Source organism: Nuphar pumila, chromosome 6, assembly GCF_984573655.1.
Source record: "Nuphar pumila chromosome 6, dmNupPumi1.hap1.1, whole genome shotgun sequence".
Classification (NCBI taxonomy): Eukaryota; Viridiplantae; Streptophyta; class Magnoliopsida; order Nymphaeales; family Nymphaeaceae; genus Nuphar; species Nuphar pumila.
The window spans coordinates 3,587,739-3,731,917 of NC_143254.1; the positions used below are offsets into that span (position 1 = coordinate 3,587,739).

The window sequence follows — 144,179 nt, forward strand, 5'->3', positions numbered from 1 at the left end:
TTTTCAATGAGATAAACTATAAAATTTTTCGACTTCAGACGACATATTTATGACCAAAATACTGACAGTGGGTCATCTTAGACAAAATTTCAAGTTACACCAATACAATCATAAAATAGTACAATTTTTTTTTTATATTAATCCGATTTTAGTTTTAGTGTTTATAGTTCGACCTGCATAGAAACACTTCTTGTAAAACCCGAGATTTTTTCTTGATAATTAAAATAAATAAATGATGAATCATTGGTGTACTCATGACTATAATCATGAATTCTTGATTTTCTTGATATTCTTGATTTTCTTGAAATTCTTGATTTTCATACATGTAATTCTTTAGGTCATTTCTAATAAATAAATAATAATTTTTACAAGAAAAGAGCTTCAAAATATAAATTAGCCAGTGGATTTAACTAATGATATTTAAATCAAACCCAATTAAGTTGAATAAAATCCATAACATTTAGATCAATTAAAGAATAGATTATAAGGGATATAACTCAGGATATCTTGAATCATATATCATTGGATTTGACCCATAGAGTTGGACACCCTAAAAAACTATTATTAGTATTTCAATAGAAATTTTGGCCAATCAATGGCTTGTCTATTAAATTGAAGTTGATCTTGATGTTTCTCATTTTGAGGGCATCAAAATTGACTATTTATATGCTCAAATTGGTATTAATTTGAGCATTTTATTAATGACCTAAGTTCGTGCCTAATTATAAGTCAAAATTTAACATTTTTTCATATCGACTAATTTTTCTTGACAATCCGTATGCGTATAATCAAATCCAAGACTACCACAATGATCTATGTTTTGAGGGCTATCAAATTGACTATTTAAACATGCAATTCTGATAAGTCTTTGGGTTTGTAGGCCTCCTGAATTGTTGCCTTATCACTAGAGCTCAAGCTAAGGTAAAAAGTCCCTAGTTTTCTTTTATTGCTTAAGTAAATTTGAAATTTAATTAATTAGGTCCCATAATTTACTTTTTAATTTTATTAATAAAAGAAATTAATAAATTTTAACTCCTTATATTAGAGATAACTCTTGTCTAAGCCCATCTATAAATAGAAACCCTCATGAAAATGATTAATAAAGTTAGTTTTCTCTTCTTTCTTCCTCTCTTTCCCAAGCCCCTTAGGGCTTTTCTTCTTTCTTCTTGGGTTTAAGATCAGCCTTCACGTGATTCTAGAGGGTGCCTAAGGCCCTCCTTTTGCTAGTAAAAGGTGTTGATTGGTTAGATCCCGTAAAAAGAACTGTTGATCCTACGAAAAGCATTTTTTTGACAAGAGGTTGAGTTTTTATGCTTTTATTACAAGAACAGAGTTCTTGGTTTGGATTTTAATGCTTTTTCATGAGTTTCGACCATGATCAAACCCTCCTAACTTTGGGTTTGACTCAGATCTAAAGATCCATGGAGAAAGAACGTTTTCCTCAAAGGAAAACCCCTTTTGAAATTGAGTTTTTCATAAAAAACATTTTCTCAGAAAAGAAATATGTAAAATTTGTAAATATTTAATTTATGCCATGATTTTCTTGTAAGTATCAATTTGTATTGGTAGAATATATTATTATAGACCATTTGTAAAAATTTAAAAATTTCTATGGTTGAAATCTTGAGATATTGCGATTTTAGCAAAATCGGGTTTCATAGAAAAGAAATCGGCAAATTTAGAAAGAAAGTAGATTTTGTGGTTGGATTCATGCAAAATTTAATGGTTTCTGATATATTATGATTTTTTAGATATTATGTGAATTTTATGGATTTTATTTTATGAAAAGTTCATATTTTAGTTAATTTATTGCGTATTCTTTTGAATTAATTCTTGAGAAAATAAAGCATATACGTATTGGGCATATTTTTTCAGCCAAAAGGCTTAGGAAAAATATGATCTATCTCAGATAAAATATATCAGATTTAACTATGTATTTTATTCTATTTTTTTATTTAAAATATGCAAGAAAATCACAAGTGTATGGATTTGGGTGACTGGGTTTGGTCTAACCCGAATGCTTAGATACAGAATTTCAGGTTTTTGACCTGACTTCCGACCAATAAAATATTTGTATCTTCCTCATTCAATGGTATTTTGATGAACGATTTATTGCGTTGGAAAGCTAACAAAAATTCTCATCTATTGTGCAATTTTGGGCTCTATTCATGGACTGAGCATGACCCTATGATAGTCGAAACAGAATATAGTATGTCCGTAGTAAAACGTTCATAACTCCCTCATATGGAGAAATTTTCATGAACGGTTTGCGGCTACAGAAAGCTAACAAAATTTTCTTTATATTGGAAAAATATCAACTCTGTTCTCTAAACATAAAATTTTCTGTGAGCTTTATAACAGTCTAGCAGAGTTTTTGGTTTCGTAAATCAAGACTGGTCTTTGGACCGAGGGTTGACCTATGCATAGTTCACATATTTTTGTGTAATTTTTTTCATTTCGAATAGCATGCAATATGTGAATAAGTATGCAAGTTTGATCTTATGCAAATGCTTATATGAATATGCCTATGACCTGAATAGTTAATAAAGCCTACACATTATGATCAAGGATCAAAGGGTCCAATGAATACAAGTTTATGTTTTAAATTTTGAATATGTGTTGGCTGCAAGTATGCTCATGTTATAATGATGATATGAATGTTTTACTGAGATGGATTCTCATATTCATATTCTTGATTGCATCATATTCTTAATTGTATTGGTCATGTACATGCATATGTGTTAGCTGAAGTATGAAGATAAATAAGATTTTCATTTACGCATATGCTCAAGTTTATGTTACAAGTATGATTAAGTGAATTTTCCAATGCTTTATAAGAATGCATACATGGCCCATAAAGTGACTCAAGTTTTAATGTTGCATGAAAAAAACAAGTATGTAATCAAGTAATCATGTGACATTAAAACTCAAGATACTTGCTAGGAGAGTGGTAGGTGGTACAAAACTTTGTGAGGTAAATCTGTTTCGAGCACAAAGGGTTGCTCCTCTCCTTCCACAATTTTATGAGAAAACCTCTGCATTAGACTACATCATAGAGGACATAAGGTACTCATAAGAAAAATTGGTGCATCAGGTTGAAAGGTGTTGAGAATTTTTCTCGTATTAACGTCCATCACCCTGTCCTGGTGAATGAATCTGGCCAGTCTAAAGCCACCCTTATATGTAAAATACGTCCTGAGTCATGGTTCTAATATGAGAATATAAGCCGGTGTCGTATCAGCAAGGCTAAGAAGTGATAACTTAAAATGTATGTGCATTAGTTAGGCATTGCATGCATCATTTAAGAAAGAAAATTTAATTAAAGATAATAATTTATGCAAGCATTTAAGGGCTTTAGCATATGGTAAGTCATGCATATTAACTGCTCATGCATTTTAACCTCTTGAAATGTATGAATTGATGCTCTCTTGTTTAATTTGGTTGATTGAATAAGCATGACTAGTTATGTAATTGTTTCAGTTAATTTCAAATGTTAAACTATACAATTTTTATTGAAATTCCTGCTTTGAATTTTTGTCTTACAAGCTTAGTATATTTTACTCTAGTGAGACATGTTTTGTCTGACCCTATATGCTTTAATATTTTTCAAGTAATATGGAATAGCTTACATGCGAAGGCGGGAGGTTACGACGAGAACTGAGTTTACCTTTCCTTCGCATTTACTAGATTTTTAGACTCTGATTTATTATTTGATTTTTTGTTATGGCAATGGATAATGTAATTAATATTTTGCATGATTGTGGACATTGATTTATTTTTTACAAGATGAAATCTGTTTATTTTAAGTTCTCATAATCGTATGGTTATGCATGAATTTGAAAAGTAGCACGCCAACTTTTAGACCTTATGAGTTTTTTTTTTCTGCTGTTATTTGTTAAAATATTTAAAGGTTTAAAAAAAAAATCCACCATTTTTTTAGTAATAGAAAATAGGGTGTTACACTTCTAAAAGTATTTTTTACAATATGAAGATCTCTTCCTCCTTATCCCAACTTCAGTGAGTCCAAATGAAACAAGTATTGCAAAAACTAAGCTAAAAACCCAAAACTGCATATACATAGATATGTATGTTATGTTTTTTTTTTTTCAGATTATCTAGCATAACATTTCATCAAGACACAATTTTAACTAGTCCACAAAGCTAGAGAAAATCATGGGTTTTGCAGTTATTTTTTTTTACAGTGCCTAACTCGAAATGGGCCTAACACATGCCAATACTGCATAAAACGGGTTGGCACCTACCTTTATTCACAAAGTCCGACAAGTACAATCCCTAGGCGCTGCTAGACACATCTTTTAGCATGACTCTCTAGTGGTTCTGCATAAAATTGTCCATAACAAAAACACAATGAAAAAAAGACAAGAAAATTTTAGAAAATCATTTCCTATGAATGAAAAAAAATACAAGAGAAAATAGAGACGAAATAGCCAACCTACTTGGCTCGACTAGACCACCCTTAGGCTGGGTGTCTCTGAAAATCTCCACCAACCGAACTCTCTAGCTGGCTGACCTCCTCAACTACACCAACTATAACTATAAAGGTGAGTGGTACCACCCAAAGATCCGAAAGTTCTAACACCACAAAAAAATGGTTGATGCTAAGGGAGAGAGAGAGAGAGAGAGAGAGAGAGAGAGAGAGAGAGAGAGAGAGAGAGAGAGAGAGAGAGAGAGAGAGATGAGAGTTGAGGGAATGAGAAAGACAGTGAGGGAGGGTTGGACGTCCCCATCCTCTCCTCCTTCTCTTTATGGCAAAAACACCCCCTCCCCCTCCTTTTCTCTCTATCATTTTTTTTCAACATTTACTTTTTTTAATCCAATAAATGGATTGGCCAAAATGGGTGGCACAACCCCTACTCCCAAATGGGAGTAGCAACTTGCTACTACCAATGTATGCAGACCAAGCTCTACATGCAAATAATTTTTTTTTTCTATTTTTTGAATGGCTATAAGGGGTGGCAAAGGAGGTTCATAGCACTCAAGTGGGCTCATGATGAGCTCAGTGCACAAGTTAGGGGCTAACAATGCATGCAGACCCAGCTCTGCATGCATTGGTCTAAGAAGAAGTGGTTTTGAATACCTCTTCTCACTTTTAAAACCATTTTTTTTTACTTTTCAAAACACCTCAATGTACAACATAATTTCAAAACTTCTACCTTGGTCAAAGCCTAGTCAAAGTGCATGAGAGCAATATAGGTCTCACGCAGTTGACCTGGCTGATCAACCAAGGTTGGAACGACTATGTCTCTCGGGATAAAAAATACCCTTAAAAAGCTATGAAATTACTTAAATTTCCCCAAGAACTTGTCGAGGGTGTTTCAAAGTCAATTCAAGTCCTATTTTGATTAAATAAAAGTCAAATTTCGTCAAAATTTCATTGCAAATTCATTCTTGATATTGAAAATAAGGTTTTTAGGTTTTAAACATCTAATTTTTTTTAAAGAAAATTATTTAAAAATTAAGTTTTTTATACATAATTAATCAATAATAATAACACTTATTTATATAGTCTACCAAAGAGTCCTAAAAGAAATAAGTGTCCAAGAAAAGAGTCTAAAGAAATAAGAATCCAAAATGTAAGGGGCATCCTCTAGTCCTTGTCAAACTAGCTCTCTTGGGCGGATCTGGATCCTAGATCATCATGAAAGGGTTTGGAGTGATAGTTCGTAACAATTATATATATATATATATATATATATACTATACAAAGTTGGTAAAGGCATATCTGAACAAGGTGTTAAAGCCCATGAAGGATTTGGCTGATGAAAAACATCAACCTACAAAATTCTGCATTGGAGATAAGGTGTTGGTAAAGCTATTTCAGGTGCACATAACTATCTATCGGGGACACCATCGAAACCTTATTCACAAATTTGACGACCCCTTTACCATTACAAGGCGCATTGAAAATATGGTGTATAAGTTGAACTTACTAGCAAATTTTCAAGGGCATACGATCTTTCACGTGTCCAACCCATAGTGACAAAAGTTTAAAACAAAAATTTCTTGGTTGTGAATTTCTCATGAGATTTTCATAATGTTTGTTTTTTCTCAAGTTTTTATCAATGAAATCTTGAAAAATATAAAAAATCCAATAATTTATCAAAAAACTATAAAAAATAAGAAATTTAAATAAAAAAATCTAATTATACAACTAAAATTTACATGAAAAAAATCTAAAATCTACTTTCAAAATGGCCACTTTCTTTTGTACAAAAGCTTATGAAAACTAAGAGCATAACAAAAAATTGAGACATACTTAATGGCTTAATCACCCACCTAAATACCACAAGCCTTACAATAAAAAGAGACATAGCAATTTCTTAGCATAATGTAATAAAGCAACTTTACAATTAAAAAAGAAGAATAAAATTTAAACAAGACTCATCTAATGAATAACTTCTTTATTAAAGCATTTCGATAATGGTAAACCATAAAATTCCTACCAAGTCTACCACCACCTCCACCATCAAACCTACCTTCATCTTTTCCAACAATCTCAACTCTAACACCAACTCTTGCTCGATGGCCCATACAAAAAAAAAATCTACTCCACCACCAGCAAAACATCCACCAACACCACCAAGAAAGAGGGAGAGAGAGAGCGAGAGACTCATTGCACTTCTGAGTGTTGATGATGCCTCAATCACCAACATACCTGCCACCACAACTCTGGTTGGCTGTTGATGACCCTTCAATCGACAATCCAACCTCCAATGGAGCTAGAGTTCTTTGATTTTGTGACAGGCAAGAAGGCAATGAAATGGGAAAGGGCAACATGGGAAGAGGGGTTTTTGGGTGCATTTTGTTAACAAAAAGAAAAAAAGGCAATAAATAGCTCACGATTTTTTTTATGAAATTTTCAATTTCTTGCAAGATGTTTGCGATATTTTGTAACAAATAAAAATTTCATGAGAAATTGAATTTCTCGCAAAATTTAAAAAGTTTTTAGCATTGAGTGAATTTATCAAGTTTTTTTTCATGAGAAATTCATATTTCTCGCTATATTTGTCACAATGGTCCAACTTGAAGCCGTTCCATGAAGTTGAAGAAGATCTCCAGCAGAACATACCTCAATATGCTTCCATCCCACCAATGCACATCTTGAGCAACCAGCACATCGAGCAGAGAACCAGAAGTGATCCTAAACCACTTCAACAACCACATCAGTGAAGTGAAGAAGTATTTGGTGCAGTGTAAAAGTCTATAAGAAAGTGAAGCCACATGAGAAAAAGTATCCAACATGATGAAGCATTACCAGCTCGTGGAGGAATATCATGCTCTATTAATGCCAACTTAGATAGGGAAGCATGTTTCAGACCACCATGTTTTTCACTTTATTTTATCTAATATACATACCTCTTTGATCTCTTTGAGTGCTTGTATTGACCTTTGCTTTAAGATCCTCTATGTACTATGAACTATGAGATACAATACCGTTGCCTTTGTATACATTTTCTTTTGCTAATAGAAGTTTTTGCTTATTTGCCTTCTTGTATTCTTCTCTCTTACTCTCTTTGCCTTCTTGATTGTATGCCCACGTGCTTGTGCTATTGTGCCTGCGCTTATCTAATGATGGCTTGTGCGCTTAAAAGGCTTCCGTGTTTGAGAGCATCATGGCGTGTAACAGAGGCCTTCACTTTTAACCCTCTGATATGTATATAAGAAAACTAGAATATGTATATAAGCAAACTTGGTTTGCTGGTATGAATTAGCAGGAGCCGTCCGATCTCTATATTAGACGACTCATGTTCTCTCATTCTTTCCATTTCTTTCCCCTTTACCCTCCAACTACCTCCACCACCGCCCATTCCTCTAACTCCCCTTCGCCTCCTCACCACCCCTCCTCCTGCATCATCGTCTCCTTCATCCCCTCGTCCTTATCGAGAGGAGTGCAAAGAGGGCAGTGCAAAGGGCAGAGGAAGGGGCAAGGTACTTGTAGTCATTGTTGGGCATATCCAGAGTTTGGTGAGGCTTGTGGAGTCGCTAACAGGGAAGGGGAAACCCTTGGAGAGCAAGTGGTTGTAGGAGCAGAGTCATGAAGTCCTCACTGCCCCCCCACAGAGCGGCTAGTGCATCGCCCATTATGGCCGTCGTAGGAGCCCACTGTCGCTTCCTCGACCCCTTGCGGTCATTATCGCCTCCCTTTTCGCCAATTTCATCTCCCACTACCTCCTGCCTCCATGGCTGCTGGTCGTCTGATGAGAGAGATAGAGAGAGAAAAGGGAAAACACATATGATCCGCCTCCAGATCATTCGTACCAACAAACATAGTTTGCAAGTATACATATTTTAGTTTCTCTCTCTATATATATAGTGAGTGGTAGGTGCCTGATCCATACATATTCAGTAACAAACTTGATCTTGCGGAGTGTACATTGTGTGTGTAATGGAAGCTCAACTTTTTGTGCAAAAACATACAAAAATGACATTTAGTGTCCATTTAAAGTATCGCTAACAATGTGCCTAGATGACCTTTAACTTGAGCGCTGCTAAAAGTTTCAGTGAAAATGAGACCTTCAGTCGTGCTTTAAAACCGTCACTGAAGGTCTTTTTTTTTTTGCACAATTTTGCATATTTTTTACTGTTTTTTGTTCATTAATTGTACATCATGCACGCGATGGATGTTCAACGTGATTGGGTTTTGTCAAGGACGCAATGAATCAAAGCACCTACACATCCCTCTCTCTCTCTCTCTCTCTCTATATATATATATATATATATATATATAGAGAGAGAGAGAGAGAGAGAGAGATTCACTCCTGCCCACCTACTTGTCCTGCCCCCTCAAAAATCATCGTTTTTTTATATCTTTTTCACATCTAACACCATATATATGATTTATAAGTTTGTTTAGTGGAAACAGCTTTTAGATCACCGGAATCCGATCAGTATACAAGTTTTTCTGGTGATCCAAAATCAATGGCTACGAAGGTACCAGTTTTCCTCAACTCATAAAAACATGTTTTTTCATCAAAAACCTGATTCAAGAGTCTATTCTCACTAAATGGAGCATGCTAAACACATCTAACGGTTCCGTTCTATCGTAAAACACTTCAAAACTATGGGGCAAAACAGGGCAGAACAAAAAATGAAACTTAATATGTTCAGTTAAAGCCTGGGGATAGACTGTTAGCTCATGGGCTGCCTCGACCTAACACATAAATTGATCGGGCTGAGTTTAAGCCCGGGTTTCGATCGGACCTTCTTAAAAAAGACTAGGCCAAAGCACGACTCGGTGGGGTGGCCCGCCCGTCCAGGCCAAAATGCGTCCACGCCTCGCCATTATCTGAGGCCACGTGGGGGGCGTCCAGGTGCGTGAACCCGCACATGCATCATGGCCATCCGACCATGGCATCATGTCGTGTCAACAAGACGCCATCCATCATCGTGTCGAAAATATCAACGCCACGTCAGCTCGGGGCGCCCCAGCTTGGGTGAACGCCGTGCTGCCAAATGATTTCCATCCCAGAACCGAATCAAGAGCAAAGCGACGCGAAGAGAGAGAGAGAGAGAGAGAGAGAGAGAGAGAGAGAGAGAGAGAGCCAAGCGGAAATAAATAAAAAAGTATGTGTCCATAATTTATTTTCTCTGTTTCTATTTACTTGCCTCACCAAAGAAAGACGAGAACAAAAGGAAGGAGATAAGAAAGAACGGAGCTCTGAAACCCTATCCGAGTATCGTCCGGAGGAAGGGCAGAAAGAAGCGAGTTTCATCAGAGGTAGGAGTGATTTTCTTGCTTTTTTTTATGAAAAATTGGTGATTTAATTCTCGATTCTTGGTTTTCTTGAAGCGAATATAGAAATTCTTGCATTATCTTGATCGTATTTATTTTCTTGACTTTTCTCTTTTTTGTTAGAGAGAAATATAGCGAGATTTAGTGCCTTGACGGTATTTTTAGAATTCTGCGTGAGTTTTTTTAGTTTATTGTCTGTAGATTTTGATTTTTCTTCATTTTGAATTCCATGAAGAGTTTTGGAATCTACTCAATGTTTTTTGCCTATTTTTTTTCTTGACGGGAGTGAAGAAAAGCACATTTCTGCGGATCGTATTCCTGTTTTTTCTCCTTTTCCTTTTTATCGTCTCTCTCAGAGAGAGAGAGAGAGAGTAGCGTGTTCCCTTTTCCTTTTTAGAATGTTCTGTAACTTTTTAGTTCATTTCTTGTTGAATTCCTTCCTTTATTTCATCGTGAGTTTCTTCTATTTTTCTCTATTTTGTTTCCTTTTATTTAAATAAGAGAAATGGAAAACAGCGTCTTTGGAGTCAAGATTTTGTGGAATATAGGGAGGTTAGTGTTTGAAGGTGAATTTTGTATGTTATATAGCCGGTTTTTTTCTTTATTTATCCTGAGAATATAGGTAGGATCGAGCATAAAGCCATAAAAATTACGTTCTTTCATTTTTGTGAGCTCTGGAAATTGTTTTTCATTTTTTGTCTTATTTTCTTAAATCTTTAGGCAATATCGATACATTTGCTGTTCTTTGGGCAATCACTTGTGTACGTCCTAATTTTTTAGGGTTTTGTTTAAACAGAAAACATCAATGATTGTTGAAGTTGAGAAAAACAGATCTCTTTTTCTTATAAGGCAGATAAATTGGATTTTCTACAAAACATTAAACTTTTTTCCTATTTTTATTTTCCTTTCTTCACCTCGCTTTTTCTTTTTGGAGAAATTAGCTATGTTTATCGGTTTCCATGCTCTATCAAGTTCTGATGCCTTTTTCTAGCTAACTATTGGAAACTGCGATCTTTCTAAATATTGTTGGTTTTGCTTTGTTTTCTTTTGACTATGTTGTGGATTTTAATGTCAATCTGAAGACACTGAAAATCTAAAAAAAGCTTGGATTTTGATTATTCTTTTGCTGTCCTAACAGCACAACTGGGATTTTCCATTATATTCTTTTAATATTGTTCTTTTTTTTTTATAGTGTGAACTTGCTCAAAAGTCTTAAAGATTGGAGAACTTTGAAGTCCAAAGTTAATTTTGTAGATTGGTATGATGAAGCAGAAAAATGAGGAGTTTGAAGCTTAACAACTAATAATTCATCGTGTTTAAGAAGAACGGTGAAGGAATACATTTGGGGTAATTAATTTTAATTAGTTCTTCTCACAAAGAGGTGAGGGCCTAACTCAAAATGTCCAATTTTGGAGTTATTTATTACGATAACGGCTGATCTGAAACATAGAGTGGCGGTTCAGGATTGGTTTGTTGTTTGATATTCCTGTTTGAAAAGATTTGGTTTAAGGAGAGTGCAATGTCTGCTTCAGCAAAAAAGTGGATAGATGGCCTCCAGTTCTCATCCCTCTTCTGGCCTCCTCCTGCAGATGAGCAACAACGTCAGGTAAGCATGCCTATTCTGACTTTTTGGTGATGGATTAGTTTTCCTCTTGAATTTCTTGTGCTTCTGAAATTCAGATTGGATGTGTGGATTGGAACAATGATGGGTATGGGAATGATTTTGTGACCGCAAATGTATATCTGATGCTTTTGCTTGACATGGCTATGTTTTTCTAACTTTAAATCCATAACTCCACCACCTCCAACTTCTCAAAAAAGGAAAAAGAAAAAGAAAAAGAAATACAAAAGCTTTGTGTTCTGCATTTAGTTTTTCCTTACTACAGAAACAAGAAAAATGAATGCCATATTCTTTTTGAATTGTAATTTAAACTTGAGGTTTCAATAGTGGTTACCACTGTTTTATTGAATTTGCTTGTGCATGATGCTTCCTTCTAGAAATGCCTACAACTAATCTTTTTAAAATTTGACGGGGACCCACTTTTCTGGGAATGAACCTGGTTGACATGCAGTCTTGCAGATAATCTGGCTTGGCCTGGGTCCAATTTCTTTCAATAGGAACCTACTAGCTAAGGCCCACATCTAGATGAGAAACTCAAGCTTACACACACACACGTATGAGAGAGAGAGAGAGAGAGAGAGAGAGAGAGAGAGAGAGAGAGAGAGAGAGAGAGAGAGAGAGAGAGAGAGAGAGAGAGAGAGAGAGGTTCCTCCTAATGGTAGGAGGGTGTGTACAACCTTAATTTTCAATTTTTTTTTTCTTTTTTTATAATCTAACCTTATAGATGTGATCTATATGCTCTGTTTACTAGTGTTGAGACTAAGAGGTTTTTAGTAAATAAGTTTTTTCTAAACTAGAGGTTATTAGAATCTTATTCTTTAATGAGGGACATGGGTGTAATTTTGTTCCTTGGACTATCTCTATTTAATATAGAGATCAGCCCTAATTATGGAGAAACAAGTTCTTTCTCTGCAGCCGTCCCTCTCTCTCTCTCTCACTTTCTCTCTCCACCTGTGTTGTTGTGCATCTCTCCATACTTACAACATGGTATCAGAGTCGTGTCCCCTCCTGGGATACAGTTGCTGATCGTGGGTCGTGTAATGTTGCTGTGGCTGATCGTGGAAAACTGCAGCAAGCTGCATCGTGTATCGTGAAACGTGGAAAGTGGCTGATCGTGGAAGCACTCAGATCATGGGTCGTGTGATGCCATCACCTATGCGTGGGTCGTGTGATGCCGCTGGTCTGATTTGATTCTCTGTGTTGTCGACACAAATTTTTACATAAAAAAAAAACCTATATTGGTACCAGGTGTGTATTAATTTTCTTTTGTGAGATCTGATGGCAGATCTGGTCCAGATCTGTTATCAGATCTGAGGAGCATCGTGAGAGTGTTTTCTGCTGTCGTAATGGGTGTGGCAGCTGATAACGGATGTCTTTCTGTGTGGTTGTGTGATCGAGATGTGCTGCGACTGGGATTTGTTTACACCATTTGGGATAGAGATCTGCTGCTGCTGTGATCTGTTTATCGTGTCCTTGTCGTGATTTGTTTTTGCATCCTGTTTTTAGCTGTCGTGATTTCAGCATCTCGTGATACCTTGATTCCTGCTGGGTATATTTTCTGCTGTCGTGATTTTTTATGTGAAAGGCGCATATTAGTTTTGGTATCCGATATGCTGTCTTGAAATTTATTTTTCCAGAAATTCTGTCGTGGAAACAGCAAGATTGTTTCTTTGCTGTGTTGGAAAATATCTGCTGTGTTGGAAAATATCATGCTTATGTGAAATTTTTTTATGATTGTCGAGGGATTCTGTGTTGAAGTATAGATGATGGTCGTCGGTTCGGGCTGATGAGTGATCGTCACATACGCTATTGTATGTGTTGTATTGTGGGAACCTTGTCTTTTGAAGTGGGATTCTATCTTGGGCACTGTGGTACCAAAAAGGGCATCGAGTACTACTGCTACTTGTTGTCGTAGTGGCGGATGTGTGATGGTAACACACTCTAAGTCATGTTGGATGTGTGATCTTGATTTACAACCTATGGCCATCTGTGGTTGAGGTGGAAGGTTTTGGTCAAGTTTCTTTAAAATTATATTTGAAGTTTGGATCTGAACAGTCGAAGGTTGTGTATCTCAGATTTCATTGGTGAAGTCAAGCCTTGATATAGTCGGGCTTGTAGTTGATTGTGGGTATGCGCGTGTGGTTGCTCCTGCATTTTGTGAATCAAGCCCATTAGTTTATATTATGGCTCAAGTGGTTAAATCAGATGCAGATTCCTCCAATGATTGTGTAACTCTTAGCAGGGCTGAATATGACGAGCTCCTTGCTTTACGATCATCCAATTCGAAGTCTTCTGTTGCAGAAGTTGTCTGCTCGACAGGTAATGGCCAATCGGCTCAAGGTGGTAGGTGGGTCATTGATTCTGGAGCCTCTGGTCACTTGTGCGGAAACTCGAGCAACTTTTTGAGTTTAAAACCTGTGACAGGTCAAAAAGGGGTACGTCTTGCTGATGGTAGCTCTTCCCCAATTGTAGGGCGGGGAAACATGTCTATTACCCCTACTCTTCAATTGTCGCATGTTCTTCATGCTCCTTCGTTTCCACATAATTTATTATCCTTCAGTCGAATGACAAAAGAGTTGAATTGTAGAGTGATTTTTGATCCTATGGGATGCACCTTTCAGGATTTGCTGACGGGGAGAAGGATTGGTGGTGGCTATGAGGAAGGTGGTCTGTATTACCTACACCAACCAGAGGTTTCGGCCTATTCTGCTGTTACATCATCCTCAAGTCCTCTATTGTGGCATCATCGTTTGGGTCACCTTCCAGTGACAAAACTTCGTCGTGTCATTCCTCATATACCTCCCTCAGTTTCTTTTCAGTGTGAAACATGTCAATTGGGAAAACATTGTCGAAGCTCTTTTCCCTCCGGTCAGAGTCCATCAAGTCAAGGATTGTTTGATCTTCTTCATGTAGATGTGTGGGGTCCGAGTAGGATTCCGAATAGGTCTCAGTGTCGTTATTATCTAGTTATTGTTGATGACTTCTCGAGACTATCGTGGGTGTTCCTGTTAAAAGATCGGTCTCAAGGTCCTGTCATCCTTAAATCTTTAATTGCAGAGATAAAAACTCAATTTGACATTTGTGTTAAAATTGTTCGCACTGATAATGCTCTTGAGTTCAAATCCAAAAACTTACTTCAATTCTACTCTGTTAATGGGATTCAACCTCAATTTACATGTCCACATATCTCCCAGCAAAATGGGGTGGCTGAGAGGAAACATAGACAAATCCTTAATGTTGCTCGGTGCCTTATGATTCAATCCAATATGCCTGCTACATACTGGGGCGATGCGGTTTTGACAGCCGGGTTTCTTATAAATCGCATGCCGTCAAGTTCTGTAGAAGACCAAATCCCAATTCAAATTCTCCATCCAGAGGCTCCTCTCTTTCCTATCCCCCCTAAAGTTTTTGGATGTGTGTTTTGTGCATAAGCTGGGTCCTGATCGAGATAAACTTGCTGCGCAATCTATTAAATGTGTTTTCCTTGGGTATCCTAAGAACCAAAAAGGATATCGTTGCTATGACCCTATATCTCATAAAGAGTATGTCAGTGCGGACGTTACCTTCTTTGAGTCTATTCCTTATTTTTCGAGTACTACTCCAAGGTTACAAGAGAGTCAGGGTGATGTTTTTCCTCTGCCAATTCCCCCTTTTCCTTTAGAGTCGTTCGCTCCAAAGCCTGTGGCTCCATCCTCTGGGGAGTCTCGATATAGAAACCCTCCTATAGTGTATACTCACAGGTTACCACCTACCTCCATGCCCCCATTATCTCCTTCTCCTGAGGCAAGTATCTCTGAGCATACTGAAGTTTCTGCTATTGATGAGGATCTTCCTATTGCTCTGCGAAAAGGGAAAAGACAGTGCACCCTTCATCCCATTTCTCAGTTTGTTTCTGAAGTTAATCTTGGGGCTTCAATGAAGAATTTTATCTCGGCTTTGTCTGCCTCCTCGGTTCCGCTTCATCACAGTCAGGCTCTATTCGACCCCAAATGGATGCAGGCTATGCAGGATGAGATGGATGCCCTAAGGTCTAGGGGCACTTGGGATTTGGTTGATCCTCCAACTGATGCAGATATTGTTGGTTGCAAATGGGTATATACCATTAAATATAACTCGGATGGGTCAATTGAACGGTACAAAGCCCGGTTGGTTGCAAAAGGGTATACTCAGACTTATGGTGTTGACTTTTTTGAAACTTTCTCTCCAGTTGCTCGTCTTGGCACTATTCGTCTTGTTCTTTCTGTTGATGTGCACCATGGATGGCCCTTGTTTCAGTTGGATGTCAAGAATGCCTTTTTGTATGGGGATTTGCATGAAACTGTCTACATGCAACAACCCCCAGGCTTCGAGGTTCAGGGGGAGTGTAAGAAGGTGTGCAAGTTGAAGAAGGCGATTTATGGCCTGAAGCAGAGTCCAAGGGCATGGTTTCACAAATTGTTTGAGGTAATGTCGAGTTTTGGCTTTGTCAGGTCAGCTTCAGATCACTCCTTGTTCATCAAGAAAACCAGTGCAGGAATTGTCGTCATGGTGGTATATGTCGATGACATCATATTAACAGGGAGCAGTGCCCAAGATATATCTGCCACAAAAGATCATCTTCAGAAACACTTTGTTACTAAAGATCTTGGTCACCTTCGATATTTTCTGGGGATCGAAGTTGCAAGAAACAAAGAAGGCCTAGTGTTGTCTCAAAGAAAGTATGTGTTGGACTTATTAAAAGAGACTGGAATGCTAGGAGCCAAGCCAGCTAATATTCCAATGGATCCCAAAACTCACATGTTCGATGAGAAGTCTGAGTATGTGGACAGTGCCAGCTTTAGATCCTTGGTGGGTAAGTTGCTATATGTGACTGTTACTAGACCCGACATTTCATTAGCTGTGAGTAAAATCAGTCAGTTCATGGACAAACCTACAAAAGTTCACTGGGATGCAGCTATGATGGTTATTCGGTACTTAAAGGCATCTCCTGGTAAAGGACTGTTATTTAAACGAAATCCATCTTTGGACGTTGTTGCTTACACTGACGCAGATTATGCAGGATCTGTTGAAGATAGGAAGTCAACATCTGGATTTTGTGTGTTTGTGGGAGGAAATCTTGTTACCTGGAGGAGTAAGAAACAAACCGTTGTAGCCAGGTCGAGTGCTGAATCTGAATACCGAGCAATGGCCCAGACTGCGGCTGAAATTATGTGGTTAAAATCAGTCTTGACCGAGCTTCAGGAGAAAGTATCCTTACCTATGTTGATGATGTGTGACAATAGAGCTGCTACATATATTGCCAACAATCCAGTGTTTCATGAAAGGACTAAGCATATTGAAGTTGACTGTCACTATGTTCGCGACTTGGTTCAGGCTAGGTATATCTGCACCGATCATGTATCTTCCGAAGATCAAGTAGCTGATGTTTTTACCAAAGCCCTGGCGAGACCAAATTTCTCAAAGTGTTGTGACAAGCTGAGCATAATTGATATCTATGCTCCAGCTTGAGGGGGAGTGTTGAGACTAAGAGGTTTTTAGTAAATAAGTTTTTTCTAAACTAGAGGTTATTAGAATCTTATTCTTTAATGAGGGACATGGGTGTAATTTTGTTCCTTGGACTATCTCTATTTAATATAGAGATCAGCCCTAATTATGGAGAAACAAGTTCTTTCTCTGCAGCCGTCCTTCTTTCTCTCTACCTTTCTCTCCTCTCTCTCCTCTCTCTCTCTCTCACTTTCTCTCTCCACCTGTGTTGCTGTGCATCTCTCCATACTTACAACAACTAGAAACAGGCTTTTGGATCATCTGATTATGACATGTGAGCAGGTACTTAAAGACTCATAAAATCATAATTTTCATTGAAAAACATGATCCAACAATTGGTCCCTAGCAAATGGAACATGCCGAACACAGCTGTAAGGTCAGATTAATTAAACATGGCCTGTAACATCAAAATCCAGCCCTGTCGGCACTTTATGGATGGTTAAGAGGAACCAAGTGTCCTATATATATATATATATATATATATATATATATATATATATATATATATATATATATATATATATATATATATATGAGAGGGAAAGGAGTAAGTGCCTACTAAAGTTAGGAGCCTTCCATGAGCAAATGGGGTTTTAAGTCATTTTTCGCAAATCTGACCCCACAGATGCATTCTGCATAGTTGATTTGCTAGAAAACGACACTTGGATCGTGTTTTCTCGATGGAAAAACATGATGTTTTCAGCTTGAATATTTATGAAAATTGTAGACCCTACCCATGTGTTGGAATTGGACGATCCAAGAGTCAAATCAAGCATGTAGAACACATCTGTATGGTCAGATTTGAGAAAAACATGAAAAAACCCTTCAAAAGCCCGATAGGAACGGATCAGAGTAGGAAGCTACCCCTACTTATATATATATGTATATATGTATATATGATACCCATGTACATATATACATATCTATACTACATACGTGTGTGTGTCTGATTGCTTTTAGAAGTATGTTAGGTCCTTTGTTTTGGAGGGCAAAGAAAAAGTCAAACAATTTCCAATGCAGTACAAGATGAAGTCGTTGTTACAGCATGCCAATCCAGCATAATACACTTTATATTGCGATAGTATGTGGAATATCATACCATATGGTGGTAAAATACTATGATAAATTGCATGGTTTAATGTGATATATTGGGACAAGTTAGAAGTCATCATAGAGATGTGTCTATTATTCCTTTGGGCTTTTTTAACATCTTAACATTAACAATTCTTGATTCATTTTCTACTTGATTAGTTGGCCTTGAATTGTGCTTGTTTCCTGCTTATGCTTCCCATGCTCCATTTTCCCTTCGGTGCAACATTTGAGCGCAATACTTGTTTTTTTTGCAAGCTAATGAAGGCTACTATCAGTATCTAGAGATTTGTTCTCTCTCTCTCTCTCTCTCTCAATTTTCATTTCGAAGACGAAATTTTTTCCTAATATGTATGCATATATTCAGTTTATGGTCATAGATTATGTTTGCATTCTTTGATTTATAAATTGCATTCGAGATATTTCTCATTTTAGTATTTGGGAGGCTCACAAGGCTATGTAAACTTTGAATAAGGCTCAAGTAGCTTAATAAATTCTTGATATTTCTCATGCTAGCTTTTAGGTTTTAAATTCCTCTTCTAAGCATATCATGTTTTTGCCCTTCAGGCACAAGTTATGGCCTATGTTGAATATTTTGGTCAGTTTACTTCAGAGCGATTTCCAGAAGATGTTGATGAGGTATCCCCCCCCAGTTTTGAGTTGAAAAATGTGGTGGATGTTCCTTAGTATATTCTTATATTATGCGTATGGAGGACCTGCTTACATTTTTTTATAACTTGCTCAACTTTGACCTGTTTGTGTTGGCTTTCTCACAGATAATTCGGAAGCATTACCCTAGCAAACAAGTTTGCCTTCTAGATGATGTGTTGGGTAAATGCAGTGAAAAAACTTCACCATGATATCTTTAGTCTTATTTTGAGTTTATAGTTATTAAATGTCATAAGGTATCTCTTTATTTGTTTTTAGCTGTTCAGTGGACTAAATCTTGAATTTCCTTTCCAGCAACCTTTGTGCTTCATCATCCAGAGCATGGACATGCTGTTATTCATCCAATACTTTCTTGTATAATTGATGGCACATTGCTGTATGATAAGAGTGATCCGCCCTTTAGTTCTTTCATTTCATTGTTCAGCCCAGGAAGTGAGGTATGAGCTCCAAAATAGACATAGTTACATAGCCTACTGTAGCTTTTTCTGGTATGGAAATGTCTGTTCTCTCACTTTATAGCGGACATTTCATCTCAGTCATTCTCAACATAATCTGATGAATTTTTATTCATGCTTTATTTTTGAAATACAAATTTTTTGTATATGGTATATAAGGAGGTTTATGACAAGTTGGATACCAAAGAAGGCGAGAAGGATATTTATAGGCTTGCAAAGATGAGAGATAGGAAATCGAAGGATTTGGGTATGGTTAGATGTATCAAAGATGAAACGCAAAGGGTTTTAGTCAAAGATGAGGAGATTAAGGAGAGATGGAAAGATTATTTTGATAAGCTATTTAATGATAGTCATGCTCAAGATCTTGGAGACTTCTCCATTCCTTTTCATGAGATAAATCGTGACTTCATGCGCAAGATTCAAAAGAAAGAAATTGCAGAGGCTTTGAAGAAAATGAAATCAAGAAGGGCAGTTGGCCCAGATGGTATACCTATCGAGGCTTGGAAATGCTTGGGAGAGAAAGGTTTAGAATGGTTGACAAATCTTTTTAACTTGATTTGGCGAACAAATAAGATGCCTAATGAGTGGAGGAAGAGTACTTTGGTGCCTTTATATAAGAATAAGGGTGATATACAAGATTGCACAAACTATCGGGGTATAAAACTCATGAGTCATACTATGAAACTTTGGGAGAGGGTGATTGAGTCTAGGTTGAGGAAGGTTGTCATGATATCGGAGAATCAATTTGGTTTTATGCCTGGAAGATCAACTATGGAAGCTATACATCTTCTTAGACAACTTATTGAAAGATATAGAGAGAGGAACAAAGATTTGCATATGGTTTTTATTGATTTAGAGAAGGCATACGATAGAGTACCTAGGGACGTTCTTTGGTGGACAATGATGAAGAAAGGTGTTTCTCTCAAGTACATTAGTATAATTAAAGATATGTATGAAGGAGTAGTAACCAATGTCCGCACTTGTGGAGGGGTGACAACCAATTTTCCGATAACGGTTGGGTTACATCAAGGATCTGCTTTAAGCCCTTTCCTATTTGCGATAGTGATGGATGAGCTTACGAGATCAATTCAAGAAAATGTACCGTGGTGTATGTTGTTTGCTGATGATATTGTTTTGATTGATGAGTCTAGAGCTGGGGTTAATGCTAAGTTAGAATTATGGAGACAGACATTGGAAGCTAGAGGTTTTAAGTTGAGTAAGAGTAAGACTGAATATATGGAATGTCGGTTTAGTAAGCAACGAAGTAGTGATGGGAGTGTAGTGAAGCTTGGTGAGCAAGATATACCGGTGAATGATTATTTCAAATATTTGGGATCCATCATTCAAAAGTATGGAGAAATTGATGGAGATGTAAATCATAGGATAAAGGTTGGGTGGATGAAATGGAAAAGTGCTACTGGAGTGCTGTGCGATCGTAGAATGCCATTGCGGTTGAAGGGAAAGTTTTATAGGACGACTATTAGACCCGCTTTACTATATGGTACGGAATGTTGGGCTGCCAAGAGACATCATATTCAAAAAATGAGTGTAGCTGAGATGCGGATGCTTAGATGGATGTGTGGAAATACAATAAAAGATAAGATTCGGAACGAAGAGATACGTAAGAAGGTAGGTGTTGCACCCATTGAAAATAAGATGCGAGAGAATCGTTTACGGTGGTTTGGACATATTCGGCGAAGGCCTAATGATGCTCCAGTTAGAAGGTTGGAGAAATGGGAAAATATATTAGTTAAAAGAGGTCGGGGTAGGCCTAGGAAGACTTGGATGGAGATGATAGGAAAGGATATGAATGCTTTGAACCTCACCGAGGACATGGCGTTGGATAGAAATGATTGGAGGAAAAGGATTCATGTGGAAGACCCAAAATGAATTTCTTTTTTGGTTCATATCGCTGACCCCAATTGTTTTGGGATGAAGGCGTAGTTGTTGTTGTTGTTGTTGTAAATTTTTTGTATATGGTTAATTGTGTAATATCCCTGGAGGGCATGATATTCATCAATGACTGTTCTTCCTATTTTTCAGCACGATTATTCTGAACAGTGGGCTTTGGCTTGTGGAGAAATCTTAAGGGTTTTGACCCACTACAATCGCCCAATTTACAAGGTTGAAAATCAAAATGGTGAAGCTGAAAGGAGCAGCAGTGGCAATCATGCATCAACCAGTAATAGATGGGAAAAAGAAGCCATTCATCCACTTTTGTTTGAGCATGAGAGGAAGCCGCTAAGGCCTTTATCACCATGGATTACTGATATCTTGCTTGCTGCACCACTGGGCATAAGAAGTGACTATTTTCGATGGTAAGTTGACAGTTAATTCTTCACCTTGTTTTGGTGTTTGTTTATCAGGTTTGCTGGTTTGCTAAGAAGATATGTGTTAACTATTTCCTGTGATGTCACTTTATAGGTTATATGTACTTATTCTTGTAAGAATGTTTTTGCAGTTTTTAATACTGTGATATCATTTCATGATACCTCTTCTTCAATGCATTAGCATGGTCACAGCAGGTCTTTTATAGCAGGAACACTCGAATGTAGCTACATTTGACAATTAGCATCTTATTCTTTCTGGATTGTGCTTCTCCTTGCTAATGCTAGTTCACTGGCACACACATAGACATGCACACATATGCAAAAAAGGATTGGGATATAAATTCCTGCTTTTTCTTGAAGCAAACTATAAGCTCCAGTGCCATGTTGAGTTATCATGTTCTAGGGTAAGAAAATCGAAGGATGAAGAGAGAGAGAGAGAGAGGGGTCAGGCTACATTAGGGCGGCACCATTCAAATTATTTATTCTTTGTTAAGTTTATAACATGTAATTACAAGATGTAAAATACCTTATACAGAAACATAAGGCCTGTTACACCCAAAGCCACTTCATCAACCTTTGTATACTTCTTGACACATTTGTAATTTGCTTAATCTGCATCTCTGCCAATTTATCGTTTTTTACTATGTGATCTTCTAGTTGGAGATCCCTTAAATATTCATATGGGATTGTTTTTTTGAGTAGTAAAGTAGATTTGATCTTTCTATTTTCAGTGTATATCTTGCTGTGTGTTTTTCAACAGCTGTGATATTGTCTGAAGACTCTGAACAATCTCATTTTCTCTTCGTGTATTTGGTTTGGATAAATGATTTCTATTTTTTGTCCATCTTAGTGACCTTCATTCTCTCTCTCTCTCTCTCTGATTTTTGGACCAATTAGGTGTGGGGGAGTTATGGGCAAGTATGCTGCTGGTGGAGAGCTCAAGCCACCAACAACTGGTTAGTGAAATCCATATTTATGTAGCTTTATTTTCAAGTATGGTTTTTGATAGCATTGTTCTTTTTTCATTAAGCAGGAATTTGCCTTAGTTTTTTGTTTTTTAATTGTAATTTGATCTTATTTAGTATAGTCATAGTCATCATCTTCATTATGCTTTTTCCTATATGCCTGAGTTTGCTTTAATTTAATGTAGATTAGTCATGTATAGCTTCTCAATTATCGTCAATAGCATTCTTTTATCACTATAATGATTAGGTAAATAGGTGTAATCCACCTGGTATATATTTTTTTACCTCCTTGAAATATGAGAGTTCTGATATGTGCTATGTAAATTCTTTTAAAAGTAAAAAGGTCTAATTGTTGATTTGAAGCCTTTTTTTATGTATTACTTGGTGGTTAGCCTCATGTTGCAAATATTTTTCCTTCACAAGGAATTCCTCAAAGAGAAGTTATTTCCTGCCCCTTGTGGTTCTAGTTGTTAATTATTTGAAATATGGTTGGATATTATGTAAAAGTGTTATGTTCATGGGAATAGTAGAACGTGGATTCTATTTTCTTTCAGGCAAGTATGTAACCCCTAGTGGGATCTGGAGTTAGAAAGTGCAATGTTGGCCACTGTAGCTGTTAAATTTGTCTTATGGAGCACAATTTAAGAACTATTGAGATGATGAGGGATGTACAAGTTGGCTAACCGAAGTAACACATTTCAAAATAATAAATTATTCTCAAGAACTCAACTCTTTATTTTATTACAGAGTTACAGTTTATTCACGCTAGAAGAGTAAGAAAATCAAGTTAAGGATTGATGAATTAACATTCCCTCTTTAAGAGAAAGGACTGTACAAATATTGAGATTGAGCTGAATTCATTAGTATCTAGATGTGTTACGGGTCATGGAGAAATTGCACGAGGGATGGAAACCCAAATTGTTGAATAGAAAGTGAGTAGTTCCTTTATTTTTTGATATTGATTTTTTTTCCAAGCATGTCCAACTGTCTTACGGATGATGGATGCCATATATATGTGTGTGTGCATGCAAAAATATGGAGTGTGGAAATTTGGTAAGGTATGGTTTTCTGTTGGTGTCCTTCATTGTGAACATTTACATTTGAAAACCATAGGAGGAAACTATCATGCTTATATGACATTAAGGGTTGTCAGCCAGCTGGAATTGAAGATATCATTGCTTATAGCAACAATTTAGGGTGAAAATTGAACTTATAGGCAGCACATGGGATAAAGCACAAGTTGCAAAGCGGTGGAAGTATTGGTGAAGGAAGATGGCGAAAACAAGCTAAATGTTTTCATTACAGAAGAGCTAAAGCACACACAAAATCAATGTTTGAAAATGGTTGCCAGACCAAGTGTGAAAGGAAAAAAGCCATATCTCTAATCACCTAGTTTTGGCACTTGAGAAGAGTGAAGATGTAGATCAACTGATCAAGATACCTTGCATTTAACAGAAAATTTGGAAGATTTTGTTAGAATATCTTCTCATGTCCAGTGCCAGTTCTGTAAATTTTCTCAGTTTTGTCGCAGCTTGATAATGGTTTGTAATTACATATTCCGTTATAGCATCACTTATTAGTGGCACCCAGTAATTTTTATCGTGATATCACATAATTGTTTATGGCCCACATTAGCACCCTTGTATTATGAAAGATTCAATGTCTGCACCCCTTGATTTAGAGAAAAGTTTTAAGGGCTGAGCGTTCCATTATTTCTGGGTTTCAACTCCCACATAATTCTTCTTCCTGTCTTTTTCGTCTTCTAATTCCTTTCTCATCTCATTCCTAGTAATCTCTTCTTTTGTTTTATTTTCTTTATTCACTTAATCGTTCTTGGTTTCTCCTATTGCTTTCTTGCCATAACTTTTTTTTCTCAACCCTTTTGATCTCATCCACCTTTCTGATTTCTGTAAGGTTGTCTTTTTTGGCCTTAGCAACCTGTACTATTTTGATTGTTCATCTTTTCTCATTCAATATATCCTTGATTATTAAACCCACATTGTTTTTGCACCAAATTTCTTTACTTTGACCCCTTTCTTTTTGTATTGCAAGCTTAAGATATACATTTTCTCTCCGTTGCTGGCTCCAACCCAAAATCACATGAAAGCATCTTAGGTATTTTCATATTATGTCATTTGTTATGCCATATCGCATTAGGCTTCACATCAATCTGATCTACTACAGTTGATCAACTTGACCTTGTAAACAGTTTAGTCACTTTTTATGGAAGGATACATAGGAACAGTAAGTTTGATTTCATGGTTTGACTAGGAGATTTAGATTGAGTAAGGAAACTTGCTCGAAGAAACCAAGCCACAAACCACTTGCATGGCCGCCACCTTCTTCCCAATGTTAGGCTGATTAGAAAGAGTTGGGAGTGGTATCATCCGACTATTTTCCAACCAGCCTTATGGTCAAAATTGATAGGGGATTTGCTTCTTAGCAAGTGTGGTATGGGCTGACCAGACTCCTCCCATCTCCTATTTTCCCCAGGGTGGCAACCCCCTACCTCCACTTCATGTTGTTTATTGATGGTATACTTGTCATTTAAGTTATATCGGGATACCAATGTATTTTACGCATTGTAATATGGACCGGGTCTGGTTTAATATTAAAAAGGAAAAAATATTATTAATTTTTTTTGAAAGGCAAGCCGGGGTTAGGCAGTGTAAAAATGTCTTCAAAGAAACAATTGTGCACAAAGGTACTAAGTCTTCAATATGTAATGTGTGCACAAAGTCACAAAATGAGAACTTGAAACAAGTGTGCACAAAGGCACAACACATAAATGAGAACACAAATGCTCAAAGGCATAAACAATAATAGGAATCTTTATTGAAATGAATAGGAGCTTTTGCTAAAAAGCTTAAAATTTATAAAGGGGGATAACCCCTATTTATACAAGAGGAGCACCTTGGAGGGGCTCCACTCATATACGTTGGAGCCGTTGGAGGGGCCTAACGTCTATGAGTTGGCCCCCCAAGGCTAGAAAAAGACAAAAAAGAAAAAAAAGGAAAAAAAAGAAAAAGTAATTACAATCATATTCATATTTGTAAAAGGGGAAAAGATAGTTTTACCCTTATCAGGTTTACCCTTGTAATATATATCTATATTTATATGTATATAGATATATATATATATATATATATATAGCTTATATTTTAACCCCCCCCCCCCCCCTCAAACTTATGATGTGATGACCGAAAGTTTGCCAAGAAAAAAATGGAAGCGCGGTGAACACAACGCCTTAATGAAAAAATCAGCTAGTTGATATTCAGATGTCAAGTAAGGTAGGTCAATAACGTTCTTGAGATACTCTTCTCTAACATAGTGGCAATTCATCTCGATATGCTTCGTGCACTCATGAAAAGTGTGATTCTTTACAGTATATATGTTACTTTTGTTGTCACAACATAGCTTTCTAGGTCCTTGGACATTAACCCCCATATCTTTCAGTAACTGTCGAATCATGGTGGTGGTTGCCATGGCCCGATACTCAGCCTCCGTAGAAGATAGAGAAACCTTCTGTTGTTTCTTGCATTTCCACGAAACCAAAGATTCACCTAAAAACACACAAAAGCCAGTGGTGGAGTGACGGTTATTTGGACCACCTCCCCAATCAGAATCAGTGTAAGCAATTAAATTTAGCTCAAAAGATGAATATAAAAATACTCCCTTATTTATGGACCCCTTCACATATCTGATGATCCGAAGCACAACACTCATGTGAACTGTTGTAGGAGCATGTTGGAATTGACTTGCAACATGCACTGCATGGGGTATATCTGGTCTGATAATACTAAAATACATTAATGAACCAACAAGTTGCCTGTAAGGAGTAGGATTTTCTAGAGAAAGCCCATCATCAATCTTCATTTTTGTTCCTACTACTTCAGGAGTATCATAAGTTTTGTCATTTGAAATGCTTGACCTGTCAATGATCTCACAAGCAAGTTTAGTTTGAGACAAAAAATACCCCCTGTGAGAATAGACAACTTCAATGTCAAAAAAATATGTCAGAAATCCTAAGTCTGACATTTCAAAATTTTCGGTTAGAGTAGATTTGATACTTTTGATCCCTATTGCATCATTCCCTGTGATTAACATATCATCAATATATAATAACAAAATTACAATACCTGCATCAGAGTTATTGACAAATAGAGCAGTGTCAGTGTAATATGAAACAAAACCATTTTCTACTATTACACTGGTAAATCGATCATACCAAGCTTTAGGAGCTTGCTTCAATCCATAGAGAGCTTTTTGAAGACGAAGAACTTTACCTTTAGGCACATTCATACCCGGAGGAGCATCCATATAAACTTCTTCATTTAAAAAAGCATTTTTAACGCCCAATTGATATATGTTTCATTTTTTAATAGATGTAATTGTAATTAGGCACCTAATAGTAACCATTCGTGCAACCGGGGCAAATGTTTCATCGTAATCAATACCATATTCTTGACTATACCCCATGGCAACAAGACAAGCTTTATATCTCTCAAAAGACTCGTCACTTTTGGTTTTAACTTTGAAAACCCACCTACATCCTATGGTTTTCTTTCCTTTAGGCAAATCTTGGAATTCTCAAGTTTTGGCTTTCCTAAGGGCTCTAAGTTCATTATCCATTGTCTCCCCCCACTCTATCATTTTATTGGCTTATTCAAAATTTTTAGGTTCTATATAAGAATGAATATCACTAAGGCATGCTCGATATTTAGGCGAGAAGGATTCATATGTAATAAATCTAGGGCTTTTTCTAATTCTCTCGGTTCTACGAGAGTTATTTAACGAGGAAGATTCACTAGATTCACTGTATTTTTCAACTGCACTTTTAAAGTTATTTTTATCTCTATGTATATAAGTAATAGGCTCACTAGCTGTTCTTTCCTCTATGGGAGGATTAGTAGGTTGATAAGAAGGATGGTTGTCTTCATCTATATTTTCTTTTTTACTAAACTAATTGAGTTCATCATCACTAAAAATATCATCATTTCTAGATAGTAACTCAAACAAGAAAGAATAATCCATATTCTCTTTATGGGATTCATCCTTCTCAAAACCACTAACGTTTCCTAAGAAAGTCACATTCCTAGAAACATATAGTTTGTCGTTCTTAACATCATAGCATCTAAATCTTTTTTGAGTTTCGGAATATCCAAGAAATGCATAAGGAATGTCTTTTGGTGAGAGTTTGTCATTTTTGTCGGTAAGGACAAAACATTTACATCCAAAGATTCTTAACCTATTGTAGTCGGGTTCCTTTTGGTATAAAATTTTAAAAGCTGAAGTTTTGTTTAGATTTTTTGAAGAACAGTGATTTATAAGATAAACGAATGTAAGAGCCGCCTCGGCCCAAAAACTTTTTGGAATGTTTTGAGAAATGAGTAAAGTTTTAGTTGTTTCAATAATATACATATGTTTTCTTTTAGCTAGACCGTTTTGTTGTGGTGTTTTTGGACAAGATCTATGATGAACTATTTTATGGTTTTCAAGATAGTTTTTAAAATAATTTGAAAGATACTCTCCTCCGGAATCGGCTCTAAAGATTTTTAAATTACCATTAAATTGATTTTTAATCATCATATGATATGTCTTAAACGATGCAAAGACTTCATGCTTATGTTTAAGGAAATATATCCAACAAAATCTTGAATAATCATAAAAAAAATAACATAATAAGCAAATCCTCCCTTATATACTACGGGTGCCGGTCCCCATAAATCCGAGTGCACAAGTTCAAAAGGTTTGTTTGTAAACGTAAATCTTTGTTCAAAAGTCAAGCTTCTCATTTTTCCAAGAATGCAATCATTACAATTGAAATTACTTTTACAGAGATCTTTAACAAAATGCAAATAAGAAAGCTTGACGACATTGGGATGTCCAAGTCTTTTATGCCAAACATTTATATCTTTATGTTGGGTAATATTACAAAAAGAATGTTTTAGAATTTGTAGAAACTTTATATAGTAGAGATCTTCTTTTCTAGAGCCTTTCCTAATCAACTTGTCGGATCGACGATCCTGTACCCAACATTTATTTGATGAGAACTTAACATAACATCCATGGTCCGAGAGTTGAGAAACTGAAAGCAAGTTTAAATTCAATTGTGGTATAAATCTAACTTTTGGAATAAAGAAATATTGTTTTTAAAAATTTTCAACTCCTTTGATTTCAAGAGAAGCACCATTAGCGGTTGAAACAAATGATGGAAAAACATTTTTTGAATATTCGGAAAGCGCACAAAAATTTGGAGTCATATGGAAAGAAACACCCAAATCTAATTGCCAAGAGATCTTACCGGGAGAAGAAGACATAGCGGCACTGGAGATGGATCCTTTGAGGAAGGGTTGAAGATCCTCCACGATTTGACTTAAGGACAATGCCCCATTATTGGAAGTAGAGGTATTCTCTTCTCTTTGTGGTTGAAATGTAGTAGACATAGCTACCTTCTTCTTCCACTTAGGACAAACCGGCTTAATGTGTTCCGTTTTTTTACAAAGTGACATGATTTTTCTATACTCCCTTTCTTGATTCCATCTTTTACTTTGTCCTCCTTCTCTTTGATTTTGATCTATGTTGAAATGAGGAGGCTTATATAACTTTAAATTGCTTCCGGGTCTAGAGATGGCATAAGCACTTTCATTTTCATCTTTTTTTGAAGGTATGACAAGAACACTTGGGTTTGATTTACTCATTCCCAAATGAGTCTCCTCTCCACTTAATTTGGTAAGAACATCTTCTAGAGGAGGAGAAGTAAAAGAAGATAGGAGAGAAGACCTTATTTGTTCAAATTCGGGCCTAAGCCCATTCAAAAAATTAAATAATCGGTCTTCTTCTAATTGTTTGTGGCGAAACTCAATGGCTTCTCCACTCTACTTAGGTTCGAGCATAGCAAGCTCATCCTAAATGAAAGACAATTCAACAAAATACTCTCTAATGGTCATTTCGCCTTGTTGGAGAGTCAAAGCTCTTTTTTGAAGATAATACTTGTGAGATAAATCTCTTGAGGTATACATTCTCTCAAGACATTCCCATACTTGAGACTCTTTTTTGAATTTTAAAATATTTACATTGATCCTTGTCTTAATCGAAGAAAAGATCCATGATAGGATTTTATAGTTTTTCATCTCTCATTCTTCATGTTTTTTACTATATTCTTCAGTGCTTTTGTTCTTTCTTCTCCATTAAGAATTTTTATTTCCCCTTTTTCGACCATCGTACTCTTTGGCTCCGGTTCCGGTATTGAACCTTGGATATACCCCCAAAGTCCCTGACCTTTGATATGTGCTTTCATATTTCTGGCCCAAACATGATAGTTTGACCCATTGAGCTTAAAGTTAAGAGAAAAGTGTGAATCTTTTTCTGTCATGGCGAAGTTTATGAGATAGAAAAAAAACTTCAAAAATAGAGGCTCTTACCAAAAGCTCACTTGAAGAGATGTATTGCACTTAGAAATGAATTGGAAGAGCTCTCCACGCCAAAAAGGAAAGATTGAGAAGGTGCACACTTTTCGAGGCAACTACCGGAGTATGGCAAAACATGATCTATTCTTTTATCGACCTTGCTTTGATACCATGTAAAAATGTCTTCAAAGAGACAATTGTGTACAAAGGCACTAAGTCTTCAATATGTAATGTGTGCACAAAGGTACAAAATGAGAACTTGAAACAAGTGTGCGGAGAGGCACAACACATAAATGAGAACACAAATGCTCAAAGGTATAAAAAATAATAGGAATCTTTATTGAAATGAATAGGAGCTTTTGCTAAAAAGCTTAAAATTTACAAAGAGGGATAACCCCTATTTATACAAGAGGAGCATCTTGGAGGGGATCCACTCATAGACGTTAGCGCCCCTCCAACGGTCACAAATGTGACCGTTGGAGGGTCCCAACGTCTATGAGTTGGGCCCCCCAAGGCTAGAAAAAGACAAAAAAGAAAAAAAAGAAAAGAAAAAATAAGAAATAAAAAAGAAAAGAAAAAAATAAGAAATAAAAAAGAAAAAGTAATTACAGTCATATTCAAAAAATATGAATATGCGCAAAAGGAGAAAATACAGTTTTACCCTTATCGGGTTTACCCTTCTAATATATATCTATACTTATATATATGTATCTCTATATTATATATATGTATAGATATATATAGCTTATATTTTAACAAGGCAGACCCCTACCAGTTATACAACTATACCATTGGATTTTGAACCTGCAGCGTCCCAACACAAGGTGACGAGCACTAGCTGCTCCTACTAGACAAGCGGAGCACCCCTTGGTAAAAATATTTTACCTGTATGAACCGTGTTTGGTTCATGTAATCCTTATAGGAACCAAGTATGGTTTTTCTTATAGTGGACCTGATAGGATTGGGGTTGGACGGGGTTCAGACTCACCTGGATCCTAACCTGATCCAACCTATTGACACCCCTATCTTACATTTGTGTGCCATAGAAAGTGGGGAGTTTTCGCGTAAATGCATGGAGCCCCATGTATTTTTGTTGGCCCCACAACCTCCTGTTGAAACATGAGATTCTCTTTCAGCAAGGAAAGAGACCTATTTTCTAATGGGAACCCCCCTTTCAGTGGAAATGAAGTTCAACGTGTGTGTGTGTGTGTGTGTGTGTGTGTGTGTGTGTGTGTGTGTGTGTGTGTGTGTGTGTGTGTGTTGTACTACGTTTCCTTGGAGATAGGCTCCACATATTATTAGGGGTCAACATCAGGTTGGGCCGGGCTGACCCGATAAAAGGCCCACAAAGGCCGACTGACTCGATAATTTCTCAAGCCACCTACAGCCCGACTCGATAACTATTAATTGAGCTCGGGTTAATTGTTCAAACCCGAGATCTGCTGATAGACCTGATAAACAATTAATTGTGTTGGGCTGACCAATGGATATCAATTGATCTGATCTGAGAATGGGGTTAAAACTTGGAGGTTACACATATTTGTAACCACTGAAGGGGTTTGCATTCTCTCGTCCCATCAATATGGGACTATTCAAAAGTTGTTTAAATGCAATACGTGAAAAAAGTAAAAAGTGCTTGTATAGACATTAATGGTACTAGTTTCCAGAGAGAGAGAGAGAGAGACAGCATTAATTAGTGCAATGCATTTAAAAAGGAGAAAACAATGCCAATCTATACATAATGTCATCTTAGAAAAGGCCAAGTGAGAAAGTCTGAGTGACAAGAGTACGATGTTCGTTTGCCTATGTTGGTGATAACTAGTATTAGAAAATACACCTTTGGAACGAGTGAAATAGCAAGACTACACCGTAGTGGGGGTAAAAAGACAAAACTACCTCCACAAGAGGAAAGAATATCAATATGTACCGAATGTTGTCTTAAAAAAGATCAAGTGTGAAAGTGTGAGTGACAGGATGCATCTTTTGTGCCCGTACACAAAAATAGTCCCATATCGATGAGTGAGAGCTCAGAGACTTTCTTTGGCTATAAAAGCAAGTCTTATTACAAGGGCAGGTTGGGTCTTGGGCTGGATTAAGTCTGACTCAAGTCACTCAAAACAATTATCCAAACCCGTTTATATTTTTTTAATCTTTTTATAGTACAAATGGTATGGATAATTAGGGCCCGACTCGGGCTGACCCTAATGCCCAAGCTTGACCTGATAACTTATCGGGCTGGGGCTTAAGATGTGGCCCAAGCCCGACCCGTATAAGGCTGGGTACTCGATCCAATGTCCACCCCTACTTATCGGACATAGAGCCTCTTTCTTTGGCACACAAACATTCCCCTAATGTAACCTGGAAGAAGAATGGCAGTTGTGGTTGCTTTCTTCACAATCACTTTGTACTAAGAATGTTGCACATTCCATCCAGAGTTTTTGGTAAGGAACTTTGTGATGTTCTCCATTGATGGTTTTAGCCGGTATCAACTCCCAAGATCTACCATCTCAAAACTAAGTTTGGGGAGTTGACCCATGGTGATAGTAGTGTGTTGGATTATCTAAATCATATCAAGTTGATTTAGATAAATTTGATACATAGGAGCTCAATTGTTTGATGATGATATGTGGACGAAGAATGCACACTCAGACTTAAATATAACATGTTTACAACTAGCCATCTACACGAGCTTAGTTCGAGCTGAGCTTGGGACGTTCGAACTTGTCTCTCGCTTCAAAATGCCTGTGTTCATGCACGGCTTGAGCTCAAAGCGAGCTTGAACAACATTGTTCAGACTCGGCTTGGTTCTGAGCTTTGACTATTGTTCCAATTTTTTTTTACCAGTAAAGGGTCTTGAAAAAGTGAGTTTCGATCCCTGATCTCTCAAAATAGTGCACAAATAACGCACCATTACGATTGTGATTATTATGACCCAAAAAATGTACATATACTAAAAACTTGCTAGATTATCGTATAGAAAAAAGTTACAGGGCATAAGATTCGAACTCATCACATTTTGAGAAATTGACTAACACCCTACCCATTAAGGAAACAACGACTCTTGAGTTTTAATCAAAAGGTAATAATTTTATTTTCTTAAAAATACAATCTTTACAAACCAAGTCCTTTTGATTACATTTTTCAAGAAAAGGAAACAAATACAATTTTGATAAGCTTGGATGTCCTAATCTCTTATGCCATGTTTCTATTTTTTTTTCCAATGTAACAAAAAGTTCCATTTGGTAAGCATAAACGCACAATGAAGTGAATATTCCCTCTTCTACGATCTCACCCAATCCGCCTCTCTGATTGAATATCCTGCACCCAATAATGACTAGGTGAAAAGGTGATCTTATATTCATGGTTTGAGATTTGAAAACCAATAAAAGATTCAAATTCAAATTAGGTACTACTCTTAACATTTGGGACATAAAAAGTTTGGCTAGAAAAATCATTCAAAGTTCCCAAACTCTTGATTTTTAGAGAAGTTCTATCAATGGTTGGCACATAAGAACCATTTAAACTAAAGTGATATTTTGATAAAATACACAACATAGAGTCTTAATTTTAGATATTAGAATTAGACAATACTGCAAAAGGGATAGACATATGATAGATCCTAGAATTAAGTGGTGGGCACTGAAAGAAGCTAAACAAGGAATGTTTGTAGAGCGGGTAGTTAAGGAAGTTGATTGGTGTCTCGAGGAGGATTCAGAATCTATGTGGAATAAGATAGCGGGTGGCATGAGAAAGGTGGCTAAGGAGGTATTGGGTGAGTCTAAAGGCGGTGCACCGTTAGGTAAGGATACATCGTGGTGGAACGAGGATGTCAAATTAGCTATTAAGGTTAAAAGAGAGTGTTATAGAAATCTAAGTAAAAATCGTGATAACGAGAATTTGGAGAAGTATATGATAGCAAAGAAGGAAGCTAAAAAAGTAGTTCGGAACGCGAGGGATAAGGTATATAAGGAGGTTTATGACAAGTTGGATACCAAAGAGGGTGAGAATGATATTTATAGGCTTGCAAATATGAGAGATAGGAAATCGAGGGATCTGGGTATGGTTAGATGTATCAAAGATGAAACACAAAGGGTTTTAGTCAAAGATGAGGAGATTAAGGAGAGATGGAAAGATTATTTTGATAAGCTATTTAATGAAAGTCATGCTCAGGATCTTGGAGACTTTTCAATTCCTTTTCATGAGATGAATTGTGACTTCATGCGCAAGATTCAAAAGAAAGAAATTGCAGAGGCTTTGAAGAAAATGAAATCAAGAAGGGCAGTTGGCCCAGATGGTATACCTATCGAGGCTTGGAAATGCTAGAGAGAGAAAGGTTTAGAATGGTTGACAAATCTTTTTAACAAAATTTGGTGGACAAATAAGATGCCTAATGAGTGGAGGAAGAGTACTTTGGTGCCTCTATATAAGAATAAGGGTGATATACAAGATTGCACAAACTATCGTGGTATAAAACTCATGAGTCATACTATGAAACTTTGGGAGAGGGTGATTGAGTCTAGGTTGAGGAAGATTGTCATGATATCGGAGAATCAATTTGGTTTTATGCCTGGAAGATCAACTATGGAAGCTATACATCTTCTTAGACAACTTATTGAGAGAAATAGAGAGAGGAACAAAGATTTGCATATGGTTTTTATTGATTTGGAGAAGGCTTACGATAGAGTACCTAAGGACGTTCTCTGGTGGACAATGATGAAGAAAGGTGTTTCTCTCAAGTACATTAGTATAATTAAAGATATGTATGAAGGAGTAGTAACCAATGTCCGCACTTGTGGAGGGGTGACAACCAATTTTCCTATAACGGTTGGGTTACATCAAGGATCTGCTTTAAGCCCTTTCCTATTTGCTATAGTGATGGATGAGCTTACGAGATCAATTCAAGAAAATGTGCCGTGGTGTATGTTGTTTGCTGATGATATTGTTTTGATTGATGAGTCTAGAGCTGGGGTTAATGCTAAGTTAGAATTATGGAGACAGACATTGGAAGCAAGATGTTTTAAGTTGAGTAAGAGTAAGACAGAATACATGGAATGTCGATTTAGTAAGCAACGAAGTAGTGATGGGAGTGTAGTGACGCTTGGTGAGCACGAAATACCGGTGGATGATTCTTTCAAATATTTGGGATCTATCATTCAAAAGTATGGAGAAATTGATGGAGATGTAAATCATAGGATAAAGGTTGGGTGGATGAAATGGAAGAGTGCAACTGGAGTGTTGTGCGATCGTAGAATGCCATTGCGGTTGAAGGGAAAGTTTTATAGGACGACTATTAGGCCCGCTTTACTATATAGTATGGAATGTTGGGCTGCCAAGAGACATCATATTCAAAAAATGAGTGTAGCTGAGATGCGTATGCTGAGATGAATATGTGGAAATACAATAAAAGATAAGATTCGGAACGAGGAGATACGTAAGAAGGTAGGCGTTGCACCCATTGAAAATAAGATGAGAGAGAATCGTTTACGGTGGTTTGGACATATTCGACGAGGCCTAATGATGCTCCAGTTAGAAGGATGGAGAAATGGGAAAATATATTAGTTAAAAGAGGTCGGGGTAGGCCTAGGAAGACATGGATGGAGGTGATAAGAAAGGATATGAATGCTTTGAACCTCACCGAGGACATGGCATTGGATAGAAATGAATGGAGGAGAAGGATTCATGTGGAAGACCCATAATGATTTTCTTTGTTGGTTCATATCGCCGACCCCAATTGTTTTGGGATGAAGGCGTAGTTGTTGTTGTAGATTCATTTGGGGTCATATGAAATGAAGCACCAAAATAAATGATCCAAGACTTACCAGGATTAATGCAAGTAGACATGATGGCATCAAAGATAGAAGATTGGCCCTTGAGAAGTGGTTGTAAAGCCTCTACTAGTTGGGAACGTGGCATCAATCCAATGCTTTTCCAACTTTCATCGACACCAGTTTTCTTATGTGAAGGTCTCTTTCTTTTTATCTCTTCTCTTTGGTCAAAAAGGCTTGATGTGAGTTCGTTCATTGCAAAAATGACAAATGATCTTATTCTTGTTTTCATACTCCTTGGGAGATCTCTCAAAATAAGGAGGCTTATAGGTACGTGTATTAGATTTGTGCCTAGACATGGCCAAAACATAGTCTTCATTCTTGGAACTATGCTTCTTTAGTCTATTCTCCTTTATAATCAACTCTTGCAATGTCTCCACAATAGAGGGAATACTCCCTCTATAAAGAAGAGCGAACTTAGTTCCCTCAAACTTAGGATTAAGTCCATTGATGAATTTGTAGAATTGTAGAAGTGCTCCACTTTGATTTGCTTTTCACGGAGCTCATGCCCTATGGACAATGCCATTTGGGTTCAATCAATGCTAGCTCATCCTAAAGAAGAGAAAGAGCATTGTAGTACTCACGAATGCTCATGTCTCCTTGGGTCATAGTCCTCACTTTGTCTTGTAAGTTGCACACGTGTGCAATGTCTTTGAGCGAATACATATCTTTAAGGTACTTCCACGCGTCATTAGCATACTTGAATTTTCGAAGCTTGCACACTTCTTTGTCTATGCTATTTATAAGCCAAGACATAATTTTTGAGTGACCAATCTTCCACTCTTTCTCATACTCGGCAATAACTTTGTTCTTCTCCTCTCCTTATAGCACCACTTTCTTTCCATTGTCAGTTTTTGTGATTTTTAGTTTAGGCTCTTTGTCGGACTCATCCACCAAGACTTTTCCCCAAATGTGATGCTTCATGATAGAGGTCCACATCACATAATTGGAGTCATCAAGTTCGATAGGAATGGTGACAATTCCTTATCCTCCATTGGAGATAAACAAGAATGGAAAGAGAAAGAGAAGATGTGGAAGAAGAAGGTGAAAGAGTAAGGCAAATGATCACCAAGAGCTCACAACCATACAAACACAGGACCCCTAGGAGCTCACAATCATCACCAATGCTTCTATCAGACCCCAATAGAGAATGAAAAGAGAGAAGTTAATGGAGGAAGAACACACATATAGAAACTTCTTTAAGAAAAATGAGGAAATTACAACCAATATAGAGTTCAACCCCCTTTCTCTACCAAGCTAATAAAAATGGACACTATTGAACCTCTTACTTTGACTTCTATTCTACAATTACACTAAAGTATACAAATTCCCTTATAATTACATGTATGTACATAAGATACAAGAGTATACATATTTCAACACTCCCGCTGAAACCTGAGATGATGCCAACAGAATCATTCTAAGTTTAGAGAGGAATGTTTTAAAGTGAGATGGTGAAAGACTCTTTGTGAACACATGAGCGATTTGCTTCTTGGACCCCACGCTTTGTAAAGTGACAATCAATCTCAATTTGCTTTGTTCTTTCATGGAATTCAAGATTCTTGGCAATATGAATTGCACTCATGTTATCACAGTATAGAAGGGTCTTCTCATGAATAATAACACCAAGATCTCTTAACAACCATCTAAGCCAAATGAGTTTTGCTGTCACTTGAGCCTTAGCTCTAGACTCTGCCTCAGCTATAGATAAAGCTGCTCTTTGTTGTTTCTTACTCTTCCAAGAAATCAATAAGCTCCAGAAAAACACACATAGTCTAATTGTAGATTGTCAGAGCCTCCCAAAATTAGCATCACAATAGGCTCTTAGCTCACAAGAAGTGGATGAATAGAAGAACATCCCATAGTGCATGGTATGATTATCCTAAGGTATTTGTATTGAATAGTGTAATACATTTATTACTGTGTTGGTGCTACCCTTCTAGTCTTGTACACAATTATTTTAGAAGGGGATTTTTTGTATTTAGCCGAGAAGTTAGAAGACAACAATTTTTGTCTTTTTGTGTAACCAAAAGGGGATGTCCCATATATGGTGTAAACCTCTCTCATTCTTTTGCTAATGAAGTTTCTATTCTCATCTTTTTTGTTATCTCTCTCATGATTGGTACTCTTTTGCATTGATAGTTGAGATTTTGGGACTCGTGCCCTGGATCAAGGTAAATGGAGTTCAATATCGATGCAATTAGTGAATATACACAAGCACAATCTAACCAATAAAGAAATAAGCCATGCACATGAACAAGGATTTTACATGGTTCGACAATATGTCTACATCCACGGGATTACACCAAGAGCTTTTATTAATAACAAATCAACCACCGATACAAGAGAGAATAAGCGAAAGTCACAAATGAGAACAATCACACCAATCTTTCGGTCCTCCAATAAGATTGACGCGTGCTGCCAAGTCTTCCTCAATCACCAAGATGTGCAACCCAAGACCACCTTGTTGACAACCTTCAATGGAGAAACACCGTCTCATACCCTTATACTCTCTCACACTTTCTCAACACCCAACAGAGCACAAACCCTATAGAGGCCATCCAAGATATTACAAACCCTAGAGAGGCCATCCAAGATAGCACAACCTTTCTTTCTTTTCTCTCAATCACCAAAGCCCAAACAAACTCATGTCCTCTTCAAAAGAGAGAAATCCACTCTCTTTCTATATATACTTTATCTTTTTTAACACCCAAGGAATCATAAGATTTCCTTGTTTTGGAAGCCACTCACATTGGGTTTTCTCAAATTGTGTCCCGAAAGGATTTATAATATCTGGCAATTAAGTCCCACATGGGATCTGTTCAAGCCACAAACACAACATTCTCCACCTTACGCTCATCAACCAGCTCAATCAATACCCCCTCTCCCTGGACCCGGAGCAATCTAACTCATAATACGAACCAAGTTCAGCCAAGCCCCAAACTTTATTCCTGTCATTGTTTTGCTCCTTTTACCCATAGTCAGTTTACTCAGTGTACCGGCTAGCGCATTGTGCAAGCATTGTTGAATCAACAAATCCTTAACTCTTCCTTGCCATGACTCGAATTCCCTTTGCCATCAAATTGCTCTACCTCAAACTATGCTTTATCTGTTGACAAGGCAACAACAATGCTTCTCATAGTTGTGCCACATTGTTAGCATCTCTATAAATCTATAAAATATGTTTTCTGAATATAACATCTTTGACATGTGTATATCCTTGTGGATTTTGTTTTGAACTAGGAGGCCTTATTATGTTTTTCGTTTATGTAGTTGTTGATAAATTTGTTCATTTAGATCATGAAGATTTAAAAATCTATTCTTGTTACTTACTTCCTTTTAGCTGTTAGCCATGGATCTGGAAAACACCCTCAACCTCAACTTATGCCATCAACTCCTAGATGGGCTGTTGCAAATGGCGCTGGTGTCATTTTAAGTGTTTGTGATGAGGAGGTTGCGCGATATGAAACTGCAAATTTAACTGCTGCCGCAGTCCCTGCCCTCTTACTCCCTCCTCCAACAACAGATTTAGATGAACATCTGGTTGCAGGGTTGCCTGCCCTTGAGCCGTATGCACGTTTATTTCATAGGTAAATACCATTTTAGTTGTAGCTTCATATACAATTCTTAAAGTTAAACTAAAATGTAACTTTATATGCAATTCTTAGTGTGTTAATCATTCCATTTAGGTACTATGCTATTGCTACTCCAAGTGCAACGCAGAGACTTCTGCTTGGACTTTTGGAAGCACCACCATCTTGGGCACCAGATGCACTTGATGCTGCTGTCCAGCTTGTAGAGCTTCTTAGAGCAGCTGAAGGTTATGCATCTGGAATGAGGGTTAGTGGATGCATGTATCATTTTCAAGTTATCTTAATTGTAGTGCTATTTTCACTTAAAATTTGCCTTCTCTTTGTAGCTATTATCATTGACTAGAATCGGATAGAATGATAATATGTCTGACAGAAACTATGAGAATGGGATATCTGCTTTTGTCATCACAATTTCTTTCTGTTTCTGTTTTTCTCATAGAACAGACTTATAATTGGCTTCTTGCCTCTTATTTGTGAAATATATAACCTTACATTCTTTACCATTATTGTAGATGCTTATTCATATCTTGGCTACACACTTTTAGATCTGATCTAGAACTCCGTATCTGATACAAGTCTTATATCTCTCATTTGAGCTTTTCTAAACCTCATTTTTTCTTTTAACTATGTTCAAGAATACCTTTCACATGCATGAAATAGTAAAAAAGCCTTCTCTCTCTCTTGTGTGCATGCTTGTTCACTGTGCACAGGCACATGCACACACGTTCTTGTCATGCCTGATTTTGACTTTCAATATACTAGAATTCTGCTGGTGCATTGCACCAAACTAAGAAGAGAGAGAGGTGAAAATTGATAAAATTCTTTGTTTTGGGAGCTTTTTTTGGAAAAGATATATAGAATGAAAAAAAAAATGCAGGTGTATAATGATTCATATATAATGAGCACTTAACAAACTGCGTACAGCAATGTTGTCAGAATTGGCATGAATCAGCCCTTAGCTAATTCAAAAAGTGCCGATTCGGCTGTCATTTCAACACAAAATTTTAAATATTTTTTGAAGGGTTAAAATAATTGTTTAATATTTTTTATTGTTTAATAACACGTCATCTGATAGTAAAAAGTTGCTATTCACAATCAATTCGATTCAGTTTTTTTTAGGAAAACAATTCACTATTGAATTGATTTTAACGACATTGGCATATAGTAATGCTAAAAAGGAATAAATAGTCGAAAAAAGAATTTAATACAATAAGAATGTAAAATAATGAAAAAAGGAAAGAAAACATACTTGGAGAGTCAACCAATTAAGAGTAGCACTCCATCCATCAAGTCCCTGCATTTTTGGTCATAGAAAAACCCTGAAAAAAAGAAAGATATTTTATAATAATATTATTATGAAAATTATCAGATTCATCCAATATCCAAAATCACATATACGAAAAAACAAAATTAAAAAAATATGATAGAGGGAGAATGGGTGTGCATGCATGAGAGAGAGAGAGAGAGGTTGTGTAAATGGGGGCTTTGAAGGAAGTAGTCCAATTTTGACTTCCAATATATTACTCATCCTCTCAATTGTACATATATATTTTTCATCTTCACATAGTATAAAAACTGGGTGTTGGCATCAATACCCACTTTCACGCCTAAACCTTTTTCATTTTCCTGCAAAGACCTTTGTATATCTGGTCAGGGAAAAAACAGTGAAGTTGCTGATTTACATTTTCACCATGGCTTTTTTATTACTGTTCTTTTTCAGTCCATGACGTTCACTTTCTCCTAGGACCATGCATCTTAATGCAGTGAGCAGATTCCTCTCGTGCATAAAAGAAACACACAAATATAAATCCTTTTTACGCTGTTGCTTCTGCACCTTTGGGATCATTTAAGTTCATTGTTTACTTCGATTTTGACTAAGCCAGAGGCCCAGCTACTTGGAGATCATTCAGGATATTATGCAAACTTGGTGTAATTTCAGCAGTGATGGAAAAGAGAAAAAGGGGGGAGGTGGCAGCAAGTTTTCTGAAATATAGATTGATTTGATTGGCCTCTCTGTGTTACTATTTAAATTTTTTAATATACTTAGGGTTCGGGGCAAAATTTCTAGAAATACTCATGATTTGTCCAGAAATTATAGATTTTCCATGACAGTACATACGATTCTGTTGTAGGATCCATACTGAAAGTTACATCATAGGCCACAATTAGTGATAAAGGGTGCGTATCACAAACACTGTGCGGGGACACCACGGTCCCCATGCGGCATTGTCCCACATTTGACATACAGGAAAAATGTGCCCCCATGGGACAAAGTGCATCCTGTGGTGCCCGTTTTTAATGTAGCTGCACAGGACATGAAAGTCGCACCCCCTAGGGTTGTGACTCGTGCATTTTGGACAAACGCCACCAGGTCTGTCTGGTTGGCGCTTGTCCACCCAATCATACATGCCCGTCATTCGAACATCCCGTCTAAAGTTGTGTGTGGTCTATAACCATGAACAGGTTGTTCTTTAACTCCCAATGTTGAGATGTGGACAAGGCCTTAGAAAACAAATCTACATGTTTCTCTCTATAAATAAACTTGGTTTCAAGTTCCTGATCTATTTTCTCATGAACAAAGTGTAATGAGATATTGCGGAAATATAAAGAGTGCTTATGAGCACTTACAACAATGAATAAAAGGGACAATATCACAAGTCCACTAAGGGACAATGCAACCACAAGCCTTTAAGAAGGCAACAATATAAAAAGCCTCTTATTGAAAAGAGAGAGAGAGCTCTCAAGAATGAAAATATACAAGGGGTTCACCCCTATTTATACAAGAGGGAGAGGAGAGAAAAGGAGGGCCAAGGGCCTCAAAAGGAGAGCCCAAAAGGGGGCTCCCATGGAGTCGTTGGGAGCCCCCAACGGTCACATTTGTGACCGTTGGGGGCTCCAACGACTCTATGGTTGGAGCCCCTTTTGGTTCCTAAAAAATACAAAAAAGAAAAATAAAAAATAAAAAAGAATTTACATTTTAACAAAAATTAAAAATAGTTGTTTTCTAAAACAACTATGTGAAATTACAAAAATACCCCTATCGGGTATTGATGTAATATATATATATATATATATATATATATATATATATATATATATATATGTATATATATATGAAGTACATTTTAACACCCCCCTCAAACTTTACAGGGAAATGACGGAAAGTTTGCAAAGAAGAAACATGAAGCGGGGAGTCGGAAGAGCTTTAGTAAAGAAGTCTGCCAACTGATATTCTGAAGTGACATACGGTAGAGCAATTGTTCCTCGTAAGTATTCGTCACGAACATAGTGGTAATCCATTTTGATATGTTTGGTACGCTCATGGAAGGTATGATTGCTTGCAATATAGATGGCACTCTTGTTGTCACAACATAATTTTGAAGCTTCGGTAATATCAACCCTCATGTCTTTAAGCAGACTGCGAAGCCATACAAGTTCCATTGTCGTGGTTGTCATAGCCCGATACTCAGCTTCAGTAGATGATAGTGAAACTTTCTGCTGCTTCTTGCATCGCCAGACAATCAATGAGTTTCCTAAAAAGACACAAAAACCAGTAGTTGAGACTCGATCATTAAGATTACCTCCCCAATCTGCATCAATATAAGCAAGAAGATTCAAGGAAGAAGATGATGATAGAAATAGCCCTTTATTGATGGTATTCCGAATATAACGGATGATCTGGAGAACAACACTCATATGCACAGTTGTAGGAGCATGCTGAAATTGACTAACTGAATGAACCAGATGGGTGATATCCGGTCTGGTGATGGTTAAATAGGTGAGAGATTCAATGAGTTGTCTGTAGGGTGTGGGATCTTCCAGAAGAACCCCATCCTCCAACCGTAATTTGACATTAATAACCTCGGGAGTCTCTACTTTTTTGTCATCAGAAATCCCAGACTTAGAACATATATCTGCAGCAAGCTTCATCTGTGACAAAATATATGCTCGAGAAGAGTATGCAACTTTAATTCCAAGAAAGTATCTAAGAAAACCTAAATCAGACATATCAAAATTATTTTTTAACATATTTTTAACATCAATAATACTATTTTGATCATTCTCAGTGATAATCATATCATCAACATAAAGTAACAATATTACGATACTAGTACCTGCATTTTTAACAAAAAGAACAGTGTCAGTATAACAAGAGTGAAATCCTAATTTTATCATGGTATCACTGAAACGATCATACCAAGCCTTAGGGGCTTGTTTAAGGCCATACAATGCTTTTAAAAGCCGAAGTGTTTGACCTTGCTTAATATTAATTCCGGGTGGTGGATCCATGTAAACTTCTTCACTTAAACTTCCATTTAAAAAGACATTTTTTACATCAAGTTGATAAATAGGCCATTTTTTGGTTGACGCGACAACTATTAAAGTCCTGACACTGGTCATTTGAGCTACGGGAGCGAATGTTTCTTCATAATCAATGTCATATTCTTGTGAGTATCCCTTAGCGACTAACCTAGCTTTATATCGTTCCAAAGAGCCATCGCTTTTAGTTTTGACTTTGAAGACCCAGCGACACCCAATAGGTTTTTTTGTGTGGGGGTAGATTAACTAGTTCCCAAGTATTAGCCTTTTTTAATGCATTTAGTTCAACTTGCATTGCTTCAACCCAATGTGGTATAGATTTAGCTTGATTATAGTGAGTGGGTTCAAAATAAAAATGTAGGGTTATTAAACATGCCCGATAGTTGGGTGTTAAGGAATCATAGGATACAAACCTATTTGGGGGTATTGATATTCTAGAAGAATGTCTAACTTGTGGTTCCTCAATAAACTCAGAAATTTGCGAGTATTTTTCGAGGGCACTAATAGGGTTTTCTTGATTTCTTCTTGAGTAAACATTCATATTTGTATTATTATCATTTGAGGGTATTATATCAAGATGGGATGCCTCACATGTATCTTCTATGTTTTCAAGGAAATCTTCTTGTATGTCATCAATAAGATCATATAAAAATATGTAATCAATTTCATTTGTTTCTTCTATTTTATCAAAACCATTCTCTTCTTCTAGAAATGTTACATCTTTTGAAACATATAGTTTATCATTCTTAAAATCATAACATCTATACCCTTTTTTATTTTCACCGTATCCTAGAAAAACACATTCAATTGCTTTTGGAGACAACTTATCTCTTTTATGTAATAGGACAAAGCATTTGCAACAAAAAATATAAAGACGATTGAAATCGGGTGAAAGTTTAAAGAGCTTTTCATAGGGAGAAACATTTTTTAATTTAGAAGAGGGCATTCTATTGATTAGATAAGTTGCGGTTAGAACGGCTTCGGCTCAAAACTTCTTTAGAATATTTCTAGAAACAAGTAATGTTCTAGCGGTTTCTACAATGTGCCTATGTTTCCTTTCCGCTAGGCCATTTTGTTGAGGGGTCCTAGGACATGATTTTTGATGACAAATTCCATTTTGGGTTAAATAGTTTTGAAATTCGTGAGATAAATATTCACCACCGGAATCGGTTCTCAAAATAGATATGTTATTTTGGAATTGATTTTGAATTTTTTTATGAAAATCTTTAAAGAAGGTAAATACTTCCAACTTATGACTAAGAAAATAAATCCAAACATACCGAGTAAAGTCATCAATAAAAGTAACATAATCAGAATAGCCCCCTTTAGACATAACCGGAGAAGACCCCCAAACATCCGAATGCACCAATTCAAAAGGTCTTGATGAAAGAAAAGTTCTAGTTGGAAATGGAATAGACTTCATTTTTCCAAAAATACAATCTTTGCAACTAATTTCTTTTTCCTTACAAAATTTGTTTCGAAAGGGAAAAAAATACATTTTCGAATAACTTGGACGACCAAGTCTTTTATGCCAAGTTTTCATATTTTTTTCTTGGACATAAGAACAAAAATAATTTGTAGGGAGATCAAGATGGTCCGTATAATAAAGGTCTCCCTTTCTATGGCCTTGCCCAATCCACTTCCCGGATCGGAGATCCTGCACAAAGCAACCATTAGATGAGAAAAATATTTCACATCCATGGTCAGCAATTTGGGAGACCGAAAAAAAGTTTAAATTTAGTTTGGGAACAACTCTTACTTTTGGAACACAAAAATTTTGAGAATCTTTAAAAGAGCCAATACTTGAAATTTTTAAAAAGGTTCCATCGGCCGTAGAGACACAAGAATCCTTTGAATTGGTGCAAACATCAATAAGTGCATTTTCATGGGGGGTCATATAAAAAGAGGCTCCAGAGTCAAGGATCCAAGAATACGTACCGGGTGATGATGTAGAGGCAATAGCCGCACCCGATGTGGAGGAAGAAGCTTTTAGAATTTGTTGAAGAGCCATAGATATTTGCCCAAGAGTCTCTTTGAGATCATTATTCTTGCCTTCATCTTCTTTGGTGGTAGTTTCTTCAAGAGAGGCCACCTTAGGCTTGAAAGTTTCATTAAGCTTTGGGCAAGCAGGTTTGATGTGACTCGGCTCATAGCAATGATGACAAACAATCATTTTTCTTCCTCCATTATAGTTTCCTTGTTTCCCAAAATGAGGAGGTTTATAGGTTCTTACATTGTTACCGGGTTTTGATACGGCAAGCACTTCATCAACATGTTTACTCATGCCAAGCCTTGTCTCCTCTTGAGTGATTTCGGCAATGGCATCCTCAATAGGAGGAAAAATAGATCTATGGAGAAGTGAGGATCTCACTTGCTCAAATTCGGGACGTAGCCCAAAAAGAAATTGAAACAATCGTTCTTGTTCCATTTGTTTTTGTCTTAATTCAATATCTTTCATAGAAACCCATTTTGGCTCTAAAAGAGCCAATTCATCCCATAACGGGTTTAGGGCACTATAATAGTCTTTAATGCTAGAATCACCTTGTTTGGTGGTTCTAATCTTTTCTTGCAAAAAATATGCTCTTGCAAGATCCTTTTGGGTATACATACCCTTCATAAAGGACCAAGCCTCATTGGCTCGACGAAATTTAGCTATATTAGCACATATCTTAAGCTCAACATTGTTCATAAACCACACAAGGATTTTCGCGTGATTGCTTTCCTAATCTTCCACTTCTTTTTGATGATTTTCAATGGCCTTGAGGCGAGCATCTCCTTCAAGAGCCTTTTCTTGACCTCCTTCGTTCTTCGTGAGCATAAGCTTAGGTTCCGGAACGGTACCCATGACAAAACCCCAAAGTTTCTTTCCTTTGAGGTTGTTTTCCATTGCCGATGCCCACATTATGTAATTCTTTCCATTGAGCTTTAAGGATAAGTCGATCTTTGCCTCCATGATGTTTCCAAGAAGTGAGAAGAGATACACAAAATATGAAATACACGAACCACACTTTTCCTTCAAGAATCGAGTGGCTCTGATACCATGTAATGAGATATTGCGGAAATATAAAAAGTGCTTATGAGCACTTACAACAATGAATAAAAGAGACAATATCAAAAGTCCACTAAGGGACAATGCAAGCACAAGCCTTTAAGAAGGCAACAATATAAAAAGCCTCTTATTGAAAAGAGAGAGAGCTCTCAAGAATGAAAATATACAAGGGGTTCACCCCTATTTATACAAGAGGGAGAGGAGAGAAAAGGAGGGCCAAGGGCCTCAAAAAGAGAGCCCAAAAGGGGGCTCCCATGGAGTCGTTGGGAGCCCCCAACGGTCACATTTGTGACCGTTGGGGGCTCCAACGACTCTATGGTTGGAGCCCCTTTTGGTTCCTAAAAAATACAAAAAATAAAAATAAAATAAAAAAAAGAATTTACATTTTAACAAAAATTAAAAATAGTTGTTTTCTAAAACAACTATGTGAAATTACAAAAATACCCCTATCGGGTATTGATGTAATATATATATATGTATATATATATATTATATATATATGAAGTACATTTTAACACAAAGTGCTTGTCCAACTCCACATTCTTAGTTTTATTACGGACTGGACTGACTGGTGTTGCCACTGTAGTTTGATTGTCTTTGTATAAGATCAACCGAGTGATGGGCAGGATAGTTAATTAGTAGTGCAGCCATGAAATTTCTGCCGTTCTTGTGGCCATCCATGCTCGATCTTGGTGCTGGATCTTGGAAGCTGCAACTGTGTAATGCTTCTTGTTGAGGAGTCTACATGTGATGTTAGGGTCAAAATCATCATTTGCTTCATTGACATCTTGAGGATCAGTCTGCAGTATTTTTTTTAAATTTATTACATAATTTCTTATTGTATGCCATACTTATAATTGTTTATTTTGCTGACCTCTTACCCTTCTAGGGTTGATTTTCAGAGTCATTTCCAGGGAGCTCCTCTCTTCTCCATTCTACTGCAGCATATAACTAGATTTACATTGTATAAGAGCCATGCCAAGTTTGATCTCAATTTACCATCCAATAACATCCTTTTCTTCTATTTTTCTTGGCACATTTTCATTCTTTTCTTTGCTTTGGCTCCACTCTTATCTTCCTCTGGCCTTAAAATTATCTTGTTATCTCTTTTCTTCTTGATTTCTCCTTCTTTTTCTTTCTTTCCTTCTTTTCTCCTTTTTCTCTCATTCTTCCTTTTGCTTGCATGATCTGTACATTCGTAGGCACTATTAGTAGTCCTGTTAAAGGCTGTCATACCACTGACATCATTGCTGATGTCTGTGCTGCATGCTTTTGACATTAGCAATCTAAGGCTTTCCCTATCCAGATCAATGATCTAGTTGCTACAGGTCTGATTGGTGTTAAGAAACCATTGTGTCCCTAACTCTCATCAAACTCTTCTTCAAATTGTTGGTTTTCTATTGGTCTTTCTTCTTTTTTCATTTTTCTTTCTATCTTCCTTTTGCTGGTGTGACATGCACAGCCACAGTGTAATGAAATACAAAATACACAAAGAAATGCCTCTTATGGGATTACAAGTCACACAAGTAAGTGCACAACCAAGGACCACTTATGGGTCAAGATACAAACACAAGGCCACTAATGTGCAAGACAAAGAATATAAAAAATATAGGATTTATATACCGATGAGTGCTTGAAACAAGCTACTAAACCATAGGGGATTCATCCCCTATTTATACACAAAAGGGACCACAAAGCGCCATTGGGAGTGCTCCCAACGGCTAGAAATATAGCCGTTGGGAGCACTCTCAACAGCTCTATTTCAAGGCCATTATAAAGACTATAATGCCCTTGATAAATGAGTAAAAATACAAAAAATAAGAAAATCCTAAAGTGCCCTAATGAACCAACTAATTACATAAAGTGGAAAGATTAAAATACCCCTAATGGGTATTACCTATATATATACATATTAATATATGTATGTATGTACAATAAGTATATCTACATAGTAACATATATGTGGATCAATATTGGCTACTATTGAAGGTACGGAACTAATGAGCTACATATCATAAGTGCAAGTTGTATCAACTCAATCTAACCACATAGATGTGTTGAACATGGTTTGTTTGCTAAGGATCAAGCCTTGGATCGTGTTTTTCTGATGTAAAAATTTGATCTTTTGAGTTATGAAATTTTGGCACATTGTAGGCCATTGATTTCTGGACCCTTTTAGAAACCTAATTACGTATCATAATCACATGATTCAAAACAAGTTTCTTACTAAACAGACCATGTAGATCACATGTCACATTTGATCTACAAAAAATTGGAATTTTTTGAAGAAAAAAATGATTTCTACTCATTAGTTCCGTACCTTCATTAGTAGCCAATATATATATTATTATATTATATGGGGTTGTTCTGTTGCTGGTGATGAGAAAACGTCTTATAAAGGGGTTATTTTCATCTTTGAGTTGTATGGTGTGTTCGTAATCCCTTAAATTAGAAATGGCATAATTAATAGAAGGGCATTATCATATTTTTGCAGCACCATGAGGGGTCTCAATTATGCACTATAATATTTTGTGCATCTCATTATTGTTTTTTTCTTGGTCACCTTTTATTGATTGATTCTATTCTCTTTAGTGTACATATCTTGTATGATACTAACTAGTAGGACATTGCTGCAACCTAAAGGCATCCCATGCGTTTTTGTTGGATACTCTGGTTTCCATAAGGGTTATTGTTGCTACAGCATTGAGCATCATAAGATATACTTTTCTTGATATGCTACACTTGAAGAGGTTACCGTGTATAGGCCTCCTCAAGTAGGAGAACATGGGCATCCAACTAATGCTGCTGACTAAAATTCCCACAAAGAATGTGACCCTTCTTTGCAGGTAATAAAGATAAAAGGATAGAAATTTCACAAAAGGAAATGATCCTATCATTATTCTAGCTAACTGAGGAGAAGAATATGAGTCATTTTATAAAGAAAACTAGCTTCAAGAAAAATTCGCCATGACAAAGAAATTAGAATACAACAAGATGAAGCCAAGATGCTCCTTGAATCTCATGAAACTCAAACTTCCTAACAAATTCTACCTCAGTTTGAAAGGCCCATCATAAAGAATGTTTACACTAGATCAAAGCATGAAGTAGCAACATGACACTTCACCTCAAGTTGATAATAGTGGGTCTTCCAATAATGAAGGCCTAAGAAGATCGACAAGAGAGAGACACCCGATCAATATATGTGCCTCATATGAAGCATTGACTTATCAATTTCATATTTTCTTCATTAAATGAGTAAAGTTGCTTCTTTTTCAATCATGATTTTCTCTATGGTATTTTAGTTTTTCATGAGCTATCAGCTTCTAGATGCATCTTAAGTGTCCGGATTGGTGGTTTTATGCATACAAACTGTCAACTTTTATTAGGATCACATGATTGAAGATGCTGCATCATCTCACTTATATTTTCATCTTAGCTTCTAAATGCTCCTTTAGTTCTTTTCATTTTGCTTTTTCATTGTTTGACATCATGTTGTTGACAAAATTTTTAGAATTGCAATTTAGTGCTCAGAGTGTTCTCATTTTTAGCATCTATTGATGATACTACGCTACTCCTGACTTCCTCTTGTTCTTCTGTTGTAGCTTCCAAGGAACTGGATGCATTTACACTTTCTTCGTGCAATTGGGACAGCGATGTCCATGAGAGCAGGCATTGCTGCAGACGCAGCAGCAGCTTTGCTTTTCCGAATACTTTCTCAGCCTTCATTACTTTTTCCTCCTGTTCGACATGCTAAAGGTGTTGATGTCCAGCATGGAGCTCTTGGAAGCCTGTCCTCCTGCCAAAGAAAACAGGTGTGATGATGTTTTGGCATCTTTTTTAACTTATATACAGCTGCATTAGTTTCATACACAGATGCATATATGTATATAGAGTTAAAACCAACTAATGCATTTATTAATTAGTGACTGATCACTTGCCTGCTGCCTGTGCCTCTGAATGCCTAACCAGACTGAAGTTCCTGCCCTAGAAGCTACTGTAGAAGCTACAGCTCAAGGAATTGCATCACTCTTGTGTGCCCATGGCCCTGAGGTTGAATGGAGAATTTGTACAATTTGGGAAGCTGCATATGGCTTAATTTCTTTGAGTTCTTCGACTGTTGATTTGCCCGAAATTGTAGTTGCCACCCCATTGCAGCCACCAGTTCTGTCATGGAATCTGTATCTTCCACTTCTCAAAGTGTTGGAGTATCTGCCTAGAGGGGGCCCTGCTGAAGCATGCTTAATGAGGATCTTTGTAGCTACTATTGAAGCAATTCTAAGAAGGACATTTCCTCTGCAGCCCTCAAAAGAGCACACAAAAAAGTCAAGATTCTCTAATTATGGCAAAGGGACAAATTCTAAAAACCTTGCTGTGGCAGAGTTTAGTACATTGATTCATTCTTTATTTGTTGAGTCGAGTGCATCAGCAGATCTTGCCTCCCGTCTATTGTTTGTAGTGTTGGCAGTTTGTGTTAGTCATGAAGCTCTGCCAAAAGGAAGTGATAGTCTGTCTGAGAGTGATGATGCCCATTCTGAGGACCGACTGACAGTTAATGAGAAACAAACAAATGTTAAAAACCAAATTAACAAAAGGAAAGGACCAGTGGCTGCATTTGATTCTTATGTTCTCGCAGCTGTTTGTGCTCTTGCATGTGAGCTGCAGTTGTTTCCTCTTATTTTACAAAATGACAGACCCTCCAGTTCTAGAGGCTCAGTCATTGCCAAGGTCTCAAATATCAATGGGATACCTGACTTAAGAAATGGCATGTCCCCAGCAGTTTGTCATGCACGTAGGTTCTTGGGAATTTTAGAGGCACTATTTTCATTAAAGCCATCCTCTGTTGGCACGTCTTGGAGTTACAGTTCAAACGAGATAGTTGCCTCTGCTATGGTTGCCGCTCATGTTTCTGAGCTGTTTAGAAGATCAAAGCCTTGCATGCATGCATTAGCTGTTCTAATGAGATGTAAATGGGACACTGAGATATGTAATAGATCATCTTCACTCTATCACCTTATTGACATTCACGGGAAAACTGTTGCGTCAATTGTTGACAAGGCAGAACCATTGGAGGCACAGGTACTGCACGTGCCTGAAAGGAATGAATCTGATGTTTGCTACAAAGTCAGAAAACAGTTGAAATTATCAAATATCCACAGTTTTAAAACAGATGAGGGATCTTCCTCCCAAAGGGAAGGAAATAATGCAACAGGGACATTCTTAAAATGTGAAAAGGCGAACCTCCTGAGTGATGTCATGCTAAATACATCTGGGAAAAGTGTGACAAATCTTCCGGTCAACGCGTTAGATCTTGCTAATTTTCTAACTATGGATGGATATGTTGGATTTAGCTGTAATGCACAGATTCTTTTAAGATCTGTGCTTGCGGAGAAGCAAGAATTATGCTTTTCTGTTGTATCTTTGCTCTGGCACAAGTTGATTGGTGCACCTGAATTGCAAATGAATGTGGAAGGTACATCTGCCCAACAAGGGTGGAGGCAGGTAGAACTTCCCTCTGGTCCCCATATTTTTGACACTTCATAGACTCTTCCTTATATCTGTTTCTTCTACCATATTCTTTGGATTTTTTTTTTTCCCCACATCTTTTTCATCCATTGTCTTTACATTAGTCTTTATTTTCATAATCACATTACTTTTATTTTAATTTATTTTCACTTATATCTGTTTTGCTTGCGATGTTGTGGCATGAACAACACCAGTCTTGCTTGATGAAAATATTAAGTATGCTCTTAGAAGAAGATTTATAGTTTCTGTTTTCCTCATGTTGATGCCATAAGTGTGTGAACAAGATAGCTCATTTGTTTATTAGAAGTTTTCCTATTGGTTCTATCCCAGTTATTTGTAGGAAATGTTATTTAGATTATTGTGCATTTGCAGCTGATTCATTATCTATTACTTCTATTTTAATTTTCTTAAGTACATAGGACACTTTCTTGTTGTTGAAGATTCATAACTTGTTAAATATTCTTATATTTGTAGTAATTGAACTTTTTTCATCTATTGCATCATGGAATATGCTTATTTGTTCAGGCCATCATAAATTCTTGTAGATACCCCAAGTAGATAGGCTGACTCTCTCTCTCTCTCTATATATATATATATATGGCATGTACTTCAAAATATAGGATCCATTCACTAGAAACAAGTTGGTCAAAAGCATCGGTATCTAGTTGAGTATGATATGTGGTTGTTATCATTGCAAAATTTTACTTTTGCAAGTCAAACTGACCTTTGAAAAAGATTTTGAAAATAACTCGCCTCTATTTAAAAATGCAGGATAATTCCAAAGAATGAGATTCGCTTGTCGGTACGAGGTTCAACCGTTCCTGACACCATAACTAGGGGTAATTGAACCAAGGATCAATCCGGTGCTTTGCTTTGCTCGACTTGTCTAAATCGATGTTCTATTCCTAAATGCACAAAGAATCAGGCATGTGCTATGATTTAGAAAGACTTTGACTTGAAAAACATGATGTATGCTTGAAATACTTTGAAATATTTGGAAAAAAGGACACCTTGAAAATCGTGAACCATGTTGAGAGAACATTTCTGAAGAAATCTTGATATGTTGTGAAAATCGATTTCTGAGGAAAATCTAACAACTTTGAGAAAATCGATTTCTTTGAGATGAATTTGTGAAGTAAATCGGAAGAAGGGGAGTGTGTCCTTATGAAATATTTTCATGATGCAATCCAAACCTAAGTAATACATGAATGTTATTTTGAAAAAAAAAAACGTTTTCTGAAGAACTTTTGAGAAAATTATTTGAAAAAGGAAGTTTATGTGCCTTATAGAATTTCAATAAAATAGATTCGCTTCATACCCCTCACTATGGCCACAGATATGGATTTAATCTAATCCATTTGATTCTAAAAGGAGAAAAGTATTTTAGAAAAGATTGAAATATGCAATGACTTTTGAAGATAGCATAAGAGTGTAGGCTGTTTGTGGCTTAGAAAAATATGATAAATCTGGGTTTCGTTCGTATTCTCACTATGGCCATGAATACAAAACCCACCGAGTCTATCAACTCCTTAGAAGCTAGTGCACGTGCCATTCGTGTAGGCCATGGTGAGTTCGAATATGCATGAATCATCATCCATCATACATTAACATTTATATAAAGAAATAAACTATATGCATTGCAACCCTATTCTAAGCAGAAAATTAAATTCTCATTCCAAATGTTTGCAATTTATATAAAAAAGAAAAAAAGAAATAAAAGAAAATACACTCTTGAATGTGCCTGCAAAACTAGAAAACTTGTTAGTGAAAATATGTCGGCTTTTCTGGATTCATCCAATAATATCTGGAAATTACTGAATTTATTCAGATATAAGCATTTTTTTTCATGTTTTCAAATATAATAAAAGCTGATGTAAAATTGAAGAAATAATAAAGATAAACAATTTTGAAATTCGAAATTTTGAGAAAAATGACAAAAATACCCCTAAAAAAGACTATGGCCTTGAAATCAGGGTTTTCAGAAAAGATTTTGGTAAAACTTTGGATTTAGGGCTCAAATGGATTTAAATAAACACCAAATTGGGTGTGAACCTCCCTATTATAAACATAATCAAACATTAAAAATATAAATTTTTTTATAAAAAATCAAAATATCACAAAAATAGTGATTTTCACCGGTGTTTTACTCGAATCGGGACTCCGCGGGCACCCTGTTTTTGTGAATTAATTAAATAATATATCAAATAGATTAAAAAATTAATAAAAATTGATATGGACACTTATTATAACCCTAAAATTAAGCTGCAATAAAAAAAATGTTTTTGGCATTATTTTAATATAAAAATTGAATAAAACCCTAAAATACACGATTTTGCCCGCGAGCACATACCTGTCACAATGTCAGACCCGAATTGGGTATCAAACCACCATAGAAATTCATAAAAATTTACAGAGAGATATTAGACAGATAAACAAAACTTTTCCCTTTTACATATCGGAAAAATCTTCGGTTAGGGAGATATCGCTTTGACAATATACGTTTGATTCTGACGAATATATAACGAGTTGAAATAAACACATCCGATTTTCGGTATAGAAAAATATAGCAAATCATGTTCAAAAATTATAAAATTTTATCAGATGAAAAAATACTTTTTTTTACGGATCATCAATCGGATCTTCGGTTAGGGAGATATGATCTGCCCAAGTTGATCTAGAGTTTAAACAAGGTATAACGGGCTCTGTGAAACCGATTCTGATTTCTGTCAGAGGAAAAATAGCAAACATATATATAAAAAAGCTGAAAAATTTACAAAGAATATTAGACATGCTAACGAACACACTGCAACTTACGGATTGTCGATCGGATCTTCGACGAGGATGATATCACCTCGATAAGCTGTTCTTGACTCCACATAGTGATTTCACGGTTCAAAAAGCAGGGTTCGGTTTTAGATTTTTTTGACAGGGTTACATAACCTAAAATAATCCATTTTTTTATAGGAAATCACTGACATGTTCACGATTTAACCCTAAAAAAATCATATTTTTTTGACAGAAACTTGAACATAAAATAACGTGGTTCCCCTGTGCCCGGGATCGAGAATCACATATTATCGATAAAGCATTAATAAACTAATCTAAGCATGAAAAATAATAAAAAAAACTTGCAAATAACATCATAAATTTGGATTTGATGTTTTAATGAATAAAATAAACATTAATATGATGAAATAAAATAAAAAAATCAAGGAAAACATGGTTGGAATTCGATTTAGCCTTCGAAAGAGGGATTCAACTCATTGAACGGGCGAATCTTATCTTTTATTCGACATAAATATAAAAGGCATGGATCTAAGCTATTCTAATGGATTAAGAATGTAAAATATATCATGGTACAACATTAAATCATGTTCTTGATTTTTTTATGGTTTTTGAACTAAAAGCATGCTTGAATCTAACAAATAAATGGCGATAATGGTGAAATCAATGAAATTAAGCTATAAAAATGATTAAAATAACAAAATAAATTAAATAAAACCTTACCTTGGGGGATGCAACAAATGGAGGAAGGCTGCTGGAGGAGAGGATCACGAATTTTTGAGAGGGAGAGAGGGTGAGAAAGCATGGGCTGAATCCCCTTTAGGTGCCCCTATTTATAGATTTTTTTGGATTTGGTTTAATAAGAGTTCTAGTTTGTCTAAAATTTCATTAATTGAATTAATTAAGAGGAGACGGTTTTGGCTTGACTTTATCTTAATTGAGTTTTAACTAAAATAAAACTCTGACATTTAGGTTTTTGAAAGCCAAACGAAGAAGTTTTTGAAGGATTTTCTCAAAACTAATGAAAATAAGTCAGAAAATGCAGTCAGGGTTAGAGTCCTAATTCAATTAAAACTCTGAAGTAGAGTCCTGAATCAACTGGGACTCTGCAAATGAACTAATTTTTGAAAGACGAATGAAAAGATTTTCAAAACAAGTGGAATTTAAAGTGAAAATAAGATTCATAATATAGTCTTAACCCGATTAGGACTCTGGAATAGAGTCTCGAAATTTTGAAACTCTTTATTTTTTGGAGTTTTGAAAGAAAACAAAGAGGTTTTGAAAGATCCGTTCTTAAATTGGTGAAAATGAGCAAAATACGAGACTAGGGTCAGAGTCCTGATTAACTGGGACTCTATGATAGAGTCCCAGAATTTTGAAAGTCTGTAATAAAATTATAATAATTTTGAAATTTGGTTTCTGAAAAGATAAATGAAGATATTTTTGAAAGATTATCTCAAAATTGAAGTCAGGGTTAGAGTCTTAATCCAACTAAAACTCTGGAACAGAGTCTTGATTCGACTAAAACTCTAAAATTTTGACTTCTTTCGAAAGATTTTGTTGAAAACAAGTAAAAATAAAGAGGAAAGACAAAGTCCTAGTCCGACTGAAACTCTCTGATAGAGTCCTAGTTCGATTGAAACTCTAAGATTTGTCTTTTTGAAAGTCGGATGAAAAGGTTTTTGAAAATAAGTGAAAAACATGAATAAAAAATGAAATCAGGATAGAGTTTTAATCTGACTGAAACTCTGCGATAGAGTCTTAATCTGACTGAAACTTCGAGATTTTGGCCAAAATGAAGGAAATGGACTGGGGATAAGACTTTTTTTTTGTTTAAAACAGAAATGGGATTTTGAAAAAGGCTTAAAAAGGTGAAAAGAAGAGTCCTGATCCAACTAGGACTCCGAAAATTTGAGAAATTTGAAAAATTTGAGAAATGAAGGAATTCAGAAGCGACACCAGCTAGATGAATCTCATCTGAGAACTGAAATCAGTTAAAATTTGATTTTAAAATGAATCAAGATCGTTTTGTAAAGAAAATATTTTGAAATAAATTCTCGGGGGTTGGCAAATGGCAAAATATGGATTTAAAACCTAGGTTTTGAAATTGATTTCGAAAGAAAAGTTTTAAAACTCGAATCTGGATTGAAAGATTTTGAAAAAGAAGAGTGCTGAATCTCGAAAATGACATGCAATGCAATGAAATGACATGCAATAATACAAAATGATATGAAATGAGATGCAAAAGGCAAACCTTGGATGAGGGATTTAAAGTCCCAAACTCCTGACAAAGATAAAGAATTGAACATTTCTAGTCGAAAGCAAGAATTGATGATTGAAATTGAGCCAAAATGGAGAGTAAATCTTGATTGCAAGATGAAGTATTTGAATTTGATACATAATTCAGGCTTTGAATAGCCCTGGCTCAGATGTCGACCAGTTCCCTAAAGGCTTCTGAGAATGGGCTCCGGTGGCAAAGGAAAGGGTTTGTGAATGAAGGTGAAAAATTTGGGGTGTTTTCAATGGTGGTAGGCGTTGTGGTAGACTCCCTAGGTTGATTGGCTCCCTTTATCTCATACTCTGCTATCTTTTTCGTTAATCACTCTAACTCCTCATCTCTAGCATCTTTAATTGATTTAGTGGTATTTATGGAGTTGAAAGCTCAAGTTCCTTTACCCATTAGTCTCCCCACTAGATCCCAGCATTAGCTTCTAGCATGTGTATTCATGTGTGTTCATTTCACAGTAAGTTCCCTCATGTATTCTTTCCATAGTAAGTCACACATTACCAACATGTGATTTACCACATCCATGCACTTTGATGCTGCCTCATCCTCTACCTTTCTCACTAGATACCTTGGAAGATCTATGATCACTAAGGTGGGAAGATGTCTCTGCATTTGATTCATATGTAGTAGCCAGGTTCCTTCGATCTTCCTCTCTTTGGATAAGAGCACATGCAGGCCCAAGAATGAGTAGTTCATCCCTACGCATGATGCTCAACTTTACTAGTTCATACTCACCATCAAGACCCTGCAAAAATTCAAATACCTTCTTTTGTTCTACTTCCTCTCGGTGCTCTTTCATATATTGCACACTTCATGCATTGTGAACACTTTCCTTTGTCATAGTGAACATTTTCCTTTGTCATAGTGATTTAGTGCATTGTGAACACTTTCCTAATTTGCTTGCATCAATCCACCTTATCCAAGATATCACACTTTTTATCCACATTGATTTTTTTAAAGCATGCATCTGAGACTGCATCCCACACTTCCTTGGTGGTCTCACAATTGAAGAATGTTTTTCCAATTGATGATTCCATTGATTGGAGTATCCATGCCATGATAGGATAATTGTTTTTTTTCCAACAAAATAATTTGGATCACCTTCATTGAGTCTTCTCACAATCCATTGATGTACCCTAACTTCTAGCTCCTATTGAAATATTAACATACCGTGTGTAACGACTCCAACTGACCCTAGAAAAAATGTGAAATTTTATTTTATTTTAGAACAATTACAGAAAACCTCCCAAGGACCAGGGGCACATCACAAATTATATCCATTCCATCAACCATTCCAAGCATGGAGCCAATTAAACAAATAATAAATTAAACTTCATTTATTTAATTAATAAGTCAAAAGTTCAAACTTTAAATTTGACTCAATCCTACACATAGGTCAGAACCCTAGCTATTAAGCCACAAAGCTTTGAGCCCTCCAGCTAGTCCCACACATCACTTAACCTCTGTGTCTGTAAAACAATTTTAGAAAACGGGTAAGAACCGAAGTCCTCGTACGAATTCCTCTAAAAATACAACAATAAAGGAAATATCATAAATTAAATCATGCACAAATTTAAGAGGAAATTACAAGAAATAATTTACTAGAACTAACTTACCATTCAAGCATTCAACAATATCATGCTAAATCAAATATTTAGAAATGCATGCAACTAATGTTGAATCAATGCACATGCATGAATAACTTCTTAAGTTATTTATCGGAGTTGCTTTTGCATACATGTCCCTATTAAATGCACACAAATTTAATTTTTACTTTTCTTTATAAACCTGCAGATAATCAAAACGGGCAAAGTTCTCGATGCTCAATGTAGTTCTTAGTTATATCTTAACACACAATTTGTATTTTAATTATTGGGTTTCATACTTGTTTCTTGACCAATATCAGAAATTCTCACATTCCATCAGAACATTAGGAATCATCACCTAATGCCGGGACATCAATGAAAACGAATAACTACAACTGAGTCAACAACAACACCCCAAGGCAAAACTCCCTAAAACTTGTAGATTTTCATTGATGTCCCTAAAACTGTGGCTGGGAACATGAACCTCACATCGGGTTTTTGGAGACAATTTCACGGAGTTTTAGTATCCTCATGGCCCCCCTACGACCGTCATTCAAGATTCCCACACTATAAAAGGGATATTAAGGAAAAACATTATTACACTATTTTGGTCTTTTTTACCATTTTAATTAATTACAAGTTCTTTACACAAGAATAATTATGTAAATCCACATGCAATAACAAACTTCAGCCCTTTGCCCTAACAATTCAACAGGCTAATTAATTTTAGAAAAACTAATAATTTTCAGAAATCATTTTGCAATGCATAAATAGTTTCAATAGCACATGAGCAACACATACTCCTGGCCTATATAGGCCCCATAGTGGTTCATATACATCTAATAAATCTCAAAAATAATTCATACTATTGCAAAATTTCAGTGAACATAGAACATGTAATGAAATGTGGTCTTCCACAAAAGCACAAGAAACTCTCAAAGAGTATCTATTAGAGACACCTCAAACACAACCCATAAAAAGGTATAAATGAAAGAACACAATAAAAATAATAATTCTTTATTTCTCACAAGAAATGCTTAAAAAGCAATGACATACAATGGAGGGGTTTTACCCCTATTTATACAAGATGGAGAGGAGTGAAGGAGAGCTCTTTTAGAGCTCTAAATATAGCCGTTGGCTGGTCCAACGACTATATGAACTAGATAACAAATTAAAATAAAATGGGAAAAAAAGAAAATAAAAAATATAATTAAAAATATATATATAATATTATATTATTTATATATATATATATATATATATATATTATATATGTTACATTTTACATTTTACATTTTAACAAAACATATAGATACACAAATTTATGTTCACAATGCACATTCACAACATAAAAAGCATGCACATTTGACTAAGCACATACACATCTATATAAAAAGCTTGCTGACTTATCTATTTATGATCAGATTTATGCATATGATCAACAGACTGCCAACTATCTACTCATGACCAGGTTTATGCATATGATCAACAAACATGCAATCGATCTACTTAAGATCAAATTTATGCATATGATCAGAAGACTGCAAACAATTGATTTATGGTCAAGCTTATGCATATGATCGACTGACAACAACCATAGCTACTTATGATCAAGTTTATGCATATGGACGACAAACAACAAACTTAGCTACTTATGATCAAATGCATGCACATGATCTGCTGACAGCAAAGTATATATACTTATGTTCAGATTCATGCACATGATTTGTAGATAGTAAAGTATATATACTTATGTTCAACTTTATACATATGATCCGCTGACAGGAAAGTATATATACTTATGTTCAGATTCATGCACATGATATGCTGACAGTAAAATATATATGCTTATGTTAATATTCATGCACATGATCGGTTGACAAAAAGTATATATATTTATATTCAGATTCTTGTACATGATCTGCTGACAGTAAATTTTATATACTTATGTTCAGTTTTATGTACATGATCAGCTGATTGAAAAATACATATTTATGCTCAGATTCATGCACATGATCGACTAAGTGCAAATGTAATACTCGTAAAATTTGAGTGGTTTTATACATATTGGGCCCGGGATCCGTTACCTAGATCCAAAAGAAATATAGGTATGGGTATTAAAAATCGCAATATTTAATAGATAAATAACTTAAATTATTTATGAGAATAATAATAAGTATAAAAATGGATTATGTGGGGTTGGATCCATGGTTGGACCCAAACGGATCCAACATTTTGGGATCCACCATCCCCTTTTGACTCGGATCCACGCTAACGGTGGATCCAGGCTCGCGGGTCGCGGGGCTCGGACCCGGACCCGAGAAAGTAAAAAAAAAAACTGTAAACAAGAATCGTGCCTAGGGCACGATTCTTGCAAAGCAAGAAGGGGGAGGAGGTTACGGAGGTCGTAACCAACTCCCTCCGATTTTCTCGGAAGGGAGGGGGACTTCGGCTCGTTAAAGAGGACATGGAGGGGGGGGGGGTCTCGCTCTCTCACCTCTCATCTCTCTCCTCTACTCTCTCTCCTTCTCTCTGTATCTCGCTCTCTCGAAGCCCTTCACAGCGTCGGAGCACTGACGTCGGAAAGCTTCGACCACACCTGCAACATTCGTCGCCAGCCACCTCCTCCTCCAATCGCCGAAATAGGTAGGGTTTCTGTATGCTTTTCTTGTAGGTCTATCGTGGCTCGTGTGGGGTGTGGGATGTCGGAACCCCAAATCAGTTAATCTGCAAGGAGGGGGTGTCGGTGCCGGAAATCTCAGGTTACTGGGCTGGGAATTTCCGATGAACCCCTAATCCCGAAACCCCAAATCGTTGATTTCGGGGTTTCGGTATGTTTGTAATAAGGGGGTTTCTTGACTCTACTCTACGATTGGGTTTGCTAAAAAATCCCAAATCATCCAACTTGGGAAACTCGACAGCTACGACACCCTAGTGTAGATTTTGGGTTTTCCCTGTTAATGTTTATTCTCTGTTAAGAAACTGAGTTGTGGGAAGTCCGATTGCCGTGAAACCCTATTGGGTCGTTTGCTGGAAAACCCCAAAATAGTTTGTCTTGGGGATCTTGGCTGTCAAGAATGGGTGGTTCTATTACATGTTTAGATCTGAATTAATACTTTATGGTTCTGTTTTATCAGACCTGAATGGACGTTACCTTTTCTTTACTTTCCTCTCAAGTTTCCTTTGTTTCTAAAGCTTTCATTTATATTGTTATTTCTTTTGCATTAAAGTTATCTTCTTTGATATTCTTCATGGGTTCCTTGTATATTTTTTTCTGTTACCAGATGCGAATCCCTTAATATCAAGGTGCTGACATCAGCAGATTGTGGTTTCTTGATACCTAAGTTAGTATAAACCAATGACTGTTAAACACGATTTCTGAAATTAACTATGTAAACTGTCATCGAACTGAGTTATATATGTGCAGAAAGTCTATGACTATTAAAAACTATTTCTGGAAATAATTATGTTTGCAAAACTGTCATCAAATGATGTTTGTTTTTAAGAGCTGTCATATTGAATGTGTTTGTGATTCAAGAGATGTCATATTGAATGTATTTTCAAGAACTGTCATATTGAATGTGTTTTAATACTGTTCAGTAGATTATTTCTTTTCAAGAACTATCTATGTTCATGATAATGTGTTGTTTGAAGCTGTCATGTTATGTTATATCAAAGTTTTTATTGGACAACGTTAGTTTGTCGAAACTGGTTTAATATAGACACTCGATTGGTAAAAAGGAAATTTTGTTTTGGCAACTTCATGCTGCTGGTTTTATTATGCACACTAGCTGCTGTCAGCAGTCTGTTGCTGTGAAATTCTGCAGCAATTACATGCTGCTAACACCATGTCACCAGCCAACTCACAGCACATTGTCACCAGCATGCTGCTGTACTGGTAGCACAACAAATGACTGAGCTGCCGACTTACACTATGATTGCCAGATCTGATCTAGATTTGTCCAGGATTACCGTGTTAAGACCAGTTGACAGTTAGCGGTTTGAAACCATGTTATACAATCTGGTTTCTCAGCCGGTGTATAGGCTGATCTTACTGATTCATACATATGCTTTTTCCTTAAAAATGTTTTAAGTCTGCTTACAGTGGGCATAGTGTTGTTTCAGACCAGACCTACGGAATAACCGACACATGGGGTTCTAGTCAGGTCTGTTGATTCCCATGAGTTGGTGGATCTGGACAGATCTCCCAATTTCTTCAACATGACAGATCCGGTCTAGATCTACCAAGGTTGTAGTGGTTATTGGATGTTCCCTTTTATCATATGCTTCAACTGTTTTTTGTCAGAAAATGTATGATTTGAATTGCTTGTATGCATCATGTTAATTGTATTTGAGGAATGAGGTTGTTATATTGGGTCCAAACGTATGATGGTGGACTTAATCTAAGGAATGGAGTTCTCCTATTGCTTTAGCTTGGATTTAGCCTGATGGATATGAATGCATGTCTGTTAATATGTTATTGCAAAGTTTGTTTTGGTACAAGCAATATGAATGTGTGCAGCCTTGAAATTTCAATTTCTAGCTCCGGGTTATGTTCATGTGTGTGGATGTTAACATATGTTATGAATGAAAAGTTTCATGTACCTATGTTTATAGGACATGTTTAATTATCGTGCATTTATGAATTGGTTTCAAGTGCATGTGCATACATGAATTCGATGTGTGTTTGGCATGTACAATCTTGCATAAATGTTCTCGTGTACTTATGAATAATGAATGAATGCATGTGTATTAGGTGATTACATGAAAGAAATTTCACATGGATGGTGAAAGAAATTTACACATACGCCTATTTCCATATCAGGTTACAATCCATTCTATCAATAGAGCATAAAACTCAGTGTTTCACAAATATGTAGCATCCCATATTTCCCACTATAATCAGGATGTCGTATACAAGTTCGTAATGGCAATAAAGATTTAAACGAAGTTTGTTCTCTTCTTCTTCTTTTTCAAATCGGCTGGCACATAATAACAATTGATTTACTTAGGGAATATGCATTGCATAAATCAGACATGCAGTTTCAGAGATTTTGTAATGAACCTATATGACAAACATTTATGAAAATATGTTGTTTCTTTCGTGTATATCACCCATATACTTCTGTGTACATAAAGTTATAGTAAAGGCCGAATGTAATCACAACCAAGGTCACAACATGAAACACGTATGCATTACTGTATGTGCTCTGTAACGTGTGTAATACGTATGTCACATTAGGAATATGTGAGCTACAGAAATGTGTTGGAACTACGATCATAAAAACACATATACCGTTCAGGTTATACAACAATTAGCAAAGGAAATACATAGGGCAATCTTTGTTATAACTACCCAGATATACTTATAGATATTGTCCTGCTTATGGATCGACATATACTCGTACAGCCTAACAGGGTGACAGATGTGTACAGGTTATTGATCTACCAAAGCATAAAAAAAATTAATTTGTCAATCATTCAGTATGTGCATGCTTCTATTCTAAGCCAAGCAATAATCTGAGCATAACAATTTTAGAATATGCAGTTATATGTGTCCGGGAAGAATCAGGACATACAAATCACCCGCTTAATGTACAGTTACACAAGCATCAGATTAATATACAGCTTCCTATGAAACAGAATATCACCATAATAGGCAGCTACCTAGGCAGTAATCATCAGATTAATGTGCAATTTCATATGAAACAGAATATCATAATATCAGGTAGCAAACTTGACATTTGGAAATATGGCACACAGGCAGTTTCGTGTGAAATCAAAGATCATTATAATAGGCAGCAAAATTGTCATTGTTTACTCATATGAAAATAAATAAATATATATATATATATATATATATATATATATATATATATATATATATAAGTCCTGATCCAGCTAGAGACATCCATTTCTGTCATTAACATAACACTATATATATATATACATATATATATATATATATATATATATTTCATTAGCACATGCTGCAACAATATGATGATCAATTAAAACACAAGTGATCCCATCTAATATTTTAGCGTGTACAGGAATCTATAGCATACTTAACCCTGCATCACCTTTCCAGAGAGTAACCATTTTACGAGTTTATCGCATAGTCCTAACACAGAACTGGAGCCTTATACACATATGTTATTCATGGATTTCTGTCCATTGTTTGTCTTTATGCAGGAATTAAGTAACAGATCATACAAATAATGACTTGACATTGTAAATAATACAGAAAAACAATCTAGCCCAATAAAAACATGCAGACTGCTAATCCTTTCTATTCTGAAGGAAAGGAAGCAATGGTTCATATGTGGGTGAGGATATCTTTTATGCATTGACATGCACAGACACAACACATATTTGCATGATACCTTGAGATCACAAAAAGAATTGTTTAACCTGAACTACTAAATTCTTATACTAGCGTATCATAACATTTATAATTCAATAAGTGCACAGAGTGTACCGAGAAGCGAAATATCAGTTATACAATGATGTTAATGTTACGGTAAAGGATGAAACATCTTAGGTTTAAGGCTTGGTTTGAATAAGAAACTTATATTTAGGTAACTTTACAACTTATCATTGATAGAGGCAGCACTTCTAAAACTCAGGGAATACTAATAAGACCATCACATCAGAAACTGATACCAAAAGAAAACTGAAATAAAACTATAATATGAACTACATTACTGTTCGTGGGTTTAAATCTACAAATATTCACGTGTGCGCAATTCACATTTTTTTTCTATAGTTCATAATAGGAATCAAAACCCTTCCGTCAGGAAAATCCGAAATCCCAAAAATAACAATTCGGTTTGCCATTCACGGAACCCACACACACATCTCTCGACCGATAGGAACCCTAACGAAGAAAAATAGGAAATCCTATACCTCATTATTAATTTTTTTTTTTTTTGGGTTCATAGCAGCCGAAACCCCTAAATCTGCCGATTTGGGTTTTACGGCAGTCAAAAAAAACCTTCTCATGATTTGGGGATTTACAGCACCCCACACCTCATGCTCGACCCACGACGCACCATTGAAAAAAAGAAACAGTATCATCCTACCTGTTCCGGCGAGAGGGAGAAGGTGGTTGTCGCTGCGGGTGGAATGGTCTGTCGGCCTCGACTGCACCGCAACCTGGAGAGAGGGCAGGGTCGGCTATCGTGCAAGGTCGCCGGCAGCATCGACCGACGTCGGGCGATGGTCAAGTTTGTTTCTTAACAGAGAAATCATAATATTATGATTAAAACCAAGAATTCGTTCTCGGATAATATAGCTTCCCAAGTTTTATTCCAAGTCTACCGAGAATCCCCACATCGTTAGATTTGGGGTTTTCTTGCATATCCCCCTTTTTGCAGAAAAAAAACAAATCGAGATTTGTATACCCCTTTCACAATGGAAATCTGAAACCCCCCAAATCATAGATTTGGGGTTTTAGGTTTAGGGTTGACATAAACCCCAAATCCTTCCCTCAAACCCACGCATGGAATCGAACCCATGTTCGATCCCTAACCCGAAATCCAAGAAACACCGTACCTGTTTCCGATGGGTTTCCCGGCGATCGAAGGCTGTCGTGGCGAAAGCAACGAGCTGGCTGGAGTCGCCCTTCCCTGCTGCCGTGACAGGGAGTGTGGCTGTTGTTTGCCGCGGCCCTCGGTGGTCGTTGGTGGCCAAAGCTCGTCGGCGACCTCCTCTCCTCCGGCGCGTGCACACAGACGAAGAGAGAGACGGGGAGAGATGGGGGAAGAGAGAAAGAGAGAAGAGGTTGAGGGAAGAGGGCGAGACCCCTCTCCACACTCCCCTTTATCGGCCGAAAAATCCCCTCTTCGCGAGATACGGGGGTTGGTTACGCCCTGCGTAACCCCCCCCCCCCCCCCCTCCCCCTTCTGTTTCAAATCTTGAAACCAAGAATCGTGCCCTAAGCACGATTCTGTTTCACGCCCCCCCTTAAAAAGTGAAATCGGGTCCGGGTCCGATCCCGTGACCCGCGACGCTGGGTCCATTATTACAATGGACCTGGTTTGCCAAATATAACGGATCCTTAGTGGATCCTCGAGTTCGCTTAATATATATATATGTATATTTCTATTTTAATACTAATATTAAAATTATTTTAATATAACGCAATTATTTAAGCATAAATACCCCTTTATGGGTCCTGGATCTGCAATTTGGATCTAGGCCCAATTTGCATATTTTAAAATATTTTGTAACAAAATTTTTCGGGTTTTATAGTTGTAAACATATATCTTTGACAAAAAGGCAATTTTTTCATTTTCCCAAGAATACAGTCGTTACAAGTTAAATCACTTTTACATAGACTTTTAACAAAAGGTAAATGAGAAATTTTTGCAATATTTGGATGGCCAAGTCTCTTGTGCCACACATTAATATCCTTTTGTTGGACAACATTACAAAACGGGTTCTTTGGAATTTGAAGAGAATCAATATAGTATAGATCGTCCTTCCTAGAGCCTTCCCTAATCAATCTCCCGGACCGGTGATCCTGTATCCAACATTTGTTAGATGAAAACTTTATATCACACCCATGATCTGAGAGTTGAGAAACGAAAAACAAATTTAAGTTTAATTTGGGTATAAATCTAATTTTTGGAATAAAGAACCCTTGTTTTTCAAAATTTCCTATTCCTTTTACTTCAAGAGTTGTTTCATCCACGGTTGAAACAAAAGATGGAGAGCAATTTTTTGAGTATTCGAAAAAAGAACTAAAACTTGGGGTCATGTGAAAAGAAGCACCCGAATCTAAAAGCCAAGAGGTCTTATCAGAAGGAGAAAAGGTTGACATGACGGCTCCGAAAATAGCCCCTTTTAGAAGAGGTTGAAGTGCATCCATGATTTGTTGCAATGAGAGAGCTCCATTTGAAGATGACGAGCACTCTTCCTTTTGAGGTTGGGATATAGTAGCCATGGCAAGTAACTTTTTTCACTTTGGGCAAATAGGCTTGATATGCCCCGATTTCTTACAAAAATGACATAAAAGCTTGCTATAATCCTTCTTCCCTCCTTGACCACTTGAGTTTTGATTCTTGAAGTGAGGAGGCTTGTAAGTTCTTAAGTTGCTCCCCGGTCTTGAGACGACATTAACTCCTTCATTTTCTTCATTATCAGAAGGTATAGCTAGAACACTTGGGTTGTTCTTGCTTATACCCATACGAGTCTCTTCCCCACTTAGTTTAGTAATTACATCTTCAAGAGAGGGGGAAGTGAAGGCGGATAAAAGAGAAGACCGGATTTGTTCGAATTCAGGCCTAAGCTCATTCAAAAAATTAAAAAATCTATCTTCTTCCAATTGTTTATGACGAAGCTCTATGGCTTCTCCACTCCACTTGGGTTCAAGCATAGCAAGCTCATCTCAAATAAAAGAGAGTTCGGCAAAATACTCCCTTATAGTCATTTCTCCTTGATAAAGAGTTAGCGCCTTCTTTTGGAGGTAATATTTATGGGACAAGTCCCTAGAGGTGTACATCTTTTCAAGGTACTCCCACGCTTGAGAAGCCTTCTTAAACTTGATAATATTGGCGTTAATTTTTGTTTCTACGAATGAGAAAATCCATGAGAGGATTTTAAAATTTCTCATCTCCCATTCTTCATGCTTTTTGGTGTAGTCTTCAAGAGCTTTATTTTTTCTTTCTCCATCAATGTTATCTTTGGCTCCGGTTCGGGAATTGAGCCTTGGACATAGCCTCAAATCCCTTTTCCTTTAATATGAGTCCCCATGTTTCCGGCCCAAACGTGATAGTTGGACCCATTGAGTTTGAAGCCGAGAGAAAAATATGAGTCTTTTTCACCCATTAGATAGTTGAGATGATGAAAAAGAATACGTACTACAAAGGACTTTTAGACCTTTCTTGATAGAAGAGTCTTTCAAAATATTGGATGAACAAGAGGATCCACCCCAATCACCAAAAAATTGAGGACATGGTTTTCGAGGCACCTGAAAAATTGAGAATCCACACGATCTTTCTTTTTCCAACCTTGCTATGATACCATGTGAAGAATCCTTGCAAACAATCAAGTTTTCAAATAACTTGATAATTCAAATACTCAAGACACAAAATAAATGCACGGTGTTTATAAGCTTTACACCACAAAAGAAATGCAATAAATGCACAGTGTTTATAAGCTTTACACCACAAAAGAAGTGCAATAAATACACACTGTTTATAAGCTTAAGGAGACAACTCCCTACTGAAATTCACTCTTTACAATGGGCTTACAACCCTTATTTATAAGTTTTAGCAACTCATAAGAGTTGTTGGGCTGATCCCAACAGCTCTAATTAGAGCCATTGGCTGACTGTTGTACACAGTCAGCTACTGATTGTGTATAAAAATAGTATATAAAAAAAGGATAAAATAAAAAGAAAAAGTTACAAAAATAAGAAAAATTAAAAGAATTACAATTATATTCAATGACATGAATATGTGTAAAATGACTAAAATACCCCTACAGCTAATACAAGAAAGAAATATATATTATATATATAAGTAGATGGATACATGTACATATATGAAATATATATGTATACGTATCTTCTTTTATACATATAAAATATATATTATAAAATACATTGTCTTATGGATTACAATTTAACAGTACGCTCGTGGAATGTATGATTGCTTGCGATGTAGATCGCGCTCTTGTTGTCACAACACATCTTGGTGGAAGAAGAAATGAGGATGCCCATGTCACAGAGGAGACTTTTAAGCCACACAATTTCCATAGTTGTCATTGCCATGGCCCGATATTCAGCTTCAGTAGATGACAAGAAACTTTTTGTTGCTTCTTATATCTCTACGAAATGAGGGAATCTCCTAAAAAAATGCAAAAAACAGTAGTTGAGATTCGATCATTAGGATTTCCCCCCCAATTAGCATCAGTATAAGCAGTTAATTCAAGAGATGAAGAAGAAGATAAGAAAAGCCCTTTGGAGATAGAGTTCTTGATATATCACACAATTCATATTACGACCGCCATGTGAACTGTAGTAGGAGCATGCTGAAATTGACTTGTAGCATGAACCACATGAGCAATATCCGAACGGGTGATAGATAAGTAAAAGATCCAATCAATTGTTGATAAGAGGTAGGATCTTTAAGAAGAACACCATCTTTAAGTCTCAACTTTGCATTTATAACTTCAGGAGTTTCCACTTTCTTTTCATCTGAAACTCCTGATTTGGTACAGATGTCTGTAGCTAATTTCATTTGAGATAGAATGTATCCTCGAGGAGAATATGCCACTTCAATACCTAAAAAATATCTCAAAAAACCCAAGTCAGACATATCAAAAGTTTTCTTTAACATAGACTTAACAACATTTACTCCATTTTTGTCACTTCCAGTGATAATCATATCATCAACATACAGAAGTAGAATAACAATGGATTCACCTGTTTTCTTAACAAACAAAAAGAGCAGTGTCAGTATAACAGGAAATAAAACCCAAATCAATTAATACATTATTAAACTTGTCATACCAAGCTTTGGGAGCTTGCTTAAGACCATATAATGCCTTTTTTAATTTCAAAATTTTACCATTTAGATTCATACCAGGAGGTGGTTCCATATAAACTTCTTCACCTAGCTCTCCATCTAAAAAGGCATTCTTGACATCAAGTTGAAAAATGAGCCATTTTTTAATAGAAGTTATTGCAATAAGGGCTCGAACACTAGTCATTCGAGCAACAGGTGCAAAAGTCTCATCATAATCAACCCCATATTCTTGGGTATATCCCTTGGCTACTAGTCAAGCCTTAAATCTTTCTAAAGAACCATCACTTTTAGTTTTTACTTTGAAAACCCATCTACATCCAATGGGTTTCTTGCCGTTAGGGGATCAATGATTTTCCAAGTTTGTGCTTTATTAAGTGCCTTAAGTTAAAGTTCCATTGCTTCATTCCAATGGGCATATTGTTTGGCATCATTATAATGGGATGATTCATGAAATGAATGAAGAGCTAATAAACAAGCTCGAAAATTTGGAGAAAAAGAATCATAAGATACAAATCTATTAGGTTTTTTAGAAATACGATTTGATCTCCTTTGAGAGGATTCTTCTAATGATTCGTTTTGAGAGAATTTTTCAAGGGCACCGGCAAGATTATTTTCATTTCTTCTAGTATAAACTTGTGTATGACTTGTTATATTTTCATGTAGATCATGTTGCTCATCATTTTGAGGTTCAATATGATCTTCAATGGTAATTTTAGGAGATTCAATAGATTCAACAAGCTCGTCTATGCGTTTTTCTTGAAGTAACAAGTCAAACAAAAAGGAATAATCATCATTTTCATTTAGGTTATGCGAAAATCCATTTTCTTCTAAAAAAGTGACGTCTTTCGAAATATAAAGTTTGTTATTTAATAGGTCAAAACAACGGTAACCTTTTTGTTTTTTGCCGTATCCTAAGAAAATACATTCAATTGCCCTTGAAGAAAGTTTATCATTTTTGTGGGTTAAAACAAAACACTTACATCCAAAAACTCTTATTCTTTTATAGTTGAGAGACATATTGTAAAGTTTTTCAAACGGAGACAAATTTTTCAAAGAGGACGAGTGTTCTATTAATTAAATATGTTGAAGTCAGAACAACTTCGACTCAAAAGGATTTTGGAATATTTTTTGAAACTAGTAGAGTTCTTGTTGTCTCTATTATGTGTCTATACTTTCTTTCCGCAAGACAATTTTGTTGCGGAGTGTTAAGACAAGAACGTTGATGAAAAATTCTATTTTCTCTCAAATATTTTTGAAAATCATTGGACATGTATTTTCCTCTCGAGTCAGATCTAAGAATAGACAAATTTCCTAAAAATTGGTTTTTAACCATGTCATGAAATTCTTTAAAAAAAGAGAAAACCTCTGATTTACGGTTTAGAAAGTAAATTCATGTAAATCGAGTAAAATCGTCAATAAAGACACGTAATATTAGAGACCTCCTTTAGATACAACAGGAGAGGGACCCCATACATCGGAATGAACAGGTTTGAACGACCGTGTGGTAACATAATTTCTTTGAGGAAATGGAATATCTTTAGATTTCCCAAAAATGCAATCTTTACAAATCATGTATATGTCTTTACAAGTATTGCCCAAAAAAGGAAAAAGAGACATCTTCAAAAAGTTTGGATGACCAAGTCTCTTGTGTCAAACCTCAATACTTTTGACATTTACAAAATTACAAAATGACTTGGATGGAAGAGTCAAAAAATTCATAAAATAAAGATCGCCCCTCCTATGGCCTTGCCCAATCAGCTTCCCTGACTGAAGATCCTGCAGGATGCAATCTTTAGGTGAGAAAGAGACTTGGCAACCAAGATCGGTAATTTGGGAGACCGAAAAAAGGTTTAAGTTGACTTTTGGCACAACTCTTACTTTAGGAACAAAGAAATTTTGAGAGGATTTCAAATCAAGTGATCTAATACTTTTAATTTTTAAAGAAGTCCCATCAGCCATTGAAACATACAAAGATATAGGGTTGGAAAAAATATTTGAAAGAGAATTTTTGTGAGATGTCATGTGAAAAGAAGCACCAGAGTCTAGTATCCACATACCTTGAGGTGATGATGAATAGGCTATGGCAGCTCCAGAAGTTGATGTTGAAGAAGCCTTGAGAAGATGTTGGAGGGCTTCGAAAATTTGTCCAAGTGTTTCTTTGACATCTCCTCCATTAATATTTTCTTCCTTCTTTGGAGTGTTTTCTCCAACGGTGGACACCTTTTCTTTAAGCTTAGGACAAACCGGCTTAATATGTTCCGGCTCATTACAATAGTGACAAATCACTCCCTTTCTATACCCATTGTTTTTGAAAAAATGAGGCGGTCTATAAGCTTTTACATTGGTTCCCGACCTAGTGATGGCCAAAATCTCATCATTTTTAAAACTTATACCAAGACGAGTTTTCTCTTAGCACACTTCTGCAAACACATCTTCAATAGGTAAGGCTTTACTTCTATGAAGAAGAGATGCCCTAACTTGTTCAAATTTGGGCCTAAGCCCATGAAGAAATTGAAAGAAATGCTCTTTTTCAATTTGTTCTCTTCTAAGCTCAATATCTTTCGGAGCCACCCACTTGGGCTCAAGAAGAGCAAGTTCATCCCAAAGAGGGGTTAAAGCACTAAAGTAATCGCGGACACTCATATCCGCTTGTCTAGTAGACCTAATTTTTTCTTGACAAAAAAATTGTCTAGCTAGATCTTTTTGGGTATACATACTCTTAAGAAAGAACCATGCCCCGTTGGCTCTTCTAAACTTAGCAATGTTGGCACAATTCTTGAGGTCAACATTGTTCATGAACCATGCCAAGATTTTGGCATGGCTACTTTCCCAATCCCCTACTTTGGATTGCTGGTCATTGATAGCTTTGATGCGCTCATCGCCATCTAAAGCTTTTTCAACCCCTCCAATTTTAGTGAGCACAAGAGAAGGCTCGGGAGTAGTTCCCATAACAAAACCCCAAAGTTTCTTACCTCTTAGGTGGTTTTCCATAGCGAAGGCCCACATAAGATAATTGGATCCATTGAGCTTAAAAGAGAGCTCCACTTTTGATTCGTGCTCTATAGATGACAAGAATAACCTTTGGTATCTTCAAAAGATTGAGAGATACGCTTCCCAATGCACCCACAAGAAGAGAGACAAGATCACCAACAACCTTGCTCTGATACAATGTAATGAAAACAACGAAAGCGTCAATAATCCAAAGGTCTCTTTAGAAGGAGTCAAACCAAGAGCCAAGAGCACAAGCACGAAGAATGCACAAAATAACCCACTAAGGGGTGAAGTGCCTAAAAGGCAAAAAGATGTTATTCAATAGAGAGACAAAGGGGGCTGAAAAAGCCTATTTTACAAGTGAGAGAGCTCCTCTGTTTATAGAGGAGCCATCATATTAAGAGGGACCAAGAAGGGGCTCCCTTCTAGTCGTTGGGAACCCCAACGACTAGATGGGTGGGGCCCCTTAATGGTCCAAAAACAATAAGACAAAAAAAAGGAACGAAAAAAAAGAAAAAGAAAATGAAAATCCTAAAAACAAAATTACATTGCAATTTACCAAAATACCCCTATCAGGTATTTCGGTGAAATATATGTATATATATATATATGTATATATATAAGTATATGTGTATATATATTTATATATACATATTTTAACAGTTGACCGCACCGGGTGCCGCACCCACGTCGCATCGCGTCGATGCGGGTGCGGCACCTAGTTGGCCGAGTCCCTGTGACAGATTCACTCGCGTATTTTCTTGTATTTATAAGGGCATTCTTATACAGAAATACAATGAGAGTGTAGGAGTCAAAGTAAGAGGCTCATTTTAGTTCTTTCGAAGTTAGGAAGTTAGAAAGGGGTGGGGAGGTTTTGGCCCCTATATCTTTTATAATCCCTTCCATTTTTGGCCAATGAAGTTTTTAGTTTCTCCTCTCATTTTGTGCTTCTTTGCAATGGCTGCATCTATGGGTTTCTGAGCTCATATAGAGAGAAGAGGGGATTTGTTGCTAAAATGGAAAGGAAAAAGAAGATGTCCCACAATTGAAGAAGCATAGAAGTTCAAGGGTAGTGAAAACTGCGATATGAGTTTGAAGAGGAGAAAGTTGAGGAAAATGGAAAGCATAGGCAGCTTATGCATGCTGAGTGATCTTTCTTTGATGATAGAAAGCTTTTTTAGCACTGATATCATGAAAAGAATTCCCAAGAGGAATTAATATATATATATATATATATATATATATATATATAAAATTTGTTAATTTGTTGTTTGCATACTGAAATAGATAGACAGAAACAATAGTGTATGTTTATATTTGAAGTGTATATTTGAATGGATGTATATATGTTTAAGGATGTTTGGCCTGCATTAATTTTTACCATAATGAGATGTTGTAGTTAGTGTGAAACTAATTATTTATATATATATATATATATATATATATATATATATATATATATATATATCCTACAACGTTAGCTTTGTGAATCAATAGTCAGCATTCTGTTCTTAAAACTGTGTTGTAATCATGTGGCAGGAACAAAGGCATTAATATTGATTATCTATTTATTTTTTGTATGGTTGTTGGTGATGGCAATAACATCCTGTAGCTCTTTTTTTTTTCTGTGGTTGATGTGCATAGTTATTAGGGTAACACAATGCCCATTTACCTGCTTTTCACCTTTTCTCTTAATGTGTTTGGGCAATGAACTAATCATTCCATCACGCTGTTAGGTGGTTGATGCCTTGTGCAACGTCGTATTAGCCTCACCAACAAAAGCATCAACAGCCATCATTCTTCAGGTGCTAAGCTTTTTCAAGCCTTTTGTTGTGTTTGTTTGCCGTCGAAATTATTTCTTTCAAATTCGGGCATGCGTTTTCTCTTTTATTGAGTCGGGTGACTCATGTTACTTTGTCCTGCAGGCAGATAGGGATTTGCAGCCTTGGATTGCAAGAGACGATGAGCAAAGCCAGAAAATGTGGAGAATCAACCAAAGGATTGTTAATTTACTCGCAGAACTTTTAAGAAACCATGATACCCCAGAATCCTTGGTGATTATTGCCAGTGCCTCAGATCTTCTTCTGCGTGCCACTGATGGGATGCTTGTTGATGGTGAAGCATGTACATTACCGCAATTAGAGGTGTGATTTTAATGCTGATTATGTTTCATCTGGCAATTTGACTATACAATAGATGTGTTGAAGCCCATATTTTTGTTCATGGCAAAGTGGATTGCATGATATATTTTGCATGTTTCTGCTACCTATTTCTTTCTACCATTAAGTTGTTTTGGTTAGACATAGATGTTTCCTAGATTTATTACTTTTATTCCTACACTCTGATTTCCTACCGACTACTGATTACATGACTTTTATTTCTGAGATCCATTTTCTAATCAATAAAAAAATGAACAGCTCTTGGAAGCAACAGCCAGAGCGGTCGAACCTGTTTTTGATTGGGGAGAGTCAGGATCCACTGTTGCTGATGGTCTATCAAATTTGTTAAAGGTGATTGCAGTTGGCTCTCTGCCTCTAATGCTATGTGAATTGTGATCTTTTAATGAGTTAGATGATATTCTATGCAGTGTCGTCTTTCTGCAACTGTTCGCTGCTTGTCTCACCCTAGTGCACACGTGCGTGCACTGAGCACGTCACTTCTGCGTGACATCTTGCATATTGATTCCCTCAAGTCCAATACTGTACAGAAAGAGGATGTAAGGGGAATTCCCGTGCCTCCTTATCGTACATTAGCTATTGGTACCATCAACTGGCATGGTGACCTTGAGAAATGCATGGCGTGGGAGGCTCACAGCAGGCGTGCAACTGGACTGACCCTCACCCTGCTTGCTGCTGCTGCCAAGGAGCTGGGTTGTGCTCTTCCAGTCTGATTTCTCTTTGGATTGCCATCACTGCCACATACGGCACTCGTGCATGCTTTCCACATTGCCGCAACTGAAATATTCATATCGCATGATCAAAATGGCTAAAGTTTCACTCAAGTTTGCTCCTTGGCTTTCAGAGACCATCCGTTAACATCTCCGCTGCCATCCGGGCTGTATGTAATATTAATGAATGACTATACAGCCTATGAATAAGTTTGAGCAATCTTTTTGTTGTATATAAAATCAGATAGCTATTTTAACTTATTATTTGAAATCAGGCATATTTATGTAGTATATAAAATCAGATAGCTATTTTAACTTATTGATAGTTCTTTGTTTCATTCTCATGGAGGGAAACACCCTTTCATGGGAAGTGGCACAACTTTCTAGAAAGTCCTGCCAGCATGGCCATCCCATGAAAGTTCCTTCATATTAGACAAGGAGTTATTAAGGACTTTTCGTGTGAATAGGTATTGGAGGTGGGAAACCCACTTGAGCTACCATGGATTTTTCTATCTACTTTTTTTAAGTGTTTGTTTCACCCATTTTGTGAACTTTACCATTATAGTTCCTCAATAATCTGAAGGATCGCACGTGGAACATGGTGCAAAATCTGCTACTTAATTTGCTGTCATCGTCATATCAATCAGACCATTTTAAGGCGATCTGAAAACTTGTTGAAATTTGAATTTGTAAATCGCATCATTTTGGTATCTAACTAAAGAATTTAGGTCAAGAGCACAGTCGACAGCCGTCTGCCATGATTTTTAAATCCTACAGAACGAGCAATGATTTTGTTGCTGTTTGTGGGCGTGGATCAGATCAGGGGTTAACCTGGAGTCTCTTGAATGTCGTTCATCTACTAGTTGAATTGTACCCAACCACCACGACCGAAGCCTTTGCTTTGAACGATCATTAGAGTTGCCGCTCTACATGCTGCTCGTATAGAGCATCAATGGCTCTTAAAATTTGTGGCGCATTCGAGGCATAAGGAATCTAGACATGGATGTTTGATGCAATTTGCCGATATGGATGAAGAACATCATCCAAGGGACCCCTGACAGTCCTGTCGAGGTTTCCATGACCTGATCTTCAGTCCTGTTTGGGGGCTAACTTTTCATTGTCATGTCTCCAAAAACTCCACCAGGATCACGTCCCTTGTCATGCTCCTGTTTCATTAAAAACACTGGGAGCGCGCGTCCATGGTGGTTTGATGCCATTTGCCGGTATGGATGAACACCATGATCTTATCTTACACCTGTTTTGGGGCCCGCTTGTCATTGTCATGAAGTTTTTTTGGGGGGATTCTGTGTCAGATTCTGTGATTTCTAATTAAATTTGTGTATAATTAAGAGTTGAATTCTACCAAAATTCTCTTTCATATTGTTTTTAATGAGAGAATTTCGGTCGAAAGAGATTCCTACTTCACCTGATTGTGTGAATTAATCCAAACACACCCCTTGGGTGAATGTTGACGCAGAATAAAATTTCAAAAAACACGAAAAAAGAGATAAGCTGGCAGAAGGTTTTCCAGAGAATTGGAATATTTTGTCGAGAAGGAATTGACAATTATTTTCTTGTGAAGGAATTCAAAATAATGAAATAACTTAATTGGTAGGGGTGAATTACCATCTTTCTTTCTATGTTGCCCACCGTCCTTGTGCCAAAGAATCGAAATTGATTTTGGGAGAACCTTTTTTTTTTTTTTTGAAAGGCAAGCTGGGGTTAGGCAGACGACCCCTACCAGATATCTCTTAAGCCCCATGTGGGAGAGGGATTCGAACCTGGGCCTTCAGCTTGGCACAGGACCTGGGATACCATCTCGGTGATTTTGGGAGAACTTGATTCCGAAAAACTGTGATTCCCTCTCGTACTTTTGGATGCCACCCCAAAAAAATTCCTTTGAAAATTTTCAAATGTTTTTTTTTTTTTGACATAGAAAGCTGGGGTTAGTCTGACCCCTACCTGTTTATTATAAAAAAGAAAGCAATATATACAGATTTACATGGGAGGAATCCAGTCTGGATTCATGTTAGTTCATTGTTTGTCATCTGCAGTGGTAGCCAATTTTGCCAAAGTGAGAGCAAGGTCGTTCCTCTCCTTAGGAACAAATTGGATTACAAGTCTGTTAAACTGCAAAAGACGGCAAATCAGATGCTCCAGAGAATCATTTGATGGACCTCTTCCTTCCAGGCGCTTATTAATCCTTCTAACTTTATCTCGCTGTGAATTTCCGATAACAAGATTTGAGGATTCAGGAACCGCGTTTAGAATTCTCATCCAGCTCTTGTGATCTTTATCATTCAGGCTGGAATGATCAATGATCCATCCAGCTTTAATGAACCGCCCTTGGTGATCTCGGATCACATAACCAACCTGCCAACGTTCCCGAAAAAATGCTGCAAATATTAACTTTTATCCAATGCATAAGAGGGGGAGACCATGTAATATCTAGCAAATTTGTGTCTAATTTTAAATGTAATAAATACAATTTTTATTATATATATGCTATTTTGACTGAAATAATATATATATTGTAATATAGTTGCTGACCATACCTTTGGATCCAATATGGATCTTGGACTCGATGGCCAAGATCCACGATCCATTTGTAATAAAACAAATCGGTCATTAAAATAACAAATTATAACTATAATACTAAGATAAGATATATATTATATATATTTTTGCGTCCCCTCACTTAGAGGACACTTATTCCTATTATAAAAATAGGTGTGAGCCTCTCTCTCTCTCAATCACGACTTTGAGAGAGAGAGAACACTGAATCGTGAGAGAGAGAGCAGCGAGTGGGAGGGCGACTGCAGCGCATTCTTCTTCAGTGCCTCCTTCTTCTTCATTTTCAATGTCTCCTTCTTTCTTTGCGATTCCAATTGCTAAGGTACGGTCCCTCTTTCAATATTCAATATGCTAGGACGATCGCATAGATCGACTCAAGCAAAGGTTAAGAAAGGAATAAGATATGCGAGTTCATGCATAAATCTTCGATTCTTTAGTTGTAATTCCCAAATTGGATAACAACTTTCTGATTTGAGCCTTAGATAACCATAACACAATCTAATTTCTTTAAAGATTTTTGTTGAGGTTTTAAATTCTACTTAAATTATATGTATCGATTTAACTGCTGAACTACGTGTTTCTTGAACCGAGTTCACGATTGGATTTTTAGACAAAAATTGTGTTTTAGACTTTATGCTTAATACAAAAATCTGTATTTTTGACCTCTGAAAAATATGTAAGTCTTGTAATTAAAAACTCAGTTTTCTACATGTTCACGTTGGGCTGTGATCAGATTGTTCTGGCTGGAAATAGATTGATTGGGATTATGGATTTTCAACTACAATTTCTCTTCTGAAACGATTTCAGGTTGATTTCAGTCAATCAGTGGATCGATGCTTGTGTTTGATCTGCATTATACAATCAAATATTGAATGTCCAATGTTTTGGCCTAGGGTAGAGATTCCCAACATCGGATGAGGAACACGTGTGAGACCAAGTTAATAAAATATAAACTGTGTTTGAAATACAGTTGGGGACAGCCTTAGACCCCGAGAATTTAACCCTTTTAGTAACCGGGGATCTCATGAAAAATTGAATTTAATTGTGTTGCATTGGTTCATGCATCCCTAAAAGTTTATTTTAGCATGCGGTTTTGTGATGTTTTTAATTAAAATACTTATAATGCAAGCCTGTTGTGAATATGAATTGTTGTTTAGAGTTTTCTTAAACTTATGTTTGGTTTGATTTATATTATCTTCCTTACTATTGGTTTTCAAGACGTTCTTATACGAGAACTTTAGTTCTTACTCCATTTTTAAAAACCTTTTTCAGGTATTGAGGCACATAGACGATGGTACCGGCTTGTTGGAGGGATTAAAGGGTATGATTTGGTGATCCGGATTCTAACAATTTTTGTATTGTTTTTTTATAAACTTGTTGAACCCTAAATAAAAACTATTCTATTAAACCAATTCAATTTAAATTCATGGTTTGATTTATTTTATGTGTGAGATATATGTTGGATTGTGTATATTAAGTCTGTGATGTTTTCCTTGTCCCTTGGATATATTTTCGCAATGTTTTAAAATTTATTCATTCATTTAAAAAAAAATCTACAAAATTTTGAGGGTCAGTTTGGGGTCGTTAAAGAGTTGGTAAAATCATAAACTCACAATCTAGAAGTTGTCTTTGCATCACTGGTAAGAGGTATCTTATAAATTTTTATTTTCTTATTGTCTTAGAATTATAAAAAATTTTATTTTGGCAATATGAATTGTTACAATTAATCTGTGTATGATGCTTAAATTGCTTGGCCGATGTGATTATATTTCGTTATCGAGATCAAGCCTAAGGGGGTAGATTTGATCTATGCACATAGTTTAATAACAAATTTTGGCTTGGAATAATTTACAGATGTATACTCATGCTCGAGCAAACACTTCTGAGAACTGGAAAAAATAGAGAGACTTCCATGCTCGAGCAAACACTTTTGAGAACTGGAAAAAATAGAGAGACTTCCTGACGAATGTCCTAAACAGCCTGATCGAGACAGTCACTAAACCATATTTAGGCCCATACTGGTTAGTCATTAGTTAGTAAATTCTTAGAAAATTCAACTCATTAGTTTGGAAAGAAAGTACTAAATGGTAAAGGAACACAGCAACCGACCCTACGTTAAATGGCCCACTTGCAAGAAAGAAAGCACTATATTATGTTCCACCAATTCTATTTTTTTTTCTTTTGTTTTTTTAAATAAGGAATCTAACTAACCAAAAAAAATCTTTCAATAAAACGTCAACTAACTCAGACTCAACTTTAACCACAGGAAATATGTTTTGCTTAATGTCAAAACATGATAAACAAAAAATGATAATAAAAATAAATAAATAAAATAAAATGGCTATTCCTATCAAAACGACATATATTTTTTCTTTTTGTTTATTTTCAGATGCAAAACACAAAATATCCTAGATGAATATGCGGATGCTATGATCGACTAAAAATATATGCTATGCTATGCAATGCTTAATGCAATGTAAAACTCTAAATCTACAGTGAAAAAGACGGAGAAAGAAATGACCTATCACGGATCGCCTCCGATGAAAGGGTTGAGGAGAGAAGATGGTCAATCCAGCTGCATCCATGCTTCCCCGACGAAGAGAAAGAAGTTGCCAATGACGAAAGGGTTCGAAGCTTAAAGAAAGAGAGGAAGAAGAAGAAGAAAAGGAGAACAAGGAGAAAGAAATCGACAAAAGAGAGAGGAAAAGCAAGGGAGAGAGAAAAGGGAGGCAAGGAGGGGACATGTTCTCTAATCTGGAAAAATGTCTCCTCTTGCTGAAAAAGATGTATTTATAATGCTCTAATTAGGTTAAAACATTTTTTTCAAAAAGAGTTTAAAGATTTTTTATAATTTTCAAAATAGGGTCTCTTATGAAAAATGTGTTTTTTTTAAAACACAACTTCCTAAACTAATTAATATTGGCTAATTCAAACTTAACCTAATTAAAATATAATTAAGAAAATTTAAAATTAATAAAAATACTAAAAATGCAAGGTATGCTTTGAAATACGTAATTTTTCGATAAATTCAATTTCACTGCAGTTTCTCAAAACTAACAATAAAAATGAGTTTTTAAAGTGACTTTTTGTATTAGATCATTTATAAATTAAGATAAATAAAGTGAAAATATTATGCATGATCAAATACCCCCATGCTTATCGTTTGTTAGTCCTCGAGCAAGCTGAAGCAAAAAGCACAAATATTAAACTAATCAAAATAAACCTAACTCACTTTCGTAGAAATCACGATTGCATTTAGCATATGCAACAAGCCCTTTCAACCCCTGCGTTACCCCAGTAGACGAGTAAGGTCTCGTGAGGGTTTGCAGTGATGCTACCCACAAATATCTCTGACATGTATGCATAAAAATTTCAACTTTAAAAATCATTAGGCAGTTAAGGAGTTTGTTTTCACAAATATTTCATGCCCTTACATTATCAAAACATGATTAGAATCTTTTACAGGCCACCACAGGATAAAAGTTTTTCTTTTACTTTTCTAAATATCATAGTCATTTATGCCTTCTTAAAAACTCAAATATGTGCATGTTATTATTTATTAATCCTCACTCATATGTTTTCTATACAGTTTTTTTCAATAATTGCTTGTAAGCAGTGAACTTTTCTCTTTTACGCTCTTTTTTTTCTTTTCTAGATTTTCAATTTTTTTCACCCTTTTTCTTTCTTTCTTTTGTCGATCACTATATCAAATTTCTAGTTTTTGTGACCCATGTAACGAGTTTTGGGTCAATGACTCCCGGGTCAGACGACCTTAGGGCACCAGATACAATGTATCCCTCAGACTTAATTACTCGAATCACTAGAACTTTAATTTTTCATAGTTTTACGTATAGTCTACTTCTCTATCATGTACAATGTCAACATCCATTAGGCTCTCTATAAAGTTCATGTAACGAGCTTTCAGGCCAGTGACTCTCGAGCCAGATGGCTTTAGGGCACCGGATGTAAACACCCATCAGGCTTTACTTACTCGAACAAAATAGGCCACATATATCAACTTAGACAAAGAAGTGATTTCCTTCAGTATCCTTTTCAATATAGAACTCAAATACTTCAACTTGTGGCTGAGCCCAACTACTAGAGAATACGAAGAGATCAAACAACTAAACATATACTCTTTTTACTTTTTAGCTCATATTTTCAATATTGTTCATTTGCTAAGTTTTTCAAAAATAAAACTGTGCATATCCATACATGTGATTCAAACTAAACTCTAACGTGCATCTATAATCATTTCTTTGAAATCCACATAAACAACCATATTTTTCTAGATCTGTATCGGAAAAAAAATTTATGGGGCTTAAAAATTCTCTAAAAATATTAAATTATGTAAAGCATTCATATAAGTTCAAACTCATTCCTTAAAAGCCTATTTTTTATGAGTTGACATCAAAAGTGCGAGTACAAAGACAAAAAATTTGGGTATGTAAACTACACCCTCCCTCATGCTTGAATGACACTGTCCTCAGTGGCACTCCTCATGCTTGCATGAAACTGAGTAAATGCATATGAGAATAAAATAAATGAGAGAAAAGGGTAGAAGTCACTTGATCCACATTGTGAAACCTGTCTCATAATTTGTAACTCATAAAATATCAAATACAATGCATACATGCTCTATCATTCATGCTCACGAAAGAAGAAAATGAACTAAAAAAAATAAAAAACTACTAAGACTACTAAAAGTACATCACAAATATGGGTTGCCTCCCATAAAGCGCTAAGTTTGACGTCCTCAACCAGACGGATCTCTAGTGGCCCTTCATTGTCTATGAGATTAATGGACATGAAATCATGCTCAATCAGGGGCTCTAACGAAAAGAGTGTCATATGTGACACTATGCACTATGTTTCCTCCAACTCTACCCCTCTGGACCCTACGATGACTCTGGAACCTGGGATGAAGGAGCTTAGTCTCTACGTTGAGACTAGTCTCAAATGATGGTGAGTCGTAAACCGAACAACTAGCATGACACGCATTCAATTGTGGATCGGATTGCTTTTCTGTGACGTCTGTCACCTGAAAATAATCATTATGACATGTTACTCTCTTGGCAATATCAAAGATATGCAAGCGTGCACGCTTGTTGCCAATAGAAACCTCCATCTCCCCAGTGTGACAATTTATACGAGCATGGGCAGTGACCAAGAATAGTCTGCTTAGAATGATGAAGATCTGGCGAGCGACATTGGTGCCCTCCATGTTCAAAACAAGAAAATCGACAGGAAAGTAAAAGTCATCAACCTTGACTAATACATCTTCCAAGATTTCTCACGGATGCTTGGTAGACCTATCAGCCAATTGCAAAATAGTAGTCGTGGGCTTCAAATCCTCAATCCCGAAAGTGTCATATAGGAAACCTGGCAAAATGTTCACACTTGCCTCAAGATCGAGCAGTGCACGCTCAATAGTCATGTTTCCTATAACACACGAGATAATCGGTGCCCCAGGATCTTTGAGCTTGGGTGGGGCTTGATGCCGAAACATGAAGCTCATCTGCTCAGTCAAGAAGATCGTCTTAGGCAACGACCTCAATTTTCTCTTCTGCGTGTAGGCACCAGTTGGATAACATCGAGCAGGGGGGATGTTTATGTGGACCTGCTTGAACATGTCAAGCATCTCGTGCATACATGCCTCCTGCTTGTCAAAATCAATCGGTTTAGTTAGGGCCTAAGAAAAAGAGGCTCTAGGGATATACGAAGGAGAGGGCATAGGCCGTGGGCCCATCCCACTTTCCTTGAGCCTGTGGAGGATATCGACTGGTCAACAGGTGTGGTAGTGGACTCGCCACTCGACTTCTGTGTAGGGTGGAATGCCTTCCCACTCTGAAGGGTCATAACAAAATTGGCCTGCTCTTTGTGAAACTCTATGAGGTGCAGGTCGTAAGACATGGGTTCCTTACCCTTTGGGTTAACGACAGACTGACTCGGGAGGCTTCCCTCATTGCGTCTGCTCAAGGCCTCAGCCAACTGTCCCGTCTGGGTCTCTAGCTTTGCTATTGACTGCGTATGGGAGCTGAGATTGGCCTTGATGTCAGATAAGGTCTCTAACAACTTCTCCTGAAAAGATGGGATCAATGTGGGCTCCTAAGGAGAAGGCAACCTAAGCTGGGGATGTGCCAGTGAAAATGTGGGATGTGGGTAACCGTGTGAGAAGTTACTCTGTCTATGTTGTGTTTGGGAGGGCAGATGGGGTGGCTCGTGTTGATTTCTTCATGCAAAGTTGGGCTGATTTCGCCATCCCGGGTTATAAGTTGATGCATAAGGGTCATGCATCAGTCTGGCGAAACGTTGGGCAACATTCACTTGCTCCTAAACAAATTCAGGATATAGTGGCATTGTCGGACACTCAGAAACAATGTGTGCAGAGCTAGCGCGTAGCTCACACACTTTTTCTACTTGATTTATCGAAGTTGGGTTGGTCGGTAATTGACCTATTTTCCTGGTCAACTGGTCCACTTTGATTTCCAAATTATGTTCGGACCCAACTTCATAAATTCTTCCCTTTTTAGGACCACTAGGAACAGGTGTGGTCTTATCAAGCTGCGAGGACATTGCATGGTTCATAGCATTTTCGCTCAATGTTTCGAATAAGGCCCATGTCTCATCCTCACTATTGAGCATGAACGTGCCCCCACACAAAGAATCAATCATTTGCCTGTCCTTCTCGATCAGACCATCATAAAAGTACTGCATCAGTTGCCAACGGGGCACCTGGTGGTGGGGGCACTTCCGGAGAAGATCTTTCATCCCCTCCCAAGTCTCATGGAACTGTTCTCCCTTAATCTGAAAGAATCTGGTAATGACTTTACGAAACTGATTCGTCTTACCAATTGGGGAATACTTTTTGAGGAACTCACGCTGCATGTGTTCTCAAGTGGTAATCTGAACCGTATCGAGGGCCTTCAGGAAGTGCTTGGCTTTGTCCTTGTTGTTCAGGCCATAGAAAGATAGAAGCATTTGGATTATGTTGGCCTTAATCTCAAACTGTGGTGCTCCTACAGTGGGTCTCGCATTGTAGGAGGCCAGAGTGTAAGCATTGGGAGTGAAGTACTCCCTAAAAGGATGGGTCAATGGTTGATCTTGAGCCATGAGGCCGGATCAACGGGCTCTCCTAAAAAGGGACTCGAGGTCCTCAACTAACTCAACAAGCTCGGGGTCAAGCTAGTGTCGCCCTTGTGTGCACCTCAGGGTAGATCGGTGCAGCAACCATCCTAAGACACTTGTTTTCTACCTACCTAATGTGCAAAGTGGTTAAACCACAACAAACCACAAAGCGGGTAAAGGAAAAATAAAATGAGACTAAAAATCAGTAAATAAACACGCACCACACACTTGCACCCAACAGATATTTTGCGAAAATTCAAATTATGGGCACGGTACTAATCATGCGCAATCACCTCTAAGGGTATCCTAATAGGTGGGTCGTGAAAGAAAGGTAAGCTAGTATCTAGGGTTTGCAAGCAATATGGTTCTAAACCTAAATGCAAAAAAGAAACTAAACAGTCCTAAGTAAAGAACAAAGAGTAAACTAATACCCTAAAAAAACGTGAACAAACACTGACAATAAAGTGAATACTCGTATTAATCGCCGTTCCCCGATAATGGTGCCAAAAATTTGGTGTGAGTTTTATGAAAACGCTTTTTAAAACAATATTTTTAATGAAAACAAGTGTGAAAGTCAGACACCAAAAATATAAAAACCGGCTCGCACGAGTGGTGGAGTCTGGGTCGATCTCAGGGAACGGGAAATACTTGTATTCAAACACACAATTATACTACTCTTTATTGCCAAAAAAAAGAGAATTAATTAAATAAAAGAGTATTGCCCTACGCAGAGGGCTTAAATAAAATAATTACAGAGGCCTTATACAACCAAATTAAATTAAATGAATAAAATAAATAAAATTTTAAACTAAAAGAAAAGAGAAATTATTCAGTGCTTGAGTCTTTTGTCCCTCTTGTGTCCCGTCTTGATTGATTTGCTTTTCTTAATCCTTCCCTTTGTGTACCCTTTAGGTACTTAGGTTGAACACTTTTGTATGGTTTGCTAAAGGGAACTTCTGAGGGCTTGGGGGAACCTCAGTGGGTACTTTGAGGGCACAAAAAGGGCTCTATCGTACATTCCAACGCTTTCCTGCAAAACACAAAAACACAAAATAAATTAGTACAAGGAAAACTAACAGGAATTTACTAACTAATGACTAGTAAATTCAGCAAAAACAAGAGTTGAATTAACTAAACTACACTAAAAATAAGAACTAACTATGAAGAAACTAATATAACAACCTCACACTAAAAGACAAAATAGCTAAACAAACTTAACTAACTATAATTCAAGAACTAACTTTCTAACAAACCAATACCTAACCAATTCAAGAAAGCAAGATTTCAAGAAGCAAAAGTAAACTAAAGAAATCAAGAAAAGAACTCAGCTGGACATGATAACTAACTAATTAAACTAATATTAACAAGTAAATCACATGAAGCAAGCAATTAACAAGGAAAAAAATATATCGGCTATATGGAACTACATTAATCGGCTAGCTTAATTCTACTAAACACAAAGTATGATAAGCAAGTTCTAAACTACACAAATGACATAAATCTAATTAACTAACTGACATGCATAAATTAAAAGGTTGGCTGCTAATAAAAATAAATTAAAGGTACTCTACTATCTAATCGGCTAACATGAATTGGTTCACACTAGTTATCAATGAATTTGCAAGCTAAAAAAAAACAATCGAAACTAATTGACTAGCTAATGTGTGACATGTAATATAAGATGTTGTATGAGATTCAAACTGAATAATGAAAATATGGAATAAAACAACTATATTCTATAACCTAACTTAATCCCAAGAAAACTCTAGCTAAAAAGCAATCGGCTATGGCTATTTCCCTAATAAACAAGGTTGACGTCAGATGTTGGGTTGGACTAATGAATATACAATGAATACCTTGACTAACCTACTTCTGAAATTAATAAAGTACTAAATGGTAAAGGAACACAGCAACCGACCCTATGTTGAATGGCCTACTTGCAAGAAAGAAAGCACTATATTATGTTCCACCAATTCTATTTTTTTTCTTTTATTTTTTTCTTTTTATTTTTTTTAAATAAGGAATCTAACTAACCAAAAAAAATCTTTCAATAAAATGTCAACTAACTCAGACTCAACTTTAACCACAGGAAATATGTTCTACTTAATGTCAAAACATGATAAACAAAAAGCGATAATAAAAATAAATAAATAAAATAAAATGGCTAATCCTATCAAAACGACATATATTTTTTCTTTTGTTTATTTTCAGATGCAAAACACAAAACATCCTAGATGAATATGCAGATGCTATGATCGACTAAAAATATATGTTATGCAATGCTTAATGCAATGTAAAACTCTAAATCTACGGTGAAAAGGGGGGAGAAAGAAACGACCTATCACGGATCGCCTCCGATGAAAGGATTGAGGAGAGAAGATGGTCAATCCAACTGCGTCCACGCTGCCCTGATGAAGAGAAAGAATTTACCTATGACGAAAGGGTTTGAAGCTTGAAGAAAGAGAGGAAGAAAAAGAAGAAAAGGAGAACAATGAGAGAAAGAAATCGGCAAAAGAGAGAGGTGAAACAAGGGATAGAGAGAGAAGAGGGGGGCAAGAAGGAGGAGACATGTTCTCTAATCTAAAAAAATGTCCCCTCTTGCTGGAAAAGATGTATTTATAATGCTCTAATTAGGTTAAAACAGATTTTTCAAAAAGAGTCTAAAGATTTTTTATAATTTTCAAAACAAGGTCTCTTATGAAAAACATATTTTTCTAAAAAACACAACTTCCTGGACTAATTAATATTGGCTAATTCAAATTAACCTAACCTAATTAAAATATAATTAAGAAAATCTAAAATTAATAAAAATACTAAAAATGCAAGGTAAGCTTTGAAATATGCGATTTTTTAATAAATTCAATTTCAATGCAGTTTCATAAAACTAACAATAAAAATGGGTTTTTAAAGTAATTTTTTATTATATCATGCATAAATTAATATGAATAAAGTGCAAATATTATACATGATCAGAACTCAAGGCAAACGAAAATAGAGCACTCTACAACAACATGGGTGGATGAGGAATAATGGGCGAGTGTACGCTACCATGACCACATAACTGAACAACCAGGGTGAACCTTGTGAAGGTAATTTTTGAGGAATAGGGAATTTAGTTTTGTCTAGGAGATTTTATTTTCGTTAGGGTATCGTGATTTATGAACGATATACGTAAGCATTATCTATACTTATTCGGTATGTTATAATTTTATGATCAAAATTCTTTTAAGGGAGTGGGGTTGTAATATCTCATAAATTTGTATCTAATTTTAAATATAATGAATATAATTTTTATTATATATATGTGCTATTTTCACTAAAATAATATATTATATCATAATATAGTGGCTGACATTACCTTTGTATCAAATATGGATCTTGGACTCGATGGCCAAGATCCATGATCCATTTGTATTAAAACAAATAGGTAATTAAAATAACAAATTATAACTATAATACTAAGATAAGATATATATTATATTTTTTTTTGTGTATTGTTAGGAAGGAGTGTTCCTTTCTTAATGAAATAGAATTCTTTCTATTTCAGTAAGTAGGGACGTCCCCTCCCTTAGAGGCCTCTTATTCCCATTATAATAACATGTGTGAGGCTTGCTCTCTCAATCATGACTTTAAGAGAGAGAGGGCTTAATCGTGAGAGAGAGAGAGAGCAGTGAGTGGGAGGGCGACTGCACCACATTCTTCTTCAGTGCCTCCTTTTTCTTCGTTTTCAATGTCTTCTTTATTTTCTCTTTTTTTCTTTGCGATTTGAATGGCTAAGGTATGGTCTCACTTTAAGATTTAATATGCAAGGATGATCGCATAGATCGACTCAAGAAAAGGTTAAGAAATGAATCAGATATGCGAGTTCATGCACAAATCTTCAATTTTGTGGTTGTAATTACTTGTTTGGATAACAACTTTATGATTTAGGCCTTAGATAACAATAAAACAATCTAATTTTCTTAAAGATTTTTGTTAAAGTTTTAAATGCTATCTGAATTATATGTATCAATTTAATTGTTGAACTGAGTATTTCTTGAACTAAGTTCACGATTGGATTTATAGACAAAAAACTGTGTTTTAGATTGGACTTATGCTTAATACAAAAATATGTATTTATGCCTTTAAAAAATATGTAAGTCTTGTAGTTAAAAACTTAGTTTTCTACATGTTCACGTTGGGTTGTGATCAGATTGTTCTTGTTGGAAACATATTGATTGGGATTATGGACTTTTAACTGCGTTTTCTCTTCTAAAACAAGTTCATGTTGATTTCAGTCAATCGATGGATCAATGCTTGTGTTTGATCTGCGTTATACAATCAAATATTATTGTTCTTGGATAGGCTCCGGGGATATATATATATATATATCCCTTTAGGACTTTATATACGAACTCTATTGTATGCAACACATTTGAGTTGGTTCATATACCTGTTTGTTGATTTGACTTGTTGGGTGTTAAACTGGACCTTCTGTCAGAAATAAATAAGTCTAGCGTCTATTGTTCTTGTTAGATTGGATTATTGGGACTCTACTTATTTTATGATTTCCTGGTTTAATGTAAATCCACTATGTTCAACTGTCCTGTTGTTTGAAACGTAGTTTAATTAAGCAGTATTACCTTCGGTTAAAGTTTAAGGCTTGGTTAGAGGATTGTTTTTCCTAAGCTTCTATTATGGTAATAATATTAGGAAATCAAAATTTCTGATTTGGTTTTGTAGTTTTGAAATTAAGACCCTGACTGCATTACTTCGTGTATTACATACTATCAGTATTGTTTTTAGGGTTGTGCATGGTTAGTTTATGCTTATTAGAAGTCGTGTGGGTGTGCTAACGCTGAATATGCACTGATTGGTTGTAGATATATAAATGTTGCAAGCCCTTCATTTTTAGTTGTTTTCAAACTGGCTCTTCATTATATATATTGATGTTGAGCTTTGAGGGATAATAAATTTGATTTTCTTAAGGGTCTTGCATACTCAAACACATATTTAGCATGTCATAAAAATTGGTTTTCTTGAAAGTCCTATAACCTGATATTTTTATTTAAACCGATCAAATTTGACTTTCATTAGCAATTGATAAAACTATTATGTTGTGGATATTTAGTTACATCTAAAATTTTATCAAATCTAAGTTGAACCTTAATCTCTAAAATCTATTTTTTTTCTACAATCTGACTTTCATTAGAAAGTGTTGAAACTGTCCTGGTTTAACCTCATGTCATTGCATTGGTCATTCATTCATTACCTGTAAAATTTTATAATAGGATCAAACTCAACAAGTCTTCAGTAGGAAAGTGTTATTCAATACTCATAAATTAAAACAAGTATGCAAAACAATATTCCTACAACTTACACATGCAAACAACAATCATTAATTTAAAGATACATTCATTATCATGTCTCACATGATTTCTAATCATACACAATTAAATTTTTTTATACATCAACAATTAAATTTACATGAACAGTTAAACATGCATGAGCAGCTAAATATACATACACTTACCATTGCAAAACAGGCGGTCATTTATGCATGAGTGGCTTAATTGTCTTTGATTAGATTTTCTTTTTAAATAATGCATGCTATGACTATCTAAATGTACAATCAATTTATGTTATCACTTCTTAGCCTTGTAGGTATGACATATACAATAACCTGGATCAAAGTCATGGTGCAGTGAGTGTATTCATATAATTTATGACTTTGTACTTGACTGGGCACCTTTCACCAGTCTTCATGTGAGGGATGACCATATTTCCAACATTGTCATCTTGATGCATCAGTTTTCTACTCATGAGTGTCTAACCATCCACCCCGTGTTCTATTGTGGAGACTTTTCTTATCTTCATGGCTGGGGAGGAGCAACTTTTGGTGCTAAAAAATGAGATCCACAAAGTCAATATATATCGCTTACCCTCTTCTTGTAAGCATCAATAGTTTAGTATCACATGGTTAACCTTTTAAATTTATTAAGTTCATGCAGTTTACAATACAAATCTAATTAAAGATTTAAGCCCCCTTTTGAGCTCATAGATGGACAGTTGCAAATGTCAATCAATGGTCATACAACAACACATTTTAATATTTCAAATTTTAAACATTCATTCATCAATAGGCATTGTCCATATACAAGTAGATGTATCTATACACATTCGCATTCAATGCATGTTTCATTTAATTCGATTATGATTTGCATTAGGCCATATACGTGCAATGAGTATCTTATTCAGTTTATTCATCCATCTAGGCCCTCACACCTGCATAATATCAGAGTTAGAATTGTGTTTACAGTTTCGATACAGCCTTAGGAACAACACTCGTAAATCATTCATGCATTGCATTCATTGTTGTTTTGGTCCTTAGTCGGTTCAAGACTTGTTGGGCTCTAAACTAACTACATCTTATGACTGTCACTGTATTGTGTACGTTCTAAGAAAAGAGCTCATTTTTTTATAGAATGTAGGAAATTCCATCAGCTTTTTTATGCCACAAACCGCTCATAAAAATTTCTCTGAATGAGGGAGATACGACCAGTTTAGTGTTCTCCTATACTTTTTTTGTTTCAATTGTTATTGTTCTGTGTACAATCCAGGAACAAAGCCCAAAATTTCACAGATTATGTAAAATTTGTTTAGCTTTTCAACGTAGCAAATTGTTCATAAAAACTCCTTCGAACTAGAGAAATACAAATGATTTACTAGACGTGTATTAGGTCGGTTATGCAAAATAATGGATAAAGTGCATTCGTGTAAGCAGAAACAAGCAAACCAAATTGGATTTTTATACAGTTATTTATTAACAACCCATATTTCATGAAAAAAATCACATTCACACACTAATAATATAAACTCTCTTACATATTAATTATCTAACCTCAGCCATTTAATTGAGTAAATGGTTGACTCAAAAACTATTTTCTCAAAAGAAAATTTGGTATTTCCATAATCACATGCATTTATTTTACACAACAATCATTATATGTTTTCAGTTTTCTTTTATTGATGACATATATCACAAATGAGATAAATAACAACAAGAATATTAGTTCAGTTTATGAAACATAATTACTCAGCCCAGTACTGAATCCGAAATCCACTTTTTTTTCAATTACGCCAACACCGACACAATTTTGTATATTTTTATTAGTTATTTATTTTCTTTCTAGGGACTGAACTGACCCCCACTATGGAATTTGATCTGTCCCTCCTTTCTTTACTAACCAATCTGATCTATGAAGGGTTTTCGTTTGAAACCCTTTGTGCATCGGTTTTGGGCTAATCAACTATACCCAATTTTCCCATATACGGCGTGAACCCCTCCCTAGCCCTTATATGGGTTTTCTAGCCCTTTCTAAATCCGTAAGTTCCAGTCCATAGTTTCTTAAAGATATTTCCTTTTTCGATTTTTTTCTCTTATTTTCTTAGGTATTCGCTTAGGTTTATATTTTGTTTCTAGGTTCTTAGCTTAGGCTTTTTTTTTTGGTATTGCTATTCATGTACAAATATGTACATCATATGCCAAGCAAGCAAAAAAGGGTTCCACAAGGCTGAACGTCCCCCCCCCCCCCCCCCCCCCAGTTGCTTTGTTACCATTTTTCAAAACAAGCAAGTCTACCTTGCTTGAATAGCAAGGTATTGACTTTGCTATTTTTATTTTTTCCCTTCTCCTATACTTACCGTATTGTATTTTTTTTTTCTCTCTTTGTTTGTCAGTCAATCCTAGAGAACCTTCTAGGATGGGATGCCCTCCCTTAGGCAGGATTTTTCCCTATGTCTCATTTAGGTGAGTTTAATTTTTAACTTCTCTTTATTATTATTTTTTTGGAGAAACTTTCAAAATCTCTTTTGTTTTTAAACTTTTAATAAGTTTGAATTGAACTTGAGGTGCCACATAGGATGGGCCCCTATAAACCTCTACTAAATTATAAATCTTGATTAAATTCACAATTTTCATTACATAAAAATTAACATTATTTGGTATTTTCGATTTCAAATACCTAAAATTAAAATTCAATTTTGGTGAAATGACATTACATGTATGACAAATTATTCTAAATTCATGTCAAATTCTTTTGAATTTTAATTTGACACAATTCTTACATATTTTTCTCAAAAAAATGTCATTTCTACTCAATTAGGTTTTGAATGTGAATTCACTAGGGTAGGCAGGACAACTTGGTCTTTTATTTTTTATTTTGAAATTCTTCTATTAAAATGTTGTGATTAAATCTAATTTATTTATTTCATATCTCTTTTTATTAGTCACTTTATTATTTGTGAAAATATCCATGAAAAATCATGGGTACTATAGGCCCCTTGGTCTCTCCACTTGGCAAGTGGCTCTTGCCACTTGGCCTCCTCGCCTCCCTCTCTACCCCTTATAAATACCCTCCTCCCCTCTCTTTTCCCTTATTTCATCCAACTCTCTCCCTCCTCTCTCTAGGTTCAGACCTAGCTAGTACCTTGGTCTGAACCCAGACCTAACCTAACTCCTCACTTGAGCATTATCCAAGTCCCTAAGCCCAACCATATTCCTCCCTAAGCCTTGACTCACCTAGTCCTCTTAAGTGCACCTAGTTTGACCCAAACCCGACTAGGTTTGACTTAGCTTGGCTCCACCTTTATCTACTCTAGCTAAATTCTGCAAGTTAGCTTAGCCCAACAAGGTTCAATTCTGTCAATCTCCCTCAATGAAGTTACACCCTTAGAGGAATTACCAAAGTCTTCGTAAAATTTTTGGAGGAAAATTGTTTCATGTTATTTTGAAAATTTTTTGCTTTTATCGACAAGCGTTCCAAGGTAGGATCTCTTCCTACTGAATACTCATAGAATTATAATGTTTGACTTTACAATCAGTTGTTTTATTTGATTAATGCATCGGTACGAATATTGTTTTGAAAACATGAATCTTTTACAAATATTTTATTGGAGAAACAAATATTTTCAAGAGAAGTGATATATTATGAGGAAAATGGTTATTTTTCAAGGAAATAAAATATTCCCGCATATATGGTATTATGAGGAAATGTATTTGCAAACATTGTTTCATGCTCGCATATATTAGTTTACGTAAAAGTTAAGCTTTGCATGTACTATTCTATTCTCGCATGCAATCATGCAATAAATAAATAGCTCAATCATATTGCTAGGGTTAACGAAATCTTATGGGCCATGCATATAAGTAACTACGTAAGGGCCATTATCTATGAGCATGCATGAGAAAAGTACGGCTCAAAATGGAGTCAAGGTTCGAGGATCCTCTGTAATTCAATAGTGTATGATTTATGGCATATTGCAAAGCATGCAACTTATGATATTTTGGTTGTATGCATGTCGAATGTGATAATTGGATCTGCCTGAACAAGTAAGGTGCTCAGAAAGGCCACGAGTGCCTGAGCAACATTGATAGATAAGATGATCCATATACACATACCTAAAGTGGCATCCGCCTTCATAGGCACAGGCTCGTATATATATAAAGCTTTGATTGAATAGAAAGGAACATATAATTGTGTTATAAAACATTGGCTACCAAGTAGGGGTACGTGAGTCATCAATGCCTTGGAATGCTCAAGAGAAGTGGACACAGTAATAAAACACTTATTAAGAAAGAAAAACTTCATGTTTTTCATTCAGATCTAGGCCTACTTTCGAGATGGTAGGAGGTATATACTCTGATGAATATTGTTGTTAATATGCCTCTCGAGTGGTAATGACTCTATGTCCTCGGTCATCGAAGATACGAAATGAGATTTACCACACATGAATCTTAGGTGGGTAGTTTAACAACTTTTGCAGAAGGTTAGGGTGCATCATTGTTTATGGCCCAGGGTGAATTTCTTTTCTGGTTATTGAACCGCCCCCTGCAGAGTCACATAGCTAGTTAGTTATATGAGGTATTAAAACACATAGCATAATAAACCCTATATAGTCTCAGTTGACTCAAAGTTTTTCATGTGAGTATCAATAATGGGAGTTAAATATCGAAACATAAGAACTTTTTACTCACACTAATTATTGTGTTACTATACTTAAAGCATGCATATATGTTTATGAATTTTGACATCTTGATGATATTTGACTGTTCACTCTATTAACTTTTCTTAATCATGTTTTTCTGCATATCTATTGAGTTTCTAAAATATATAATCTAAATGTTAAATATTATGTTTTTACTTGAAATTAATACAAAAACCTACTAAGCTTTCACAAGTCGGGCCCTTTTTATGGACAGATGATTGTCCGTAAAGAAATATGGTATAATTGCGGAGATGCGGGATGTTGCGACATTGTCGATGAGCCAATTATTTTTCTTTCTCGTGCACTATTGTATTGGTTTTGTGATATTTTAAATGATATACTTTTCTTTAAAATGAAAGTATTTTATTTGTATCATATTATTCTATTTGAATTCAGTATAATCGTTTTGAGTGTAAGTAACCCGCCCAAGATTTTAAACCTGTGTTTGAAAATGTTTCCGCTAATGATTTTAAATGTTTTTAAATCTTCACCTAATTTTCCAAGGGTTGAAAATCCTTGGGCGTTACACTGAGCATCTCAGTTTCAATCTCGTTCGAGTTTCCAAGCAACGGCGTGGAGTCAACGACATCTTCGGCATTGGAATTCATCGATGAAACATCGACGGTCAGCCCAGAAACCCCTTCTCTCTATTTGTTTTTTTTTTTGACACTGGCAGCATACTTGCTGGAGATGGGGGTTCTGCTCCACTACACAAGCTGCAACGCCGCCCTCTCTACCCGGTTTTCTTCTCCCTTTTTGTTTTCTATATATATATTGGCTACCCCCGGTGGCTCTGCGGGACCCAGCCAATATGCGAGGCTCGGCAGAGCCTGCACCTACTTTGCAAACGTCACGAATGTTACAAGGGAACGTTGAACGGTCCAACCAAACGCCCCTAAACTATGTCACAAGGACTCGAGCCAAAGGATACGAGACACGCTATTTTTCTGCAATTTTTCATTGAAAATAGTTTACAAAGGGACGCGACAGGATCACTGTGACACAGCCCTTAAATGCTGTAGGGATGGTCGAGGGTTTGTGGCATTGGGTTCAAGGAGAGTCTCGCCTCAATGAGACCCAATTGTTCGATAGAGCGTCTCAAAGGGTCCGTCTACCTTTGGAACAGGAGGCTATGCAAATATCTCAATGGTGGCCAACTGGAAGACGCACGCCAGCTGTTCGACGAAATGCCGGAAAGGGATGTAGCATCTTGGACAACGATGATCGTGGGTTACAGCAGGAACGGACTTCTGCAGAAATCCATCGAGTTGTTCAACGAAATGCCTCAGAGAAATCAGATCGCTTGGAATGCGATGCTGTCTGCGTACTTGAGTTCCGACCAACTTCAATCTGCCTGTCAATTGTTTGAAGAAATGCCTCAACGAAGCTCGGTCTCGTATTCCACTATGATCACTGGCTTGTCGCGAGCAGGGCTTGTCTCGGATGCGTTTGATATGTTCAGTTCGACGCCAATTTCGGTTCGGAATATAGTCTGCTGGACTGCGATGATGGATGGGTTTGCCCGTAATGGTGACCATCTTAATGCGTTGAAGCTTTTCTCTTGCTTGCACACGAGCATGTGGGATCATAGGATCATTCCTAATGGCTTCACCTTCAGCATTGTGCTGAAATCATGTGTAGAGTTGAAATCTATTGTGTATGGTGAGCAGATTCATGCGTTGGTAGTGAGGCTTTATTATGGTAAGGCTGAGGATGAGTCTGGTTACGTTCATAACTCGCTCATGAATTTGTATGCAAAATGTGGAGATCTTGGTGGTTCAGAGAAGATATTTGACAGGTGAACTTTTTGTCCTTGTTCTTGGTTGTAGTGTTTGCGGGTACAGAGCCCTCCCTGGATCGTCCAGTGGTTACAATTGTTTTCCCCTGGGATCATACCATTGGCTTCCCTGGTGACTGTACCTTTGCGGGCTAGGGCACTCAACCGTGGTTTGCTATCCAGGACTAGGAGGCTGGCCCATTCGTAGGAAAGTTCCTTCTAAAAAAAAAATAAGTGTTTGCAGGGCCTAAGAATCAATGTGTTCACATTATATGCAGCGACGCTGACTGCCACCCATCTTGGCATTTCTTGAGATGGGCGTGGTCTCCATCTCAAGAAATGTTGAGAGGGGTGGCTGTCAGCGGCGCTGCATCATGCCGCACTACTGCATAAAAAATGCCCTCAGAATCAATTCGGATCGGCTTCGAGTCAATGTGAAAATCTGAAATAATCAGATTCAGAAATGACGTGGAGGCGGAGCCGCAGATATTGGTGATTTTATTTCCTTACTTTTAGAAGTTGATAAAAAGATCCTGAAAAGTTTGCAATATTTTCAAAACGTCACCTATTTTAAGATATGATTTTATTGTGATATTGACTCAGTTTAACTGTTTATATTTTTGTGTATATATATGTATATTGTTTTCTTAAAAAATGTTTTTCTTTTTAATTTATTGTCAGATTTTCTCTTGCAGAGAAAATTCTGATTACGTGATTTATGATTACTGGGACAAGGATGGAAGAAGCACTTTCTCAGCCTAGGTCCAAGTATAGACCTAATTATTAGGATTTTCTGGATTTGGATATGGAAATGTCATACCTGATCCAACCTGTTTTACAAATTGGATCAGAAAGGGCTCACTGAATTTGGATAAATGGTGGTCTGTTGGATACTGAACCAAATGCCACAATTGGCATCCTATGCTTGGGAAACCGATGATTTGAATTGGATCAATGTGGCTGAATCCTGCAATATCCATTTTTGGATCCATAGGCCTATCTGCGTCCCAAAACATGTCAATTCCAAGATCTAGTGATCCAAACTGTTGGTTTTCATATTCAACTCTTTGGACCTGTACTTGCATGGATCCAAATATGTTTGGATCCAAAATCATTGGTTTCTATTCTACTAGTTTCTACCGCCTCCTCCTTGGGGATCTGGGCATATAATTGGGTTCATCTCAGGTCGGACCCAGGTTTGCCTGAGTCTGGATCCAACTTTAGTAATTGCTGAAGTTTTTTGCTCTAACAGGTTGAACAAGAATTTGGTATCATTCAACACAATCATGGACGGTTATGTCCGGCATCATTCAATTGATAAAAGTCTGTCTGTCTTTGATAGTATGGAAAAGAAGGATGTTATTTCGTGGAACATAATGATATCAGGATTATCAGATAATGGTCATGGTGAAGAAGCTCTGCAGCTTTTTCTATGCTTGTTACAGTCATGGCCACAATTGAAGCCAAATCCATCAACATATTCTATTGTTTTAACTATCTGTGCTACTTTGGCATCACTGGAACAAGGGAGGCAGATTCACACACAAACCATTAAGGTTGGTTTGTATGGTAGCAGTGTTTTTGTGGGGAATTCATTAGTCAATATGTATTCAAACTGTGGGTGCATATCAGAATCAGAGCAAGTCTTTAGAGAGATGATTTACAAGGACATTGTGTCTTGGAATTCTTTGATTTTAGGCCTTGGCCAAAATGGGTGTTCAAGAAGAGCATTGGAAACTGCAGAGAGAGTGATGCACATCGCGAATCATAACACGTTCATCGCGATCTTGACATCTTGTAGCCATGGTGGTCTTGTTGATAATGGGCTCAAGTATCTCAGTTTGATGAGTGGTGAGGGCTCTGTAAAACCAAGCTTGGATCACTATATCTGTGTTGTAGACATGCTTGGAAGAGCAGGTAGAGTGAGTGAAGCATATGAGATGATAAGAAGGATGCCATTTTCTGCAAACTCTGTGGTGTGGAGGAGCCTTCTTTCTTCATGTGTGATTTATGGAGATCTGGAGGTGGGGAAGATTGCAGCTCAGATGCTTTTGTCCATTGGGCCTGGTAGTGTGGAGAGCTATATCATGTTGGCAAATATTTATGACAAAAATGGGAGATTTGAGGAATCAAGGGAGATCAGGAAGATGGTGGGGGAGAAGGGATTGAAGAAGGATCCTGGTTGTAGTTGGATTAGGATACGAAACAGGATGCATGGTTTTGTGGTTTCATAGACGTAATATTCCGGAAATTGAATTGTGATGATGAATAGATACATATACACAAGGGTGAGATGTAATATATGAATTCCTCATTTCTTTTTCCGTGAGTTGAAGTTTCTATACCACATCAAATGTACAAATTTGTATTTACAATAGTGAATGTTGTAATCTTTCTGTAGTTATCAAGGAATGCACACTTTTTTTTTTGCAAAAGTTAGTCTGATGAATAATCGGATTTTTAGATTTGGCTAAAAAATAAAATTGTCGGCCTGTGTGTAACAATAGAGTTCAAGAGTAGTACATAACAAATTTAAACACATTCTACATTATTATTTAATAAATAAAATTTGTCTGCTTCTAAAACTAAAAACAAATTTAAACACATTCAGTAAATGTACAATTTCTATACCACATCAAGGAAACAAAATTTTACTAGTCGAGGTTTAATTATCAAGATTTTTTGGGGGCAAGAAAGATTTAACTTTTTTGGGAATCATACAAATTTTTTTATGAGTTCAAAGATAAAAAGAAAATGGAATAAAAAACAAATATAGAAATTAGTTGAAATGAAAATAAATTAATAAAGGCATGTTAAACCACAAAAATATTGCAATCTATAACAAACAATAAAAGTGGTTTCATGCGTTGTGAACTTTTTTTAGGAGATTCATGCTTTGTGAACTTATGCAGTATGTCACGGATCTGTACCTAAATCTCTACCAATTTACAGCCTACAACAACCTTTAAGGAAATGTACAGTAAGGTAAAAAAATAAATAAAGAAAGAAAAAAAAAGGAATGACTGTTACACAAGGTAAGACCAAGTTCAACACTCTCCCTCAAACTGGAGTGTGTAGATCATAAACCCCCAGTTTGCCAATTAAGCTGATGATTTGCTCTCTTTCCAGTGCTTTTGTAAATAAATCTGCAACTTGGTCCCGTGATTGAACATAGGACTTACGAACGAGCACAGATAAAAACTTTTCCCAACCCAAATGGCAGTCGATGTTTATGTGTTTGGTTCTTTTGTGATACACTGAGTTGGCAGCTATATGCATAGAGGCCTGATTGCCGCAGAACATAATGGCTGGTTGAGGATGAGGAACTTGGAGATCTGCCAAAAGACATTACAACCATGTCACTTCACATGCAGCATTGGTCATAGATCGGTATTCAGCTTCTGAAGATGGAGAAATCATGTCTTGTTTCTTAGATTTTCATGAAGTTGAATTGTCTTTAAGAAAGGCGCAATATCTGGTAATAGAGCATCTAGTATCTGGGCATCCTGCCTAATCGAAGTCACAAAATATCTGCAATTAGAAGGATGAGTTAATTTGACTGCAACATGAGACCTTGGCCAGGACTCTTCTTAAGATATCGAGCCACACGAAGGGCAGCATCCATGTCAGGTTGGAAGGGAGCATGCACCTTTACAACAAAAAGTATATTGGGTCTTGTGACCATAAGATATATCAATCTACGTACAAGACGTCGATATACCATAGGATTACCAAGCAATTCGCTATCGTTATCCCTTAAACTCTAGTCGTTGCTCCTTACGTACATTCACTGAATGAGCTCCCAAAAGGCCGGTCTCATCCAATATCTCACCTGTATTTACGTTGAGACATGCATATACCTTTCTTTAAACGAGCCATGGACCTAAAATTTCTAGAAAATACCAAAGCTGTCCAAGATCCTTCATGTGGAAGTGAATAATGAGTAGTCTGCCTTTGATTTGATAAAACTGTAACTAGTTAGAGCACATGGCAATTTGGCAAGCCAATTCGTGGGGCCCTAAGGCTATATAAAGATTTATTCAGTTTACACACTAAGGTTTCTCCCTTACCAGCAAATCCGGGTGGCATAGCTAGACATGCAAACTTTCTCACATAAGTTGCCATGTAAATATGCATTATGTAGGTCCATTTGATGAAGGAACCAGTTCCGAACCGAAGCAGTTGCAAGTAAGCTTCTCACTGCTTGGCAACGAGAGTGAAGGTTTCGTGGTAACTAAACCCTTCTGTTGTGAGTACCTTTGGCAATTAAGCGTGCCTTAATGGTGCCATCAAATTTATGTTTTATCTTGAATACCCATTTGCACCGATGGGTTTTACTGGTTTTGGGAGAATGATAATTGTTCATGTATAGTTTTCTTGTAAAGCATGATTTTTGGCTGCCATGGCATCTCATCAACATGCCTCTTGTTGGGTAAAACTTGTCAAAAGAGACGAAATTTGCAAGAGGGAAATGAGTACATTTGGTTGACCCTTAACGTTGGATGAGGTCTGTTAGAGACCACGGAGCAGTAAAAATCCATCAACATAGTAGAATGTTTATGAGTTCAAGTAGAACCTTGTATAGTGAATTTTGGTTCGGTATGAGTTTCCCTTTTTGTTATGGTATTTGGGTTAACAAGGCCCAAACTTGTCGGACCTTAATCTATTTTGGGTGGTGCAGTAGGTAGGGATGTCAACAGGTTGGGTTTACCCAGATCCGACCCAGACCAAACCCTATAGGGTCTGGGTTTGGTGACAAGTAATTAGAAGACCCGATTAATACCCGGGTCCGAACTCGAAGGTCCGATTAATACATGGACCCGGGTATAGTTTGTGAAGTTTTATACCAGAACCAGGCTGGACCCGAGTTCTGATTAAGGCCCGCAATTTTTCAATGTAAATGATAAAAAATATTATTTTACCTGGTATAGTCTGAGTCTGATTCATGTAGTTCTTATCGGGTCCAAGTATGGTTTATCGTATAGTAGACTCGGGTTCGGACTCGATACCATACCCAAAAATCTAGTCCAAGTCTAATTCCACCTGGTCCGAACCAAACCCTGACAAACCTAGTAGTAGGCAATGATTCATATGACGGCTATTCTATCATGGAAATCGGCTCATCATGAGGTTGGCCTGTTATGGGCACTGGCAGCAACGAACGGTGCTTCCTCCTTCATTGCAGGAAAAGGCATCATTGAATCATAGAAAACTACACCCCGGCTTGTAAACAAAACATGTGAGTCTAGATCATAAACTTTTTAGGCTTTTGAATCAAACAAATAACAAAGTCACACCTCCAAGTTTTGGAATCAAATTTGGATTTGGCATTTTCCAAATTGTAGCATAACATAAACACCCGAACACACTGAGATGTTTGAAGGATGGTTTTCTATTGAATAGGCGCTAAGAGGAGATTGGCCATTTTAAGTGTGGATTTGGTGTTTGATTGATTAAATAGGTTGCAAATAAAACATATGCTTGAAATCTAAGTATCCAAGCAACTTCGAGCAAATGCGTATGTTTTTGCTCAACAACTTCATTTTGTTTTTGAAGTGTGAATGCAACTATGTTATGAATAACCCCATGATTTGACAGAAATGTGCATTTCCTGAGAGAAAATTTTACTACCATTATTGGATCTCAAGCTTTTAATTTGAGATTGATATTGGGTTTGCACCATATTGAAAAAGGATTGTAAGGACTTGTTTCATGCTTATGTCGTATAAGATAAATCCAAGTACAACGAGAGAAATCAACAATACTTAAAAAATAATGAGCTCCTGAAAGCCAAGTTTAAGAATAATGTTCAGAATAACAGTAGAAATATCATTGTAAGAAAAAAGAAGACGTGCCTGCTTGGCTCGATGACACACATCACAAGAACAGGACTCGGACAAGGAAATACTTGAATCATAAACACTAAACATATCAAATTTTAAATGTTGTGAAGAGAAAGCAATAGGACCAGCTGGTTGAAGGTAACATGTCCATCTCTTTCCTGGATGACACATGAATGTGAGTAAAAAGTAACAAAATAATTTAGATCCTTAGTCAACTCACTAACAGATAACAAATTGAATTTGAAAGAGGGAGAAAGTAAGACTTTTTGTAATATAATGTGAGGTGCAACACTAAATGAGAATCAGGAGCAATGCTACCATTAGATAGTTTGACAGGAGGTATGCAGGAAATTGATCACACACGAATCAAGAGAGATCACTAGAGGAAGTCATGTGATCACTAGCTCGTGTGTTTATTACCCAAGTGAGGCAAAGTAGATGACGTTGTCAGCCAGATCTTTAGAGAGAGAGGGTTGAGGAGCCATGAAAGCATCATGTGGTTGCACCGAACCCACATAGGATACTCAGGGAGATGTTTGATCAGGTTGAGAGATTGTGCCATCAATAAATCTGAGTTATTGTTTTTTTTTTAGAACTAAGTGTCATGATCATGGCATGACTCCATGTAGAGTAGTTTGTTGCCATTGAGTGCCCGAGAGACCAACACAGCTTCAGGACTGTCTGAATGATGCAGGTAGAACGGACTTGTTGCATCAAAAGACACTTCGTTCACAGTTTTGGACGAGGTTGAATTCTCATCGGCCATGAGTGACATGAAAACAATAGAATGTAGCGAAATCACAACCTCAAAGGTATTGCTCTGATACCATGTGAAGTTCAGAGAAAAATTGGAACTCAACAACTTGATTTCATTGAGATTTTTAGAAAATACATACATACATACAAAAAATAAAACCTACTAAATAAATCATGATAGTAGATTTTTGGTGTGTTTTTTCAAAATTCCGACCACATAGATGTGTCCAGCATGATTGATTTACTAGAAATCAACACTTGGATTATGCATTTTGGATGAAAAAATGGTATTTGAAGCCTCAAAATTTTATAAAAATTACGGGATGTTGATTTTAAATCTACTGAGTCACAAGTCAATCTTGGAAGAGCTAAATAATGAGTCACTGAATTTTAAAACTATGGATGGTACCTATAATGCCCCAAAATTTAAAACCCAAAAAATTACTGAAATTTTTTAAAATATTTTTTTCAAATGATTATTGACAGCGAGAAACAATGTTTTTGTTGTTGCTACTAATGTTTTGCAATTTCAGGCGAGGTATAGGGGTGAATCAACATCAAGCATATCAAAGTAAAGACAAAACCAAATTTTACTTACAGATTTATTGTCAAAGTATATTGTTCAAAACAAAGCTAAAACAAAGCTTGGAAACAAAATATGATAAACAATAACATCCCAAGTTGGGTCTTGGATCCTCTAGAGAGTGTTGGTTCTCAATGTTGCTCCTGTCCCGCTACATCTACTTCTCATCCTGACTTGAACCCGAACAAAACCCATTAAAGAAACTAACTTCTGACAATCTGGCAAGCCCATACTAATTCCAAGCAATTTAGAATGTTAAAGCATACACAGTGTTATAATCTAGCTCTATTTGTGCAATTTAGATGTCAAAGTTCATCCAAAGTTAGGACTAGAGCTATTCTGGATAAAAGTACAAAAAAGAACATACTTAATGGTTTTGTATTATGAAGGCATATTTTCATTTTAAACTGTGATTCAAAATATCTTTGTTTTGATAATTATCCTCTATCGTGGGTACTCACAGGGATAACTTCGAGTTGCAGTTGAGCGAGTACGGTGGTTTATTATATTATGTATTTTAATACCTCGCAGGACTAACTGACTATATAACTCTAGAAAGGATGATCCAATGACTCGAAGATAAGTCTACTTTGGACCATAAACAAGGATGCATGCTAACCTTTTGCAAAAGCATGAAAATTGCCAATCTAGGATATATATATGGTAGATCATGTCTTGTATCTTCGATGACTAGGGACATCGAGTCATTGCCACTCTAATAGCCTATTAATAAGGTATCTATTAGAGTTTGTGCCACCTACCCTCTCTAACGTAGATATTGTTCCTGGATCAGTCTAAAGGGTTATCTTCATTATATGGAATGTGCCTCACACTCATATGCCAAACCAAAGTTTAGTAACTTGAGTACTCATTTAGGGTAACATTGTGGTTTTGTGTACCTAACTCATTCAATGATAACTCTCTCTCTCTCTCTCTCTCTCTCTCTCTCTCTCTCTCTCTCTCTCTCTCTCTATATATATATATATATATATATATATATATACGACTATGCGTTTGCGAAGGCATATGCGACTTTAGGTGTTTGCGTAGGCATGTTTTATTTATCAGCTAGTGCCCTATTTCACACTTCATGGGTTTGAGTCAATGGTGCATGCAAATTAAATATTATTTTTTATAAAAAGTGATGCATGCAAATTAAATATTATTTAACTCATAAAGTGATGCATGTGATTTAAATATTTTCTTCATAAAGTCATGCATGCAATTTAAATATTTTTCTCGTAAAGTGATGTGTGTGATTTGAATATTTTCTTGTAAAGTGATGCATGTGATTTGAATATTTTTCTTGTAAAGCGATGCATGTGATTTAGATATTTTTCTCGTAAAGTGATGCCTGCGATTTGAATATTTTTCTCATAAAGCAATGTATGTGATTTTAGGGATTGTACGGAAAAAGATGCAGGTGAATAAACTATTATTTTTTATTTGTAATAAAACACATGCAAGAATTATGGTTTTGCATGCAAAACAGTGCATTTGGATAAATCATTATTTTTATGCAAAGCAAAACACGTGTGAAGTCAAGGTTTGCACGTAAAACAATGCATGTAAACAAACCATTATTTTTATGTGGAGCAAAACACTTGCTAAGTTAGGGTTTACACATAAAACAATGCATGTGAATAAATTATTATTTTTCTACAGGGTAAAACACATGCAAAGTTAGGGTTTTCACGTAAAACAATGAGTGAGAAATGTACTTGAAGAAGTTCTGAGAAATTGAGTTAAACATAACATCATAGTACCCAAGAGTTAACTCTTGTCTATCAACATGTTAATGTGTCAAAAAACCTTGCAAGAGTCAACCCTAAGCGAAGAAAGGTTGACACTTGTGGCATAGAGGTGTTGACTCTCCAAGCTGAGTGTCGATGAATAGAGGTGTCATAAGAGCAGTGTCGACTGTCCAAATTAGGTGTCTACACTTTATATACAAAATATAAAGGTGTCAAGACTTGAGGGTGTCGACTCTCCAAGCTGGGTGTAGACACTCTAGATATAGAACTGAAGACTTAGACTCAGGGGTCGACTCTGTAAGCTGGGGGTCGACCCCTCAGGCGAACTGAACTGCATTTTATTCTTAGGAGTTCACCCTTCAAGTTGAGGATTGACCCTTGAGACTACAAACCGAGTTTAACGTGCATGGATCAAAAAAAAAAACAAATTAATGTGAGTACATGCTTAACAAAATATATATTTTTAACATCGAGATTATGATTGTTTGGTATAAAAACTTACCTACTACATTGATAAGAGGCGAAAAAAATTTCAAATACTTCGGGGGAATTTTTCCTTCAAGTTTAACCTCCGATCGATGTGTGAGAATGAACCAAGTTTGGAGAGTTTGGCAGAATCGAACCGGGTCGAAGAGGTGATGATCGCAGTTCAGTCAGGTGGGAGATCAAGAGTAGGGTTAGTGACTCAACCAGGTGGCTTGGTGCTGCAGCGTGGAAGGGAGACAGCTGTAACATCCACAAATTTTTTGAATAAATAAGGGAGACGAATCACATGGATAGACACATTTTAGCAGAAAAATTGTTACATTAAGACAAATTAGCTCTAAAAATCTAGACTCATTTTGGTAACTATAAGCACAGACTTCAGTGGGTTATACCCTATTCCGAAAGTGATTCTAAGTATTAATGGGTTGGTAGCATGGGCTGTGGGGCCGACCAATAGTATCATACCATTATTGGTAAACGTGGTCCAGCCCAAATTTGACCGGTTGACACACCCATCCATGGATCTAAAATTTGGGTCTCAAAGTTGGCAACCTATAAGGTGAAAATCACTCCTGGCATATGGCCATCAGAGCCTAATGCCCGATAAGGCTGGACCTAGGCACATGAGTAGGACCGGTGGTCCTTCGGACATCAGATCCAGAACCATCTCAGCTTATAACCCGGTTTGAACTAGCATGAATTCAAGTTCTTCGCCAGTCCTAGAGAAAGTGAAAGTTTAATTAAACCCAGTACTACCTATTCACAACACATGTTTTAGTTGGGATCATGTCCAGGTCCAAATTTGCAACTTTGGACATGATCCAGTTTATGACCAGCACTTGATCCCTCTAATCAAACACATGTCTCAAAAATAAACTGGAGTCCACCAGATTCAAATCTCTTCCATCTGAGCTGGTCAGATGATATGGATCCAATAAAGAGTGATATTCAAATTCGAATCAGGCCCAATAAATCTATGCAGAGGTTATGGTTTCATCAGGATAAGGATTGACTCGTGGCTGCCACAGGCCACAAGGGCTGTCAACGGGTCATATTTGTTTTGGATATCCGACCTGATTCTGGTCTACATTGCTAGATTTGGTAAAAAATATTGAGACCGGATTAATTTTTAACGGGTTTGGGTTTTCCCTTTTTTTAAAACACGACTCAGTTCAGGTCAGACTTTGGTTTATATTTTCAAGCATTGGGCTGGGTACCCGACCCAGTGAAAGAAGCACCAAATCCGGGTATCCGACCCGACTACCATACGTCAACTGGTCAAAAATTAATGAGCATGTGCCAACACTCCAAGGCATCTTTGTTTGTTAATATGGGCGAAAAAATCTACACTTTCAAAATCAACATAAGTCGATCGGGTTTGAGGTTTTGAATAATCGGATACTTGAGCCTACAATTACTAGAACCCAGTTATTAGTTATATGGATGGGTCCGGGTCGACCCTGGCCCGAATGGTTGACAGCCCTAGGCTAGTCCTCAACTTACAGAAGATGGGAGGGAGGATCATGTGACCAGATCACCCTTCATCTTTAAGATACTGCCTGTCAATTGTGGGGCCCAACAGCAGATAGAGGGTGATCAAGTGCAGCGGCACGTCAAAGTATAATCACATTGCACCTGAGCTTCCCTCCAATGAGTAGTGGGCGGCTATCCGATGTCATGAGAAGTTGTCTCATCTCACTAAGGATATCAAAGCTTGGCTTCATAATCGAGATGTGGTTAAATTTCATCAAATGGTTGTTTGGGAGCAAGAGATTTCAACGTTGTATCAAACTATGTCTTCTCCGGAGTCTCTATCTGATTTGCACCTGCAGAGTTTGCAGACCAGATATATTGAGTTATCAACGCTTTTGAAGAACTGGAGGGTCAAGGAGGAAATTAGATGAAAGCAATGGACAAGGGTGAAATGGCTTGCAGTTGGAGACGGTAATACAAATTTTTTTCACTCATATGCTTCTCATCATCATAGGAGGAATGTCGTCCCTTCAATCACCATTGAGAGTATTTTGTACTTTAATAAACATGTTATTTCAGTTGTCACTCAGTATTTTAAATATTTATATTTTGTTTCACTTACTGCGAAGGGTGTCATTGGTCCTATTTCTATTGGTTCGATTTGGCAAGATCAAGCCAGAATTATGCAAATGAAGTTCTCTGAAGATGAGATTTTTAGGGCCATCAAAGGTTTGTCGGGGTGGAAAGCTCCAGGTTCTGATGGGTTTCATGTGGATTTCTTCAGAATTTTTTGGTCTTGTGTAAAGCCTGATGTTATTAACATGTTTGATGAGTTCTATCGCAACTCCAGATTGACTATTTAAACCCACTTGGCAATTATTTCTCTAATTCTGAAAGATTATGCAGCCACTGATATCTCTAGGTTTCACCCGATTTCTGTTATAAGTGCTCTTTATCAGATGATTGCCTAGGTGTTGGCTAATAGGTTGAAGGTCATGGCTCACCAAATTTTTTCGAACTCTCAGTTTGCTTTTATCCACAATAAGAGGATTCACCATCCATTTATCTTGGCCTCTGAAGTCATTCACTCTTTACATCTTAGTGGTCAGCCCTATTTTTTTCTTAAATTAGATTTTCATATAGCCTTTGATTTTGTGCATTGGCTCTTCTTATTTCAAATGTTATCCAATTTTGGCATTGGTCATCATTTTTCTGGGTGGGTGAGGGAATTGGTCTCTAATGCTCAAGCCATGATTAAGATTAACGGCATTAGAGGTGGCGAGATCAAGTTGGGGCATGTATTAAGGCAAGGTTGCTCTCTCTCGTCTCTGTTGTTCAATGCCATTGATGAGGGTCTCGTGGTGTTGTTTAAGTGTGCTGCGGAGAAGCGCCTGATAGATCCTCTAGATGTTTCAGATTTCTCGGACCATATTCTTATTTATGTTGATGATATGATTATTTTTGGGCGAGCAAACATGCAGCAGATGCTTAGATTCAAGCTTATTCTTCAGTTCTTTCTTTCTCTTTCTGGGCTTTTCCTAAATGATAGCAAATGCTCTCTTACTATGTTCAATGTTGAGTCTTCTATGCTTACAGCGGGTCAACGAATTTTTAATTGCACAATATCTGAGTTGTCGATGACGTATTTGGGTCTGTCGTTACAAGTGAAGCGCGTCTCTTTCGCTGCTTGGGCTCTAACTATTCAAAAAGTAAAAAACAAGTTTTTTTTGTAGCAGGCATCTTATCTCTTCATCGTTGGTCGTCTGACTTTAATCAGATATGTTCTTTCTTCTATCCTTGAATTCTTCATGTCAATGTTCGCGATGCTTGTGGGTGTGGAGAAGCAGATTTGTCGTTTAATGGCGGATTTTCTTTGGTCTGGGTGTCAACTTAAGAGTAAGCGTCATTTGGTTGGTTGGCAAACGGTGGTGTTAACTAGGCATATGATTGGCTTAGGTGTTTATGGCCCATCAACCAGGTTCTTCATATACTTGTTTGCTTCATGCTAAATATGGTGCTCCTGATTTATCTCTTTTTCATCAAGGAACCCGAGGGTTGGCGATCTCGCACTTGCGAAGCATGTGGCTGAGAGTCTTATCGTTCTTCAGAGATCAAATTGGGGATGCGGGAAATTATGATCAGTGGTTGCAATGGGTGATTGTACCAAATGGTGTGTTTCACCCCCACAAAGTGTATAGATTGTTGCTTCCTTCGGGGGCAGATTGGTTCCCTGAGTGTGTGTTATGGGGTAAGGCCCCTTCCCCAAGATCTCGGGTCTTGGCTTGCACTACAAGAAAATTGTTAATTAGCGACGGAAATTAGCGACGGATTTTTTCCGTCGCTACTTAGCGACAGATTAGCTAGAGATAGAATCTGTCGCTAATTTGCGACGGATTAGCGAGGAAACGACTTTTATCGCTAATCTGTCGCTACTTAGCGACGGATTAGCGACTGCATGTTTTTGTCGCTACTTTTGATTACAAGAACACCATTTTAGCGACAGATTTAGAGAGGGAACTCTGTCGTCGCTACTCCGTCGCTAATTAGCGACGGAGTAGCGACAGAATATATTCCGTCGCTTTTTTGGTATTTGGGTTTCGCGACGGCTTCGCGACGGAATTTTTCCGTCGCTAAGCCGTCGCTAAATGTCGCGTAAATCCCTAATCCCATCCGTCTTTCTCTTTTCCCTGTTTCGCTGTACTGCACCCTCCCGCCGCCCGTCGGCCCTCGCCACCGTCCGGCCACCGCCGCTCGCCAGCCGCCGCTCCCCGTCCACCGCTCGCCAGCCGGCGCTCGCCAGCTGCCGCTCCCCGTCAACCTCCCGCCACCGTCCGGCGAAGCGCAGGTTCTTCTTCTTCTTCTTCTTCTTCTTCTTCTTCTTCTTCTTCTTCTTCTTCTTCTTCTTCTTCTTCTTCTTCTTCTTCTTCTTCTAAACGCAGGGGGTACGCCCCTTCCCTGCCGGAAACGGAGGGGGTTTAACCCCCTGCCGTGCTTTCCGGCAGGGGGGGTCGACCCCCTGCGTTTCCGGCAAGGGGGGTCGACCCCCTGTCGGAAAGGCATGGGGGGTCGACCCCCTGCCGGAAACGCATGGGGGGTCGACCCCCCTGCCGTAAAGGCACGGCAGGGGGTCAACCCCCCATGCCGGAACTGCCTTTCCGGCAGGGGGTTTAACCCCCTTCCCTATTTTGAAAAGAATTTTTGTCGGCTGGGCCGGCTGGGCCGGCTATGGCCCTGTCATAGGCTCGCCTAGCACCCAGCCGACTGGGTGCTGGGCCTGGCGCACCTGCCAGCATGCTGGCAGTCAGCCGAGTGCTACTCGGCTGGCTGCCAGCCAGCCAACAGCCACCAACGTGAATAAAAAGATTTTTTTTTTTGAAATAAAGGGATCATACCCAGCCGATCACTCGGCTGGGCCAACAACGAGGGTTCACGGCTTGACTTCGGCTGGTCTGTCAGCCGACACCCATACCACATCGATCGTGCCATGGATTTCTTTTTGAAAAAAAAAATGAAAAACAAGGAAAAATATCAATATAACATAGTGGATTCGTAGATCCACTGATTCGCCATGGATTTCCATCAAAACATGCATGGAAATCCTACCTCTACCCGATTTCTCAAACGTTTCACATAAGAAAATGCCCGTACTTTGAGAGAAATACCCGATTTTTTTAGTTAGTGTTTCATCTTGTTTCATGATTAGTTAGTTTGTTACTTAATTTGTTTTGTTTTTGTGCAGATTTTTCAACGGAACCAACTCGTGCTCGGCCACCTGTGGTAAGTAAATGACAAAAACAATGCAAATCGGGTAAATACCCGTGGTGAGTAAGTGATGCAAACGTATCACATGTTATTTAATTTATTGAATGCAGCACTTTATTGTTCACACACTCACTTAGTTGTTGATATCTAGGACTGCTTTGTTGGAGTTCGGAGATCATGCTGAGCATGATTTTAATGTAGAAATATGGAAGTGTTCTTATTTTTGGAGTACGGAGTCCATGCTAAGCATGGTAGTAGTTAGTGAGATATTGAAGTGTGTTTGCTGCAGGTACATGTTTGCCATTTATTTGATATGAATGATTATGATGTATTGCAATGTTTGATGTAATTGTATCCATGCTTGCATGTAGTTACTTTCAATTTGATTTTGACTTCCATGTGAAATTTTATAATAAAAGCATGCTTCAAATGATTGTATCATGTCATTAATAGTTTGCACATGAAAATATTAAGTTATCAATGCATGCATCAAAATTCTTGTTATTGTTTGACATAGTATATTGCATGATAAATTTGATATTTTCTTCATCGTCGCATTCTGATTGTTTTTTTCTTAATTCGTTAGGATACTATTCGTAACATCATACGACAGAATGACTGCAAACCGTGAATGGATGTACCGTAGGATAGTGGACAATGAGTTATCGCATGAATATATGGATGGTGTCGATAGTTTTATTGAATTTGCAACGGCGAGTGTCAGTACGGTAGATCCCACAGGTCGGATTAGGTGTCCCTGCAAGATTTGTAAGAATAATCGATTTGTAGAACCTCATGGCGTTAGACATCACCTATACAGGAAGGGTTTTGTGAGTGATTATCAGAACTGGGCGTTTCATGGAGAAGAATTTAGAAACGATTTTGATGCACGGGTGAATGTGGTGCACGATAATCCATATACGAATTTGATATTTGATGCTGCAGGAACAGAACTGGGTTCTGCTATGAGTTCTAGTGATGTAAGAACTGTCGTAGATGAAGAATCACCAAACGATGCAGCTAGTAGATTTTATGATTTACTTAAAGATGCTGATGAGCCACTTTGGAACGGTTGTGAGAGTCACACTATCTTGTCTGCAGTTCTTCAACTAATGAATTTGAAGTCCGAGTATAATTTGAGTCAATCATGTTTTGACCGTTTGTGCATGATTGTGAAGAGTATGTTGCCTAAAGATGAGAAATTGCCACAAAATTTCTATCGTGCGAAAGTTATGGTCAACGCTCTAGGTATGGGTTACAAAAAGATTGATGCTTGTCCAAATCACTGCATGTTGTATTTCAAGGAGCAGGAAAACGACATATCATGCCCGTCATGTGGGCATCCTCGGTTCAAGCCAAAGACAAGAGGCAATGGTAGCACGAGATCAAAGGAAGTTTCATACAAGTCGCTCCGCTACTTTCCTATCACTCCTAGATTGCAGCGATTGTATATGTCTTCAAAGACAGCTAAACACATGAGATGGCATGCAAATAAAGTTCGACACGATGAAAACAAGATCACGCATCCTGTTGACGCTGAAGCTTGGAAGCACTTTGATCGTACTCATCAGAACTTCGCAATGGAAGTGCGAAATGTTAGACTCGGTCTATGTACAGATGGATTTAATCCATTTGGGGGTAGATCAACTCCATACTCATGCTGGCCAGTATTTGTAACTCCATACAACCTTCCACCAAGCTTGTGTATGAAACGTCCAAATCTTTTCTTGTCTCTGTTGATCCCTGGTCCGACCTCACCTGGCCAAAATCTTGATGTATATCTAAGGCCATTGATTGATGAATTAAAAATACTGTGGGATGACGGTGTTACCACGTATGATGCCCACAAAAAACAAAATTTCAACATGAAGGCCGCTGTTCTATGGACAATCAGTGACTTCCCTGCATATGGTATGTTATCTGGTTGGAGCACACATGGGAGGTTGGCTTGTCCGTACTGCATGGAGGATTCCAAAGCTTTTAGATTGAGGCATGGAAGGAAGCCTTGCTGGTTTGATTGCCATCATCGATTTCTACCCAGCGATCATCCGTTCCGACGTCAAAAGAATGCATTTACAGCAGGCACAACTGAAATGGAAGGTCCATCCTCAAGATTGTCTGGCATAGAGATTTTAAGAAGATTGCGATACTTTCCAAATGTATTAACAGATGCCCGCAGTCCTACACCCTTCCGTGGATTTGGGAAGGAACACAATTGGATGAAAAAATCTATTTTTTGGGAACTACCGTATTGGCCGACCCTATTGATACGACATAATTTGGATGTGATGCATGTAGAGAAAAATGTGTTTGATAATGTGTTCAATACAGTAATGAATATTAAAGGAAAAACGAAGGATAATCCGAAGGCCCGTATGGATTTAAAATTAATATGTAAAAGACCAGAATTGGAACTCAAAGAGTATAATGGCAAAGTACTGAAACCAAAGGCGAAGTACGTGCTCGGACCTGATCAAATAAAACATGTATGTCAATGGTTGAGACAACTAAGATTTCCAGATGGATATGTCTCTAACATTGCTCGGGCTGTGAAGATTGACGATGGACAGTTATATGGGTTGAAGAGCCATGATTGTCATATCTTTATGCAACGATTGATACCCCTAGCATTCCATGATATGTTAGACAAACCTATATGGGGGGTATTGTCTGAGTTGAGCGGATTTTTCAGAACATTGTGCGCATCGGAGGTCATTGTATCAGATGTAAAGAATCTCGAGGACTCTGTCATCACCACTGTTTGTCTGTTAGAAAAGATATTTACGCCAGCATTTTTCGATGTTATGGAACATTTGATCATACATCTGCCATATGAACTAAGGGTTGGTGGCCCTGTGCAATATCGATGGATGTACCCATTTGAAAGGTATATGTTTTTTTATATTTGTCTCTTTAATGACAGATATTTAAAATTTGAAATGTATATTCTTGTCAGATGCATGTTCGACCTAAAAAAAAAGGTTCGTAATAAAGCAAGAGTAGAAGGCTCTATTTGTGAGGCGTACACTTTAGAAGAGATTTCAAATTTCTCATCTATGTACTTCGAACCTCATATTTCAACACGTTACACATGCCCGCCCCGTAACGATGATGGAGAACAAGTAACTGTAGCTGACAAGCTGTCGATATTTCAACGACTTGGGCATGCATTTGGTAGTTGCCGATCAAGGCTATTGACAGATCGAGAGCAAGATGCAGCACACATCTATATTCTTTTTAATTGTTCAGCGATCGACCCATACATCGAGTAAGTATATGTATATGCAACTCAATTATAAATCCTTTTATGTTCTATATGTGGATACATGGCTCGGTAATATAAGTATTTGTGGTTTGCAGACGATTTGATCTGGAGTTGCAAAGCAAAGTTTCACATCTCACTAATGCAGAAGTACAAAAAGAACGTGAAACTAAGTTTGTGGAGTGGTTGAAACAGTTGGTAAAGAAGCTAACATAAATTTTGTACTTATAAACAACACTAAGTTACTTAATTGATCGTGATCACAATAATTGTTTATGTCTGTGCGTAGGTTCGCCATGGTGATGTTAAAGATCAAGGAATATGTGATTTAGAAAATGGTCCGACCAAAGTTGTGCAATGCTACAACGGGTATATCGTAAATGGTTATCGATTCCATACAAAAGACTACGGTATAAACAAATCAACGATAAATAGTGGCGTGTGTGTCAAGGGTAGCAGCTACGGTGAAAATGAACATGATTACTACGGTGTTATAGAGGAAATAATGGAGTTGACTTACTTAGGCATGAATAACAGGGTTACGGTATTCAAGTGTCATTGGTTTGATCCAACTGCAACAAGACTCGACAAAGCTTCAGGCATTGTGGAGGTGAATCATAAATCCAGGTTTGGAACATATGAACCATTCATATTAGCCTCGCAAGCTCAACAAGTTTATTATACTTCATATCCGAGTATAAAAAAGTCAGATAGAAATGAATGGTGGGCAGTTTGCAAGGTGAAATCCAAACTATACCCCGAGTATGATCAGTTACAAGAAGATGAGTTAGCTGAAGACAGTGATTACTATCAATCAGATGATGTCTGTGACTTCGCTTATGGTCACGATGTTGCGCATGATATGCATGTCATATCTCCATTGGCTGATGAAACATTCATAGAGGAATGTGATCCAAATGATGTACCAAGTGGATGGGCAAACAATGAAGAAGAAGAAGAAGAAGAAGAAGAAGAAAGTCAAACTAGTGACGAGGAAGAATTCTCAAGCTAGTGAAAAAAATCTTATACTTCAAACCTCTATTTAAATGCATTGTAATACTTGATGTGAGTTGTATTGCAATACTTGGTGTGAATGATTAAAAATTTTATTTCAATGTATTGTAATACTTGATACGAATGATTCGAATGCATTGTAATTTATCTGAATGTATTATAATTTATGCAATTAACGAATGATTTGAATTAGTGCAATACTTGATGTCAATGATTTGAATTATTTGAATGCATTGCAATGCTTGATGTGAATGACTTGAATGCATTGTAATACTTGATGTGAATTATTTGAATGTATTGTATGACATATGTTATTTGTTAGAATATGGTTCGTGGAGGTTATAGTGGTCGCTCATCCAGTAGTAGCCAGGCTCAACCTTCATCTTCACGGGCTCCTGTGATAGGTATATCATATAACTAATTAGATGCTTGATTAGTTCAAATGCACATTCTGAGAACTTGGTGTGTATTTTTTTACAGATGATGTTGCGCCTGTATACGACCCACCTACACCAGTTGATCGCACAAGTCAACAGCCAACACAGGAAACAGGGTCTTCACAGGCTGGCACAAGAAGACTCATTCGAATAGTGTATATCGATAATCGATCGTAAGTATTTTGTTTTCAATTATTGCATATCTTTTAAATATTTTATATTGATATTTACTGTGTAACAATTCATGTGCAGCACGAGGTTTGAGCCACAAGAAGTAGTACGGGAGATTAGGAATTCACTTCTTCAACATCTACCAGGACCAGTTGCTTAATGGAAAGAGTACCCAAAGGAGGTATTAGACAGATTGTGGTCCTCATTCATGGTATACAGTTATTCCTCATAGTTAATGTGTTTCATATTTAATTTATTTAAGCAATGTCTACTAACTTTCTGAAAATATTTGTAGGCTTCGAATCGCTTTGCAACTACGGTGGAAGAAAATGATGCAAGGAAGGTGTGGCAGAAGGTGGCTGCCAATCGATTTGCAGACATGCTGCACACTATGAAGACTGCAGCAAAAAAAGCATATGGCGTAGTAGATGATCCATTACTGTGGAAGGGCCATGGTCCTATTACTATCAGGAGAGATTACTGGGATGAAATGTGCGATATGTGGGCGGGAGATGCATTTAAAAATCGCTCTGCGAAGGCTTCACAAAATCGATCGAAGATGCCCGAAGCCCATCTACACACAGGTGGATCTAAGACATTTGGGAGCCACCTAAAGAAAATGGTAACTCATCAATATATAATATTAATTTTATAAGTATAGTTGCAAATTTGTGTACTAAATCTTTTGTCATTTAACTTCGCAGGAAGCAGAAAAAGGAGGCAGTGTACCATATAAGGATGTGTTTGTAGAAACACATAAACGGAAGACCACGGGAGTCTTCGTATCAGAGAAGGCGAGAACGACAACGGTATGTATTAATTCTATTAATAATCATTGCAATATATATGCAAGTCATCATAATGTTATCATTAATTATTAATGAATACTTTAAACATTATTTTGTAGGAGGCATATGAGCAACAAATGGTAGAGCGATATGGTGAAGACGCTACTCAGCATCCATCATTTGATCCTACAGCATGGGTGACTGCAGCAGGTGAACCCAAAAAAGGTCGCGTGTTCGGGTTTGGGAGTAATATGAACACTTCACCAGTTATTGGTTCTTCCAGTTACGGCTCACCAACTTCTTGCGCCGACATAAGCTCCAAGCAGCCGACTATTCTTTCCGGTGATGATGTACGCGAGATCATTAATGAATCACTGAATAACTACTTTCAATACACCGTCGCCCCCTTTCTCCGAAATGAGATCAAGGCCGCTGTTCAGGATAGGGGATCTTCGATTCCAGGTCCCTCTCAGGTATAATCACATATATAGTTTTTTTGACTATCTTAAAGCACATCTGAGCATGGTAGAATCACATATAGAGTTTTTCTAGATGCCTTAGAACACATATGAACATGCTATAATCACATATTCAATTTTTTTACTGCCTTAGCACACATATGAGCATGATAGAATCACATATATATATATTTAACTTTTTGTCTGTCTTAGAGCACATATGAGCATGATAGAATCACATATAAAGTTTTTTTTATTGCATTAGAACACATAAGCATGCTATAATCACATATTCAGTTTTTTTACTGCCTAAGAACACATATGAGCATATTATAATCACATATTCTGTTTTTTGACTGCCTTAGCACACATATGAACATGCTATAATAACATATAGAGTTTTTTAACTGCCTTAGAACACATATGAACATGTTATATATCATTTATGATAGAATCACATATAAAATTTTTGGCTTTGCCTGCCTTAGAGCACATATGAGCATGCTATATTCACATATTCAATTTTTTTACTGCCTTAGCACACATACGAGCATGATCGAATCACATATATAGTTTTTTGCTTGCCTTAAAGCACATCTGAGCATGGTAGAATCACATATAGAGTTTTTTTATATGCCTTAGAACACATATGAACATGCTATAATCACATATTCAATTTTTTGACTGCCTTAGCACACATATGAGCATGATAGAATCACATATAGAGTTTTTTTATTGCCTTAGATCACACATGAGCACATGATAGAATCACATATAGTGTGTAATTTATTTCATTATATTTTGTTTATCAATACTGACTGTTCTTTTCTTGTGTAGGCTGCTAGCGATAATCAGGGTAGTGGAGCTGAAGGGACAGATAAAGACAATGAACAAGAAGACGCACAAAATCTTGGCGATGATTAGAGGACTGTGTTGAAGAAGTTCTATTTTTTTTATTTTTCCTAATTGTAATTGTTGAATTGTAAATAATTAAACTTCTTAGTTTTAAGGTGGAACGATTAATTATTATAGATACTTGTTATATGAATTTTTTTGTGTGGTTTGTTTTTTATTTACAGGAAATATAAATTGTACAGGAAATATAAATTGTACAGTTCTCCGTAATTAATTTTTAAATAAATTTTTTTTGATTTTTTCGTTTTTGCGACGGATTAGCGACGGATGATTCCGTCGCTATTCATATTAATCTAGCGACGGCTTAGCGACGGAATTAAATCCGTCGCCACGCCGTGGTCGCCGTTTAGTACCGGCGGATTGGCGACGGAATATAGCGCTCGTTATTCCGTCGCAATTAGCGACGGACTTGGCGACGGAATTATTCCGTCGCCAGTTAGCGTCGAAATATTCGCGACGTAAGCATACTGTCGCCGCGTTGTCGCTAATCCGTCGCTAACATGGTTAGCGACGGATTAGCGACGGATTAGCGACGAAAGGTGGTCGTCGCTAATCTACTGCTCTGTTGTAGTGTTGGTTAATTTTGCATGATAGGGTTCAGACTCACAGTTATTTAAAGAAGTTGGGCTTTCAGTTTCCAAGTTGGTGTGTGCTTTGTCAAGCTATTGAAGAAACTACTTTTCATTTATTTTGGTCTTGCCCAATCTCTGTGGCCAGATTTAATAGGACATGAAGATCTTCGGACGTAATTGTCAAAGAGGAGTCTTTTGCGCTTGATCTGCTCCTGAGCCCTATTGAAATTAGACGATGCAAGCGGTGGAGACTGATATGGAAGACGTGGTTGCTTACTACTTGGTAGTTTGTTTGGATGGCACTCAATAATGCTACTTTCTGTCAAATTCCGATCATCCTTAATAATCTTGTCCATAAAATTCTGGTTGATGTATATGCGATTCTACGTATGCATCTTAGAGACCTCTCCTTCCGTCCGAACAACGTTCACTCATCGGTGGTTTCTTTTAATCCAGCGGATCCTGGTTGAGTTTGGCTTTGTTGTTTGTTGCTACCTGTATGTAGTTTCTTTTTTCTTTAGCTTTTGTTTTTCTATATTGTTCGGTTCATGGGTTCAACATTTTGTTGATCTTCATGAGTGGTAATGTTGACCTTCTTTCGTCTCTCTCTTGTGTGTGTGGTTTCATGAAAACTGCATACAAATCCACGTTTATTAAATGTTTTATTTGTTGATGATGAGAAGAAGCAAAATTATAAAACATTTCTCTTTCAGTTTCAAGATATTTCTACTCCAAGACCCCAACTCCACCTACTAAGTGTGAAAACTCCAGATGAAATAATTTGTTTTCCCACAGAATTATAAAGCTTTTTCAAATAAGCACAATACAATCCTCATGGACCAGGATGGTGACCCCTTCATACACCAGACAACAATTTTGTGGCACTTGATAAAAACAACTAGGGAAGCAAGACCACACCGTCACCCATGCATCATGATTACAGGATGATGTCCCTGAAATGCTTTGCATACATGGCTTATGTGATGGCCATCTCTACTATATACCAATTAGTGCTAAATTAAGCCATACATATGATCATCTGTATTTTGATATAGGTGGGTGGGTCAGCTTATGACGTTCACGTTGAATGACGTTACGAGTTTGACAGCAGAGTGTGCGTCCCTTGCCACAAAGTCGAAACCAATAGAAAACTATCCCCACGAAACAGGAGAAAAGAGGAGAGAGGAGGGGGTAGGGGGATACTTGTAGAGTTTTACATTTCAGAAACCAAAACAAGGCCACAGGCACGAGCGCAGGTTGTGTGTCCCCCCCCCCCCCCCCGAACACGGGGCCGCGTGTTCGGGGTCCCAATGAGCACCATGTTGGCGCTCATTCAGCTGTTCGGGTGTGTACGGAGGAATATCGTGGGTCCCTAGATATTCCTCCGTACACGAAAGCCGAATGAACGTGGCGCTCATTCGGTCCCCAGAATATGCAGGTCGTGTGTTCGGGGTGGGGGTGGGGGGGACATACAACCTGCCCCCCACAGGCACCGATTTACCTGCAACGGGATGAATTGAGACCAGGTGTGATATGTGATTGCACACTTTAAGTGTGCTGCTGCACCTTATCACCCATCGTCTGCTGTTGAGCAGAGGGATGTACACTTATAAAAACAAAAAAGTTCTCACCAAAACAAAGGCAACTCCTATCTACCAAAATGTTAGATCTAGCTATACACAAGTGTTTTTTATATTTGATACATTAGCAGGTTTACTCATCTCTAATATAGCATAAGGTTCAATTTTCAGATATCAAAAAATCAACACCTTGCAAACAATTATCCTTTATTATAATATTGTCAATTTATTTACGCAATGAGATTCTATATTACGCAAAAGAATGCTATATCATTGTCCTTGTAGCAATAATAAATCAATAAGCAACATATATATCTATATAATTTCACAACTTCATGATGGTGTGTTAGATGATAAAGCCATTCTTTTAGATCCAAGGGGTTTGGCGTGGTGGGATGGGGCCTAGACTGTTTGATGGGCAGTTTAGGTTCAAATCTCATGGGCGGCACTCCCTCTGTGTAGGCCGAAGCTAGGCGACTTCCTGGGGTTGAGAGGTAAGCTCTCGGAGTTTTACGCCCACATGGATAGAGACCGTAGTACAGCAGACTGAGCCAGCGTCTCTAGTTCTCTGTGTCTGGGGGCAGTTTCTTCAAGTAAAAATAATAATAAAAAACATTTTTTTAATATTATAATGAACCACCCCTATGGACTTATGGTTGCTCTAAAATGTCATCATATTTTTCACATTTCAAAGTTTTATCCCTGAATTCTGAATTTCTTGCAAAATTTTATGTCTGACGTTTTCTCAAAACAAATATTTTAATTTATCGTGACATTTTTCTGGTCCACAAGATCTTGAGAACTAAATTCTTGACTACTGCTGAGTGGTTAAGGATGTAAATGGTTCTGGTTTGGTTCGGATCGGATGTGATCAATACTATATTTGACGGTAGACGGACTTCGATGGTGAAAAACTCATAACAGATCCTCTTCTTTTACATGTAAATGTATTGGGTAGCAAAAAATCAAAACCATACTCGCATCCGATTATAATCCGATATGGTTTTGACTTACCAAATGAAGCTAAACAGAATCGAATTCGGTCAGATATCAGGTAAGATCCTATTCATTGACATCAAAACTAGTGCTAAGCTGGATCCATGTTGCCCCATTCAGGGTCCATCTTTATTAGGGTTGGGCCTGTCCCAATTAGGAGATACAACCCGGAAGGTGAAAAAAAGGACGGTGGGTGGTGACAAGAATCTGCCACGTGTACGCCATCCAGGCCGTCGCTGACTACATGTATAAGAAAGTATCTCCGCCAACTCAGAAGGCGACTCTTAACGACTCACAGAGAGCCACCTGGAAGGATGACGTGGTATTGCACTTGCGTCTCAAGCCACCTTCTGTGGTACTCGTTTGCCCACCAAAAATAGAAATAAAATGGCGAAAAAAAACATAGATTCTCCCTTTCCGTTGGAATCCCGCTCCCTGTTTGCATCTGCGATCTTCTCGCGTTTTATAAGCCGGAGCATCATCTCGTTTCCGGGACTTTCAAAGATCTCGTCGTCGCGTTTCGTTCGTGTGTGTACCTGTGCGTGATCAAATGGGGAAATCTTTTACGCTTTTGAACCCGGAAATATTGTGAATTGGCATTTTTGATCTTTCGTTTTCGTCCTCCTCTACATATAGAAACTGGGAATAGGATTTCCTAATGAGGAATCTTGGGTTTTGCTTTCTGTATTTTACTGGGGGTTCGGTGGAGTTGGTTTTTATATAAAGAGTGGAAGTTGAATCGATGCCGCTTTCGGTTCTGGGGTTCCTATAAATGGGAAATTTGTAGTTCTTGGAGTTTGGGGTGTGGAAGGGAGTTCCTAGAATTGGTGGTCCTTTTTCCTTTTGCCTCTTTGAATTCTGGGTTTTTGTTTTTATGACTTGCTTGTTTTTGGGACTTTTTTGATGTTGTTGGATTTGTGACTTGTATTTCAATTCCCGGGAATTCATGATGTTTTAGGTGATAATTGTGGCTGAGGGATTTTTCTTTTTTCCGAATTTGGGGTTCTAGGAATGTTCACGTATAATTCTTAGGTTTTGATTTTCTGGGGTTTGTAGAGATTCACTTAGATTTGTGGAATTTCAATTGGGGTGCTCTCGAGTTTTCCTTTTCTCTTCTTACTGCACGGGATGGTGCTAGTATAGTTAGGAATTTGTTGGCCTTTTGGTGATAATTGTGCTCAAGGGGGTTTCTTAGAATCGAGTTTTTCTCCAGTTGAGATCTTGGTCGTATTTGTCTTTAGATTTGGAGGACTCCCCAATTCTCAACTGGGGATTCTTTTTTTTTTTCTTTTGATTCTAAGGAACCCATCAACCAAATATCATCTCTTTTGAGGTGCTTGTAATCTATACATGAGCTGAAGAATTTGGGTGTTAAAGTGAAAAACAGAGATTAAGAACCATCTAAAGTTTTCATGTGATTTTGCATTTCTTTGAGGAGTTTCTTGAATAATTTGGGAGTCGGAGATGGTGGCCATTGAGAAAGAAAAAGGGATAGAGTCTTGCCTTCCTAAACAAGTAGAGATTAGGAAGTCTTCCCTTCCTAAAGAAGTGGAGAAGCTGTTGCACTCCTTGGCATCTGAGTGGGGGGATGTGGTTGACGAAAAGGAATTGCAGGTGGTTCAGCTCAAGGGGGCAATGACCAATGAGGTGTTTCGGTGCCTTTGGATCACGAAGAAGGAGGTGGCGCCCAGGAATGTCCTGGTTCGGATCTATGGCGAAGGGGTGGACGTCTTCTTCGATCGCGAGGACGAGATCCGGACGTTCGAATGCATGTCGAAGCACGGACAGGGGCCTCGACTGCTCCGCCATTTCCCAAATGGCCGGGTTGAGGAGTTCATTCATGCAAGGGTATGTCAAGATCTTGGTTCTTCTCATCTCCTGCATTGTTGGATCTCTCAGTTTTGCTCTGTGAAATATTTTTTCTGAGTTTTTTCAGTTCACTGTATTCCTTTTCAAGTGAAATTCTTGAATTTTAGCTTCTCTTGCCTTGTTTGATCATTGAATCTATGATTTTATGCTACAAATTCAACTTGTTTTGAACTTTGCACTCTGTCAGGCTTTCTCCTTTCTTATTCCTGTTTTTATTTAATTCTATTGAAGCCAAAATAATCGAACTGCACCAGATTTGTGGGTTCTTTTGATTGTTCAATCATAAAGATAGTGCTGCTAAATTGAATGATTGGGATTTCTGAAACTTGATAAATACTATGATCACTTTACTCCATTCATCTATAATTTTTTTTTTCATTATTAATTTTTTGAGAGTCATAGTAATTATTTTTACATATACTAATGAAGAGTGTTTGATTGAAGAGGTTGACTTTTTCTTGTGCTTATCTGCACCTTGAAAGAAGATTTTTCTTTTTCTTTTTCTTTTTCTTTTTTCTTTTGAGAGAGAAGAAATTGTTGTTGAGATGCATGCTAATGCTCAATTTCTTCAAAGACCATGGATTTGAGAGTCTAGAATGAGGGATACACTCATACCCATATTTCAAACTAAGCTTAGCGGCTCAACTTGGATCTAGAGTTCCAAATGGTTCGGGTCTGTCAGACTTTCAATCCAAATGAAAAATGCATGATTTTTGGATACGGGTCTGAAAATAAAAACTACATCGGTTCTGGGTCGGATTTGCACCTATACGGATGGACTCTTTGGAGATTATGATTGGCATTTCTCACAGGACGTTCCAATGTGGCCAAAATTTGATCCATAATGGGTTTTGATCTACCATGATCCAGCCTGTATTTGATCCATTTGCACCTTCACCTTTTCCTTGGATGATCACCTGTACTTGTATCTGTCTTATTGGATATGAGAGATGAGTGAGGCCCACCAAGTCCACATGAAAGTGAGGTTTTGGATCGGTTGGGTCCAATATCAAGCGACCTTATCGCTTCAGGTATGAAGTCATAGTCTTCATTACTTGTTTGTCTCACTGAGGCAATTTCTTGGGACGTATTCATCAGAAAAAGAAAGGTCATGCGACGTATTGGGCAGCTCCAGCCAATCAGGACGCGCGAAGCGTACGTTGCGCGTTGTACTTTCACGCTCACGCAATCCAGAGATTGTTCTCATACGCGCAACATAAGAAGCCAATGAAAATATATAAAATTCAAAAATCAAGTCCCTGTCTCCGAAAGACGCCAGCTGTGAAAAAAACCGGCCATTCGGGATTATAAAAAAAGATCTCGGCATTTGGGGTAAAATGCTTATTTTGGCTTTCACGTGGCGAAAGAAGAGTTATCCTCTCGCTTAGAAACAGTCTATCGCGTTTTTTATTTGCTTTTCATTCACCTGCAACAACCGCGTATGGGAGGAGTCGGAATTTTGTGATCGGAACGGAAAAGATTGCGAAACTTCCGGTGGACTCGTGTAATTCGGCACGGAGATCAGGAAAACCTCGATATAGACATCCCGAAGTTGTGAACGAGGCACAAAAACAAGGTAATTATCCTAAAAAACAAGGTTAGTTGCTCTCTTACTCGCTTCCTTGGGGAGGGGAGGGTTCTTGAATGATTTGGAGGATTATGATTTCTTGAAATTGTGAAAGCCTCTGATTTTGGGGAAACCGTGCTTGGGTTTTCCATTTCCCGGGAGAATTTGGGTGGAGTTTTGTTGAATTGGATCTGCACATGAATTGAGGAATCGTCGCCAGATTGCAGTTGAGATTTGCGTTTCCTGGTTGAATTTTGGGTTTTCTTTGGGGAATCGGATAGTAATTTGGGAGAGATGGTGGCTGAGTACAAAGAAATGGAATTTTGCCTTCCCAAGGAAGCGCAGGAGCTGCTCCATTCGTTGGGGGCAGGGTGGGAGGACGTCGTCAACGAGAAGGAATTGAGGTCGTTCGTCTCAAGGGAGCGATGACGAACGAGGTGTACCAGTGCCGTTGGCCGACGAAGAAGGGCGCGTCGCCCAGGAAGATCCTGGTTCGGATCTACGGCGAAGGCGTCGACGTCTTCTTCGATCGAAGGGACGAGATTCGTACGTTCGAGTGCATGTCGAGGCTCGGGCAGGGGCCGCGCCTGCTCGGCCGGTTTCCGAACGGCCGCGTCGAGGAGTTCATTCATGCCAAGGTATGTCGTGATCGTGATTCTCTCCATCTTTTGGCATGTCAGATGATAACGGTTAACCACATTTTAGATGATCGATTGCTGTTAAACATATCAGAACCCTGTCGTTGATCAGAATTGGATGATCCGTAGTTTTACTACATTCATATCGTTTTTATTCTTATTTGTTTTCTTTTACTGTGCAGCTTTTGATTTTGTAATCTCTCTTGCTTTGATTGATCGCTGGATTGCTTCGTTTAGTATCTGAATTATGTCATTTTTTTCTGTTCTCTTTCTTTTGAAATCCGAAACAGTATAATCATATCAGGTTTTTTATTTTGCTTGGTAATTCCTCCGGAAAGATAGTGTTGTTAAATATTGGCTTCTTGTTCATTTTGGTAGTTTAGCATGTTTTATGGGAAATTTAAAGAGTATTTGGTTGCAACAGACATTGTTGTTGGCTTAAATCATGTTGCTGCTTTACCATGTCTTTTCCTTCAAAAAAAAAGCGAAAAACTATCCCTTGCCATGTTTCATCTGGTTGTACCTTACGTAAGGAATAAAGATACGATTTTGTCAATAAGTATTCCCTCTGTTCTTTAACTTTTAACTTCAAATGTTTTGGTGGTATCGTGATTGCAAGATTATGGTCACAGAAGTTGCTATTCTTTTTTCAATGGCATTGCAGACTCTTTCAGCAGCTGACTTGCGTGACCCAGAAATATCTGCACTCATAGCATCTAAAATGAAAGAGTTTCATGACCTCGATATGCCATATCCGAAGAATCCCCTCCTCTGGAATCGACTGAGGTATATATGATCGCTTCAGCTAATTGCCTATAGAGATTTCATAATTGCTTGCTAAAACAATCTTCTATGCAGGAATTGGCTTAAAGTTGCCACCAAACTGTCCTCTGTGGCAGAAACTGGAGAATTTGAGCTGGACAAGATCGAAGAGGAGATGAGTACTTTGGAAAAGGAATTGTTCAGGGATAATCAGAAGATAGGGTTCTGTCACAATGATCTGCAGTATGGCAATATTATGATGGATGAGGAAACCAAAGTGGTGACTATAATAGTAAGTGTTTCTTCTCATACTTACATCCTTTTGATAAATCACTCTCATCTCCAGATGAGCACCACTCTTCTTTTTCCCTGTTTCATTGACTTAGATAAGGTACATTTTTTTTTCTGTTAATATTTGTTTTCCGAGGAAGAAGATGGACTAAATCTTATATGACATTTACTGGCTTCTTAAAAGCCAGATTTTCCCATGCGACAAGAGTATTATTCCTTCAAATAAACTAGCATAACTGACCAGTGGCAAGTGGAATGACTTGCCTTTATATGGCCAAGACTTTCCTGGGCAAGTTTAGTGATTGCTCTTTTTTTGTATCTGTTGATACAGTCTTTAGTTATCTCTTTTGAGATTCTCAGCTGTCTCAACAGCTTATTCTTTGCTTTCTCTTGTCTTGTAGGACTATGAGTATGCAAGCTTTAATCCCATTGCATATGATATTGCAAATCACTTCTGTGAGATGGCTGCTGATTATCATACTGAAACACCTCATATTTTGGACTTTAATAAGTACCCAGGTAAAGCGGCTTTACATTATGAAAATTTTAAAAAAGTTGAGTCCTGAGTTATGCTATAGATGTGTCTATATGTTAGGGGGATAATAGTTGCTAATTGCAGTCACTTTCTTTGCCTTGTGTGGACAGATCATGACGAACGTAAAAGATTTGTGCATATATACCTAAGTTCTTCAGGTAAATTTGAATTTGAATTGCACTCAAAATATTTTATAATATTGAGTTTTCATGTATAATGACTTCTGAGTTTTTGTATAGTTTTTTGAAATTCTTTTAGAATAGATAATACCAGATTTATGTTTTGGAATTTCTGCATAGGTCCATAGCCCATGTATTGCTTATAGGTTACAGCTTGTTAGCCACAAAAATTAAGCACCTTGATCAAGTAACTGATTTGAGTCAATAGCTGTTTTCTTGTTTCAACCTAACTGCATGATATTTCAATAGAATATTTGGAGAAATTTTCTTAGTTGATGTTTTGGTTGGCATATCTGAAAACTTAGAATCCAAGAAGCGCATAGGAATTTTAATTGATTCGTACAACTCTTAGAAGAAAAAATGCAACTTATCCAATCATGTTATCAGAATCCACCTGATGAAGGTTTTGTATGTTTAATGGTGCTTATATACTTGATGTTTTTATAAAAAAATTAATGTCATTTATAGGGAGACAGTTAAGTTGTTGCCGATCATGCAGTCTTCTGATACCTTTTGCTATTCATGTTCGTTCCCATGCTGCTTCAAGTTCACAACACTTCTGCAGATCTAAAAGGAGAAGATTTTTTAAAATCCAATCCCATTTCTTCTTCTGTTGGTTCCAGCCCAGTAACGTTAGTTTGGATGTCTATATCAGTTGGGATTACGTAAAGTTTTTCAGGCTTTTAGCCAATAGAAATTAGGTAATTCAAAGATCAACATGTATATAGGTGACATCTGCTAAAACTATTTCTATGCATCCTTGATATCACTCGGGATGGCAGGCATGCAACTATCATTTGAACGCCTGAGATTTTTCCACAAGAATGTAATGTAAAATAGTGATTTGTGCTTTAGTTTCAGGGGTTGCCAAAATCAGCTGGTAGTGTTGTATTGGCTTTAACAGTTAACATCATTAACATAGATAGGGAGGTGAACAATCTAGCATTGCACACTCCAATTGTCCATTAGGATGGAGCTATTAGGTTGCAATTTCAGGGTATTTTCTTTGAACATAGATGGCTTCTTCTATTGGTTGCTGTTGGAACAGTTTTTTATATGACATTACCATTAAGGTGGTAAAACTTTATATTGTATGTGATCTTTTCTCATAGGTGATGATGCTAGTGAGATGGAAGTTGAACAACTTGTCGATGATGTGGAGAAATATACACTTGCAAGTCATCTTCTCTGGGCTTTATGGGGATTTATCTCGGTAATGCTAGCATTTTTAGATCGCTGAATTCTATGTATATTTCTTTTCATTGGCGTTGTTTGTCAATTTATTAGAACAGGCTGGATTGAGATATGAGGTGCCTCAAATTGAGTTGCTTCTGAGTAGTACCTTGTCCATGAGTTTTACAAGTTGAACATAAAAAATTTTTGTTGGGGTTGATAGGATATTAAGACAGAGCTGAGCTTTCTCAAGTCAGCCAACTCTCTTCCCAAGTTCGTTCACCCTTATATACTAACAGCTTGTGGTCAATATTGCAGGAACATGTAAATGATATCGACTTTGATTATATGGAGTATGCAAGGCAAAGATTCAAACAATACTGGCTGAGGAAACCTGTTGTTTTGGATTGATCTCCCTGTTTTGTTTGTAGACATGCTTGTCAAATAGCCTGTAAATGTAACAAGGAATTTAGTGGGCTTGTATTTCCAATGTTTGATCATCATTTATCCTAGTTGCTGTTGTGTTTTTTTTGTTGGAAAAACGTGATCCAAGGGTCAATTCTTATCAAATTAACCGTGATGGATTCATCTACAATGTCAGATTTGATGAAAACAACTTGCAACAAAGAGATCTCAATAGGTATGACGTTAGGGCATGTAGATAGGTGGCATGAAACAGTCGATAGCTATGGAAACTGATTTATTCTGTGTTTCTTGACAGGAAATTTACTAGCTTGGCAACATTTTTGCAAAGAGCCAAAATAAATCCTTCAAAAACTCCTAGTGTTTTGGATGAACTTTTAGGCAAAATATTGACAATTTGCCGCAATCCAAAAAATCTAAATTTTGGTGGCCAGAGGCCCGAGGGTGGGTAGGGAGCACGCAGGGAAGGGGGGAGATTACCATGAAAGTGACGAGGAATAAAACCCAAGAGTCAAGAACACCATGTCATGCTGCCAATTGTATATCACGGTAGAATCAACAAAAAATCCGGTTACAGATGTGTTTATCATGGTTTATTTACAATGTTACCAAGTTTAAGTGCATCCGATATACCAATTTACCAGCATTAACATATAAACATGATCCAAATGCTAGCTTTTGTTTAAGATCATATCTATGTAAACCAAGAGTTTACCACCACAAGTTATAGTGGTTCAGCATACCTTCAATTACCAAACTCCTTCCAAAGGCCCCCAAGTGTTTCCCTTCGAACCAGAGCCCAAAAGTTTTCATGACAACAGTAACTCTAGCAATTTACACGCTGTCCATGATCTGTCTTGCATAGCCCGAATGTTCTATATAAAGTTCAATGAACTAATAAACACAAAAAAGGAAACTACAGAGTTTTCACTTACTAGGAGAGAGCCGTAAACACATTTAATGTGTACGGCCAAGTAGGTGACCATTTGAAGCTTCTTAACTAAAATGGCACAGAATATAAGCACTGTTATGAAAGTACATGTGCATACATGATGCATATCAGGAAAATATCAGTTTTCATTCAAGAGGAACAATGAACTTTCTTTTCATCATAGGAATCAGGTGAAAGTTCGAGAGAAACCTGTGGAATGAGAAAAGAGAAGAAAATAGAACAAAGGGTGCAGCTGTCACGATTTCAATGTTCTGAAATCGTGACCTAAACATTGTATTAATAAGTGTAAATGAACAGAGGGTCCGGGTCTGGTGTAATGTCCAGACCCGAAAGAACAAAAAGAAGTAAAACATACAATGGACCATACTTAAGACTCGGGTCCTAATATTCAGACTGTATATACAATGGACCCGGGTCTTAATATCCAAAAATATATCCAGAATGCACTTTTTCACCCCCACTCAAGTTGATCATGGTTTTGGACCATGAACAACTTGCCTTTAAGCAACCAAAAATGATCTTTTGTCAAACCCTTTGTAAATATGTCTGCAACTTGCCTTTTAGTATTGACGAACTCAGGTTCGATCTCTTTTTCTTCAACCTTTTGTCTCACAAAATGTTGGTCGATCTCAATATGCTTAGCACGACTGTGATGTACGGGATTGAATGACATGTTGAGGGCGCTTTGATTGTCACACAACAAGGTAGAGTGAGATATCTTTTCTCCCACTTCAGTTAGTAGATGCCTGATCCAAGTGGCTTCGGCAGTAGCGGCAGCCATGGATCTATACTCAGCCTCAGTGCTTGATCTAGCGACAGCCTTTTGTTTTCTGCTACTCCAAGAGACTAAATTTCTACCAATGAAGACACAATATCCTGATGTAGATCTTCGTTCATCAGGGTCTCCTGCCCAGTCTGCATCACAGTATACAGTAAGTTCATGCTCATCCTTGCTGCCAGATGATTGTGGAGAATATATCAATTTGTCCCCAATGGTTCCTTTCAGATATCTAAGGATCCTCTTAACCGCTTCCATATGTCCAGTACGTGGTGCATGCATAAACTGAGACACTTGATTAACTGAATAAACAATATCAGGGCGAGTGAATGTGAGATACTGTAACATCCCTATTAGACTGCGATATCTGGTGGGATCCTCATATAGGTCTCCATCATGAATGCTAAGTTTTTGGTGAAGCACACTTGGAGTTCCTAGAGGCTTGCAGTCTTTCATACCTGCCTTACTGAGAACATCTACTGTATACTTGTGCTGAGTGAGAGTTAAACCATGAGCCTGGCTGTCAACTTCTACACCAAGAAAGTAACGCAAGACACCAAGATCTTTCATTTTGAACCTCTGGCCTAGCAAGATTTTTACTCCTTTGATGTGAGTTTCAGAGTTTCCTGTGATGACAATATCGTCAACATAGATTAACAGTAGGGTGGTCACATTCTGACTTCTAAAAATGAATAATGAGTGGTCCAGTAGGGAATGTGAAAATCCATGCTTTTGAATCTCAAGCGAGAAGTTGTCAAACCAAGAACGAGATGCTTGTTTTAGACCATAAATAGCTCTCTTTAGCCTGCACACATGGGTTTTACAGTTTTGTTCTTGATATTCAGGAGGTTGTTCCATATAGACCTCCTCCTTCAAATCTCCATGCAGAAACGCATTTTTTACATCAAACTGACTCAGTTTCCATCCATGTTCAACAGTCAGGGAAAGAATGATTTGAATCATTCCCATTCTCACCACCGGGCTGAAGGTCTCATCATAATCTTGTTCTGATGCTTAGGTGAACCTCTTTGCCACCAGTCTTGCCTTGTATCGTTCAATGGTTCCATCTGGTTTATACTTTATTTTGTAGACTCATTTGCATCCGACAACATTTTTATCAGGTGGTCTGAGAACAATTTCCCAGGTTCCACATTCATGTAAGGATTGTATTTCATCATTCATGGCTTCTACCCATTTGGTAGAAGTAGCTGCCTGACAGTACATAATAGGTTCATCTTCCTTATTGAGGGCTGTTAAAAACAGCTGAAAGTCCAAGGAAAAGTTGTTGTAGCTCACCCATCTATCAGTAGGATGTCGTATGTGATTTGACCTCCTAACTTCAAGGGTATGAGAAGGAGTAGGGTCGGTTGCTGAGACGGGATTTAGATGACTTGATGTTCTCGTTCTCTGTCTAGAATAGGAAATTCTCTTGTATCTGCCCGGTACGGATGATGATACTTCTTCCTCATTCTGTGATCTCGATGTCCCGATGGTTTCAAACATTCCTTCTTTTTGTTGTATACAATCTGGAAGGCAGTCTTCATTGGAACTGGTAAAAAGTTCTGAATTCAACCAAGGATAATAAACTTCAGTTGGGTTAGATGACATGTCCGTTGTGTTGACTCTGTGATCAAATTTTTGCTCATCAAATACAACATTCCTTGAGATTCTGATGCGCCTGTTGGTTGGATCATAACACCTATATCCTTTGTAGTCGTCTGCGTATCCCACAAATCTACACTTTTGAGCCTTATCCTGAAATTTATTTCTCAAGGACCGATCAATGTGCACATAACAAACACATCCGAAGGCACGCAAATCATGATAATTAGGATGAGCTCCAAAAAGACAGTAATAAGGGGACTTATTTTTCAGAACAACCATAGGCAGTCTATTTATCCCATGTACGGCAGAATGAAAAGCTTCTATCCACAGATTGATGGGAAGATTACTGTCATGAAGCATACTCATCACACTTTCAACGATATGCCTATATTTTCTCTCAGCAATCCCATTTTGTTGAGGGGTGTGTAGACAGGACACCCTTCTTCCTATCCCATTATTTTGAAGGAAAGAAATAAAATCACTAGAGTTAAACTCCCCACCTCCATCATATTGGAAAAATTGGATAGACTCAGAGAATTGATTTTTTAATAAGGAAAGAAAATTTCGAAACAAAAAGAAAACTTCCGACTTATTTTTTATGAAATATATACAGGTGTATCGAGAATAGCTATCAACAAAGATTAGGTAGTATCTGCTTCCAGATCCAGAGGCAATTGGGGTTGGTCCCCATACATCAGAACAAATTATCTCAAAAGGTTTTGAAGATCTCTTATTAATAGAATGAAAGGGCAATACATGACTTTTGCATAAAAGACAACTGGAACACTTCTGACTTTTCTCATTCCCATTGAGACTTTCTTTTGGGATGAGATTATTCGAGACAAGTTTCTCAATAAAATGACTCCCACAATGTCCTAATCGACTATGTCATAAGAAAGGCTTATTACATTCTGAAATACTAAAAACATTTGCAGAAGAGGAATAACACGACTCTAATGAAGACTTCGAATCCAGATAAGCAGGGGGGACGGAATGACATGGAGCTTCTTCAAAGACATACATATTGCCTTGTCTCTTTCCTTTAGCGAATGTTTCCCTCGTACGAAGATCCTTGACCTGCACAGAGAAGGGAGTGAATTCAACTGAAGCATGATTATCATCAATAAGTTTGGAAACAGAGACAATATTTTTCTTGATGTTGGGAGCATGAAGAACATCAGAAAGTTCAACGGTGGAATATGACATGGGAATGACAGTTTTTCCAACATGAGAAACGAGATGGTGGGATCCATCGCGAGTGACAATTTTACTTTCACTAAAATAAGGAATAGGGTTGGAAAGTTTACCTGCATCACCAGTCACATGAGTTGGTGCCCCTGAGTCAACAAACCAAGTGCCTTGATCATTCTGCTTCAATTTCAATTCTGACAAGGCGGATATCAACAGGTCTTTAATCTCTCCACTGTCTTTGATATTGGTGAAATTTCTTTTGGGTTCTGTCTGTGAAGCCTTTCCTTTATTTTCTGGATTGTGCCAACAATTCGCCTTGATATGCCCCCTTTTGTTATAAAGGAAGCAAGTGGGGATGGATCTTTGTCCCTGTGCATGAGTCATCATGTTCGGAGTGGAGAGCAAACCACGTCCTCTGTGTCCACTTTGCCCTTGCCCCCCTCGTCCTCTTCCTCGGTCGTAAGTCACCCCTGTGACAAGAATTTCTGAAGAATTTGTATGAACATGAGTTTCTTCAGAAAAACCCTTCAGAGTCATTTCGTACTGAATTAATTTAGCTCGTAACTCATCAAAGGTAGGAAGAGCAGGTAGACACAATAGTGAAGTAACGATCATATGGTAGTCAGATCCCAATCCACTCAGAGTTTGTTGCACCATATCACTGTCACTTACCGCACATCCTATAACTGCTAGCTGGTCTGTGATAGTCTTCATCTTGTTCAGATATTCCATGATGGTCATGGAACCCTTTTTTAGCATCTGAAATTCCCTCTTGAGAAAAACCATCCTCGCCTGTGAAACCTGTGAATACGTCTGAACCAATCTCTCCCAGAGTTGCAGGGCTGTACAATTGTCGGGAATGGCAACAAGGACCTCTTGGGACAGGGTAGAATTGATATATGCAACCATTGACTGATCTTTCCTTTCCCAGTTGAGATACTCCACATTTTTAACATACACAATTGAACTTACCCCTTTGTCATCTTTCTCTTCTCTCGTAATAAACTCTAGTGGTACCGGAGTGGTTCCATCCAGGTGACCTAAGAGTCCTTGGCTCCTTATAAAAGGGATAATTTGTCTCTTCCAGATCAAGAAGTTTGAGGTGTTTAGCTTTTCGAAAACAAGTTGATTGAGGAAATTCGAAGAAAGGCTCGACTGAGAGGAATGTGAATCCATGAAGAGAAAGGAGAAAAAAAATTAACAATAACAATCACGAAGTGAAATACTCAATTTGTTGCCGATAAGGGTACTGGTCCTTTTTTTTTTTTTGCTGCTCGGCTGTCACTTTTCAAGAGATTGGCGATCTGAGTCTGTCAAATCCAGAAAAAAAAATTTCCTCCTTTTATAAGGCTTATGTTTGAAGCAATACAAAAATTGAGTAAATAGCAGACAAAGCACAGGTAAAATAACATGGACTGTCAACTGTTTTCCTGAATACCAAATAAGACAGTGAGAATAAAAATAAAAAATGGAGATAGAGACACTGGTTAGGAATGAATTGATATTTCAGTCAAAGAAAAGGAACACGCAAAAGGGAAAATGCCTCAGATCTGTTGCAAAGATGCAATCAGATCTGGGTATATCAGACGAAGAAGGAGGAGGACTGAATATTGAAGAATATTTGAGCCAGAAAATCAGGGAGAGAGACGATCCTTTTTTGATGTCTCAAAGTTCCACGTTACCGTGATGAGATTAAGGATTTCACGTGAAACGTGAATCCACAGAGAGGAGATAAAGGAGAAAAACACGATGATGAAATTAGGGATTTCACGTGAAACGTGAATCCACAGAGAGGAGTAAAACACGAGAGAGTTCAAACCTCAAACCTCTAGTTCTGGTGGAACCCTTCTTTGAGGAAGCCTCTTCGATCCTGGATCTCGGCTCTGATACCATGAAAGTTCGAGAGAAACCTGTGGAATGAGAAAAGAGAAAAAGAAAATAGAAGAACAAAGGGTGCGGCTGTCACGATTTCAATGTTCTGAAATCGTGACCTAAACATTGTATTAATAAGTGTAAATGAACAGAGGGTCCGGGTCTGGTGTAATGTCCAGACCCGAAAGACCAAAAAGAAGTAAAACATACAATGGACCATACTTAAGACTCGGGTCCTAATATTCAGACTGTATATACAATGGACCTGGGTCTTAATATCCAAAAATATATCCAGAATACACTTTTTCATCAGGTACCACCATAGGAACAAAGGGTTGATTTATTTATCCAAAAGGATGGTTGGGTGTTCACTCCAAAACTTTGGTCCAATGATATCACAGTGATCCAAGATCACCCTTTTACGAGGTCTTCTAATAGGAGTCCCTGCCTCACTGTATTTCACGATTTCATCCACCTGAAATTCATTCAAACAATGGTTATAACTGCAGTTTATCAACAACGACATATCATACATTTCAGATGTCTTTCCAAACAAAAAAAATGTTAAAAATTTGAACCCCATGAAACCAATTTGGTTGAAGAGCTCATGTCCCTGAACATGTTCACTTCATGTCATCTGTTTTTTCCCCTCTTTTGTACTGTATGCACATGCTTTGCCTCATGCTTTACGCTCTAGAAAGCAGGTTTGTGCAGAATCCTTGTATGGTGACACATACACTCATGTAAGCATGCATAAAACGCAAACATACATGTGTACACAAGCAAAAACAAGAAGACTATATAGCTAGTCACATCCAACATCAGCAGTGTATCTCATGGAGATACAAGTCTAGATAGATTCTACTATCCTCCCATTCTGAAATAAACCCAGCAAAGTAACCAAAGGTATTCTTCAGAGAACTTGTTTTTTGGTGGATTCATTAATCCCTAGGAGTTCAGCTAATCAGATATCCTGGAAAAAATCCAGTGGACAAACCTTTAAAAGGAAAGAAAATTTGCTAGACGTAGAGAAGAAATATTTTACTCTTTTAACATGCTTTAAATGAAAACACTCGAGTCTTTTTTTTTCCTGCTTAAACAGTGGCCTAGATTGCTAGGAGCAGAACACTTTTGAAAATAAAACTCATAGCTATGAAGAGTTTATTGAGTAAAGCAGAATCTCTACCAATAGCCATAAAGACATCTAACAGTTACTATGAGAGGAGGCTAACCACTTCTCTGAAAACACAAGATCCTTTCCTAAAAATGGCAGGTAGTGTGTTGTAGTTGATGCTAAACTTCTGAAAAACAACGCATTTTTTTCTGTTGTTTGAGTACCCTGCAAAAGCAAACAAAATGTAAGTGCCTCTAACAGCATTAAGCTGAAATTTGAAAAACATCATAAACAATAACTTGATTGCAGTAAAACCACAAATGGAAGAAGGCTACAAGAAAAAGAAAGGCACAAGGGTGAAATGAAGTAACAAAAGCAAGAGAATGCCACTAAGGGCTACAAAAGATCACAAATTCACAAAGACCACTAATGGGTCAAATACAATCTAAAAAAAAAGAGATAAACACAATACAAATCTCGCAAGAGACACAATGTAAAACATAAATGTATTGAATAACAAATATGCTTGAACAAGCATACATTACAATAGAGATAATGGCTCTATTTATAAAGCCAAGCAACAGAAAAGGGAGGCAGTCCAACTAGTTGTTGGACTGACCATTAAGGGCAGTCCACCCCAACAGTCATATTGACTGAAAAAAATACAAAAACAACAAAAGAAACAAAACATCTTCTACTAGGTTGTCCCTACTACACTAGAGGAAATGTTCAAAATACCCCTTCTCAAACTTGCAGTGAGATCACAAAAGTTTGTTAATAAGAAAAAGAAAAAATGGTAAAGGAAGTGCTTTAGTGAAGAAATTTGTATTATGAAATTCAGATAGTACACATGGTAAATCAATAGCCCCCTTCAAGTGTTCTTCCTGAACGTAGTGGCAATCCATCTCGATGTGTCTCGTTTGTTCATGAAATGTATGATTATTGGCTATATATATAGCACTTTTGTTATCACAGCATAGTTTTGAAGGTTTCGAGACATCTACTTTCATATCTCTAAGCAAATACCTCAAACACACGACCTCGGTCGTTGTTGTAGTCATTTTCATTTATTCAGCTTTCGTGGAGGACAAAGATACCTTCTATTGATTTTCACATCTCCAGGATATAATGGAATCAACCTAAGAACACACAAAAACTAGTAGTTGAGTGTCAGTTATTGGAAAATCCTCCCCAGACAGAGTTATTGGCACCCTTGAGACTGGACCAATATGGACCTCATTTGATTTTTGTTGACCAAGTTCAGAGAGGTGTGAAGTGATTATGAAGCTCTAGGAAAAAACGTGAGGGGCTTAAAAGCTTTGAGAAAAATCGTGTAGGCCTTTATGACCTTTTTTTTATTGTTTTAAAAAGGAGGCAAAGTTATTTTCAAATTGTGCATTTCCATTGGCCAGTGAGAAATGGTCGTGAAAACATCATCTGCACAATAACTCAGTTGGGTGGAGTTTTAAGAAGGCTGGAAAAAACATGCAATGGGTTTTTCTCTCTTTTATGAAAAAAAAAAATTATGGAAGAAAACATCATGGTGGAACTCCCATGGTCGTCACCTACCTTGGGGCGATTTTTCTGAAGTTTGTTGTCGCCTATGTCACATGGGTGCGGCTGAGGGTGTGGGTGCGGGGTTGCGGCACTTTCAAAAAACTTGGGTGCGGGGGTGCGGCAAAAATATATAAAAAAAAAAATTATATATATATATATATATATATATATTTAAGTTTTAACAGTTAACAATAGTAACACTAATGAAATAAAAAACAATTATTACAATATCATCAAATCAATTCAAAACACCGAAACCAGTTACTGTCCAATACAAAACACCAAAACTTGGCTATAGAATAAAGAACCAGTTACCGTCCAATACAAAACACCCAAACCATCAATAGAATTCACTTGAATCTCAATATTAGGCACCCAAATCACATTCAAAGGCTTACTAACTCAAAAACGACCAGAATCCATCTGATTTGCATACCCAAAAGCTACCGATACGACCAAATCTAAGTCACATGCCCAAATCTCTTTACTACCATCCTTATAAATTGCATCTTAAAATACATATTTTGCAGCATCTAAATGAGAGAGATTGAAGGAGAGAATGAAAGAGAGAGAGAGAGAGAATATGTATCAAACAGTGTCGCTCAAGGTCATCGCCGGTGTCGGGGTAGGGAGACTGGTCATCGCCGGCATCGGGGTCCGGTTGTGTTCGACATCAGGGTCGGGTCGTAGGTCGAGAGGAGAGGTTTGAAGGAGTCGTCGAGAGGATTAGGGCAAAAAAAATTGCCCTAATCCTCCTCAGCCCTTTTTTATCGGGTTTCTTTTTTTTTTAAGTTCAAATGTTGGACATTTTTGACCCTGGGTGCATTGACTGCACCAGGTGCCGCAACTGCATCACGTCACGTCGATGCAGGTGCGGCACCTGGTTGGCCGAATCCCTGTGACTTAGGTTGCCGCCATACCATGGTGCAGACCATGTGAGGCTGTTGGGCGTGAACCAAAGCTGTGTGTGAATAGTTGGGAAAGAAACTGGTCGTGTGTCCCCAGGGTGTTGTCCAAAACCGTGTTGTCTAAAACCGTGCTCTCAAAACTATGTGTGTGAGCTCGTAGTGCTGTCCTAGTGCAAAACAAGATTCCCAGATCAATGTGTGTACCATCTACAGCGTTTTCACGTTGTGAGGAGGCGGTTTTGAATCAGTCAAAGTCATGAAAGTGTGTTGGGTCCAATCTGTACCAGGAGTCATGATACCATCTTGATTGTTATGTTCATGCCGAGTTGAAAGGGAGTAATATATATGTTGTTGTTGCCGTGAACCACTGAAATTGTTTAGAACCCTTATTTGTTTGCGAATCTGATTTGATTAAGCTTACCTCAGTTTTACATTAGTTTTTACATCTTGTAAGATCAAAACTAGTATTTTTTAGCATTGGATCTTGAGTTAAAAAATTTCTGCTAGATAGATTAAGCTTGACATTCTTTCTTTATCCTTGTTAGTCTAACCAAAGTTGGGGTAAGGTGGAAGGATGATTTTTCATTGGAGAAATTATCATTGAAGTATCTGTGTGTGCAAGTTAAACAATAAACCTAAAACTAAAAATTGGTTAAACAAAAAAAGTTGTTTGAAACGTGTGTGACCTAACTCTGGTTCACAAGATTTTGTTTATCAGACACAGTCACACTGATGGCAACATATCATCCTATATAGATAACAAAAATTGATGTGTAATAGCTCGTTGGAAAGCTAACACACACATATACAATTTTCATGTTTATCATATTTGTTGAATCGATTATCTAGACTGTCAAAAGTATCTCGGAATAGAGAGAATAGTCATGTGGGTGACTGTTTAGGACAATACCAGTTTGTCCTCTTGTTCAGATCGTATCAGAGTCATACGATCTCTGGTTTGCATGGTTTTTTTTTCTGGATCCACAATAAAAGTATCTAACACATTTGTGTTTGGGCCTTCGATCGGATCCCCACGAAAAATCCTCATTCTATTCTGGTGTTCGTCTTGTTTCTCGACCGTCTATGGTCAAAAAATTACAAGTATGGATTCGTTGAAAAGGCGAACTTGTCACCTACAAATCCCGTGTTGGTACTTTATGTTAGTTAGAAATGAATCTGGGTCAAAACGATCCTGGATTGAAACTTGTCAGAGTCTAGTAGTTCGGTCTTTATCTTTTGCATGTGAAGATCCATTTGGATCTTGGATCGTGGATCGACTCATTGGTAGATCCACATTATTTTGATATCAAAGTGTATACATATATGTATGTATCTAGTCCTCAGTTGGTTTCGTATAGATATTCATTTACTTTCGAAAAGAATAAAAAAAATATTAATGTTCATAGTTTATGTCTAGTTTAGATCTTGTCGCTTCCACACAGTACACATGGAGTGTACTCGTATTCAGGAAACCGACTCAAGTTGGGTCGTGTCTCCATCATTTTTCATTTTCGCCATGTCTGGGCGATTGAGTGGTCGTGGTCGAGGTGAGCCTAACCTCAAAAACGAAAACTAAGACCTTAGGTATGAGAATCGTGACTTGCAGAATCAAGTCGTAGAGTTGAACCTAAAAATTTTATGATGCCTTGATAGAAAGAGCATCGATCTGAGCATAGTGTGCCCGGATCTTAAGGATCTTATAGTCTATATGACTCCAATTGTGAGTCAGATTTGCATCTATATTCGTATTCAGGTAGACTTTTGGATCAGCTTAGAAGATCCAAATGGAAGTCTAATTTTCCATATCTGAAATCGAGTTATGTGAATCCTTTGCATAAGGGACCGAGATAAGGTACTCGTGTAACCTTCTTATTGTTCAGTCCCCAACCTAACCCTACCTCATTTAGGTCTGCTAATTTCAGAGTTAGGTTTAAGTATGCAAGATGCGAGGTTAAAGAAAACCTAATTTTTTATGATTTAGAACCTCAAAAAATCGCAGAAGTCATAGAGGAGAACAAGAATTTAGAACTTTCTTCGGAACAAAAGGAGTCTCAGTGCGTAGTGGCTGATCCTATATTTGATATTTTCGTAAAGAAACCCCTAGAGGAGCTTTTTCATGAAATCTTTGGAAATCCAATATTCGACGAGATCGATGAGAAAGATGAAGATGAACCCTCACTTGAATTTAATGATGTTCCTATAAGTGAGATTGTTGGTGAACCTATCTTTGATGAAGATGAGGTGTGCGAAGAGTTGTCTCAAATTTCTTCGCTTTCTAAAATAGATTATCGTGACGAACCGTCTCACGTCATTTTTGGCAACCCAATATTCATTGAAGATCATGAAGATTGTTTATCCATATGAGACGACAAACTCATCAATGACAATTTGATCTTTGAAGAATTCAATGAGGACATCGAAGAACAAGTCACATATGAATGTGGAGATTTCATAGTTGTCAACAATAACCTCACTCATATCTTTATTAAACCCATCTTCGAGGAAGATATGGGAATTAGAAAGTCCAACCTTCTTACAGAAAATTCCATCGAGATATGTGTCATTGAGCAATTAGGAATTGAAAATTCTCATCTTGAGTCATTAGAAATTCATCATAGACCTAAATGCAAGCTGAACATATTAGACATTTCGAGTGTGAAATCCTCAAAAAAAAATTGGGCTCATCAAGATTTGATTAAGGTTAAAAATGATTCGCATACTGCCTTTACATCTAGAGAAAACTCATGTAGTAAGTTTGCATTATTGATTTATTTGATGTATTTCATTTTTAACACTGAAAAAGAAAATGCACCTTGCAGTGAATTTAGAAAAAGATTTTTTTTTGTGAAATGCTAAATAGAAAAAATTTGTATTTTGATGATCCAAATTTTTCTGAAATTATTAGAGCATTAACTCTAGGAAAAATTGTTAAACATCATGTCTTGGATGAAATCTTGCTTCTAGAAAGTCTTTATGCATTGAATTTTGGAAAAAATATTGATGTGTATAATTATGTTGGATCTTTGGATATTTTGATGTGTTTACGTGAGTATTTGCGTGAATATCCAATTATTTTTGCATTATCGTATCAAAATTTTGATGCATTGATGATTAAAAAGTATGATGTGTGGTCCATGATCAAAAGAATTTTGCGAAATTCACATTGCATGCATACTTATTCTCGCACACATTTAATTTTGTTTGCATTGCATAGTTTATTTCTTATTCCTGGGAACAAATTCTACATTGATTTTATTTTGAATTTTTGCAGAGATTATAGAGCTTCGCTTAAGAAGAAAGAAGCTCCAAAGATGATGCCTTTTGACCTAGGAGGGGATGATGCAGAGCATCCAAAAAGTAGTGAGGAGCAAAGACCCGATCCGCATTATAAGACCCGAGACCCCATGTCAAAAAGCCCATTTTAGATCCATTTGGGTTTGAAAGGTATTTTGATCATTTAACATTTTATTTTTTGAGAATTTTGCTTTAATCATCTCAGAAAATTTATTTTATTTTGTGATTCTATTTTTGTGTATGTTGGAATCATTCGTGCATTTTTTTCTTTTTATTTTATTTATAATTTTTTTCTAAGTGCCAAATTCTATGGATTCAAATAGTTCTGGTGTTTGGTAGGATTATTTTAGGGCATTAGAGGGTGTATTGGGATATTGGGTAGATTTTTATATTTTTTCTCAATTTTAATTTGTATTTAAAGTTATTTAGATATTTTTGAGATCCATTTGAAGTATTAGATCTTACCCAAGATCCAATCCTTTAAATATGGATCCATATTGGCACCCTTGAGACTGGACCAATATGGACCTCATTTGATTTTGGTTAACCAAGTTCAAAGAGGTGTGAAGTGTGATTATGAAGCTCCAAGAAAAAACGTGAGGAGTTTAAATGCTTTGAGAAAAAATAGTGTAGGCCTTTATGACCTTTTTTTTACTGTTTTAAAGAGGCAAAGTTATTTTCAAATTGTACATTTTCATTAGTCACATGAGAGGTGGTCTTGGAAACATCCTCTGCACAATAACTCAGTTGGGTGGAGTTTTAAGAAGGCTGGAAAAAACGTGTAAGGGGTTCTCTCTTTTCTGGAAAAAAAATTAATCTTGTAAGCATTTGTTTGTATGCATATGCAATTAGTCTTGTATGTACATTCTTGTGGTGTGTAGATGAATATGCATTATGGACATATTCAAGTAACTATGTG

General features: G+C 37.1%; 4 protein-coding genes across 7 annotated transcripts; all 4 read left to right on the forward strand.

The window, feature by feature from the left end:
* The first annotated feature begins 9,599 nt into the window (after positions 1–9,599).
* Positions 9,600–76,692, forward strand: LOC149833680 (protein GIGANTEA-like). 3 transcript variants are annotated; one of them, XM_090010947.1, is made up of 16 exons: positions 9,600–9,739; positions 10,947–11,135; positions 11,265–11,360; positions 18,555–18,626; positions 18,764–18,818; positions 18,951–19,093; positions 21,155–21,429; positions 22,339–22,397; positions 38,984–39,230; positions 39,330–39,480; positions 50,205–50,414; positions 50,572–52,101; positions 75,047–75,115; positions 75,236–75,454; positions 75,728–75,820; positions 75,898–76,692. In XM_090010947.1, exons 3-16 carry the CDS (start codon positions 11,274–11,276, stop codon positions 76,198–76,200), a joined length of 3,513 nt encoding a protein of 1,170 aa, XP_089867073.1. In that variant the 5' UTR covers positions 9,600–9,739; positions 10,947–11,135; positions 11,265–11,273; the 3' UTR covers positions 76,201–76,692. The 3 variants fall into 3 exon arrangements, with proteins under 3 accessions (XP_089867073.1, XP_089867071.1, XP_089867072.1); XM_090010945.1 differs by having other exon boundaries at positions 75,047–75,454; XM_090010946.1 differs by lacking the exon at positions 9,600–9,739 and having other exon boundaries at positions 11,012–11,135; positions 11,218–11,360; positions 75,047–75,454.
* Positions 76,693–96,995: 20,303 nt separating this feature from the next.
* On the forward strand, positions 96,996–99,936 carry LOC149833681 (pentatricopeptide repeat-containing protein At2g13600-like). The gene is made up of 2 exons (XM_090009199.1): positions 96,996–97,723; positions 98,955–99,936. The coding sequence occupies exons 1-2, from the start codon at positions 96,996–96,998 to the stop codon at positions 99,934–99,936; spliced, it is 1,710 nt and encodes a 569-aa protein (XP_089865325.1).
* An 18,339-nt stretch (positions 99,937–118,275) lies between these two features.
* On the forward strand, positions 118,276–119,572 carry LOC149833682 (uncharacterized). Its single transcript, XM_090009810.1, has 2 exons — positions 118,276–118,504; positions 119,327–119,572. The coding sequence occupies exons 1-2, from the start codon at positions 118,283–118,285 to the stop codon at positions 119,411–119,413; spliced, it is 309 nt and encodes a 102-aa protein (XP_089865936.1). The 5' UTR covers positions 118,276–118,282; the 3' UTR covers positions 119,414–119,572.
* Positions 119,573–122,981: 3,409 nt separating this feature from the next.
* On the forward strand, positions 122,982–130,093 carry LOC149833683 (putative choline kinase 2). Of its 2 annotated transcripts, none has more exons than XM_090010942.1 (7): positions 122,982–124,400; positions 127,291–127,412; positions 127,485–127,680; positions 128,081–128,198; positions 128,325–128,372; positions 129,506–129,606; positions 129,885–130,093. In XM_090010942.1, exons 1-7 carry the CDS (start codon positions 124,017–124,019, stop codon positions 129,975–129,977), a joined length of 1,062 nt encoding a protein of 353 aa, XP_089867068.1. In that variant the 5' UTR covers positions 122,982–124,016; the 3' UTR covers positions 129,978–130,093. The 2 variants fall into 2 exon arrangements, with proteins under 2 accessions (XP_089867068.1, XP_089867069.1); XM_090010943.1 differs by lacking the exon at positions 122,982–124,400 and adding an exon at positions 125,841–126,626.
* The last annotated feature ends 14,086 nt before the right edge of the window (positions 130,094–144,179 follow it).

Bases quoted from the DNA above. Each gene is read 5' to 3' on its own strand.
- LOC149833680 (XM_090010945.1), top strand. From the start codon at position 11,274: ATGTCTGCTTCAGCAAAAAAGTGGATAGATGGCCTCCAGTTCTCATCC. The intron at 21,430-22,338 runs GTAAGTTGACAG...TGGACCAATTAG, and splicing joins AGAAGTGACTATTTTCGATG to GTGTGGGGGAGTTATGGGCA. The intron at 75,821-75,897 runs GTGATTGCAGTT...TATTCTATGCAG, and splicing joins GTCTATCAAATTTGTTAAAG to TGTCGTCTTTCTGCAACTGT.
- LOC149833681 (XM_090009199.1), top strand. From the start codon at position 96,996: ATGAGACCCAATTGTTCGATAGAGCGTCTCAAAGGGTCCGTCTACCTT. The intron at 97,724-98,954 runs GTGAACTTTTTG...TTGCTCTAACAG, and splicing joins TCAGAGAAGATATTTGACAG to GTTGAACAAGAATTTGGTAT.
- LOC149833682 (XM_090009810.1), top strand. From the start codon at position 118,283: ATGAACACTTCACCAGTTATTGGTTCTTCCAGTTACGGCTCACCAACT. The intron at 118,505-119,326 runs GTATAATCACAT...TTTCTTGTGTAG, and splicing joins CGATTCCAGGTCCCTCTCAG to GCTGCTAGCGATAATCAGGG.
- LOC149833683 (XM_090010942.1), top strand. From the start codon at position 124,017: ATGGTGGCCATTGAGAAAGAAAAAGGGATAGAGTCTTGCCTTCCTAAA. The intron at 124,401-127,290 runs GTATGTCAAGAT...ATGGCATTGCAG, and splicing joins AGGAGTTCATTCATGCAAGG to ACTCTTTCAGCAGCTGACTT. The intron at 129,607-129,884 runs GTAATGCTAGCA...TCAATATTGCAG, and splicing joins CTTTATGGGGATTTATCTCG to GAACATGTAAATGATATCGA.